The sequence below is a fragment of the Crocodylus siamensis genome, chromosome 3, assembly GCF_052110815.1.
Source record: "Crocodylus siamensis isolate JL-2025a chromosome 3, ASM5211081v1, whole genome shotgun sequence".
Taxonomy (NCBI): Eukaryota; Metazoa; Chordata; order Crocodylia; family Crocodylidae; genus Crocodylus; species Crocodylus siamensis.
Window position 1 is genome coordinate 98852440 of NC_143397.1, and position 120638 is coordinate 98973077.

General features: G+C 44.9%; 2 protein-coding genes across 4 annotated transcripts in view; one reads left to right on the forward strand and one right to left on the reverse strand.

Annotated features, from left to right (window-relative positions):
• Positions 1-6271: 6271 nt before the first annotated feature.
• ECPAS (Ecm29 proteasome adaptor and scaffold) lies at positions 6272-101178 on the reverse strand. Of its 3 annotated transcripts, none has more exons than XM_090038850.1 (49): positions 101002-101178; positions 83624-83754; positions 73547-73663; positions 71744-71862; positions 70424-70573; positions 67670-67838; positions 66342-66481; positions 63113-63194; positions 60456-60575; positions 58073-58158; positions 57669-57747; positions 55240-55289; positions 54611-54677; positions 54380-54502; positions 53079-53182; positions 52159-52282; positions 50970-51050; positions 49948-50173; positions 49270-49361; positions 46497-46631; positions 45079-45241; positions 43093-43265; positions 42346-42447; positions 39425-39548; positions 37124-37269; positions 35717-35771; positions 34844-34958; positions 34132-34197; positions 33692-33809; positions 32197-32364; positions 30365-30444; positions 28065-28170; positions 27349-27396; positions 26301-26422; positions 24784-24934; positions 24178-24243; positions 22997-23086; positions 22053-22119; positions 21458-21549; positions 21302-21368; positions 20791-20982; positions 19127-19335; positions 18319-18362; positions 17363-17555; positions 16433-16577; positions 15666-15771; positions 11670-11758; positions 10071-10142; positions 6272-9209 (listed from the first exon to the last, which is right to left on the reverse strand). In XM_090038850.1, the coding sequence occupies exons 1-49, from the start codon at positions 101021-101023 to the stop codon at positions 9070-9072; spliced, it is 5526 nt and encodes a 1841-aa protein (XP_089894976.1). In that variant the 5' UTR covers positions 101024-101178; the 3' UTR covers positions 6272-9069. The 3 variants fall into 3 exon arrangements, with proteins under 3 accessions (XP_089894976.1, XP_089894974.1, XP_089894975.1); XM_090038848.1 differs by lacking the exon at positions 101002-101178 and adding an exon at positions 100753-100883; XM_090038849.1 differs by lacking the exon at positions 101002-101178 and adding an exon at positions 88970-89072.
• A 9893-nt stretch (positions 101179-111071) lies between these two features.
• DNAJC25 (DnaJ heat shock protein family (Hsp40) member C25) overlaps positions 111072-120638 on the forward strand; it is a 9984-nt gene continuing 417 nt past the window's right edge. Inside the window, exons 1-4 of the mRNA XM_090038851.1 lie at positions 111072-111383; positions 116227-116379; positions 118775-119245; positions 120191-120638. The exon at positions 120191-120638 is cut by the window's right edge and continues 417 nt beyond it. Of these exons, the coding sequence (XP_089894977.1) occupies positions 111129-111383; positions 116227-116379; positions 118775-119245; positions 120191-120313 (1002 nt within the window). The 5' untranslated portion in view covers positions 111072-111128 and the 3' untranslated portion in view covers positions 120314-120638. The remainder of the gene's footprint in view (positions 111384-116226; positions 116380-118774; positions 119246-120190) is intronic.

Here is a 120638-nt window from a genome sequence, read left to right on the forward strand (position 1 = left end):
ATCCTTCAAAAGATCCACAGCTACTGTGAACCTAAGAACATAAATGCCATACTAAAGTCAAACCCAGTATCCTGTCTCTGATGGTATCAGGAATGGATGCTTTAGAGGAAAAGCACTGAACTAGACCAGAGGTCAGGAAAACAGATCTTACGATGACAGGCTGAGAGCCATGGGACTCTTTAGCCTGGAAAAGCGCAGGCTCAGGGGTGATCTGATGGCCACCTATAAGTTTATCAGGGGTGACCACCAGGATCTGGGGGAACGTCTGTTCACCAGAGCGCCCCAAGGGATGACGAGGTCGAACGGTCACAAACTCCTGCAAGACTGTTTCAGGCTGGACATAAGGAAGAATTTCTTTACTGTCCGAGCCCCCAAGGTCTGGAACAGTCTGCCAGCGGAGGTGGTTCAAGCACCTACAGTGAACACCTTCAAGAGTAAATTGGATGCTTATCTTGCTGGGATCCTATGACCCCAGCTGACTTCCTGCCCTTTGGGCAGGGGGCTGGACTCGATGATCTCCCGAGGTCCCTTCCAGCCCTAATGTCTATGAAATCTATGAAATAACCAGAGCAGTGATTCTCAACTAAGGTGCCGCAAGATCCTTTTGAAGGGTGCCACAGAAAGTGAAAGAAGATAAGCGGGTAAGGACAGGCTTAGATTCTGCCTGCCTTACTGCTCCCCTGATCCCACTGCATGGCCCTTCTGTAATAAATCAAAAGTTATGGAGGGGTACCTTGAGCCTAAACAGGTTGAGAACCACTTATTTAGAGTGATCTATCCCCTATTCGTTACATTCACTGGCTTCTACTATCATTGGTCTAGAGATGCCAGAGGAAACATCTCCAACCATTCTGTTCAACATCTATTAATAGATGTCATCCATGAGTTTTGTCTAGTTCGTTTTTGAACCTGGCTAGGTCATCTGCTTCTACCATCTCCTGTGCCAATACATTCCATAAGTGAACTACATGTGTTGAATAAAAAGGTACTTGCTCTTTGTAGTTTTAAACCTGTCTCCTAAATTTAGTTGGTGTCCCCTATTTCTAGTATTCTGGGACTTGGTGAACAAGAGTTCCCTCTTCACTTAGGCTATCCACACCTTTCATGATTTTATATACCTCTATCTTCCCTCTCGGCCTTCTTTCTTTTCAAACTATAAAGAGTCCTAGCCCATTTAATTTCTCCAGGTATGGCAACTGTTCTATACCCATGAGCATTTCCATTGCCCTTCTCTGTACCTTTTCTAATTCTCCTACATCCTTTTTATGATGCAGGGATCAGAACTGCGTGGTATTCAAGATACATGACACCAAGGTCTTTCCTGAGGTGTAACAGCTAGTTCAGAACCCGGCATTGTGTTCTTTATAATTGAGATAATTTTTCCCCAGGTGTACTACCTTGCTCTTGTCGATATTGAAGTGTATCTGCTACTTGTTTTGCCCACTCACTCTAGTGAGATCTTTCTGCAGCTTCTCTCAGTCAAATCCCAAGATAACAATCTAAAATAATTTGGTGTCATCTGCAAACTTGGAGATTTCATCATGCACCAGATTGATGAAAATGTTACACAAAATTGGGCCTAATGCAGATCTCTGCAGGACTCTGCTTTGGGACCTCCCTCTACCCTGGAAAGTGACCATTTAGCCCTACCCTTCTCCTGCTATCTTTTAACGAGCTTTTGGTCCACTAAAGAACCTTCCCTCCAACCCCATGGCAGTGCAGTTTTTTTAAAAGCCTTTAGTGAAGAACCTTGTGCTGAATGCTTTTTGATAGTCCATATATATTATGTCAGCTGGATGCCCCTTGTCCATGTGCTTGTTGACACCCTCAAAGAACTCCAGCAAATCAGTGAGGCAGGATTTCCCTTTCCAAAAGCCATGCTGACACTTCCCCAGGGGATGTTTGTCCATGTTACTTGATTTTTATCTTCATTATAGATTCTACCAACTTGTGAGGGACAGAAGTGAGACTCACTAGTCTCTAGTTCCCAGGATTGCCTCTGGATCCCTTTTTGAAGATGGGCATTATGTTGACATCCTGCCAATCCTCTGGCACAGAGGCCATTTGAAAGGGTAGGTTACATGCTGTTGTCAGCGGTTCAGTTTCACCTTGGAACTCTTGAGTTGAATGTTCTCCAGTCCTGGCGACTTCTTAGTATTTAGTTTTATCAATTTGTTCTAGAATTTCTGTTTTCACTTCAACTTGATTCAGGTCTATAGACCTATCTGCCAGGAAGGATTAATCTGGCATGAGAATTTCCCCAATATCTTCTGTGATAATACTGTACAAAGAATTCATGTTGTAAGAAGTTGAGACTTCTCTCCTATGAGGTCCCTTACTTCTACCTGAGACTCAGGCTTAAGATCTTTACAGTGCTAAATGCCTGACTCTGGATCTCTGTTGAACAATACATTGTACATTGAAGCCCCTTCCATGTTGCAGATGGAGATCCCAACAAAGAAACAGGTCCATAAAGTTGTCAGCTTCATCATTGGCTTGTGATCCACAGCTACCCATCTTACTTATCAGTTCCGAAAGCGACACCCTCTGCCCCCAGGCATATTTGACTCTTTGCTGGAGCTTAAGCATACAACTCTGTTAGCTACATTCTCTAGATCAGAAGTTCTCAAATTGTGGTCCATGGACCACCACTGGTCCACGAGCTCCATTCAGGTGGTCTGCAGAAAGGTTGCAGGACAATTGAGAATATCTGTATCTTGCCCTGCACTTGATTTTTTTTTTCTGATGACAGAGATTAAATGGTCTGCCAAGACCCTCAGCAATTTTCAAGTGGTCTGTGAAAAAAAAAAAGTGTGAGAACCACTGCTCTAGATGTAAAATGGACTCCAGCTTCTTTGTGCAGGCTGTGTCTCCTTAGTTGAGAGATCCAGAGGTGCAGTGTTTTCAACCCAGAGCTTATCTAACTCCAGGCTATTGAGTTTCACAACTTCAGTGACAATTAAGATACTAAGTGCTCATCACTAGGGATCCTGGTTTTCTCCGGCTAAAAATCAAAAATTCTTCAATTAAAACCCCCAAAATCTGTGATTAAAATGAAATGCTGCTATATCTACATACAGGTATCAGTGGAACACAATGTTTTATTGATTATATTTACAATTTTGAAGCAATTTGAAAGCCTACCAGTGCCTCAATCACTCTAGTGAAATAAATTCTAAACACTTATAAAGTTTAGCTATTGATTTGGGGTTTATTATGGAAAATCGGAGCTCTCCCTGCCCCTTTGTTCACCAGGACATGGGTCTAGCTGTGGCTGTCCCCCCACACTGCTTTGTTGTGCTGAGCAGCCCTGACTTGTTGGTGACCTGCCTATGCCAGTGCCTCACTCCTCACCCTCAGCCCTGCCCTGTTCGCAGGGGCACCAAAGCTGCCAGGACTATGGGTCCAGGGACCAGATACACAGCCCTTACCTCCCCCCCACAAGTCCCAGCTACCACCTGTAGGAGGCAGCAGCTGCTGCAGCCCTCCTTCCCAGGCAGCATGGCCAGTGCAGAGCCCATGGTGGGGCACAGGGACAGGCTGCCTGCTGTGGGCTCTGGCTTCCTGCCTTGCTGCCCTCCCCGTGGGGGCTCCACAGCCCAGTGGATGGAACCCAGCATGGCAGAGAAGAGTGGGTTGGTGGGGCTTTTGCCACTGCTTAGAGCCCAGTGCTGCCATGGCAACACCAAGCCCCAGACCACCTTAGTTGGGCAGCAGCCCCAGCTCTAGCCCTGCCCAACTCCCTCCCTCACTATGGAGGCCCTCAATCCTCCCCCTCCCCCTCCCCACCCCCACGCTTACCTGCAGGGAGCTGCTCTCCAGGCTGCCTGGTAGCTATGTGCATGCCTAGGTATACATATGCACATGGTGCCCCCTGCCTGACCGCCCTCTCCCTGCTCCCTCCAGGCCCTTGCAGGCTGAAACTCTTCCAGCCTGCAAGGGGAAACCCATTTCCTGCTTTTTTTTTTTCCCCTTAAAATGAGAAAATCCAGTTTACCGTGTTTTTCCATGGCAAAGGAAAAACCCCAGATCCCTGCTTATCACCCTAAAGGCAATGATTTGCCCTTGGTTAAGATGACACAGGCAAAAATGATCTAGAAGGATCTGATTAAAATAATATTAATTTACCAAGGCTCATTACAAGATTACTCTACTAGGAGGAATACAGTGTGATTTCCTTGTACCCACACATTAGGCAGAAAGAGGTAAAAAGAGATTTGAGTCATTTTTGCAACTCGCTCTTGGCAGACAGGCCCAAGTAGAAAACTTGTAGCAAAGGAAGATTAAAAACAGACTCTCAGGAAATACAGTAGCAGACAGGAACAAAACAAACAGGACATCAAGAACTCAAGACTCAAGTTTATCCTGCAAAAGCCTGATCTTTTTCTTAAGTAGTGAGCACGTTATAGCTACAAAGTGCCATAGTAATGGCTGCAGAGCAAGGAGTAGAGAGAGCAATTGTTATCATGGAAGAGATATTTACCAAAATAGATAGCAGTGGGGATGCGCTTTTTTGGTAGGAATATGGACAGAGATGGCTATGAAGCCTCATATAGGAGCAAGGCTCAGGCGAAAGCTCATTCAAGCCCGTGGCTTCATCACTGTAATTTTCCCTCCTGTGTGAGAAACACCTGAGTTCCTGCACCTTCAGTTGGTCTGCAGCTAAGCTAGAGTGTCTCAGATTATGATCAGTCTTTTGAGTGCTTTTGCTGATTGTTGCAAAAAGGCCACCTTGTATTTTGATTCCATGGCCACAGAATTCTCCCTTTGCAGAAATGTGCTCTGTAAGTGCACTGGGACCCTTTCTAGCCCTCAGAGAGCAGTTATAGTTTTGAAAAAGAGAGACTGTAACATAGTGCTTACCTGAATATGCAGACACTCTTAACAGAATTTTATAAGACAGTATGAACTGTCCCATTTATCTTGGTCTTGTGCCCTTGTGCACACACAGCTGTGGGATTTGCTTTTTCTAAGATGCCACAATTCATACTTCTTTGCAGTATTTAACATCTCAGGGCTGATAGGGACTTAATAATTTTTATTGCTTGTTTCTTCTGGACCACCTTGTCTGCTGCCTCTTGACCTCAGCCTTCCCCCCACAGTAGGGGAGACATTACTGGAATATACAGTGTACTCCCCCAAATACTGCATGGAGCCAGAGCTGGGGCAAGAACAGGGGTAAACCATTAGTGTAGTTGGCCATTTAGGCCACTTGGGGAACAGGCAAGGCCCAGATACTAGCAAGATGAGCCACTGAAGATAACTACAGACTCCTCCTATTTCCCATGCACAGGAGGAAAATTATTGTGACAGCTGAGAGCCAGTGAGATAGGGAAAGAGGAACACAATAGCTACTGGCTGCTCTTTGTCATTGGTGGACATTTGACTGAATTATGTATCTGCAGGCAGGTTGGCTGCAGACTAACTGCACAGCAGAACAATTCGAGCTGGGGAGCAGCAAGTACTAGTTTAGTCCTGATCAGTCTGTTAACAGCACTAAGAGAAAATGAAGGAAGGTATCTAAGTGGTTACATGCATCCCCTAAATGCTTTTCATGTAACCAACTGGTCCCAGGTGTACCAGGAAGGGTGACAGGATTCTGAGGTCTCCCACCCAGGAATATGTTTAGGATAAAAGTTGATTGAACTAAACACTAGTTTAGTTCTCTTGGGGGCTCACTGCCAACAGAGGAGATACAGTGTTGTCTGTATACCCAAGTCCTACTGATAAGCAGTTCAATACAACTACCATAAATACAATTAACTGTTTTGCTTAGGTATTATTTCCTACACCAACAGATAAGTGCTTCATCAACTTCTGCTCTGTTTTCCCCTGCCTTATAAAAATCTTTGAGAGGAAGATCCCTTGAACTGCATATGCAGTGCAACTGTATACGTGGCTGCTGTTTTAACAAAAAGCTGAGGGCTAAGTTCCTTAAATAGCAATTAAGTGATTTTCAATGTTTTGGTCTAGTCCTGCCTTCAGTTGCACCTACACAACAAATCCAAAACTGGCCCATTAGCAGTTTCAGTGCAGGCTAACTGATAGTGAACTACCAAGAGGTGCCATGGGCTTGGAGCAAAGCAATTATGTGGATAGCTGAAATGTAGATCGTTGTCCCTTCAGTTGAATCGGACATACAGTAGAAGTAGTGAAATCCATGAGGCGTGCCTAATGTGTAGCACTAATGCCAGCTTGGAACTTTGCAAGGCAATGGACAGCAAAAACTGACACACATGAATAGGGAAAAAAATTGCCATTTACTTCCAAGAACAGGTCATGCACTTTTATTTAATGTTACCTTTTTGGTAAGTGGGAGAGCATTTTCTTTCACTCAATTCATTTACATACTTTGACAGCTGAGTACAGATTGTGGTGAATTCAATGGAGACCTTGCAACATTAGAAAACTTTCCTTAATATACATCCATTTAAGCAACAGCTCACAGGTTAGAACGAGTGCTAGTGTCAAACTTGCACGCCTCACTCCTGGTATACAAAGCAGCATTGCAGCAGCACAAGAAATGCCCCAGAAGGGCAAAGTACAGTGTTTTACATAGTGCAATCACTCTTAGAGGAAAAACTCTAGGAAGGCCACATCTCTTTTTTTTTTTTTTCTTGTCAAGTTTACAAATGAAAAGAGAATTGGGAATCAAACCTCTGTTTCAATTAGCATCAGCTTTGTGCAGGTAGGTTCTGTGTATAGGCACATGCTCTAGAGGAACTCTGAATTGGTTCTTTAATCATTAGAAAACATATTGCTTTGTGATTCAGAGAGGAACCGTTTTACCATCTCTAACTTCCCAATAATCTTGACCAGAATTGTCAACCTAGCTGTCATTAGAATTCCTAGAACATGTTCTTCCATGTACTATAAACTACCTAGGGGAAAAACACCAGGTTGTTCTGGCAACTAATACCGTTGCTCTACTTACAGCCACTCAATCATCTTAGGCTCTGCTTCCAAATACTTGAGTCCCTGCTGAAAGCAGTGCATTGGAGATCAGAACCTCTTAGGTTACTGGAACTATCTGCCTGTTCCTCGAGCTGTATGAAAAAGAACAAGTCGGATAAACAGTCACTGCAGCAAAGTAGTTGGGGCGTTTCCTCTCATCAAAAATGAGCTCTTGTGAAACAAGATTTCACAGAAGGCAAGTTCTGCATTCATTTAAAAGGTGCCTTCATCAAGAGATTTGCCCAATATGCTTTTAAAATTTACAAGTGTGCTTGGTACTCCGAACGACATGTAAACAAAGAGCAGCTCCCTGCCACGAGGTCATAGATAAGCACCTGCTCTCAGCACCAAGGGATTGCCCGATGAGAAGGGCTCATTTGATGCATTAGTGCTTGCTGAGGTTCCTGAAAGGCTGGCGGAGTCATCTACATCTGCCGAGAATTTCTTGCCAGGCATGCACTGGCTGCCTTCCTTCCTTCTTTCCATCAGCACATCAGACTGTTAAGGTGAACCAGTGCCAAAAACATTGATTGTTAAAGAACACACAGCACCCAAGGGAAAGGCGAGTCCAGAATACTCACTCCCAAACGTGCCACCTGCTTAGGGAAAAGGTGGGTGTCTGGCTAGGTTATTCAAAAGATTCTCTCCTCTTAGCTGACCATGTCAGGAGGGGACTGGAGAGCACAAGGGAGCAAATAAGGAAATGACAGGCCTTTTCTTACTGAAATCTGTGGCAGTGGTGTCACCAACATCAGCAAAGCAGCATCCTCAGAGAAGCTGTACATATGCTAAACAGATTGAGTTACAGTGGCCATTTTACACTTCTCAAACCTGTTGCCACAGCAGCAAATTTTATGTCTTCTGTCTGTGGAGAGGAAATGGGGAGGGCACTATGGCTAGGTAATCAAATAGACGTTTTACTTCACATTAATGCCGACAGTCTTTCCGAAGTGCAAATTAAAAGGACTTGCTGGAAACCAGCCCAAGCTGGTGCCTGACAGAGGAGCAATTATGTCATTCGTTACAAACATTGAGAAGTCTAAATTGTTACAGGTTTCCAAAGCGAGAACAGGGTTATGAACAGGAAGGAAACAAGTACGACTACAAAAATTTGTCATTGGCAAACTTTGAACGCTCTTGAAAAACATCTCTAGAAAAGGTTTCATTTTAACTTTGTTTTCTGCTGCAGTTGTGGAGTGTCACGCAAAACAACTTTGAGAAGAGCAGTGTTCCACCTGTCAAGGTTTGCCTAGTTTCACAGACTCAAACTACCTACCCCCCATGGCAACTCATTAAAGTGCGCTCTCATGTGCATCCTTTGGGGAACATAGTGATTGTTGAAAATTTCGGAGACTGGAATCTATGAGCTGGGGGGAGAAGGGGAATATGGACTCACTCAGTCCGCTTTGAGGTCAGAGGTGGAATAAATAAGTCAAAAGTACTCTGCCTTTCACAACCAACATGGGCAATGAGAGGGCGTGCAAAGGAGGAGGACCAGGCTGGACTAGCAGAAGGTGGAAAGCTGGGTGAGATCCTGCCGCCAGTGAAGTCCATGGGTGCTTTGCCACTGACTGCAATGGAGACAAGAGTTCAACTCTTGCTGATGCAAATATTAATTTCCCCCTGTTCTCCTGGGGACATCCAAAGAATCACTGTTTGGACATCAAGTATTAAATCTCCATGCACACGCACACACGCGCGCACACAAACACACACACAAACACACAATACAATGAAATGAAATTTAAGCATTTCATTTTCCAGTGTTGGTTTTTCCAACCACCTTCAACAACTCTTGTCAGGACAACAGGGATCTAAAGTAACTCAAGTAAATCTTTGCCTATTTTAAAAATCAGATGCATCTTACACTTGGCGTTTTTTTCAGGTCACACACCTACGAGCCCGCAAGGGCAAATCATTAGAGGTATTTACTGATACAACATTACCTAACCAGCAGCTTAAAAACAGTAAAAATAAAGTTAATGGGGAACAGAATTTAAGGCATTTTTATTTTGGCCAAGGAATGATGCATGCTACAGATTAATCTTCATTTTCCCACTTGGTTTTCAGATCACTGCACTGTGTGTTTTACATGGCACTTTGTTTGTTTTACAATTACTCAAGGTTTTCAAGTGTTTTCTTCAATACAGATGCTTTCTCTTGCAATTCAGGTCTGCTGTCCAATGCCATGGTAGTTAACGAGCCCATGAGAAGCTCCCTGCTTTGTGGGGTCAGACTTTCCCACTGTTTAGACTCTAGGCGGAGAAAGAGAGACAAGGCACATTTTGGTGTTATTTTCACGTGAATACTAGAGTGGCTTAAGTAACAAGGCTCCCTGGATGAAGTGAAGAGATTCCTGAAGGGCTCTCTATTGTGTTGGGCTAATTCAACCCGACTTACAAAGATGCACTGGCTTCAAGGAAGAGCAGCAGTTGCTTAGGCCCAGCTATACCGGGTCCACCATGCTCAAGCACAGGGACAGAGTCACTTCACGATGGCTTCAAAACAAAGGAGAAGAACACACAGCCACCTCCTGCTACAGTAAAGGAGGTGCACAGGGCTACACGCTACAGCCTAAGAACTTAAAGGAGAAATTTGCTAAACAATGACAAAGAGCAGCCACAGCTGCACTGGATGCCGGATCTGTTTTAGGTCTAAGGGTGGTTTTTCAGGGAATAAATTCTCAAACTGAAGCTGAGGGGCTAATTGCAACAGCTCCTCCACCCCACCAGAGGGCAGACTGTGTCCCTCCATGGGTCACTATGCAAAATCTGAGCCCACAGATTATCCAGAGAGTTGGAAGCAGGCCTGTGCTGCCTACACAGAGCTCTTGCTCTCCCCTCCAGGGGAAGAACTCACATTTCAGACCTCAACTTTACCCCTATCTTCTCCAAGACTGTCCCTCCATGTCTCCTTCCTGCTCCCATGTACAAGGCTGCATGCACATCATACATCACGACACAACATGCATTTCCAGGAAGGAAAAGCACCATTTGCTGGGTCACAGTGTTGCTCCTACGGCATCTAGTGGTGGCACTGCAGGACACTGTGTCTCTACACTTCCAGGCCTCTGAGCCATGCACTGAGCTGGACTCCCGAAGCCCAAAGAGCCTCACCTGAGAGTTTGGTGAGCAGCAGTTCTATCACAGACAAGGCTTCTGTTCTTATGGAGGTGTAGCTTTTATTTTCTGAGAAAGAAAGAACATATTCAGAGTGCACAAAGAGAGCATTAACTATTTGTAATCACAGAGCACTTGAGCTCGTGCAGTTCAGAATGCTTCTGTCCCTCACATAACCTGTACAGAGTGCCCCACACATCTTAACGGCATTGGGCTCTGCCCATATAGGCTCCTTATGCCCTGTTACTGAATCCACAAAAGCATCAAGCAGAAGCCTCCACCACAAACCCCACGGTCCCTCTGTTTCACAGGTGAGAGGAACTGGAAAGTGACAAACCTGGTAAACACAGCAGCACCATCCGATTTCTACCCAGGAGCCCTCAAGAAACAGCTTTTGTATGTAAAGGAAGCTCTTTGCCAAGAACTGTGTGGTCAATGCTTAAAATAATCATCTGGGGATTTTCTAATTCAGCAGAAGGTAGGGCAGGGTGGCCCCTTAGAGACCACCTGGTTCAGAGAAGCATGAGCTTCTGTAGGCAACAGCCTGCTTCACAGATGCTAGGAATGGTCCTGCTCTACGTTCTGCCTGACTCCGGGGTAACAAGGCTAACTACCTCCAAACAAAGATGAGGCTGCAACAGCAGGCTTCCACTAGTGAGCACAAGGCAAAAACAGCTCTGATCAAGTTGTTTTCCTGAGACCAGTCCGCAACACAAAAGCCTGCGTGGGCCTTAGCTACAGAGGTAAAATCCTCACTCCCGCTTCAGCCTCTTTATGCTGGAAAGAGCTGTATTGGCAGAAATCCCTGGAAGTATAAGGCCAGGGAAGAGTCCTTGGCACAGCAGATCACTGTAATGTTCATACTCTGGACTGAGCCTGAAGTGAGTGAGCACTCTGGGGGAGATTCTGGGCAGTGCTGCCATCCACTGGGGAGGCTGGCATAGATTAGACAGGCCTCTCCATCCCTCGGAACAGCCTGCATTGTGGAAGGGCACAGCAGTTGCTTAATACACAGGTAGCTTGGACCCTCTCCAATGTGCAGCACAGAATGTCTGGGGAAACTGTAGAGGGATCTGTGGTTGGGGATAAATGTGGGCTACAGGTTCTGACATGTATTAGGCCAGCTTCAAAGAATATATTTACTCTGGGTCCTGCTGCAGTGTGCTGAGCCTCAGGCCAGCTGTGAACAAGCTGACAGGGTAGAGCAAACAAATCAGACCTCTGTGTTACAAATGCCTGAGCTAACCACAGGTCTCTACAGTACCCTACAGAGTGGAACATGGACATAGCCAGAAAGTCTGAATGGAGCGAAGGGAAAATGGATCTCACTAAGCAGCAGTAGAGTTTGACTCTATGGCAGAAAGGAGAAAATATGGAAGTAAAAATGCCTGCCAGGACAGTTCTTCATGTACCTGCATGGAAAGCTATCTCCCCTCTCCTAGAAGTCAGGCATTTACAAGAGATTCAGGGGTTTCCTGCTTCAGAGGAGTTTGATGTCCCTGGGCAAAGTACCATGGGCAACTCCACTTCCAACAAAAAAAACAACAACAGTGAAATAAGCAATTAATTCCTAGCTACCTGTTGGAAAATATTTACCTAATGAGTGTGTGATAGACGAGCAGGTTTCCAAAAGTATGCCTCTCAAAGCCCCGGGGTCCAGGTGCTCCTCATCAAAAAGCATCAACCTAGCAAATTGGAAAGCCATGTTAGATGGGTTGACTTGGGAAGGGGTATAAAGTGGGGTCCTGGATCTAGTATTAAACATTAACATCTTCATTAATGATTTATATATGATAGAATCAAGTATACACTTGGCAAATTTGCAGATGACACCAAATTGGGTGGAGTAGCAGACATTCCTGAGGGTAGGGCTAGGATCCAGAATGACCCGGATGAACTGGAAAACATGGTCCAAAATTAATCAGATAAAACAGAAGGACAAACGCAAATTTTGCACCGAGAATGAAATAACTGCATGCACAAATACAGACTGGGGAATGATTGGCTAGGCTGCAGAACTGCAGAGAGGGACAGGGGGTTACAGCTGACTGTACGCTGAATATGAGCTAACAGTATTGCAAAAAAACCCAACAGCATCCAGGGTTGTATTAACAGGAGTTCACTCAAAAATCAAGGGAACTGATTCTTCTGCTCTTTTCAGCACTGGTGAGGCCTCACTTGGAGTACTATGTCCAGTTTTGAGTCCTACACTTCAAGAAAGATGTGGGCAGATTGGAAAGAGTCCAGTGGAGACTGATAAAAATGATTAGAGGCATGGGAAACATGACTTATGAGGAAAGGCTGAAACAACTGTGATTATTTAGTCTGGAGAAGAGAAAACAGAGGGGGGACTGGATAATAGTCTTCAAAATACCTAAAGGGCAATTACAAAGAGGATGGAGATGGGCTTTTTTCTGTGGCTTTAAGGAACTGAACTAGGAGCAATGGCCTCAAGCTGCAGCAGATGAGATTTAGACTGGAAATAAGAAGGAACTCCTAGCTGTCACCAGCCCTGACATAGTAGGGATCACAGAAACGTGGTGGGACTCATCGCATGACTGGGCGGTGAGTGTCAAGGGCTATAGGCTATACAGGAGGGACAGGATAGGAAGGAAAGGTGGAGGGGTAGCACTCTACATCAAGGAGGAATATACTTCCTCGTTAATTAGCAAGGGGGTAGAGGGGGGGCACTCTGAGGTGCTCTGGGTTAGAGTAAAAGGCAGTCCAGGGGAGAGAGACTTAACGGTGGGAGTCTACTATAGACCTCCCAACCAGGGAGAAGAGCTCGACCAGGAATTCTTAGGTCAGCTCACAGAGGCAGTGAGGGCTTAGGATGTGGTCATCATGGGGGACCTGAACTTCCCAGACATCTGCTGGGAGGAGCAGTCAGCCAAGTCTGATCGCTCACGTCGGTTCTTAGCCAGAGTGCAGGACCTCCATCTAACCCAGGAGGTGCACAGCCCCACCAGGGGAGACGCCTTGTTGGACCTGGTGCTGGCCATGGGTGATGACCTGGTGAGGGGGCTGCGGGTGATGGGCCACCTGGGAGACAGTGATCATTGCTTGCTGGAATTCACCATCCAGCGTAAGGTGGCAAAGGGCTGCAGCAAGGCAACAGCCCTAGACTTTAGGAGGGCTGACTTCAACAAGCTAAGGAGGCTCGTTGGGGAAGCGCTGAGGACCCAGAGGGGAAGGGAATCAGATGTCGAAGGTGAGTGGTTGCTCCTTAAGGAGACGATCCTCCATGCCCAAAGGGAGGTAATCCCAACAAGGGTCAAAGGGAGCAGGAGGGCACATAAACCCCCATGGCTCACTAAGAGCATCCGGGAATGTCTCCTTGCTAAAAGGGAGGCATACACCAAGAAGGACTATGTTACAGTCGCCCGAGGATGTAGGGGGGCAGTCAGGAGGGCCAAGGCAGAGATGGAGATAGGACTAGCTTCCCGGATTAAGGACAATAAGAAGTCCTTCTTCAAATACATAGGGGGTAAAAAGAGGGTCCCGGGTAATGTGGGGCCCCTGCAGGACACGATGGGCAACTTAGTCATCACGCCAGATGACAAAGCTAACATATTTAACGATTTCTTTGCCTCTGTCTTCCTAAGTAGGGACCAGTTCAGCCACCTCCTTGCTGGGCCCCCCTCGGGCCCCGGGAGAGACACGCCTGGGCCAGGGGTTAGTGAGGAGTTAGTTAGGGTACTTCTGGAGAGGCTGGACGTGTTCAAGTCCGCTGGTCCGAACGATCTTCACCCTAGGGTTCTACAGGAACTGGCCGAGGTCATTGCAGGACCCCTGGCGCGGCTCTATGAGCACTCGTGGTGCTCTGGTGAGGTGCCGGAGGACTGGAAGAGGGCCAATGTGGTCCCTATCTTCAAAAAGGGAAAAAAAGAGGACCCGGGAAATTACAGGCCAGTTAGTCTTACCTCAATCCCGGGTAAGCTCTTTGAAAAAATTATCCTGGCACACATCCAGGAGGGCCTTGCGGGGAAATGCATGCTCAGGGGCAACCAACATGGGTTCATCAGTGGCAGGTCTTGTCAGACCAACCTGGTGGCCTTTTATGATCAGGTCACCAAATCATTAGACGCAGGGGTTGCTGTGGATGTAGTCTTTCTGGACTTCCGGAAGGCTTTCGACACTGTCTCTCACCCTGTCCTCATCAAAATGCTGGGAGACTGTGGTGTCGATGCCCACACAGTCAAATGGGTCGCCAACTGGCTGGAGGGCCGCACCCAGAGGGTGGTAGTGGATGGGTTCTTCTCGACCTGGAAGGACGTGGGCAGTGGGGTCCCCCAGGGCTCGGTCCTCGGGCCCGCACTGTTCAACATCTTCATCAGTGACTTGGATGACGGGGTAGAAAGCACCCTGTTCAAGTTTGCTGATGACACTAAGATGTGGGGGGATGTGGGTGCACTAGAAGGGTGCAGTAGGCTACAAGCTGACCTTGACAGGTTGCAACGGTGGGCGGATGAGAATAGGATGGGGTTTAACACTGATAAGTGCAAGGTGCTGCACATGGGGAGGAAAAACCGGCACCACACTTACAGGTTGGGGAACTCCCCTCTTGCCAGCACGGAGACGGAAAAGGATCTTGGAGTCGTCATTGACTCCACGATGAACATGGGCCGGCAGTGTGGGGAGGCAGTCAAGAAGGCCAACCGTACCCTGTCATGCATCCACAGATGCATCTCGAGCAGGTCCAGGGAGGTGATCCTCCCCCTCTATGCGGCGCTGGTCAGGCCGCAGCTGGAGTACTGCGTCCAGTTCTGGGCGCCACACTTCAAGAGGGACGTGGACGATATGGAAAGAGTTCAGAGGAGGGCCACTCGTATGATCAGGGGTCAGCAGGGCAAGCCTTATGAGGAGAGGCTACGGGACCTGAACCTGTTTAGCCTCCACAAGAGAAGGTTAAGGGGGGACCTTGTGGCCTGCTACAAACTGGTCAGGGGGGATCAGCAGGTATTGGGGGAGTCCCTGTTCCCCCGTGCGCTGCCAGGAGTGACCAGGAATAATGGTCACAAGCTGGCGGAAGGTAAGTTTAGATTAGATATTAGGAGGCGCTACTTCACAGTCAGGGCGGCTAGGGCCTGGAACCGGCTTCCAGGGGAAGTGGTGCAGGCTCCTAGCCTGGGGATTTTTAAAAGGAAGTTAGATGAGCACCTTGCCGGGGTCATCTGACCCCGGTGCTCTTTCCTGCCAAGGCAGGGGGTCGGACTAGATGATCTACCTAGGTCCCTTCCGACTCTAGCTACTATGAAACTATGAAACTATGAACTCTCTGACTATGAGGGTGTTAAGCACAACAGGGTACCTAGAGAAGCAGCTGTGGAATCTCCATCCCTGGAAGTTTTCAAGGCCGGGATGGACAGACACTTGGTTGGGATAGTTTGTTTAGTCAGGGATGATCCTGCCTTCAGCAGGGGCATAGGCAGATGATCTTGGGAGGTCTTTTAAAGCCCTACTTTCCTATGATCTGCTGAACTGGTTTTGAGAAATTATGATGGTCCCAGTTACTGTGCAGTTGTCACAAAAAGGATCAACATGCCAGAGAAAATGTGCGCAATGGAAGCAAAGCACAGGCAAAAGAATTACCCTTGAAAATAGGCATTCATCGCCTGCAGGACTCCCAGCTGCACTTTCCACGTGCTAAGTTTCAGACGCTCGCACATTAACTTGCACAGCTCTTGCTGATAGCAGCCTGCAAACAAGTTAGGGTTTTGTTACATCAACAAGCAAAATTAGTAGCAAACATTTCCCACTTGGCAAAGTTACAGTCTGCACCATAGCTCCCAGACCTGGCTACCATCACAGCCTCCTCCCACAAACCATACTGAAGCTGTCCATGATTCAAGGCAAGACAGCACATTTCTTTCACAAGTGGCTGTAGACAAACAACTCAATCCATATCCTTCAGAGGCGTTATTGGCTTCAGTGGAAAATTGAGTACTCAGTGCCATGGACCGTTTGTTGTCTTATGTCAGGCACCCCAGGGTAGAAAGTGTTGGCCCAAGTGAATCATCACAGTGCTCCCCACTTGTTAACAGCATAGCTAAGGGAGCTTGGGACCGGTGTAAATTTCGGTAACTTTCATGAGTGAGGAGCATTGAGGACAGCTGGCTGTAGTGACTCATTGAGCACTTACTGCAGTGGAAAAGGCATCTCTGCTTTTCCCCATTCTTGGCCAGCAAGGAAAATCTAACCCACTGTAGCCAAATACCTCCAAGGTGATGAAAGGACTTTGAAAATGTCTTGATATTCCTACCCTTCCCACAATGTGATTTCAGGCTTCCCTTTAAACATGGATACTCTTTGCCCCACCTACTGCTGGTCTTGCCTGTTATGCGCCTGACCCGACTTACGTTGCGTCTCCAGGCTCCTAGGCCAGGCCTTGCCCAGACTCTCAAAGGCACAGAGCAGAGTTTCCATCTGTAGCTCCTTTTCCTGTTCATTCTCATCCTCATCGTCACCCTTTGGTAAACTGGCTTCCATGCTCCCATGAGAATTCTGCAGAGGTATCAGGATGGGTGGGTCAGAAGCAGGGTGTGAGAAGTATTGGGTGTTGGCAGAAGAGAAGGAAGACCAACTGTAACACTGGCTTACATTGTGCTACACTTGTTTAACAATACCTTGAGCCCAGCAGGCCCTGTACCTAGTCACTGTATCCTTGAGAGCCACTCAGTTTATTGCATTGCTGTTGCTATCAGCAACAGTTGCAGAAATTAGTATAATTTCTCTTTCATCCTGCAGGACTCTGGAGGGCTGTAATGACATTAGGGCCCAGGAACAGAGGAACAAAATGCTTGCCATTCACACTGACATCATCCTGATCTGCAGATACACAGCACCTGAAAATCATGTCCTGAGACTCAGGTGGAGGTAGCAATCAATGGGGACACACACCACATGCCAATAACATGGTTGAAGAAGTAGTATTAGGAAGAGACAGTGAGAAAACACTGGCTCCTACAGCAAGTGCCACAGGAGCTTCTCTCTGCTGCACAGTAGTTATGCAGAGGCCATTGAGTGTTCTTGGAAAACACTACATCCTCTCAGTTGCACAGATCTCAACTTCAGCTTCCTTCCCAGGTCAGTCTGAAGGGGAGTGGGTATCACCAAGACTCCCCCACTGGGAGGCCTGATGTACACCCCAACACTGGGCCAATCTGTATGAGGAACGTGTCTCACTTACATCAGCAGGCACCAGGAAACAGGCCAGACTGGGGCAGAGGCATATGAGTGCAGCCCTCAGGGGGTTCAAAGAAAGTAAGCTCAGGAGACAGAAGGGTCACCTTCTTTATCATAGGGAAGATGATGTCAGCCAGCTCCTGGAACCGGTCCTCCTTTGTCACCTGCAGCACCTCTGCTGCACAGCGGAGGGCAACGATTTTGTACTTGAGGTTCTCTTTGCGGCACTCCTTCAGGATGACCTGGACAACGTCACTGACGCTGGGCTGATTCGGCACCGGTTTCTGCAGCTCAGCACTGAAACACCAGGTGCATGAATGGTCAACGTCAAGTGCCGTCCTCATGGACCCACCAAGTTCAGCAAGGCCCCAGACTCCAAAGCAATTCCAAAACTAAGACTTCTGTTAGAATTTACTATTTTTTTTTGTGTCAGTAGTGGATTATTCCAAGTCCCTATGCACCCTCTCAGTCTCATGGGTGCTGAGCAAGGGCTGAAACCCGGCCTAGCAAGTTCAGCGCTCTTGGCTTCCCCAAGCCAAATGGGTGATAAGCCAACCCATTCACTTCAGAGAGTACATTCATGAAGGGCAGAGGATGCATGGGCATGTCCACACACTTCACTCTATTTTGCCATTCAACTCTCCCCTAAGCACCATGCTAGTGTGTCACACTTCATCTCTGTAGCTTCCTTCTCATTTTTTAAATACATCCTTTCCCTTGCTTATTGTATTCCCCCTTCCTTCCACTCTTATCTGCTTTAGTATCTCAGTCTTGTGCCTTATCCTTCCTCAAAGAACAGACACCCTGACCTCTACCTCAACAGATCTCAGCCCTCTCCTCCCTTCCATCCCAGCACCCTAAATCCAAGGAGAGGGGAAATAAAGTGTTCATGTCCACTTGGAGACTTGGGCAGTGCCCAGATCCTACCATCTTCCACTCCTCACTAAAAGAGCAGGGGGCAGCGGAGTTTCCCAATCTCAGATTTGGCAGGCAGCAGCCACGTGTGGCAAACACTTGCTGGAGAGTCTGAAGGTACAGTGCCTTCACTGGGAATAATTACCTGCATGCAGAAACCACGCTGGCGACAGCTTTCAGCAACTCCTCCTGTGAGCATTAAACAGACGACAGTGCTCGTGAGCATCACTGCAGTAGGGTGGTGCCCTCCTGCTATGTGACACTTTTCCAAATAACCCTGGGTGCTGGTAGCATCAACAGACACTGCAGTAGCCCTCAAATGCCACTCCCCTCTACCAGAGACAAGCTCTTCCCAGCACTCTGCTGCTGGACACACATTTTTAGCTCTCTTTCTTCCCATTTCAGCATCCTTTACATTGTGCGACAGTCCCCCACTGGACACTGATGCATGGTAATATTACACGCCCCAACATTCTTGTTTATGTGTTTATACTGACCTAGCAGCATAAAGAGGCTGTCCAGTCTGTCCGCCTGCAAGTTAGTCCCCTTTAATGGCTAGAGTAGTGTAAAGTGATCTTAAATGAGAATCTGACTGCAAGGTATTCTGAGCTCCACACTCTTATTTCCATGAGGTACTGGACACAGCAAGAAACTCCCCATGGTGCCACCTCTAGTTTGCCCTGCCATTTAAAAAATGAGGGCTTCTGCCACCTGCTACCAGTCATGGACAAAGCAGTGCAGGTATCCAATTTGTTAAAACTGCAAGAACCAGGGTCAGAAAACCAATGCCTCCCTCTGCATCTGAGAGGCATACAAGACAGATGCACCATCCGTTTAAAGTCACCCTTCCTATACCACGGTGAACGTCAGCAGCTCCATATGTTCCCTCTCTAGCCTCAGGGACTGAATACTTGCACTTCTGTGAACCCATTTGGTGCTGGCTGCTCCTTTACCTTTCCTGTCCACGTCCTTCCCAGCAGACCTTGAAGTAGTGCAGTGAGCACCATTCCCAGATGGGGAGGTGCCAATGAGCCAGTTTGCTTGGCAAGAGATGCCATGGCAGCTGCTCCCTGGGCTTTCATTTTCCAGGACTGTGACTGTAAAGCCTTCTGGGTAATGGCTATCAACTCTGGCATGTAGAGCCTGATGCCACCATGGGTACCTGTGTACGAAACAAAGAAAAACTGCAATTTTTTTTTTTATATATAGAAAAAGAAAACAAATGTGACCCAGTTAAAAACAGGGCTTTAAACAGCAATGGGATCCTCCCCCTGTTTTGGCTGGGAACTGAGTCAGTAAGTTACTCACAGTTTTACCTCAAGTAAACCATCATATGGAAAAAATGGGGGTCATTCCCAACCAATGAATGAAAGATTCTATATTCCCTAGATCCTTCAAAAGGGACATAAGAGGGTACGCCTAATTATGCCAGAGAGCTCCATCTCTCACTTCGGTGAGAACAGAGATATTTCTCTAGAAATGTCTAGATTTCCTGAGGAAAGCTAGTTTTTTTCAAAACACACCCATTAAAAAGGTCTTACAACAACACATTCCCCAAGTCCCCAGTAAGACTTCAGTGCACAGCAACTTCCTGCCTGGTGGGACATTTGAAACCAAACCACTAAATAAAGCTAGCAAGTCTTTCACAAAGAAGTATTATACTGATGAATCTTCTTCCACAGATGTAAAAAGATGGCTGCACTGGTACCTCTAGATTTACTTAGGTGATTTCTGCTCCTTAGAGTGAGAACTACAAATGCCACCTAGCATATCTCCAATGAAATGAGATCCTTCACCTTAATCAGGCTATCCTGTACACTGAGAATCACCCTTCTTCCCCCTTCCCTGCCCATACCAAAGGTGCCTGCAGGGAGCACAGGATTCATTTCCCTGAATCCTCCTCTCCCCCCTGTGCTGGCCAAGATTTTCAAAATTAGCCACTTAAGTCATTATGTGGGCCATATTACCATCATATCTGAGCAACTCACACACTTCAGCGTGCTTCTCCTCACGCATTATATATTTTAGCAGATGGGGAGCTGAGACACAGAGTCTTAAGAGATTTGCCCAAGGCCATACAGCAAGCCTGTAGTAAAGCAGAAAACTAAACCTAGGTCTCCTAAAGCCTAGGTGTGTGACCTAAGCATTAGTCCTTCCTGTGTCTGAAATGGCTGCCTAACAAGAGCCAGGGAGTTCCAATTCAGGCACCTAAATAACCAGCTCCATTTAAACCCCCCGCTCTCCCCTCTCCCCCCTAAAAAAACAAACCAAAAAACAAACCACCAACCCAGTGTCAGTATCTAACAACTCTCAACCAAGTCATCTGCTCCTGCCTCCCCCACAGAAGCACGAGCTCAGAGCTGGAGAAATGGAAAAGGTAGAAGGTGGCTCTGGCAGGAAGGGAAGTTTTCTTCTAAGAAACTTCAAGATCAGGTTAAACAACAAGTCCCTTGTTTCCACAGAGCATTATTGTTTTTATGCAATTTGATTTGTAAATTAGTTTAAAAAAATCATTTTAAGGATCTTCTTAAGATTCAAGTTTTCTGAAGAATTTCAGGTGCAAGCTGTCTAAACATCCCCAGCAGCCTTGCATAAAACAATCTCTGGGGCAGTTTACCTGGGACATTTTCCTGCCATACTTCAGTCCATAAATTAGAATCGTCTTTCTCTCCTTTCTCTTCATCAGGGACCTCATGCATTCCCAGAAATGCCAATGGCAAGACCTGTTTGGCATGGTTCTTCAAAACATCTGGACTGTACCGTCCAATGGCATGAACAGTTAAAGCACAGCCTGTCCTGTAGACAGGTTCTGAAGGGGAAAGAAAAGAAAACAGTTATCTGGTTTGAGCATCTGAAGTCAGATTTTTTGTGGAAAGACTGATAGGAAGAGTCAGAAGTAATTTCATGAAAGCCAGTAAAGAGAGTCACAGTGCTATGAAGAGTCGCAGTACTATGAAAGACAGAAGCCTCTTGCTTTATGCAAGATATCCATCTAGAAAATCTATAAGCCAGCAAGTTATAAGCGTAGGAACAGACAATGCTAGAGTGACCATTCATTGGCTTCTTCTAGCTACAAAAGCCAGTTCCCTAATGAAAACAAAAAAATGAAAAAATAGAAAGCCACCTGCCTTCCTTCTCCATGTACCAGCTGCCAAGCTTCTGCAGTAGTTTCTCAGTACTACTGTCCCGAGATGTCTGAGAGAGAAAGAGAGAGTTATTTAACACACATTAAAAAAAAATGAACTCCAATGAGCTAAATGAAAAGACACCAAAGCCTGTCTCACCCTAACAAGATGCCCCATTGCAAAAGCAAATGACTTCTGCACCACACTGTTGCGATCTGTCAGGCCACTGAGTAAAGCACTCATGAGTTTACCTGTTTGGAAAAAGAGAAAGAGTCAAGCCTTGAAACAGCAGAATCAGCCTTTTGTCATAGTGGGAGGCAGTGTCTTGCGTTTCACTAGACTACTGGTGTTAATGGATGAGTTAGTCTATGTGCTTAGTTAAGTGCACATGGCATGTGGGCTTTAAAAAGGAATATGTGGTTTGACCCCAAAATATACCCAAAACCAGAAGCAGCTGTAAGACAGCTTTAACTACAGGGTAAGTGGGACACTGCTGTTCTGTAGACTTTGATCTCTGCAATGCTACTTTCCTGAGGCACTGTTGTGTGTTAGTGATATGCATAGCCTAACTGAACAGGAACAACCCCAAACACACAGACTCTGCTCCAAGGGACACTGCCTTTAGAGATCAGGAAACATGAATACAGAAGAGCATCCTGTGATGGAACTAAACAGGTAGAATGAAAAACAAGCTATTTACAAAGGACTGAAAAAATCAACTTAAAAAAAATTCCTGTGTAAAAACAAACCTTACCTGAAAAAGGTGTCAAATCTTGGGGACACTGAGTGGTTAATGATACTATCACACTAGCACAGCCTCCCTGGAAGAGCAAAAGGGAAAACAAAACCCATTATCAGCTAATTCTAGCTATTGACACTACTGCATGCATTGCTGTTGGCCCACAGGGTACCTGTCAGGATCAGAGCTCCATGGGATTAAGTGCTCTATATGCTGCCCCTGACGCAAACACAGTCTTCAGACTAATCTGACAAGCAAGTTTGAAACCATTCTGCTCTTTTAAAAGCAAAGAAGAGCCACATTAGGAGAAGGAAGATACAAATGCTCCTGGGGCCCAGTCTCTGGACCTGGCCCACATGCCAGACAGAGGCGCATCAAGCAGTATTTTGCAACCTACTCTTATAGGGTGTCTTTACACATGGTCTCCGGGGTGGAGGGGGAGGGTTCCTTAGTTAGAACAGCTCCAGGACCACTCTAATTAAAGTACCTGCAGTGTCACATGTACTCAGTGTCCTGTATTCAAAATGGCAGGAGAGGCGCTTTAATTAAAGCTTGTTCAACAACCCAAGCTTTAATTAGAACGCCCCTGCTGCCATTTTGAAGTGCAGGGATGCTGAATACACATGACACAGAGGCTGCTGGAGCGTACCAGTTAGCATGCCCCAACAGACTCAATTAATCAAGTCCGCTCCAACCTGTGCTAATTAGCATATCAGAGCAGATGTCTAGCATGTGCCGACAGAACCCAGCAGCCATCCCCCACCTCACTGGGGGAGGGGTTACTAGTGACGCTCCTAGAGAAAAAGAGAGAATTATGGGCAGACTGATCCAGATATGAAACAGTCACCTCCTTTGCTGGTGACAGCTGCAACTTCAAGTTCAGAGCAGCCATGTTGCAGCCAGCCTTTCAAGCTGTTCCCTCTCCCACTTCCAAAGACTCATTAAAATGGCCAGCATACCTTTGTGCCCAGGCCTACTCCACTTTTAATCAGCTCGCAGAGCCTAGGGACCAGCTCACCTAGAACCGACACATCCAGGTACTGCAAGCACTGTGGAAAGGACGAAAGATTATAAATCTTGAGGAAGAAACACAAGCCTGTGTCAAACAGGAAAGCCGCTGCTGGCTTATACTTCTCTGTGCCAGCACTTCATTGCACTTACAAATCTATTGTACTATGAGCACTAATTTGAAAGAGGCAAGACCAGGAAGGTTAGACCCCATAAAGAGGTGGCTGACTTGTTACACCAAGTTGCACCAATTTTATATTGGTGCCACCCCCTGCTTGAATCAAAACACATGTATTCAAGTGCTAAACAGGCTTTTTAATATTTTAAAGAAAATATTAAATTAAACTACTATACAAGCAAGTCAGTGTTTGGACAGAGAAGAAAAAATTTTGGTGCAGACTTAAATTCTGCAGAAGGTAAGCAGAAGGAAACCCTGACTGAGCAGTGCTAATATATCAGTACCAGACACCAAGAAGCCAGCTGGGCAAGAAAACTGGTACTGGATCTAAATGCCCAAACCACCAAACACCACTGGAAAGATAGAGGAATGGAGATAAAAAACAGAGCTTTGAGCCAGTGTTCAAAAGCAATTATTTCAGCCTCCCTGTTTGGGAGGCCTACATTAGGAGCGAGATAAAATGTGTAGTTCCAAGGCTGATAAGAGATAAAAGGTGATTAGAGAGAAAGGAATTTGCTTCAAATAAGTTGAGGAGTCCCTTCATTGTAACATTCAGTCACCCCTGTGCCATCTGTGGAACATCGTAAGTATTCACCTTTATGAATACCATGTCAGATATTCATGAGTACCCTCTTTACCAAATTGGAAGGCAGGTTCTCACCTGAAGTTGGCTATCCTAGGTCATGATAGTTCACCCCAGGTAAGAATATGTCCATATGTCTGCATTTTGGTTACTAAGAAGGATGGCAGAGGGGGAGGAAGAAAAAGTTTGGGGAGTGGGTACATGTGTACTTGGGAGAAAAGACAATAACCAAAATAAAAATATGAGCAAAAGACTGCAGTGCAGGAGGTATCTGACAACCTGATAAAAGCAAAAAGAAAAACTTCCCATGAAGTGGCTACTTAGGTTATTACTAATCTTTACTCCAAAATGGGGTTAAATCAGATACCTACCATATTGATTGTTTCCATCATGGGAGAGGATTTAGCAGCACTGAGTCTTGCACTATCCATTGCAGTCTAAAGAAAACAGAAAAGACAACCAAGCAGGTTCAAGGTGGAGACAGCAGAAAAGTATTCCACTAGAAATGCCCCCAGATTTCAACCTCACATGGAAGCTGCTTCCACACTAACTTAGATGAGTGTGCATTTCCAGATAAACACAGGCAAGTTGTAATTTTAGCAGACTAGGAATTCTTCATAAACTAAACCACATCTACTGCAGGGAAGGTGCAGGGCATGGGGACACAAGAGGGTGAGGCATCCCTATCTTAGGTAGCGTTTGAGGCTCATACCCAGCTTGCCCACCCATTGTTACTTTTCTGCTTTATGCATTATATGTTTTAGGACCAATACCTGATATCTCTCTTGTTCTCCAAATGCATATCAAACAAGAGGTAGTAGATTTGTTAGCTAATTCTCCTCCATACCCTGCTATGTCTCTGCTTCAGAGCCACTGATTTTTGGTTTAAGGCTATGGAAAATTTTGGTTTAAGGCTGTGAAGCTATAAATCTTTGAGATGCCACTTTGAAAACATCTTTCATAGTTGTGCTACTTACCTTTTCCTGCTCCGTGGCACGGAGACTCAAATAATTGAGAACCTGGGGTTCTAGCACACTTAAGGACTCCAACAGGGCGGGAATAAGTTTTGGTGCATGAGGTTTCAACATAGCCCCGGCACTTTTGCTGATCTTCACAAGAGTGTTAATGCTGGAAGAGAATGGAAGAGTATATCACTACAGAAGCCTGCAGAGCTAGTGAGTTAAGAAAGCCCTTTCATCAGGGGTAGCTTGTACTCTTTACAACGCTAGGCGAACAAAAATCTGAATTCAAATCTGGGTCTCAGTTTGGAGTGCATCTACAAAATGGATTTTTTCTGGATCTTTTTTTGATGCAACCAAGATTGGAATTGGCCCCAAGCCTATGCTGATGCTTCACACTGTTCACAACATTTTACTCTACTATCTAACAGATCCAAAATGTTGCAGATAGGGAACAACTAAATTAGGAAGTTAAAAAAAGAAGCTACATGCCATGTCAGTTCAGAAATACCACACACACTGTCTCTCAAACATGTTCAGTTTGCATACGCTCCCTCAAAACAGTTGTTTGCCAAATAAGGGTGAAGGCAATGTCACTTGAGAGCCTGAAACGCAAAGTACTTTCAAAGCTTCCCCAGAAGAAAAAAAAAAAAAAAAAATCAAAGATTTTACATTTTATTATTTCTTAATCTGGTCAGATGATAATATTGAGTGGCATTAAATTATGCTTGCAAAAGGCAGCTCTACTTGAAATCAGACGCCTGTTTAAAGCTTCATTTACTCTACTGGCAGAAAAATTACCAAATGACAACATTTAAGTGCATGAAGTTCTTTTGTCTCAACAGATCCTGGGCTGTTACACACATTTAGATGTCTGTGTTCAGTGCAACTGAAATGCAGATACCCACGAGATATGCAAAGCTAGCATAGGGAAAACTACAAGAGTATGATTAAGAGGAAGAAGCCATGGTGGGCATGAAAACACAAGGATAAACTTGCACGCTTACGAAAAATGATGCGACGCAGACTTTAGCATGCATGCAAAACAGACATATTTGCACTCTGTAAGGTCCTGTGGGGGAGTCTTGCACACAGAAAACTGCACCAATGTCAGTTTACTTCCTGCAAGAAAGGAGGAGAGACGCCTCCTCCTGATACTTGCTAATATTTGAACCTGAGCTTCTGATCCTCTTCATTGATTCTCTCAAGTGTATCTTCACAACCATTTCCTGCTCTTGCAGTGACAGGTCTTCATCTCCCTGTTTTACCTGTGGCAGGTTATGGCGTTCTTGATTTTCTTGGACAATGGGCTTGGGAGTTGTGTAACAGGGCTGTTCATCTCATTTTAAGAACAGGCTGTACAAACACTTGCACAGAATGGTGTAGATAGGGATGATCCTGCCTTCAAGTAGGAGGTTGGACTAGATGACCTCCCATGGTCCATTTCCTACTTTCTCTGATTCTATGATCTTCAGAGAGACTAGAATGTCTTAACTCAAAATAACCCAAAAGAACTCACAGGCTACAAGACAAACCTGAGAGCCCGGACTTCAGTCACTGTGCTCATCATTCCTTTGTCTAGGAGGCAAGGCAGCAACACAGCTATTGTTTTCTGGCCTGCAGCTCCTTTGGAGGGGTCACACATTTTCACACATACCTGATGACATATAAGAGGGAGTCAGTGACGCACCAAAATTTGCATTCCACATAAATCTAATGCTTTCTCTCAGAATTAAAAGCAATATGGATCAATGCCCCCCTACCCCTGCACACACGCAACCAAACTCAGACTGCCTGTACATTTCTGTAAGAGAAATAAAATACTGAAGGCAAATTCTAGTCAAGCACTCTACCCATGTTCTCCCCGGAAAGGGTCACGGCAAGCAGGAATTGTATTTTCGCCCACGTGCAAAGATGGTGCTTCACAGACCCTCCACAGCTTGATAGTATCTGATGAAGCAGGCTGTCACATATGAAAGTTTATGCCTCTCTAAACCAAATAGCCTCTAAGGTGTTACTCTCTTCTAGCTTCAGCTTGACTTATTAACGGTCTGAATGAACAAACATCTGCAGAATAGACTGGGTCAAATGTTCAGTGAGAACACTAGCATGTCCACAAACAGAATAGCTTCTGGAACCTTAGAAAGGGCACCAAAACCCTCTTTGGACAACTACATACTGGTGCTAGATAAACGTGTACCACATTCTGCCCATAACACTTCCCGTTAAGTCTGATGCTCACAGAAAAAATAAGGACCAAGGGAGGAACAGAATTCAGTACTTTCCAGCAGCAGCTGCGTAAGACTTAAAATGTCAGATTGGTTCAATCCTGGTTTCCTCAAACAGAACTCTGATGGATTTCAACAAACTCTGATGGATTTTGACATGCCCGCTATATTTACTTTGACTAGGTTATAAAGTGCAACTTTGCACCTTAGTATAATCACCATTTATCTGAGAATAGCTTGTAAAAAAAAAAGTCACTCTTAAAAAGGTCCAAACTAACTACTGTATAACACCATGTAAACCGCAGCCCTATATGCAAAAAGTAGGGGGTTTTTTTTTTTGGTTTTTTTTTTTTACCTTGCTTAAAGTTTTCAGGGCTAATTCTGCAGCCTTTCGTACAGACTCCTAGAAGAAAGAATTCCATTTTTACTTAAGTGTATTTTGCCATTATTTACTTTCATGTTTGAAAGCTTATGGATTTTTAAACACAAGCATTAATATGTCTTGTCTGCAGCCCCTAATTAGTTACCCTTAAAAGGCCCATCTGTGTTTGGTCAATCTCTTATCATTATCTGACAATTTAATTACTACAGTGGTAATTCATAATGGTATCCCACATAAGGTTGTCTTGTCATTCTAGTCATCAAAAGTATTTCCCATACTCCAAATAAGCCATGCCATTAACACTGCCTTGTGTCATTGTGAATAGGTGCATCACCTTAAAGCACCTATGCAGCCCTGAATGGACTGCTCCATCTACTGCAGCATTCTACTGGATCAGGGCTGCAGCATTTTATAAGGCCAAGCTTAATAAGAATGAAAAGTAACATCGGCTTTATACACATCTTCAAACCCACAAAAGATACATATAGAAAATTTCCCAATTCAGGGGCTTGAACTGGACCAGTGTCAAGGATCTGAAACTCCCCTAGACCTCAGTGGAAGCTGAGAGACTTTGCTAGCTATCAGGATCAGCTTCCAGGCCAATAAAAGATTCTTCTAAGGAAATATTTTCTTACCACTTTCTTACTAATTCTGTATTTCACTGATAATCCAACAGGAAATCTGATTACCTTAATGTCATCTTGCACTTTAAACAGCGTTTCCCAGATCTCTGGAAGTTTGTCAATAATGTCATCCAGCGGTCTTCCTCTTAACAAATCATTCAGCGCTAGACAACTGCAGACAGTTTTTTTTTAAAGACATAAATCAATTCAACAAGGCCATTTCAGTAATTCAAAACATACCACCACCACCACCAGAAATCTCACATGACTTTTTGTTTAAACCTCAAAACAAGGCATCTTTCAAAGAGTTGGTCCTTAGAAGAGAAGGTACAATTCCCAGGTACACTAAGGCCCATTTTTCACTACTATGGGAAGTAACTTGAAAGTCAGTATAAATACATTTTAAACCTACTTCAAAGCCCTTTTCATTGTCAGGCCAGTGTGTAACAACCTTAATGCAGAGGAAATTCAGGTTCCTCCAACCCCCCCAGGATAACGTACTGAATTACAGAGCCCTGCCTCATTCAACAGACATCTTCCTAATTCATCACTCTAAATTTCCTACACCCTTAACTCCACTGAATTTGATTTGATTTGAATGATTTGACCCTCACTTATAACTAGGTGAATACAGTGGTGAATCAGAGCTGATAACAACTATTTGCTTCTTTCTCCACAGTACCTAGCCCTTTAATTCAGTATGCACCTGTTACACTGGGCATTTATAAAACAGAGCACATACTGCAGTGCAATACAAAAGCCTAGGCACTGTGGCCTACTTTCAGCTAGGACGCAAGGAAACTTTAATTACAGAAACTACCATGTATGTAAAACTGAAGCTCCAAATCCTTGGTTAATCACTTGGATCCCAAGTGAGTCCTTACCCAGTTAGCAAAAGACACTCTTCTTTACCCATCTGTCAATCATTTAAGCATCACAACTCTTTACAAAAGACTCAATCTTACGTAAGATAATATTTTAAAGTGTATACAATTTGGGAAATCATGGGATATTTATGAAGATGGGAAGAAATGGGATTATGTAGTCTAGAAAAGAGAAGATTAAGGGCAGGATTTGATGACAGTCTTCATATACGGTTGTTCTAAAGAAGGTTGTTGTAAAGAGGATGGTGCTCAGCTGTTCTCTGCATCCACTGGAGACAGGACAAGAACAGCCTTAAATTGCAACAGAGGGAGATTAGGTTGGATATTAGGAAGAAATTCCATCTATGAAAGTGGTGAAACACTGGTTACCAAGAAAGACTGTGGTATCTCTGTAATTGGCAGTTTTTATACCACACAGGATAGACAGAATTTTGTTGGGGATAGTTTAAATAGGGATGCTACTTCTCTGCGTAGGGATTGGAATTAGATGACCTATAAGAAGGTGTTCAACCTTTGGCCCCTGGTGCTGTGTCATCTGTTCCAAGGGGCTCTCCACAGATCTGAGATGTGCTAGTAGGCCATGGCTAGAATGGGTGTGCAGGGTGGCACAAGGCCTGATTCCCACTCATGCGGGGAGACAGTGCAGTCCTGCGGGCCTGATCCCATTTATCTGGCCCATGGGGCCAAAACCATGAGCACCATTGACCTTTAAGATTCTGTAATTCATATTTTAATTAACATCTTATAATTTTATATATTAAAATAGATACTTTGACTACTTCCCCTAAAGCTACAAAGCAGGTTTTGCTCCAACTTTCAAGAACAATGTAAGTTTATCTCCTGGCAGATAAAAGACCTGGAAAATTTCACCCAGAAAGGCAAAAACTGGGAGTTATATGCAATTAGAAAAGATTGTCTATGCAATCCCATTATAGCTGCTACAAGTATTCCAGCTACACTTATTCTAGACTTAATCTCCACACAGGATACAGTATCTTACTGAGTCTGTCAAACAGGGGGTAGATCAAAATCAAAGGATCAGGTCTGAGGTTTGGATTCGATGGTGTATTTGCATTATATTGAAAGTATTTAACTAAAAAGAGTTTACTGCCAGAGCTGTATCTAATTGCACTGTCTTGTCAGCAAGTACTTGTATTATATACCCAAAGATGAGCTGTCAATATTCTCTTATCATGACACTAAGCAACACTTCAGGCCACAGAGAGCCAAGATCTACAATCAAAAGACTATATTTTCAAATAATTTAGCTGTGGCATGACAGAAACCATTGAGACCCTTGAAGGCATGTGTTTGGGACTATGTCATGTCTCAGCACAGTACCAGGATGCTGGACTCTCCAGGAGGTAGCTGGAAGAAACCTTAATTTTTCTCACTCCATTCAATAGGAAATAGGATGTCTAAGGTTAAGAATAGTTTTTCTGCTTTGTTTTTTTAAGAGTAAAGATTACTCCTCAGCAATACCTGGATTCCCTGATCCTCCAGAGGTTGCTGGTCAGGTTGCCAATCAGATCCTCAAGGATTTCCTTCATATACTTATCCACCTAGTAGGAAAAAAAACCCCTTGAATATAGAGAAGCTTATAGAATACAAGTCCTTATTTCCACGCAATTGGTTCTACACACACAGCAGCTATAATGGACTGCAGGATTTCAGCAATGATAAACAGCTGCCCAGGTCTTTAGTTAGCATGTGCCCAGACTGAACACCTCTCAAGCATGGTCTTCTGGGAGAAGACAAGACATCTGTTCCCCAGAGGTTCTGGCCAGAACAGAAGAATACATCCTTGCTGGAGCTGTCCCTGAACAAGTCAAGTCCATCTGGCTAAAGCTGGCCCCAATTTGCACATCCTCTGCTTCAGAGCCTGGGACCACAGCAGCCTATATGGTAGAGGGAAAGGCCAGACTGCAACCAATTTTCTAGCCAGAATATGGTAAGCAGGGGCACACATGTCTGGATATAGTGAAAGAAGCCTATTTTCATGTCTGACAGCCTCTCCCAGGATAAATTAGACAGTTTCTTATCATGCAGCCAGTGACTCACAGCCTAAGATTGTGAAGAAGACCCTCTGAAGTAAGATTGTAGTTGCAGCTGGAGCAGGAAGCATGGCTCCCTGCCCGCTACCCATTGACAGCACAGCTGGAGTGGAGGCCATGGGAGGTGGGGCAAATGCAGACTGCCCATTGTGGGCTCGGGGTTCCCTGTCCTGCTGCCCTTTCCCTGGGGGGCCCAGCAGGCAGGATCTGGTGCTGGCGGACAAGGAGACTTGGTGCTGTTGCCAGAAGCCCCATGCCAGCTGCTCCGCCATGGTGAAGCATCCGCTACCCGCTCATCAGCAGCAGCAGTGCAGAGTCGTGGCCCCCACACTGCTACCAGATGGGAAGGAGGCACCTTACCATGGTGGTACAGCCAGTGAGGGGCTCCTGGCAGCAGCACTGAGCCTCCCTGCCCCACTCGACTGTGGAGACACCTAGGAGGAGGACAGCAGGGTGGGGAGCCTCGAGCCCGTAGTGGGCAGTTCACATCCACCCCCAACCCCATGCACAAATCTAGGTGGCACATGCCCCCATGCCTCCTTTCCTGGGAGTGTGCACAGCAGAAGGGAGCCAGTACCCCTACTGCCCCCCTGGATGAGCCACCTGTGGCTCCATCCCACACCCTGGCTGGGCCTCACGGCCAAACATTTCCATCCCAGTCCCAGCCCCAGGCCCCACCATCCTAAGTGGTGCCCCCAGCCCCAGCCCTTCCCTACTCTACTCTACTCCCTCCTTCACCATAGGGGCTTCAATCTGCCTCCCTCCCTCCCCCTCACATAGACTTCCTGGGAGGGAGCTGCTGGAGCTGCTCTCCATGCTGTCTGGCTACCATATGCATGCGTGTGCGCACACATGCACATGGTGCCCCCTGCCCTCAATCGCCCTCCTTCTTCCTCCAACCACAAGCAGCACCTTGCAGGCTGGAACTATATGAAGCTGCAAGGGGAAACACACTGTTTCCTATGTTTTTCTCCCTGACTAACACACCACAGGCAGCAATCTTTACTGATTTTTTTCCTTTTAAACAGGATGTTACATGGGTGTCAGCTGTGTGCTGGTTGGGCTGCACATAGCCCACCAGCCACGGGTTGAGAACTACTGCTCTACATAGCAACAGAGGATTTTCTCTTTTACATACACCAAAGAATGCAACTGCCTCTTGAGATTTTCCTCAGCTTTCTTGAAGGAATTCCTTTAGGAGACTCATGGCTGGCAGAAAGCCCAGGATCTTGCACTCAAACAACTCTTGCATGTACTTACAGCTGATTTGTCAGTGACAAGCGCATTCCAAATGCTGGTCATAGCCTGTCGAATACCAAGGTTGGGATCAAACTGGTAACGATAAAGACGAGGAACCAACTGGGGCAAAAACGGAGCCAGTTGTTCACCAGCTTTCGTTGCAATCACATTGAAACCAAAAGCTGCTCCCTAAAACAAAGAACAGACATTTCCTGAAGGAAGTGCAAGTCTGTCTAGTTACCCACTAAGAGCTCAATTCTCTGATCCCAATGAAGGCAACAATAAAGCTCCCACAACTTAATAACATGGGATCAGGCTCCTGCAGCATTGGTGATCCTGCAATTTAGAAACTGTAGAGATAACACAATACTCCTCTGCTAGCAGGTATTCAAACCCTGTATAAGCTTGCTGAGTTAGTCCTGCTGACTTCTCCTTATAGTAAAAGGTGCAGCTTGTTAATTGCACCAAGCAATGACAGTCAGGTTGACCAGGGCTGAGGGCACGGGAGGGGGGAAGGAGAGGTTGGACCAAGAAAGAGGGAGAGGTGCAGAGCTCTGCAGGGCAGAGCTAGCAAAGTCCTCCAGGAAAAACTATATCATGGTCAGGCCTTGGAAAAATGTTTATATTGGGGTTTGTGTTCTGCTATAAATGACATTTGCAACAAAGCCAAACTCCAGGAAAAGGGCAGGCATGATCTTGTGCAGGGTACAGAGGTTCTCTGGGATAGGACAGAAGCACACCATCTATTCAGTTACTTAAGTACATCGTGCTGTATTTAAAGAAAGCTAGTTGTGGAACAGCAGAATTAGAAGGGGCCCCAAAGGCCAGTTAGTCCAACCCCTGGCACAAAAGCAGGATGTACATGCATAATTAGTCCTCAATCCCTACAAAAAGGTAAGAAAACAATGTATTAGAAATAAAATTAAAATGGCCATGACATTGTTCTATTAACAGGAAGAGAGTGAGGCAACATTCTGGGTTTGAAAAAGGGTCTAGTGGCTATAAACCAGAGTCTCTTTCTGTAAGCAGAAACAGGAGTATTGTTTCAGTGAGGGTGGTTGACCAGCTAGTATGCTGGGACCCCTGCTTATCAGTTATCTTGCGACTCATCCCTCCTGTTTAGTAAACTCATGTGCTGTTCCAGCTTCAATTTTAAGATTTAAGTACTTTTTGTCAAGTATCTGTACAGTGCCTAGTGCAGAACTATAGCTCTGGAAATAGGCAAAAGACAAATAAAACACATTATAACAATTAGTTAAAGTGGAACAAAGTGATGATTTAAGCAAATGCATAGACTAGTAAGGATTTGTTGCAATAATCTGGTTAAATCTATGATTCATTTTACATGCTGGTGATAGCACACTAGAAGTGGCAATAAAATACAAAAACAAAAAAGCCTTCCTACCCACTCTGGTGCAGGTAGAAATTGCACACCAGTTGTTAAGAACTGCAGTTTTCTGTTTGGGGGCTTTTAATCTATAGTTGACATAGGGTTTTGTACTAAAAATCAAATTACCTTTCGGGAATTCCACATTGCATGGTGGTTGGCCAGATTCATGAATTTATAGACCAGATCTGGTTGGCTAAGGTCACTAGCCAGTGAACAAAGTTCCTTGTATGTAGAGAGACCCTGACTTGGGAAGGCAAAAAGGAAAACAAATAGTATTACTAAATTTTGGTCACAGAAACCACCATAGTAACTAATAACTACACCACAGAAACAAGTCATCACAATAACTGGGATCAAAAGTGGATCAAAATACAGTATATAATTCAGATACAATATAAATGAGCTTCATATCAGTGATATAGGGAAGTAATTACAGTCATTATTAAGGAAGAAACAGGATTCAAGCAATCAAAAGGAGAAACCCAGGAAGGTAAGGTTTAAAAGAAAGGTATAAAGATCTAGGCACAATCCTTGCCTGCTGTATGGAATATCATCACTGAACTTACCCATCCGGGGTTTTGCCAAGAGCTCCCTGAAATACAACAGTTTCTCCAGTCACTTCGTGTTTGATCCTGGGAATAGAGGCTCAGCATTAGCTTTTTCATGCACTGTTGGCAAACAGGTCATATTACACACACTGAATTTTCAGAAACAAATGAATCCATTTTGCTCTATTAAACTAAGAAATTACTTATACTTGGGTCCTAACGCCACAGATATTTACAGGTGTGATGACCCATGCACACCACAAGGAGTCCATTACCTTTAGTTATGTAGAACATTAGGAACATGTTTTTAGAAAGGTCAGGGCTTTACCAAGCAAGTTAAAACAAGTGAAAACATATTGTATGTGGTTGCATTTTAATTTCTCTTGGGATCTGACTCCACTCATCATGGCCAAGTATACACTTAGGCCAGGTGCCTATCCCCACTTTAGAGGACCAAATACCATTTCCATTTGCCTCTTGGTCCCAAGTCACCAAGACAAGCCCCATTTACCAGTGTAACATCTATATCACTTAGCACTGCTTAATATGCTAAGTACAAGAAGCTCCAGCTATCACTCACTGTGATACATATATGGAGCAGATGTGAGCTGACTTCCACCACTCCAAAAAACTGATCTTCTCTTGCATAAGAAATACACTTCTCATGTCCAGTCATGGATGCACTAGTACAGAATACTTGCACAGCCTTGAAGTTCTGAGCTCACTGTACCTTTTCCCAGTCATAAGTGTATCGACAAGCGTAGTGACCAGCTCCTGCTGGTCTTGTTCGTTGCCTAGTTCATACACTAGTCCAAGTCCTTTTGAAGCAACATCTTGACTAAGCTCTACAATAGATTTTATAAAACACACAAAATAATAAGAATGAAATATTGAGAGCCAATTAAAAGTAGACGCTAAAAAAACACGAGTTCCATAACATGGTTAAAATGATATCACTACTGCCAAAAACACCACTGGAAAGCAGCTGTAGCCTGGCAACATGTGAGCTCCATCCCCAGACAGGATGACATGCTGCATGTAAATTTTCCCTGCTGACTCTCCTGTAGCAGGGAACATTCCAAGAGTTGCCTATATCTTTCTGACATCAAAGAAGCTGGGACCTGGCCCAGAGCCGAAAGTTAAAAGGAATAGTCCCCCTGGGCAGCATTCCTTTAGCTGACTCCATGTGTGAAGATGGACCTTGGAGCAAAGCCTTAACTGACTGAAACTGGGATCAGCCAGAGGCTTCATCTATCTGGATACAAGTAGAGGATCAAAGCCCCGAGCTCAAACCAAAAAAATAAGTAGGACCACCACAAAAGTCTCCTCTCTTATGACTGCAGGAGGGGGCAAATGCATGACTTCCAAGGCAAAGTTTCTTGCTGGAATGCTGAGGTAGAAACAGGTACTATTTCAAGTTTCTACAAATAGAAGCTTCGTAAGACTCTGCTTTTAGAGCAAAAATAACATTTCCATACATGCTTGTCACTGATGAGTGATAAAGAAGTGTTAAATTACTTCATGCAACTAACATGGCATAGCAAAAGTCGTGGCTCTTTGTTTAGTAATGTAAAAAGACCCTCATGGATACCATACTACTTACCATCATTATCAGACAGAACTGAAACAAAGGCATTTTGAATCTCCTTGAGATGAGACTGAAACACAAACAGACAGAAAGACCAGAAAAAGCATATATTTTTATTCCACATTTTGCCTCCTTTCAATTTTGTCTACAAGGTTCCCTAACAAAATAACAGAGGCTATTTTATCTCTTTTTAAATTTAATATAATCAGACACCACAAAAATTGCACATTTTGTCTGAGATGTCAGAAAAGGTCAGAGTAAATACCTGGGTTTGAAACTTAATAAAACTTAAGACCAAGTAGCACTTCTCATCCCAAAACACTTCAACCATAATATAGACAACCTATTGCTTAATTGCAGCCTCCTCTGGGATGAAAAATGGTAGTCAACGGGCTCATCCACACAGATCCTGGTTTTCTCTGTTTAAAAATTGCCAATTCTCTGATTAAAACCCCCCAGATCTATGATTAAAATGAAATGCCACTAAATATATAAGTAATCAGTTGAATACAATGTTTTATTGACATATTTACAATTTTAAAACAATTTGGAAGCCTACCAGTGCCTCAATAATTATAATAAAATAAATTCTAAATACCCAATACATTTTGGCATTTGATTTTTGTTTTTTTATCCTGGAAAAATCAGAGCTCCCCATGCACCCTTCACTCACCAGGATGCAAGTCCAACTGCAGCTATCCCCTGCCACTGCTTTGTGGTGCTGAGCAGCCTTAATATGCTGGCGCCCTGCCCATGCCATTGCCCCTCACTCCCAAGCTACAGCCCCAGTGGTGCCCCTCACTATGCCCCCCACCCCCCAGCCCTGCTGGAAAGGGCGCCCATTTGCCAGGGCTACGGGGCCAGAGACACAGGTACACAGTCCCCTGCCCCCTACAGCAGTGCCTGAGCCCTGGCTGCCACCCACAGGAGGCAGTGGCTGCTGTGGCAGAATGGAGTGTGGAGTCTGGCTCCCTTTCACCCACAGGCAGCATGGCTGGAGTGGAGTCGGGGTGGGGGGTGGATGCAGGCTCAGGGCTCCCCACCCTGCTGCCCCCCCCTCACCAGGGCAAAGAGAATCTCTTTTACAAGGAGAATCCTTTAAAAATTCTACTAACAGCAATTTTCCTTCCCTCAAGGGAACAGCTACTTGAAGCCTTTTCCTATAACTGTTATGCAGACTAAACTCCCACTGACTCACATCTAAGTTATAAGCCTGCAAAGGAAGAACTAGACCACCAGTGGGCAATACCACCCCAGGAACGTGGAGCAAGCAGGTGTCACCTGGAGATCTCAGAGCTATACAGCTGAGGCACAGTGAGAAGCAATGAGATAAGGGAGAAGGAGAAATGAGGGGATAAGAGGAAAGATAGAAGGCAAGCAAGAGAAGCAGAAACTGAAAGTAGGAAAGAGGTAGGTTTTCACCTTAATTTCTTTGTGTGTGCTCAGCTTCTTCACCATTGATAGCAACCAGATGCAGGCTGCCTGCCTGACATGTGGGTTAGGGCTGACAATATGCTTATTCAAAATGAGGTCTAGAACCCAGGACACCACGTCATTCACTTTCACATCTGGAAAAAATAAAGATGGGAAAATTGACTTTAAAACCAAACCTCACATGCACTTCCATATAAATCAACATATAGACAGACCTTTCTTATACAGGCAGTCCTCGACTTACAACGTTTCGAATTACAACGTTTTGCACTTAAAACATTTATAAATTGACACCCTGTTTCAACTTTATGACGTCAATTTCATCTTACAGTGCTTGAACCAATGCAATGCCATGCCAGCGAACAAGTTCGCTGTGTCGCTCATCTCCCTGGAGAACATCTGCCCAAACTTGCTTGGACACTTTCTTTAAGAAAGTGGGCAAGAGTCCCGAAAAACCTGCAGCCAAGACTCCTGAGAAGATTCCAGCCAACAGCCCTTCAAAAAGTCCAGCAAAGTCACCTCAAAGAAGTCCACCTAAATCAATATGATTGCTATTTACAATATAAATACATTAATGTAGCTATATTACTTGTCTATAATTGATCGAGTACAAAATACTGGGGTATTTTTGGTGAAAATAGGGTATTAGGCCTTGGTTCAGGAACCAATCCCCCATTTATATTTTTTTCTTATGAGAAAATTGGTTCCAAGTTACAACGTTTTGACTTAAGACGCAGTTTTCAGGAACCAATTGTGTTGTAAGTCCAAGGACTGCCTGTACTGTAAATACCTAGTCTGGGCCTTCAGTACTCAAACAAAGCTCTCAGAATCATGGGGAGCTTTGCCTGGATAAAGATTGGAGAATAGCAGCTTCTTAGCTCATTCCTGAAAGGTACTGAGTGCCTATGGAAATTCCTCATTAGTGCACTGCTATGCACTGTAGGCTATGACTGAGTGTGTTAGAGTTTTTGTCAGGATTGTAATTTCCCAAAGGGAGTCAGCCCAGATTCTCTCAAATTCAGCAATGTACTTAAACCCACCCATATTTGATATCAATGGGACAAGAATGTGCATACAAACATCAAAGAGTTTGCAGAACTGGAGCCTAAGAACATAACCATCTTCTTTTTGGATGCACATTTTGCATGCACACATTTTTATGTATCCAAATTATCAGACCATTAAATAAATGGTGCATTTGAGCACACAGTTATGTAGGTGCTCAAGTTCCTGATCCACATGTGCAAATACTCCTTGTTCCTATCAACCCAAGTATTTGTGTACAAACACAGGAAAAATGTTTACATTTGATCTCGGAAAAACTGCAGGTCTTAAAGTTGAAGTCTGCTTTGGAAAATTTAGCTCTTACTGTTTTATAAAGGTTTGGTCAGTCTTAAGCATAAAAGGGTCAATAAAACAATAGAAGTGCAATGTAAAATAGCAGTTAGTTAACTGTACTTCATTTAGAAGCTATTTTAATTAGTATGTGCTTTGACATCTCCCCTCCCCCTCCCACCCAAGTAGTTTCCCTTTACTTCATTGTCCATTCAAAAAAAATAAGAAAAAACACCCTCTGAAGTAACAGGCAAATGGACTAGAAAAGAACCTAGGCCAGCAAAATGCTGAACAGCCCGCTAAAAATATTAGTGCTTATCTAACACAATGACAATAATTTGGGTCTGGGAAAGTACTTAGCACTGGGGCTGTCCAATGCTTTGGTCTCCAAATCGACTCAGAGATTTGGCCTGATTCAGCAGCCAAATTGGAAGTCTCCGATTTGATTTGGAGAAATTCAACGATTTGGCCATACACACGGCTTTATATGTTTTTTCTACGTACCTCGGGGTACCAGCCATGGTTTGTGAATGGCGAGCTGGCACGGTGCATGGAGCATCCCACAGGAACACAGGGGGGGCCCCCATACGCTCAGCGGCAGACCCAGAAGTACTTCCGGTCCATTTGTGGGTCCACCACCAAGCGTAAGGGGACCCCCTCCCGTGGGATGCTCCATCCGCCCCACCATCTCAGCGTTCACAAGTCATACCTGGTATCTCGAGGTATATAGAAAAAACATATAAAACTGTGTCTATGGCCAAATCGCTGATTCTACAAATCAGAATCTAATTGGGACAGTGATTTGAATCAGCAAATCAAATCACTGTCCCCCCGAACTGGGCCAAATCCGAATGCAATACTGCCCGTTTTGCACACCCCTATACAGCACCTTGAAAGCCTGGGCTGCATAAGTCCTCCTTCCATCTCCAAATCTCCCACATTGGCTCTGCTTACCTGCTGGGGGAGTATATTCTTCCTCTGTGATCATCCAAGCATCACGAGCAGCCACTGAGCTGGTTCCAATTGCAGCACTGGTAATGGCTTCCCCAACTGTGAACTGGAGTTCTATTTGCTTGGCCTGAAAAATATAGCAAGACCTCATTCACTGTATTTTTTATAACACACCATTAATTAGAAACACCTTGCAATTCTTAATCCTCAACTCAATTCTACATGCAGAACTACTGCTGATGCTATTGCTAAGATTTTCAAAAACCTCCCTGAATGAGTTTTATGTTTAATCTTTTAAAAAAAAATGAAGGGTACTGAATATCCAATCCCATGGGTGGTTTTGAAAAATCTGTCTTTCACACTGTTTGCTGGTCTCTCTATAGTGCATCACTGAAAATTAGGGAGGCACCAACAGAGATTTTGGGGGCTGATACTGGTAGCCGATTTTTAAGGAGGCGTATCAACCAATACCGATCCAATGCAGCTGTGTCCAGCTGGTAAGTTGTTATGGTGGAAGGGGAGGAGGGAGGGAAGGGGCATGGAGGGGTAGATCAACATGCGCCATGGTGAGGGAGGGAGTGGTGCAGGGTGCCCAGCTGTGCAGGGCAGGGCATGGGACAGAGCCACATCTCATCCAGGGGGGTGAGGGGACAGCGCGGGGCAGGGCGGGCGGGCTGGAGCTGCCGGCTGGAGCCGAGCCTGAGCTGGGCTTTTCTCGGCAGGGGCTGGGCTTGGGACAGGCAGAGGTGCACTGGGAGGGGCTACAGGGGGCTGCAGCCACCTCAAATTATGCCGTAGCCCCCTCAACCCCTGTCCCAGTGCTGCCGCTGCCTGCCTGCCCAACACAGCCCCAGCTCAATCTCCACCTCCACCCACATGACAGAAAGAGCCAGTGCTGTACTGGGTGGGTGATGGCAGCACTGGGAGGGTGAAATTTCGAGTGGCTCCAGACCCCCACATAGGCCCCCTAACACCACCACTGGCCCCAAGCCCAGCCCTTGCCAGGAAGAGCCTGGCACAGCTCCAGCTCCAGCCAGGAGCTGCAGCCAACCTGCCCTGCCCCACACAGATCCGGGGAGGGGGGAAGGAACACGCACCCCCCCATGCACTCCAGATGAGCTGCAGCTCCATCCCATGCCCTGCCCTAGCCTCAGCCCCACTCCCTCCCTCACCGCAGGTGCCATTGATCTGTACCCCCACACCTCCCCTTCCCTTTCACCACAATGGACTTACCAGCTGGACACAGCTCTCCAAGCTGCCAGGCTGTACTTCTCACTGCCTGCATGCTGTGCTATGGCTGTACACACGCACAGGCATTTATTAGCCAAATTATTGGCTGCATCGGGCCAATTTCCAATATAGCCAATTTTCTTTATATCGGTGCCAATCCAGTATCGGACCAATGCACCTCTACTAAAAATCATCAGGTCTGATCTGCACATGTTCATTTCAGGAATCAAGGGGCATATAGTGATCCAGCATCAATGAAAAAAATGTCCACTTCCTAAATAACAACGGATCTGACAGTCATTAGCAAGTGTTGCTGAGGCATTAATGGACTGTAGTAAAAATAAATTCTCCTTCCTAGAGCACCTGAAAACAAAGTGTTTTTAACTTGCTTTCCAGTTTGGCTGAGCAGCCAAGTAGTACCTCTCAGTGTCACAACTCCCCCCTCCCCTTCCCCCTTCCACATCCCCCGCACCCCCGGGCTTAGTTGGCTAACACTGTATGGTATGTAACCTAGTCGCGTTCCCCTCCTCTCCCCCATCCCTCAATTGTTAGTCCCTCGCTCGGGCGCTTTGTATTTCCATCTCAACTTTGTCATCTTTTTCCTGGATTCCCTATCCAAAACATCTACTAATAAAAGTTAATCTTCTAAACTGAAAAGATGCATGAAATTTGCCCTCCATTTACAAAGGGCCACTGAATAGAATTTAACTGTGGTCCATGTCCCTCTAATACCTCTTTCTCTATTCCCTTCACCTGTATAAAGAGCAGAATTGCTCATGCTTTTTTCTGCTACTTCTAGCTTTAGGATCCCATCATCAAATATGCTGAGCACCCTTAAGCTTACCGCTGACTTCCTGGGATTTTTTATTGGCAAAAATCAACGCCATGGTTTTGTTCAAAATAAGCTTCTCAAGCTAAGGTCAGCACTTCCCTAAAGCAAACATATTTCCCTCTTTTGAACTTCCATTAGGATGATAAGAGTTGCACTGGAAATAATCATTGTTAATATCTGAACAGGATGTTCTCATCATTTCTGTACTGATGAATCCTATGTGAATGTGATCAAGCAAAAAAGGAAGAAACAACTTGCAAGCACAGAACACGCTATCCTAACATTCAAGAAGCTTTAAATTCTGCCTTCCAGGATACTGTTCTGCAATTAACTATGTTCTGAAAAATGTTATGCAAACCAGAAGAATGTACATTTACAACAAGCAACTGTGGCCCAAAATTAACATAAAACATTCCCAAATCATTTTATACAATGCTCAATTCAAGTGAGCCACATTAGCTAATGTATTTCTGAGAAAAACAAGATATTTTTATCCTGCCTCTCTAAAATATTTTGGAAAATCATTATTTATATTTTTTAAAAAGTGGCCCCCCAAGGCCCAGTTACTGAAAGCACTTGTCCACTTGGATAATTTTACACGCAGAAAACAACCGTTAGTGGAACAACATATTACGTAAATGTGGGTAGGACAGGGATCTAAAACTGTAAATGCATGTTTAGCTTTTCTAGAACATTTTACAGTAGAGCTTTACAGCCATAAACTTAGTGTCACCACCTGCTTTAAAACAAGAAAGCGGATTTAAAAAAAAAAAAGTTTTAAATGGCCCAGGGCCTTTGGAAGATGAATTTTAACAGAAACTCTCCCAAAATGACAAAGGATAACATAATGGAAGTGCCTTACCTCCACAGAATCCATGAGTCCTTGCAATAGTAGTTTCTGGTGGAGAAAGTCTCCATCTCCCACTGGGAAGTAACCCAGTGTTTGTATCGCTCGTTCTTTCAACTTAAAAGAAAAATAAATCACTAATTTTCCCCCCATAAATCCAACAGCTGTATTTTCAATTTGGATTGAAAACCACTGTTTTTACTATTACTCTTTCACACTTCCTTACTAGTTTAAGCACAAGATATTCATCTGTAGGGTACTGGACTTCTAGTAATCAGATATGGAAAAGACCTATTGGGTCATTCAGGTCATCATCACGACAAGGCATGACTTTTCCCTATGGTACAGAACAAAAACCACACATACTGCAAAGCACCCCACTTGCTGTGGTTTGTTCTCCCTCCATTTGAAAAGCATTGCCTCACTTAAAATACCTTGCTGACAAAAGCTCTTCCTAATTTTTAGTCAAAATTACATCATCTTTGCTTCATCCCCACCATCCTCCTTTATAAAACACAGGCTATTATTATTTACCCAGGATGGGCATTGGGTAAATAATAATTCTGCTCCCACTGAAGTCAGTGATTAAAAATCCCATTGAATTCAGGAGGAATAGAGTTAAACCACGGCTGTGTACTTCGTGCTTAAGGCGTGACACTGATATTTTAAATTTGACCCCAAAAAATCCAAGATTGCCAGCTACTCTTCCTCACACAAATGAACTTGGAGAGAAATAAACATAGATCACAAAAAAAATCTTACCTTATTAGTTTCCTTGCTAGATGGGATTCTGGCCAACAGGCTTTCCACAAGATGCAGCTTTGTAAATCCACTGCCTTCATTGGGGATTGGCAAGGGGCCATTCCGACCAATCTCCCCAAGGGCTGTACAAGCAGCTACTACCAGGAGCGGGGAGGTGCTGTCCAGAAAGGAACCTATAAAGAACCAACAGGATATCCTGATTTTTGTCTTCACTATTGTCAAGTATCTAAGCTTCTTAGAATAAAGATTAGGTTTTCTTCTCCTTTCTAAGAGAAAGCATCAGGAGTAAAGTCAATGGGATTACATTGAAGTAAAAACGGTATTACACAAAGGAGACTGTACTAGAAGTACACACCTGTAGTGTGAAAAGGCAGGAGACTGCCAATGGGGTTTTTCATCACTCTCCCTTTCCCACATTGGCAGGGGGAGAGAGGCTGGCTCTGGCGTGACAGCTCCAGAGCAACCTGAGCCTGCAGGGAGAAGGGGGCGGGGCCCAGAGAACAAATGGGCTGGAAGAGGATCAATGCAGCATGCATCGAGGAGGGAAGGCTTGAGAAGCCGCGGGAAAATGCCACAAGGGGCGGGAAACTTAGAGAAGAGAGCTTCGGAGCAGCTCGCTGGGAAGGTGGAGCCGCAGAAAGATGCCAGACAGGCAAAGGGCAGGCAGTGAGCTGGACAGCATCCAGCTGGAATGGCTGTAAGGAGCAAAGGAGCCTGCAGAAACAGGGTGGAGCCAGGAAGCTGCACGTGGCTTGCTTGGAGAGCAGAGCCAGCTGTGCGCTCCGGTGAAAAGCAGCTGGGAAGCTGCACATGGCTCTCCAGAGGAGTTCATCCAGCTGTGCACCCTGGTGAAGAGTGGCAGGGAAGTTGCATGCGGCTCACCCAGAGAGCTGAGCCAGCTGTGCGCCCTGGTGAAGAAAGGGTCAGAGAAGGGCCCAGAGCCCCAACAGGACAGGCAGTGTTGGAGCTCAGAGGTACCTGGTGGGGAAGAGTGGCGACGGGAGCTGGGAGGTGACGTTAGGCTTAGTAGGGAAGTCTCAACTCCCCTGAGGCTAGTCAGAGCCTGAAAGGGATCTGTCAGTGCAAGAGCAGTCCGCAGGAGGGCTGAAGCCATAATTATAAGACAGGACTTGAAGTCCCAGACAGCATCGAGGCCAGGAGCGGCAGCTGACTGGGCAGGTGCCCAGAGAGGACCCAATTGGGTCAGAGGGACACAGCAAGGCACTGAAAAGCCCCAACTCAATGTGTGGCAAGACCCAGTAGCCACGAGAGTATACCAGCAGAGGCTGGTTGACTGAACTTTAATTTCCTAAGTTATTGTTGAAAGAACTGCGTTCTGAGAATCTGTGATGAGGTTAGTTGTGGGGACATTAGCTTGTGCCAAAGAATGGCTGAGAACAGGCTGACGACTGGGGAGCAACTTATACCAAGAATGGACAGCACGCGTGAGAACCTATCATCCAAGCAAAGTGAGCTCCAAGGCAACAACACCAGTTCTGGTCCTGGATGCAGCAAGGGTGGGGGGTAAAAGGGAGGTTGGAGGCCCATATAGAATCCAAACGAGTGAGATCTCACAGGATACCTGCAGACACCATCTCCCAGGAAGAACATTAAGACGTGGCAGGGGAAAGGGAACAAGCAACCGATTCTGCAAGTAATGCTTTTCTTAAGATCTCACCCTGACATTGCAAGGGGGTAAACCACTAGGCAAGAGATGTCCAAAACCCTACAATACCTACCAGTGACATGTAGACATATAGTAGTCTATCACATATGACAGACTTAATTATTTTGAACAGACAGTATTGTTTATATTTGTGCACTCAGACCAGATAACAGCCTAGGAGACATTTCATTAGACCAACAAGTCCATCAGACAGTTATTTGGAATCAAGATGATTGTCAGTCAACAACACCAACTTAAGAAACATCCTGTACCAGAAGCAAAGTGAATCTATGCACACAGTACCCAAAGTGTTAAGTTACCTATCGTTTCTGTTGTAGTCTTTATGAGCTGTTCTTGTTCTGGTATGACATCAGTATTTGGCTCCATATCCTGTAGCTCCATCATCCCAATTTTCTTTTTAGCCAGGTACCTTCCTACTGTGAATCCCAAAGCCAACAAGGCACCATGTTGGACCTCTGGGTTCTACAGACAATACCAACATTCAGTTTACTGATGGACACGGATGCAACCAAGTATTTGATATAAAACAGACTTATATGCAGTCCTAATGGATTGATATACCAAGGCAATTCTGAGCTACTGCATACATGTAGGGGCTCTGGGGATTTTGGGCTCTGCCAATGTTACTTTACTAATACAAACTTTCAGCAGCTATTTTCAAAAGCATCTAAGCAACTTAGGGGGACAAGTCCTTTTAAAATATTCATTGGAACCTGCTTTCCTAAATCCTGTAGAAAATTCTGAAAATCTCCTCTTAATTTACTGTAGAAACATGTTTAATATTTATATAGATTACATACTTTCTGAATGCGAGTCAACACAGTGCAATGCCCAGTCAGGGCTACACTTTGCCAAATCGCTGTTAAAAATATTATAATATCTTTTCAACAAATTTGTATGTCTAATTTCAACTGTCCTGCAGCAGGCTACTGAACTTATACAGCTAATAAGATATATATTTGGGGAAGCTTAGCTTAGGAAATCCAGTTCTTTTCTGAGACTCAGGTATGCAAACCACATCAAAAATTAAAACTATCTGCATTCTTTAAAGAAGTGAATTTAAATCCCTTCATTTTGTTAGTGAAGAGGCTCAGATAAAATCCAAAGGAAAAGATGAGGGACCAGGGTTCCAGAAAGAGGGAAGAAAAATTCACTTAGTAATGACAGCAGTTATAGGAGGTGGGAGGCTGCTAACTAATCCACTGTGAGGAGGGAAAGAAGTCAGGCCGCATCTAGCAGAGGATGCTGGGCTAGACAAACTTTCATTGCCTTCTGGTAAAGGGAAGCCAGGATAGTGATGAGTAATAAGTTAAACATTTTTCTTTTGTGGGCATCTTTAATTGCTCATGAATAAAGAATTAAATAACTTCCCAAAGTAGCTAGTGCAACCCACCATCTTATAGGATTATGAATATTCAGCTGATTAAATTATTAACAATTGTTCCTGATTCTACTGATTAGGAAATGCCATGACATGAGAAATGTCAAAAACAGATCACTTGACCAAACTGAGCAGAGCACCAATGATTCATTCACTTAGGAAGATGTTCTGCTCCTGCGTAACAAACCCTTTCCCCACCTTTAATTAGAAACCAATTAGTTCAATACTGTTTTTTTGCTTTAAACAAATGATAAAGCTAGTATACTCAGGATATGCTGTCAGCATATCTTCAACATTAAAAACTGGCCAAAAAAGAGAGAGAGAGACCATAATTACATGATTGTCTTTAGCAGTCTTGATCAGTTGCTGTACAGAGGACTTGAGTTCATTTCCAGACATTGTTGACAACACAACAGAATAAAACAGTGCTGCCAGTTCACGCATCTCTTCCTTGCTTGTGTTCATCAGGCTCTGCAGAATTTTTAAAAATTATCACAAACACCAAACCTACTACACTATGCAATAGCACGAACACAGTTCTGATGCAGCTACTCAGCATAAAATCCAGATTTTATTCTTAAATCTTTTATACCCTTTAAACATTTTTACTTATTACCATATTTAGGACCCATTTCATATTTACCACCCACATTCAGCTAAAAAAAAAAAATTGACATTTTACAAGACAATTCTTCAGTTCTGTAGTGCTGTCGGGTAGGCTTTAATGCAAAGGTTTTAAGGATAACACACAGAACAGTTGAGAATGCACTGTAAGGATGAACAGTTTAAACATGCACACAAAAACACCCTACAGTTCTCACAGTTAAATTAATTCACCCATATTGTATGTGTGCAAGTGATATCTTTACCATCCAAGTTGTTAAAAAGTTAAGATTATTATAACAGTGTTAGCAAATATAATATAAACATTAATTCTTGATTTTTAATTTGTAACCTTGTTTTCACAAAAAATCAACCTTTGGTACATTTTGTTTTACATGAAAAAATATGTATACAAAATTCAAATTAAAGGCTTCAAGGAACCATATCAACAGGAAAAACAGTCACCCTAGTGAGATTTATCACAGAAGTCCCAAAACTAGAATTACAGGTCAATTCAAAACCTGCATCAGCATAATGAAACTGCCTTCCTCTAAAGAGCTGCTTGAGCAATATCTCTGTGGCCAAATCTGAAAAGGTAACACAATCACAACAAAGGAGGAATGGAACTACCTTGTTTTCTGTTAACAGAGGATCTGGCTCGAAGTCTACTAATATAAGGAAAGTAAATGGCCTTAGTTCCTGCCTAAAAATAAGATCCAGCAAATCTGTAACCCAGCAGAAAATAAGTAATCAAAAAGAGAAAGAAGACTCAGTGTATATTAGATTCAGAACAGGTTTAGGAAATAAAAATGCTGGTAAATAATCTATTCTCTTACTAGCCAAGATAAACTTCCAATTAATGAGCAAATGGCAAATAGGACATCACTTTTGAATGCACTTCTGCCAATGGGTCTAAAAGGCCTGGAGTCAGAACATAACCAATCGTTAGCAAGCAAAAAATCACATAAACCATTTCTGAAAACTGGGCTCTTTCATATTAGGTACTCAATCTTTAAATCAATAATAAAGGTATTACATTCTGTACATTCATGAGGAAAGTTGGAGAGACACTTGCAATTATTATAAAATTCAAGTTTAAAGAAAGAAAAGAAAGGAAGAAAATTGCATTTCAGATAGATCATCCATCAAGGTAAAGGCACTGCAGTGCAGTCTCTGTAAAATGTTAACATGCCACTTGAGGGGATGTGTGAAAGAAGTTGAATTAAGAGAGAAGTTGGGAAGAACAAGTCTGGCCTTTGGAGATTATTCACCAGCATTTTTCAGTTGATTTGCTTTAGTCCTGTGACCTTTTCTGGAGACTAAACAAGTTCCAACCAAAGTGATTTAAAAAAGAATTAAAATTTAAAAGTGTTACTTCCCTTTCCCTAGCTGGTAAAAGCCATACAGTTTACACCCCAGATAAATGGATAGCCACAGATTTTTTCAGAAATGCCTTTAAGAAAAGTATTTATCTCCTGGGGCTTTGTTACATGTTAATGTTGGGTAGCTCCCAGACTTGGCAAATTAACACATGGGGCAGCTGGGCCCAGGGGCCCCCAGATGCCTAAGTTTCTCCCCAAGTGCCTGGGGGAACTTGGGGATGTCCCTCCTTCCCCAATGCCTGGGTATAGTATTGCCAGGAATATTATTATTCCTTAATTCTTTTTCTTTAATGAGACCCAGTTCTCATTCGCTCACTGGCCAGTTACAGTGGACAACAGAAGCAAATAACTTATTTGCATACCGTACACTGGAAATATGCAAATATGTCATTATATTACTTTATATTCAATTTTACTTTAATTGCTCACTGTAACTTGCCAGTGAGTGAGCAAGCGAGAACTGGGTCTCACAGCCACAGGTGAAACACCACAAGGGGGAAGAGGTCCCCTTCCCTACTGAAGACCAGCTCCTAGAGGGAGGAGCCCCCACAAGGGGGTTCTCAATCCTAGTCTTGCCCAACTTCCTAAAACATCTGCTCCTAGAGCTCTTAACCCCTGGATATTTTTATGTTAACACTTTTAAGTGGCTTAAAGCACTTGTTACATGGCTCAAAATTACACCACTTCAGGGCAGGATTGTCTTCTGATTTGCATAACCCAGTCCCTGTTCCATTAGTGAGGCCACACCCAACAGATGTGCTGCTCAAGTTGAAAGTGTGCCTGCAAACTAGCACTAAGCCAATCAACATTTGTGTGGTGCGCAGTGTAAAGGTTTAACAAGACCCTTGGTGTTTATGGGAGGCTTCTCATGAAGGGAAAGACTGACTGAGTATACAGTGAGTACAGTTAAATGTGCAAATGAATGCAATAAAAAGAAACGAAAACTCTCATTCTCACTTCTTTCAGTGTCACTTTAAGGATTCCCTCTAACAAGTCAGTAAAAAAAAATTAGATGAGAATGTGACTAACTTGACAATGTGTTTTTGATTCAACACCCCTCCCTCCCAAAGAAATGTCAGATTTTGCTCATATGACCCAAAAACCTATATGTATATTCAACATACCTTTATCCAATCTATTTTATCTACAAATCTGGCAGCAAGTTTTTCTGGATACACCGAAACAACTTCTAGGAGGCAGTACATGACTGGCAAACCTACACAATAATTAGAGAGTCAGGTTATACAAGATAAAGTTCAATGTTTACCATTATATATTTACAATAAAGATAAAAAAACAAGTAGATGATGCCTTAATCAAGCAATGTAACATACAGATCCCAGATAACTGAGGCCATACTTAATTTCTGTCTCTTACAGACATCAGACAAGCAAAGTGTTAATACCAGAATGAGTATTTCCAACATGTTTTAAATAACACAAGTTATTTTTAACCAGTCTAATTTCCCCCCAAAATGTCACAAGTTGAATGAGAAGTTTGTTAAACAAAGGGAATAATTAGGTGACAAACATAATGAACATGAACCAACAGCCTGAAATGTTGACCTCCCATCTATGGATACTGTTAGAGCACCCGCACCCAGGCACCCCTTCACAATGGTGCAGCACAAGGCAACAAGCCTATACCATGAATTGGGTTAGAATGGCTCGGGTTAGTTTATAACGTAAACCTGGCTGTCAATGAAGCAAAGTTCAGGGTATTGAGTATAGCTGGCCAAAGCTCAACCGTAAGTTAAGAAAAGCCTTTTCTTCTTTTCTTGGCAGTGGCCTTGGGTTCCTCACCTCCAACACCAGATAACAGTTGCTGAAGGAGACCAATATATATCTGTACGGGGTTGGTTTCTCCACTTTTTGAGGAAGATGAAGAGGAGGATATGTGATTGCCAGACATTAGATTTCTAATGTAACGTCCAATTGCTGGAGCATGGTCTTGCATGTCAGCTAGGTTCTGAGAAGCTGGCAACACGCCTGCACTGTGAGCAAGACACATTCGCAGGTACAGGACTATCTAAACAAAGAAGAGAAAAATACAGGGCTAGAGATAGCTCAAAGAGTTGCAGGAAAATTATTCTGAAGTCTGAGCAGAAGAGAAAGCAAGAGGCTGTACACAACTCAACCAAGACAATACAGTTCACTTTTTAACTAAGTTTAAGGGGAAAAGCCATGCTACATTACTGAATATGCTCTATAATTTGTTAAAATACATTTTGGGACTACTTTCTGCAATACAAAGATCAGTCTGCAGGTGCAAACTCAACATTGACAACAGTAGTTCTGTTTATTCATAAGTCAAATTATCTACGTCAAATCCAAATAAGCATTTGAATTGGGGCAACCTGCATCTTTTTCCAAACAGCTGGGCACATATTGGACTCAAAACACAATTGCTAACAAGTGACCAGTTCTGAACTTGGACCACTGAGCCCCAGCTTCATCACTGACATCTGCTGTCCAGCTAGCTGCTACCAAGTTGGGAGAAAAATGTCTAGGGCAGACAGCTGCATTAGGAACACTGTTGGAAGGAGCTGTGAGGTTTGGATGGCAGGAGTACTTCAAAGACAGGGGCAAGGCCCTCTTCATAAACAATATTCCTTGAAATAGATAGGCTAGCCAGCTACTAACCTGCCCTGAATCTCCCTTTTTAAGGATACTGGTCGAGTTCACAGAATTCATTCAAGAAGTGAACTGAGATCTTACAAATCCCAGGTCTTACCCCCATAACCACTGCCTCCTCATGCTTTCCCTTAAGTTAAATAACAACACATAACAAGTTTGTCACTAGTGGAGTAAAGACAGGTATTTACCTCCCCAAATGTAGCAGGATTGAAAGGCAGGACTGCAGTTCCAGTCATATATTTAGCCGGTGTTTTCATTCGGTGAGAGGCCTAAACAAACAGGTGGAAAACTTAAAATGCTGCAGCTGGCTTATTTCCTTGAAATTCTGCTACAACCACTAACTGCATTACTACCTTTGTTTCTTTAATTTAATTTAATTTCAACTGTTGTATTATACATTTTGCCTTCAAATCAAAACAAAATGCCAAGAAAATTCCCCAGGTCTAACGCTCCCAGGCTGGTAGGGAGCCAATGGTCTGACAGCTGTGGCTCTGCAGCCCCCTGCACCATCCAGGAGCTACTGACAAGCTAAAAGCCTGGAAGCAAGAGCTCTCCAACTCCCAGGTCAGCTGGTTCTTTAAGATGTCCACCTCTCAGGGAGTCCAAGAAGCTCCTGCTCCATGGAAGGCCATTGGCTGGGGAGATAGAAGACCTGGCAAGAAATCTGCCTAGTTTCAAGTGGAAATGTATCAACAAGTTCCCATGCATTTTGTTTTGTGAATTGAGCTTGCATTGCCCTCCCCTAAATTGGCATTTTTAACTGAAAAATTTGTCAGAATTCTTTCAACCAGCTCTACACTTCACAATGCTCCAACAAGGTACTCAAGTATTAGCTTATCAGTGTACAACACATCTCTAAGCTTGGCTTTAGCAAAATGCTAAAGAATATGTTTAACTTTAAATGCATGCTCAAATCCCACTGAAATCAAGCATGTCACACTCATCACTAAATCTGGGCCCCAATGAATCACAGGGCTGTTAAGCAAATAACCAAGATTAATCAGTAGATGACATCCTGGAGCACCAAGCTGAATGCCAGCCTCTGAACACTAAACCTCACTCTTAGATTCCAAGATCAGGAGTTATAATGTGTGTGCATGTACGAAGGGGAATATTTCTCATTTTTCACACTTTTGATGCAGACCCTGTCTAGGCTGAAGGACTCTCTGGATCCCTTGTGAGGTAATAAAATCATGGGAACCAAAGAAATTAAAAAAAAAAAAATGATGGTGAAAAAAGGGTTAGAGTTTGGTCTTTACTAAGATTTCAGTTAATAATACTTTAACGGATGGACCCCTGCAATCGTTACTATGTAAGATAGTAAAAGCCACAGTCTAAATCCTGCCTTAGTGTATCACCTGAGCTGAAAGGCAGTACCTTGTCCTGAATGTAATGGACCATTTCTGGGAACGAAGGCATCTGTTTCCCAGCACTTTCCTTTTCATTTTTCCCAGGGAATGTTCTTAGTACGCGCTGTGCTTCTCCGTGCACCTCTTCACGTCTTTCAAAAGGGAAAATGAGAAACAGAAACCACTGATGTATCAGGTTACAATAAGCATGACTTAATGAAGAGCAAGAGGGAATTTTTCAGGAAGATGGGGGCAAAAGGAAGAGATTTTAGGGAAAGAGGTTTTCCTAAGTAAAGGTGCAGCTGAAGATATTTAATAACATTTTGATTCTAGGAGGAAGATACCATTGTGATCAACCTTCTTTATTTACTTATTGTAACATCTTTGTTCTACCCAACATTATCACCTCCTCACCATGCTACACTATCCATCTTCAACTGTTGGTCTTCCTACTTCCCTGGAAGGAGAAGCTTTGTTTTTCCTTCTCTTCCTCTCCTCCCCCTCCCCCACATTCATTTTGAGTTTCTTATCCATTGCCAACATATGTAGAACATTAATCCCTAAGCGTTTAAGTAAAGCAGCTGCTCCTGAAACAACACTAATTCAGTCCAATGAAAAACATGCTACCTGCAACTGATTCACTACATGCTAGCTGAGTAGATCAAAGTGTGAGCAGTTTGAGTTTTCCTCTTTCAGTGCACTTTAAAAAAAAAAAAAGCAGCACCTAACCTCACCTTCTGCCATTTTACATTGTTAACTACATAAGATTATTTGTTCTCCTGTTCCTCTTTAGCTTGCTTGTGCTGCCTTTTAGCACTAAAACCCCAATAAAGTCAGAGGTACCACTCTGCAAGACTGTCATTAATGCTACAGCACCATGTCCAAACCACTGCACTGAATTATTTTATTATAGCCTAAATGTGAAAGTTGACCCTTGCTGAAACTTACGGATCTCCAGCAGCCAGCAGGAGCAAGTATCGGGAAGGGATGTGATCTGGAGGAAACACTGTGCTGGCAAATTTCACAGCCACCTGACGTACTTGGACTTCAGGCTTTAAAAAAATAAAAATAAAACAAAGGTATCACTGAAGTGGGAATTTAAATGAATGTAATTATAGTTCTTTTACACAAATGTGATCAGCCTTAACAGTATCTTTATCTGGGACAATACCGTGCCTCAATTACTTAGAAAAATAAAGACTACTATCCCCAGGGCCGTCCCCAGAGGGGTGGGGGGGATGAACTGAGGCAACTGCCCCAGGCCCTGCATTTTGGGGGGGTCTCGCAAAGCTGGGCAGAGAGGCTGCAGCTGCAATTTAGGTCATCTGCCCAGCCAGCGGGCTGGATTACTCTTTGCTTGTTCCAGCCACCACCCATCCCGCCACATCCGGTATGCCAGGGCTTTTACTCCCCAATGTAAGTATGCCGTGGGACAGGGAGGGGGGGCCCCCAGGCAGGCTGCTTTGCCCCGAGCCCTGCTGGGATCGTCTCTGACTATCCTAAACTGATTTTTCCTGAAAAAGAAAAATGGGGGGGTACCCCAAAATATCACATTTTTTTTCTAACATTAAGCTCAACATGGATTATTAAATATGTGTAATCACACACACACACACACACACACACACACACTTTTAGGACGCACAAACATTTGTCATAAAACCTCTTATCTGAGTATTTTCATACAAGCAGTTTTGAGAAGAGTAAAACAGTGCAGGACTAAAAAAAAAAAAAAACTGAACCGCAAACAGGATCAGAATAGCCAGATATGAAAAGAACTAATGGTTCAACAAATCCCATCCTCTGTGCAAGGACTGGAGAAATATGTTTTACGACCAGAGGGTTTTCATCTTAAAATGATATTGCCTTGAGGGCCAGAATTTTAGAATGCGTGGGCAAAACGGTCTTGTATTTGCCTGCCTAATGTATATAGTTACTTACAGTCACTGGAAATGCATACACCAGCACCTCTCTAATCACAGCAACTTCACATATGGAAGTAATTTTAAAAACCCAGGCCTGGGATTTGGAGAAGTGGGGGTTTATTATTCAAGTCACTAAACATTCTAAAGCGCTTCATTTCATTATACACAAGGCCTCTATGCAGCTCTACCAATGAGAGCATACTATGAGAGACAAGAATGTTTCTAACAAAACATAATAATGTTAAAGATACTATCAGTGTATGCCATTTAAAAAAAAAAGATCTCATTTTGACTCCAATATAATACCTTTATTAGATATAATACCTTTATTAGATATGAAGCCACAAGAGCTTCCATAAGCGTACGCTGTGCTCCTTCTAAACTACTATATGCACCAACCATCATAGACAAGGCTTCCTGAATAGCAAGTCTGGTATCAGGCTCTTCCTGTAATACAGAAACAAGAGAATTCCATTACTCTGATGTGTATCCCTCAAAAATTTAAGTATACTATCTAAAATATCAGCCTTTTCCCAGACCCAAACTATCCCCTACCTTGCACAAAGCTTCAAAGAACTGCTGCACAAGAGCTATGTCCTTCGTAAAGAGCTGAGGCATTCGGCTGAAACAGAAATCACATGGTGTAAGTATAAATTTTTTTAAATTTAAAAATCAAGAATGAAACCAAAGCTGTGCTCTGCTATGCGTATCACTCTTTACTTCTTACCTCAGCCTTCATATGCACTCTAAGAAGCCTGGTTTTCACAACCAAGCAATTTTTCTAACTAAGCAATTATTCTAACTAAGAATCTCTCAGTCTGGTTCAGAAATCCAAATGTTCTATAGAGAAAGCCAATCTGATAGCCAGCTTGGAGGTCAGTTTCTGAACACGACCTGCTGACCTTCATGCACAGTGGCACGTGAGGTGCATTTATTTCTGGCACTCTCAAAAGCAGAACAATATTTGAAGTTCCACATATGGTTTCCTGAACTACTACTGGTAACTCCTAGCTTATCAATCGGCCCCCATTCATCATTTTACACCTCTAGAGATATCACAAGCTTCTGCATGGTGTTGTGAGCTACAAACTGCCATGTGGCATGAAGCTCTCATGCTGCCAAATTATTAAATTGCTTTGGAAAAGTTATCTGACATCCCATTACTTAAAATGTGCTTCAGTTACCTGGAGAGTTTTCCAACAGCTGAATATGCCATTGACAGCAGTTTGGGGTCCTTGAATTATAAAAAACAACAGAGTCAAATCAGCAGAAAGAGCCATGAGAGAGACGACATGCAGTCACATCTATCCCTTTATTATTACACTTGTACTTTATATCCTATCCCCAAGTCTCTTAAATAGGGTTTCAGGGAACCCATGAAAACAAAATAATTAAATCCTAGAGCAAAGCATCTTGTAACTGAAGAACAGATGGATTTTATTCTTCCTGCAGAAACAGAAAATTATAAGCAATGACACAAAAGTCCAGCTCTCTGGCCTCTACTAACTGTATTTTTCAAGGGAGAAAAAGCTGATGGGGTTTGGCAGCTCTGTGAAACAGTATCCAAGTGGCAGAAACCCTCTGCTGATCCCAGATATCACTTTCAAAATCAGCCAAAATTTGTAATCCATCAGTTTCAGGACCACCAGGATAATGGTTGCTGTATTTTCTTGCATACAAATGCACAGCTTCCCCACCCAACTCCCTGCCCCCCAGCAGCTGGAAATTCAAGTGTGCATTGTAGGCAAAAAATACCATATTTCCTTGATATCAGCTAAGTCCGTCTTCCCCCTGGTAAGTGGTGGGGGAGAGAAAAAGCCCCATGGAATCGAGTATGAGGGGACAGGTTGGGGAGAGGGGGGGAAGCAACTACTGTGGCTCCAGGCCCAAACCCATGCTGCGCCAGAGCTGCAGCTGCTGTCTGCTTCCTTACTGTCTCTGCAGGCCCTACCTCTTCCCCCCCAAAGCTTGGGCCCCTACCTTCCTCTCCCTACCATCTTCTTCACCCCATCTTCCTCTCAGGAAACTTCTTCCCTCACCTCAGCCTTGGGCTCTCCCCTACCCCCCACGGCCTCCAACTCCTCTGCCCTCCTTCTCACCCCACTCCTTACCCTTGCTCTGGCACCAATAGGTTCCATTCCTGCTCCAGACCGGGGCACAAAGCACAGCCCCAGCCTGGCTTGTAGCTGGAAGGGAAGGGCAAGGGGGTGGTGGGTAGAGACTGCAAGGGGAGGGTGTGATAGGGAAAGGGGAGGCAGGGACCACAGACTGCAGGGGAGCAGAAGTGACCTGAGGGGGAGATTAAGGAAGGGGGAGGGGCACAGCCCAACTCTGAGGAGAGGCAGGTATGGAGAAGGGGAAGCATGAAGGGGAACAGGTGGCAAGGAACAAACATTCTGCACCCCACTACACTGCTTACACCACCACCTACCCTTACTGCCCCCTGCCCGCCTCTCCCTTTACTGCCTGCCCCCAACTTGTCCTACCAGACCCCCCTCACTGCCTCCCCCACTGTTTGGCAGCCACCACTGCTTTCCCTGATGCAGTACTAGTGAAGACGAATTTAAGATGATCCTCCAATAATTAGATTTCATACATGGAAAATTATAACAAATTCATAAATATTCCATCTATAGAATAATTATTGGTGGGTCCTCTTAAATTCAGGGCTGTCCTGGATTTGGGTAAATATGGTTCATGTAAATCTGCAGTGATCCACAAGGAGCAGAACAATGAGCAGGTTCTCTATCTGCTGCTACTCGGTTATTTACTTCAAAGATATTTTCTTCTTTCTGCATTTCAAAAAAAAGGTGTATATTATATTCTGGGGCAGTTCTATGTGAAAAACTACAGTGTCTTAATTCACTGCAGTGGTATGGCTCTTCCTGAATGCACTTTTGCCATACCCTTCACAAGGAAAGGTGAGACCCATACCTGCTAACACCAACTCAGATCAGTAGATCTTATTCCAGTACCCCACTGAAGTCACTATGCCAACCTGCACAAGGGGTTTGTTTTCCCCGGGTTCCTCCCATTCTCCTCATTCCTCTGCCCCTTGCCTTTTTTTTTTTTGCTCTTCTCATCCTCTCCACTCAAATGCAAAAATTCTTTGAGATTAAAAATCTGAGCCTTAAAACAACTCTGAATGAAAGAGGTTGTCATTTATGAAAGCTTATGCCTCTCTGAAGCAGCTGGTCTCTAAAACAGTGGCTCTCAACCAGGGTGCCGCAAAAGCTTTTCAAGGGTGCCACTGTTGCAACTGGGCAAGACTGCCCCGTGCACCTCATGCATAGCCAGACAGACCAGGAAGGTCTGTGTTATGAGCAGGCAGGAGCCCCTAATTTTGCTAAAGCCCTTCCTGGTCCAGCATGCTCCTCCCAAAATACACAAGTGAGACAGTTCTACCTGGCTGCAGCATTGCTCGCAGCTTCGCCCCGATTAAGAACTACTGATGTAACTTGAGGCTGCACAACAGTGGTTCTCAATGGGGGTGCAGCCAAGTTAAAAAACAGACATGCAAAGTATGATTTGAACTGATATGCCTCTTCTACAACTCTTTGTCAGCTTCTACTAGTCAAATTAAGCATGACTCTACAGCAACCTTTCAACTCACCTCTTTGTATTCATTGATCAGTTTTGTAAGACCGTTTAAAAGCATTGGGCCAAGCGGCTTTATTTTACTCTCTGGACAACTGGAATAAAAAACAAAAGAAAACAAAATTGTGTTAATGTATATTTTGCACCTCTTATAAACCCCACTGCCAGAAATTCAGAGTCTCTACAACTGTGTTATGTAAATGGCCCACATTCGCACATCCTTTCTGTTCTGCTGGAATTGCTGCTCAACAGATAAAAAAGTATAAAATACTGCATTTTCTCAAATTAATCTTGGAAAAAGATTCTTACAGACCCATTTACAATACTTTGTCCTTTCATATTTACCAAGCAAAACTGTCTCTGTGCCAGATGTTTGAAATAATAATGCCCTTACTACCATAAACCACCAAAACGACTTACATTATACAAATATGATGCACAAACTGCAAGGACAGAGTTCTCAGTTTTGCATTTGTATTTGCGCCAAAGAGTCCATCATACACCACCTGGCAGAAAGGAAGAGAAGATCAGATATAGTGACCATTTAATTTTTAAATATTATTTGGTCACCCTTCCTTCTCTAAGCATTGTTAATCATTAATTTAAGTTCCAACTCTTACTGAAGCCTTGAAGGAATTGGATCACACCACATTTACCCACATTCAAGACGACTTCAAAGTTAAGATTACCACGGACAGAATCTACCATATTTACTCAAATATAAGATAACCCTGAATGTAACATGACCGCCCAATAATAAGATTCTATATATAGAAAATGTATTAATTTATTATAATTTTCCAGATATAGAATCTAATTATTGGAAATATGCCTTAAATTCCCCCTCCCACTGCTATGGCTGAGAAACCAAATCTGGAGGGGTAGGGAGGTCAAGTAGCCATCCTGCCCTCTGTACCTCCAACTACTTCCCCCTGCAGAACCCTCCCACCCCTTGCTGTCAGGCCCTGCTCCTCCTGAGCACACGGAAGTAAAGGGCAAATTTTAAAAAACTGACTTTTAAATAAAAACCATGCTTGTAATAATTTGCACATAAGCAAATTATTTTGAGTACCCACAGACTTAGTTCATCCAGAATTACTGCATTTTACTTTTTTTTTTTTTTTAAATGCTGCAAGTTTTAGCACAGGTACTCCACAAACACACATTTAAGCAGCACTTTTGTACTTACTTATAAATAGTACAAGCTATGCATAATGTTAGTTCAAAGCCAGAAAGCTCATGATTTACTATATAGTTCATTGGCCTGGGCCCCACCATAGTCAACAGTGTTTCAAGCCATGGTGACCCCACAGCTCAGGACTGGTCAGTATGTGTGCATACACCAGATAGCCCACACCAAAGATACATGTGCTAGTCAGCCCCTCACTCATGACTGGAACAAAGTGTTCTTGTCACGAGTTCTAGCAGCATTTCTCAACCGGTATGCTGTGGCATTTTGGGCTGGAGCCACGCCCCCTGCCTGCTGCTGCTGCAGACAGACGGGGGATATGGCTCCAGTCAGCGATTCAAACACTGTGCCATCCGCTTCCTGCCGCTTGCTACCCCCACCTCGCCAGTCTGCAGCATTCAGTCGTTTGCCACCCAAACCACCCCGCTGCTCCATGGCATTTGGCTGCTCGTTCGCCCCCCCACACCATCCTTGGTCAGTGTGCCGTGGGAGGCCATGTAAGCGTACCACAGAGTAAAGAAGGTTGGGAAACGCTACTCTAAAGACTTATATGCAGATGAGGTGCAGGGCAACCTGGTCCAGCTCTGCTTCAGAGGGTGGAGACACACTAACCATACGCAACAGGCTGAAAGGGAGCAACAGACAGTAAATGTCTGGAGCCCCGTTTGGTAATGTTTGCCAGATACTTTAAGGCTGGCAAAGAAAGAGGAATCATTGAAAGTGGGAAAGAAAGGCACAGCTCAGCTGTGTGAGTGATGAATTTTTGCCCAAAATGGGCCATGTGTTTTATGGTCATGTTCAGTGTTGGCTGTATTTAATCAGTTGGTTTCTATTACTGAGCCCATGCTGCTTTTGGCAGCAGTTTAATGATTGACAAAGTATTTAATGAGGTTTCCTCGCATGTGAACGTTAAGATGAGGAGCTTTCTTCCCCATGCTGGCTGAGGGAAAGCGTTGTCTTATATTTGAATAAATATGGTAATTATTGGAAGATCATCTTAAATTCATCCCCTCTACCACTGTAGAGGGGAAAGGAGACCTTCACCTCTTGCCCTGTCTGCCCTCCCTCACCAGCTACTTGCTCCTCCCCAGTGTCCACCCCCTACATCCCATGTGCCCCCATCACCCCAGTGCTTGCTCCTCTGCTTCAACCACTTGCCTTTCCTTTCCTCCCAGGCCACTTATCCCATATGGTGGCTCTAGTCTAGCTCCGGCCAGGGGCACAGAGCATACACTAGATCTGGCTCTGGCCTGGCCCAAGCATCAGCAACACCAGCAGCACTTGCCTTGGTCTTGGGCAGGCAGTGGCTGCAGCCTGGGTCAGGGCTAGAGTTGGAACCTTAGCAGCTCCGCCACACTCCCGCACTACACAGTCTCCCCAGCACTCTCCCTCCAGCAAGAGCTGCCCCTGCCCTGGCTTCGGGCAGACAGTGCTGCCAGTTCTGGGGCCAGAGCTGTAGCAACTGCCTGCCCTAGGTCAGCATTCAAATCCAAGATGAGGGTTTTTAATTCCCCCATTCATTTCCTACCCCGCCATTCAACCTTGTCTTGGATTCAAGTAAATATGGCAATGGTGCATGGGTTATAAATAGTGACTTTAGAGCAAAGACAGTACCTGAATATTAGCTGGAAATGTTTCTGCAGCTTGCCTGGAACGCAGAAGATGAGGAACGATCTTTAGTTTAACCCGGGTGCTAACTGGTTCTCGTTTCAGTTCTGGTTTCAGAACAGCTCCCTGTCAAGTAACAGACATGTTTAAGGAACAATGTGTGTTTTGGGACCCCCATTACAAAAAGAATATGGTTATTTAAATTAGAGAGAGTCCTGCAGAGGACAACAAAAATGGTTAGAGGACTGGGGCACATGACTTCTGAGGAGAGGCTGAGGGAGCTGGATTTATATAGTCTACAAAAGATAAGACTGAGGGGGAGATTTAACAGCAGCCTTCAACTCCCTGTCAGGGGTGTTCCAAAGAGGATGGAGCTAAACTGTTCCCAGCAGTGGCAGATGACAGAACAAAGAGCAATGGTCTCAAGTGGAAGCAAGGGAAATTTAGGTTGAATATTAATTAGGAAAAAAAATTCCACTAGGAGGGTGATGAAGCACTGGAACAGGTTACCCAAAGAGACTGTGAACTCTCCATCCTTGGAAGTTTTTAAGACCCATCTAGATAAAGTCTTGGCCAAGATGATCTAGTTGGGACTGGTCCTGCCTTGAACAGGGGGTTGGACTAGATGACCTCCTAAGATCCCTTCCAACCCTCATTTTCTATGAATAATAGAACACATCTCTGAACACAGCTGCTACTAATTTGGTTAATAACCAGTGTTAATAATTTAAACATCATACTTGAGAGAGAGAGAGAGAACACATCAATGGCAGTGGTAGCAGTCCCTTCATGCAAGGATGACAGCCTTCAAATAAATAGGAAAGATATTGATAAAGTCAGAATTGACTTAAGATGCCAGTCTAAGATCTGTAAGTTCAAATGCAGACATAGCAAATAGTTCCAGAAGAAAGGAGCGAATCCTGGTGATGTTGGGTCACAGCTCTTCCCCTCTGTCTCTCTCATCTATCCACCTCCATAGTAAGGCAAGTTTACTTGAAACAATCAATGCCTTGTACATCACAATGCCATTGGGGCTGATTCAGTGCTTCAGACGCCCAGGTATTGATGTTAATATTGCATTTCTTCAGACTGGCTCTCAAGCTGTCCTTGAACCTCTTCTTTTGTTCACCTCTAGAGCAGCAACCATTGGCAGGTTGGGAGCACAGGACTGGTTTTGCAAGCTGGTTGTCAGGCAACCTTATGACATGTCCTGTCCAACAAACCTGGTGCTATATAAGCGTGACTTTGATGCTGCTGGCATTTGCTTGAGCCAGAAAGCTGGCAGTTGTTTTTCTGTCCTTTCAATTGATGTGGAGGATTTTCCAAAGACATTGCTGATGGTAACATGCCAAGGCTTTCAGGTGTTTCCAGTATCTCATCCAGGTTTCACTCCTATACAAACAAGGTAGGGATGACACAGACTGGTAGATGAGAAGTTTGGTTTGGGTCCTAATGTCAGGATATCCCATCAAAATACTATTTCAGAGAGGTTTAAAGGCAGAACTGGGAAATTTTATTCAGCACTGAATACAGTCAGCTATGTTTACTTCTTCGGTAAGGTGACTACCCAGGTAAGGGAAATGCTCCAAGGACTGCTCTCTAATTGTAATATGGTAGGGAACAGTTGGTTGGTTTGGGGAAGGTTTGTAAAGCATCTTGGTTTTTGCAAAGCTGACAGTGAGTCCAGGCATTTCCAGTCAAGAATGACCTAGAGTTCTTCAACTGAGTGGGCACATGATGCAATTGTCAGCATGTTGAAAAATCAGAAATGAAGGTATTGGTTATATCTTGCATTTGGAATGTGACTGGTTGATGTTAAAGAGATTCCCAGCCATGCAAAACTTGATGTTCGCTCCAGATGGAAGTCTAATCAGCCATAAGATGAGTAATAACTGCAATACACATGGAAAATTTTTTGTGCAATCACAAGTCCTTACTTGACTCCAATTCTAATGGAGTCATTTCCAAGCCACTGCTTAGGGTGGTTGCTGTCATGTTGTCATGAAGTCTGACAATGGCAACAGATTTTGGCAGGTATCGGAATCTCATCAGGATCTTCCACAGGGCCTCTCTGTTGATTGAATCAATGGCCTTAATCAGGTCAATGAAGGCGATGTACTGAACTCACTGTTGCTCACAGCACTTCTCCTGAAGCTATCTAGCAACAAAGATCATGTCTATTGTACTCCTGAGTGGTCTAAAAGCCACAATGGGTCTCGGGTAGAATCTCCACAGTGAGGAGAGTGACTATTGAGGAGAATGCAGGTGAGGATCTTCCCAGTTGTGGACATGAGTGCAATGTTCTGATAATTGCTGAAATCCAATCTATTTCCATTCATGAATGTGGTTACAATTTTGGCATCTCTCAAGACACTGGAAATCTGATCATGTTTCCAGATTTTCAGAACAACAGCATACTTGGTAAGAGTGCTTTTTTCCACAATGTTTATACATTTTAGTGGGTATTCCATCAAGAACACATGCTTTATTGTTCTTCGTCTGTTCAATGCCACTCAAGGCCTCTTGAAAGAATGGTGGATCTGCAAGGTAGTCCTTAATGATATGATTCAGAATGGCTTTAATTGTACTTTTCCTGACAAATAGACCAAGGCAAATAAAATAAGAACCTTAAGCAACAGTACATCTCTGCAAACAAGGCTTACCTCCTTGGTCTTCAGTGGAATATCCCCAAGATACACTTTGTACATTTTGTTGATGATGGTGGGATTATTCCAGTCAATTAGGCTAAAGAATTTTAAAGCAATGTGTTAAAAATTACAGCTTTAAATTTTAAAAAAAAGTTGTGCGTGTGTGTACACATTTTGCACAACTTTCTGTCACGTTCTCAACACAATTCGTAGTCATTTAATAAAGCATTAACATCAAATACTAGGGGCACACCAATAAAGATTTTCTTGGCCAATACTAATAGCCAATTATTAACCAGCCATATCAGCTGATACTAATCTGATAACCGATTTACAGGAATGCAGCCAAGCAGCATGGAGAGCAGCTCCCTGCAGGTAAGTCTGTGGAGGGGAAGGGGCATAGGAGAGGGAAAGGGCATGGGGGGTGCAGACTGGGGCCCCCACAGTGAGGGAGGGAGAGGCTGGAACTGGGGGTGCTGCCAGGACAGTGAATGGGACCTAAGACCAGGGCAGGGAGCGGGACAGAGCCGTGGGCGACTAGTCCAGGGGATCAGAATCCCAGCACTTAGAAATGATGGTGATGGAGGCACTTAAAATAAAGGTCGTCAAATAAGCTTCAGTTCAAGCGCTGCTGCCATTTTTAAAGTGTGGAGACGCTTTTAACTGGAGCAGAGCTGAGTGGATGGATGCAGGCTGCCCACTGTGGGCTCAGGGATCTCTGCTCTACTCTCTTTCCCTTAGCAGCCCCATGTTGGTTGCGTACCCCATCCACCTGGCATCAGGAGGCACAACTTGCTGCCCCCACTGCTGCCAGGTGGGCAGGGTACACGCGGCTGGTGTGGGCTCCTTAGGGAAAGGCAATAAAGTGGAGAGCCCCAAGCCCAGAGTCGGCAGCCTGCATCTGCCCCGTGCACAAACCTGAGGGAGCACATGCCCCCACATGCCTCCCCTGGGAGGTACACACAGCAGTGGTGAGCCGCCCCCGGTCACGCTGTCCGCGTCTCAGTCCTGCTCCCTGCCCCTGGTCCCAAACACTGCCCTGGCGAGTCAGTACCCCCAGCCCCTGCCCCACTCCCTCCCTCACCATGGGGGCCTCAATTTGCCCCCACACACACCCCTTGCTCTCCACAGACATAGGGTAATTCTCTCCATGCTACCCAGCTGAATTCCTGGCCACATGCATGCAGCATTTGGGGGCCCCAGCTAGAAGGTATATTGCATTTACTGGTGACATTAATTGGCTACACCAGCCAAAAAAAAACAATCGATGCTAATCTTAAATTTCAGATTGACACTTTTAAATTTATAGGTGTTGATCTGATGCGCAACTGATATACTGGTGCATCTCTATCAAATACAAGCCAATCCTCACATCCAGGCACCAAAGTGGTGCACGTAAAATCAGTGTCGGTGAAAAGATGCCAGAGTGATTGTTCTGGGGAAACACAGATTTTAGTGTAACCACAGCAGAGACACTGCATGGGCATCAAACTGCATAAGCTTCCCAACACTGCCCTTCCATTAAAGCTACCTATAGAAAGAAGGTCCTTTTAGATCCAAGGCCATTTTTGGGGGTATTAGATGAGACGAGTAATGAGCCCGTCAACCATGGCACTGATTTTAATAATATTAGACTGTCTAAGATGGGAAATGGTTTTAAAATCTAAATAAAATTTCACATGGACAACCAGACCAACAGCTGATCAAGACAACTTTTTTCACTATAGACTTGAGCTGAGTTTGAATCAATGACAGAAGGCCATTCACTTTAATATCTTATATTTGGGGTTGGCAAACTTTTTAAGAGTAGCGGGCTGAAATAATGCAACTTGGTCCAAGTCATGCCAATGTTTCTGACTTGGCTTCCACTGCCATTGCTTCTCCCCACCACCAAATTAGTGCTAACGTGCATGTGACCTATCCACCATTGATCATTGCAGAAACTCCACTGAAATGCCTCACCACTGAAATGCTGCCAATATCCAGGCTTTGCAAGTCAAATTAAATTGTTTGGTGGGCTGGATCTAGGCCTGCGGGCCATAGATTTCTGACCGTCTTACATTATCCTTTGAATGGCACGGTCAGCAGCCAAACAAGCAAAAAAAGGCCTGGGAGTGTTCCTAAGCATGCGGGTGACAGAGTTCTGCATACAACATGCGGGACATCTAGTAACTACATACATAACAGGATTTGTTCAAACAACTGATCTATGCAGAATGAGTTCCTAAGAAACACTATACCACCACAAGGAGACCATTTAACCAGACCTTACTGCATAGAGTAATTTCTTCAACCAGATTACTTTAATTAATCAAAAATAATCATCCTGGCCAACAGCTGAGGTGCACTGACAAAGCTGTGCAAAGACTTCAAATCCTGTATTTCTGGTATGATTAACTCAAACCAGCACTAATAGACCTGCAATTTCACAAGTACAGAATTCAGCTAAGCCTGTCTATCCAACTCCAGTAATAATGAAGTCTGTCTATTTCTGTACACCTCAATCATAATGCTGCCTGAAAGCCAGGCTGCCTCCTATGAGGGAGGTGTGCAGTCTTTGCGCAGCAAGTGACTCAGCAAACAACACCAGCAGCAATTATCATTAGGCTAATGCTGAATCACATATGCTCCCTCCAGGGGTATCATTTCCAGATGACATTAGTTGGATAGGACATAGTCAGTCACTGTGGAGGGCACCAGGGTTAAACATGAAAGTTGTTGTCCACCATGATACTAAAGTGACAGAAAATGTGGATTTATCCCACCAGCTGTCAAGTAGCATGGCCTTCCTTTTTGGTAAATCAAGCTACCACAGCCTGCAGAATTCTAAACTGTGCTGCTAAGAGTACATCTCCATGGCACAATGCAATGGCGAGCAGAGAAACTCCAGCTAGTTCTGGCACCAAACTAAATTACAATGTCATTAGCAAAGTGCTCCACCCGGGCCCATGCACCCAGGTAGACTGCCATGCTAATACAGCAGTACTGCTTCTGGTACCTTAGCCAGATTTGCCCTTAGTCTACTCTTAGAGCTAGGACAGTTATCCCTCCATGACATGGCACCATGCCATGTAGATGCACCCTAAAGGTTTTAGAGTAAACTAACCTAAGACAACAACTACAAAGCTTCCCAGGGAAGAATTTACAGTCCACTGCTGGAGTATAATATTTTGGCCTATTACACTAATTGTGACTATCAATACTAATAATACCAGTGGCAGGTTTTCTAAAACTAAGCCATTACCTTTGCTTGCTTTTCAGTTCAAGGTCCGCTGCAGTTGCAACACTGTGTCGTGTGTCACTGGAAGCTACAACCAGGTGTATAACAGCTTCAAGCTCAGGTACCTGCTCAGCTTCTATGAACTTGACTATCCCCAGCTTACACTGCTCAGCAACATAGAAGATAATATTAAAATTACGAACCAGAAAAGACATGCTCTATAAATGTCAAGGTTTACAGCTGAGATTTTTGTAAAGAAAAAAATTAAAACAACTTCTACCTCCTCAGGATACACACCCCTCTTGGAAATTCATCTTTCCAGGTCTCAAAGGCTATAAGCAAACTTTGGGATGTGTCCTGGTACAGCTGATCTGCTTCACTGGGCAACACAGACCTCACCTGTTGATCCACAGAGTTGGTCCCCCATTGCTCCAGAGGCTTCAGTGGCCTGATTCTGCAGGACAACTACAACTGAGGCAACTTACTTGGGGCATGTGCATATGCAAACAGGGGAACCCAAAAGCGACCCTGGGTTTTCCTCATTTGCAGGAAGTGCACAAGTCAGGGAACAGCAGTGTAATACACACACCCAAGAATTCCCAGGGCATACCTCTGCAAGCAGGGGAACCCAGGCAGGTGCTCCTGGGGCTTTGGGGGCCAATCCTGTGCACCCCAGGAATACCCCTGCAGGGGAATTCATAGCATGCACAGGATCAGGCACCTCAAGCCCCAGGAGTGCCTGCCCAAGGTATTAGAGTACAGGTAATTCTGGACTGTCCGTCCTATCCCACCATAAAGCAAACAGATGTCCACCACAAAAAACAGGCACAAATTTATACTGCCTGTTGTTGCAGCCATTATTTTGGACATTTGTGGCACAACAAGGGGCATGGACGACTCTTTGTTTGGATTCTGTGTTGCCATAACTTTTTTAATGGCGGTACAAAGGCAACATCTGTTTTTAGCCTCAGAAACCTGTACTAAAGTTGCTCAAGTTTCCTCTAAGACCAAGACACTTGGGCAAAGATAGGATTTAGCTGAATGTTTTCCAGCAAGTTCTGAAAATTGTTGACAGAACAATAGTTGCAGCACTATAGCCCTGGGCCATTACTTATTTAAAAAACTTCACAATTATCAAGTGCATCTTTGGAAGTAAAACACATACAGACAGTGACAAAGATCTCAGACAATGTTCTTTATATACAATCTGGGTAAGATATCTTTTTTAAAACCAATTCTGCATTTTCTTCCACCCTTGCTTTCACTATAACATAGGTGGCTTGGCTACCCTTAAGTCATTTCATTGCAACTGAAATGTTATACTCCTGTACTGGTTAAGCAATTTGCAGTACCTGTTCCAGCTGTTCAGGTGTCCATGGGCTATCTCCAATTACTCGTTTGGCTGCATAAAAGCTCATCCCTGGAGGAGGTTGAGGAATCCCAGAACCTCCAGTGCTACTTGATGAAGAGCCCTGTGCTGATGGCACATTTTGCCGACTCTGGGATTCATTCAATACATATCTAAAGGGAAAGAAAGGAACTTGACTAGATTTACAAAACCAGCCTGTCAAATGAAGTGGGGTGTTTATAAAGAGGAAGTGGAGTAAGCCAAATAAATACAACTCTGCACAATTTTCAATTTTGTTTTAATCATTCATAATACCATCTTTAACACAGCAGAGTATCACTATTTACTAGGGCTATGTGAAATTTCAGCAGTTGTTTTGTTTTGGATGTGTTTTGGCCCGTCTCAGTGCTCAAAACACCAAATCCAAAACTAAAACGGAAGCCCCCAAAACATCTCCGAAACAAAATGGAACCATCCAAAACGTTCTGGATGTTTCGGAGGCACCCCTCCAGAAGAGTCCAGCACAACCCCACAGCTCTCCTTTTAAGGTGCTGGGGCCAGGCAGGGCAGCAATGGGGGATTCCCCTGCAGCTCCCCCAGCTAGGGAAGAAGCAGACACAGCCAGAGGAGCCATGGGAGAAGCCCCCATAGCTGCTTTGCCCAACCCCAGCTTCCTGGCACTTAAAAACAAACAAACAAAAAGCTCCACACTCATCAGCTGCAGCAACAATGATCAGGGCCTCTGAGGGCTCATGGTAGAGCGCTGCCACACAGCACGGTGCAGTGTGGGGTAGCAGGGATTGCCTGGTAACCACATGGCAGCTGCCCCATGGTGCAGGTGCAGTGCACCTTGGCAGGGCACTGTCTGGAGGCTGGGGTCATGGGCTGAGTGGTGCCAGGCTTCAGCTAACTGCTGGAGCCACCCCAGCTCCCAGACAGCATACAGCACCCTGCTGAGCCACACTGCACCCGCACCATGGGGCAGTTGCTGCATGGGTGCCAGGCTGGAGGGGCAATTCCTGATGTCCCCCACTGCATGAGGGGGCTCTGTCACGAGACCTCAGAGGCCCTGATCACCGCTGCCAGAGCCAATGAATGCGGGCTTTTTAAGTTCTGGGAGGCTGGGGCCCTGGTGGGGGATGGGGCTCGGCAGGACAGCATGGGGACTTCTCCCACAGCTCCCCCCACCTGAGGAGAGGCAGGTACAACTGGAGGAACCACAGGAAAACCTGCAGCTGGGCAGCCCGCCTCTCCCCGACCGAGCCGAATCAGCATCAAAACTCTGAAACAGATTTGATGGAATTGAACAGAACACTGATCCAAAACACCAAAATGAATCACTATCCTTCAAAACGGCCAAATCCAAAACAAAACATAGCCTTTTCGCGCAGCTCTACTATGTACATCAGTGAGCTTGACATCCAATGCAGGTCCTGGCCAAATACTGTATTCCAAAATTAACTGGAGCCTATACATTTCTTCTCTTAGGGAAAAATCCATATATGTAGTTGGCCCCATGCCCAAGGAGTTTGACACCCATGTTCTAGCTTCTTCTACACAATCAGCATGAGGGCCACAGAGGCAACAAACATTCTCAGCAGTGCAGACAAATGTTTGCCCCCCCCACTCTAAAGTGTTTTCCAGTGCAGACAGAGATTAAACATCTATTTGGATGTTGCAATGTTAAGCCCTTCTGTGAACTAGAATCTTCCAGAAGCTAGCCCACACTAAAATTTAAGGAGACAAATATCGTGCAGCTATCCAACAGACTACTGGGCTGAGAGTTCAGATTCAATCCTCAGCTCAGCAAATGCAGTTCTAGCAAAAGTACAGAGTATCACAAACAGGACATCTTAGGTTAAGAAACGCTCTCTTTCAGTTGCCTTAAGTGAAACATCCAAAAAACCCTGAAAATTTTGGCCAGATCTCTTTGGATGGAATTTTCAAAAACAGCACAGTGCATTAGGAACAAGAATCTTACTGAAACATAAAAGAATTTTCTCTCCTAACTCATATAGGTGGATATTCAGTGACGCTCATGAAAAGAAAGAACAAAAGCTTTGCTTTTACAATAATTTCCTTAAAAATGAATGCTTCCTGAACAAAAAATATTTGCCAAACACACAAACTAGACAATGGGAAGTGGCGTATGAAATCTCTGCACACAGAGGAAGGAGAAGAGCAGGGATCAATAAATCCCAACTACACTGTACATAATTACTGCGCACAAACTTGCTCTTTAAGTTGATGCTCACACCAGTACAAGCCATTAATCAAGATTACACCATCTCCCTTGTCACTAAGGCACCAATCCCTTGAAATTTGAGATTTAAGTGTGCAGTAACACTGAAGGGAAATTGAGAGTGCTCAGGACTACAGGACTGAGCACAGAAAGGAGAGACGGAGGGGGAGTTATACACAGATTGATGTTTAGTCTATTTAAAAACTTTTGCACTTACAAAAAAAACAACACGTGTAAGGGCTTGGTTGTGAACCCAATAGAACTCACTGGGTGTTTTGCAAGGCCCAGATTCAATAAAACATTAAAGCACGTACTCAAATGTTTTGCTGAATAGGGATGGTATTACTCACATGCTTAAATTAGGTACCTTGTGCTGAATCAGGGCCTGACTTCATTTGGATCAGGAGATAAAGGGGCGTGCTTTTAAAACATCTTCTTGGGTACACTTAGAAACATATATCATATACAAAGAACTCTGAGCACTGCACAGTTAAGGTGAAATTGCCCCTTACTTACCCATAAGGCATAAGGAGAACATCCAACATAAAGTCCAAAAGCAGCTGTACAGTCTTTGGTTTTTCAGCAAGATTAAATGGGGAAGCTGCTTTCAGTGGTTCAACAGGGTATTTCATGTGAAAAAGGGTTGGTATTAGAAGATGCATTAGGCTGAAAAACAATTATATTTACTGCAACTATTTACAAACAACATACTTTGATTCTTAACATTAAGCAAATAAACTGTGTAACAGATTTTCCAAGATCCTTCAATTTTAAAAATCTCTTTCACTCTTTCCATATTTCATACTCTGGCAGCTTTTTGATACCCACTATGCCCCACTGATGGAGGCGCTCAACAAATTCAGAATGGGTTTTAACAAAATCCAAGGAAATAAGTTCATTATTCACGTCAACATACTTACAAATATTACCACTTCGTACTTGCATGGAAAAAAGCCACGCACATATACACACACTTCAGAAATTAAGACTACAGTCGAGGAGGGTCTTGTGCAAAACATTATTTTTCACTAGAAATACAGGGTGTCAGCGTCCTTGAAGTCCAATTAAAATGGTACCTCAGAGGCAAACTTAGTAAGCACACATACATCATGTATGATGCACACAGAATAGATCCAGTTCTCTAAAAGGTCTCAGAAACCAGAGGATTCAATTTAGAAACCTGGGGTAAAACCATGGCTCAAGTGAAATCAGAGGGTATTTAGGCACCAGGATTTTACCCAGGCCATGATGCTCACTTACAATAAGACCAACTTATACCATTCTAGTAGTGAAAAGAAATGTTCAAGAGAGGAAAGGTGCAATTTCTACTAGTTTTAAGGCTCTGTTCCACTGACAAAACAGTGTAACAGCTTCAGTGTAAACGAGAATCAGACTCATGGATGAGGGGTGAGATTTACAGAAATGCTTGGCATGCCAGAGCTTCCATGTGTGCCTGTTTGTTACTTTGTGACTAGGGATTTCAGACATCTCCACTATCTGGGGTGGAACTTTAATGTGGCCTGATTCTCTGAGGTTGGTGCACAGCACTTCTTAAATCAGAGCCCTTCAAATTGGGAACCCAAATCACCAGCTGCTTACAAAAAATTAGGTGCATTTTTATTCCAGACCCATCTGGAGATGCTCATCAGGTTCTATTGTATGAGACTAACACACAAAATGTGGGTTAACTAGTGGTCAAACAGTAAAAGCTGGACTGTAATATCTATTACCTAGAAAGATCTGCACACTAGGTAATCACGTGACCCTCCAGAAAACTGCACTTTATTTAGCTGTAATGACTTAAAGAGCCTTTATACCTAGCTCAAGAAACAATACCTGTCTTGTTGTGGTTGAGGTTTCCCTTCCATTGCAGTGAGCAGGGTAGGAGCCAATTCACATTGTTTTTCCACAGGTAAACGAGGGTAACCCATCTTCACATAAATTATAGTAAAATTCTGCAAGGATAAAAGAAATCAATATGCCTAATATAAAAATTGTGATTCTTTTGCAAACTATTTCTGTCTGGTATTTTTATGAATTAGCTGCATGTAGCAAATTAGATTCTGAAAGACCATTATCACCACCAGTGACAGTTTCCACTGCCAAGATCAACAGCACCTACACAGAATAAGTTCAAGAACTGCTTTCCTTACTCATAGCGGACTTAAATGGGAGTTTTGCATGAGCAAGAAATTCCCAGTTATAAGTCTCTCAGCCTCCCGTTTCTGAAAGAAGTGAACATGAATTACTGGACAGACATGCAGGTGAGCAGTATAGGCAAGAGGCTCTTTACAGTATTGGCTGATTTTTCTAGTTAAAAACTACAAATGGGTCATGGGACAGGAGAGCATAGGGGATCATTCTTTTCACTGCTGAGGTGGTGGATCAAATCTATCTCAGATTCAGTGTGATGGCAATTTGCTGACTGTTTCATGGCATGGTTAAAGAAGTATGTGAGGGTCAATTCAGTTCACATTGCACAGGTGTCCAGATAGCAAAACTTACTGCTACCACTGGCAGGCTTGGCAGCCTCAACCAAGTCACTAAAGACTAAATACTCAGGGACTTTACCTCAAGAACCCAAACATGATCTCTCCAAGTCACAGTCCAAGTATAACAGCAAGGTAATTGAGAGAAAGTACTCATGTTCTGCAGGTCAGGATGTTTGCTGGTTTGTATGAACAGGATTTTGAATCCTGAACAAGGTATGCCAAAACACAGAACTAGGATCAATAAAACATGACTGAAAATTTAGCCCAGATATACAAGAAGTGTTTTAAGGCCCTATCACACATCAATTGCTGTCCAATGGAAATATCTATTTTGGACTTATATTACTGCAATCTATTGAATTAACCATGGTAATGCTAAATTACTATAGATCTTCTGAAATAGTCAAAAATACCTCTCCAACTTGCATGAACAAGCATGTCAGAGAGAGAAAATTTTCAAAATTAGCCATTCTGAAGTTAAAGGGCATTCTGAACTGAATAGTCATGTTTAACACAAATATTCACTACTGAAATATAAACAGTTTTTTTTAAGAGATAGCATTTGTAAAAATTTCATTAAGCCAACTTCATTATAGTGAGAAACAAGCATACAAGCACATACAATGTTTCCTGTTTTTAGCCCTTGATTTGGATGATCAGTTACTTCGAGCACTCCAGCTAAAGTTAATTCTACTTAATGACAGTTTAAGAGTCTGAACATTTCCACCTCTGCACTGGGGTGGCAGCAGAATGAGGAGAGGTAGAAGACAGGCCTTTTCTAACATTCAAGGAAATTGATATGAATATTTACAGTCCATATACAACAGTTCAATTGTCTCTGCTAGTTTCATAAAATGGTTAGGTGGTGGGATTTTTTTTTGGGGGGGGGGGAGGAGGGGAGTTATATATTCTTTAAAAACATACCAAATGTATTAAACTTCCGGACACATAAAATAGAGGACAATATTGTATCTTTCCTACTCTGTCTCATCTATTTAAAATCTGAAGCTGAAAACACATGAACATTCTGCTCCCATGTCCACTGACAAACACATGTCTACAATTTAAGGCCCTGACCTTGCAAGCACCTATACACTTCAGCATTTCACAAGCTGTCAGCTAATATTCCTGGAAGGCTGATACTTACTGTGACAAAGGAAACTGCAGCAGGATCTTGATATTGAACTAGTAAAGTCTCTACTGGAAGTTGGATTTTTGGACGACTTTTAATACGTTTATTCAGGTGAACCAGCAGCTCCATGACCTGAGGGAGGGGGAAAAAAAACCACTGAATTCTTGGATTTAAGTTCAGATATCCCCCCACAATACAAAATTGTCCATTAAATACAGAACCAGCCTCAGCTTTCTGTGCTTCACCACTCCCAAATCTCTGAGAAGATGACAGATATGACTTATCTTATTATTCAATAACTATGGAAAACCAGTTGGTGGTCTCAAGACATTTGCTGGTAGGCACACTGTAACTTGGATTAAAGGTGCTTGATAGGCTGACCACTGATTTAAAAAAAGAGATGGGTCTACAGCCTGATCTTGTATTGTTTATATTCCAAAGCACAGAATATTTATCTATTTATACATGGTTCACCCTAGCAAACATTCTCTACTTGGTTTATCTAAATTTCTTTCTTTTTGTCACCAAGACTCTGGGGGCTGCAGGGGGCGCTCTGGTGTGGTGCCAGAGGACTGGAAGAGGGTCAAAGTGGTTCTCATCTTCAAAAAAGGGAGGAAGGAGGACCCAGAAAACTATAGGCCAGTTAGTCTTACCTCGACCGTGGGTAAGCTTTTCGAGAGAATTATCCTGGCACATGTCCACGAGGGGCCAGTGGGGGAGGTCATGCTTAGGGGCAACCAACATGGGTTCATTAGAGGCAGGTCCTGTCAGACCAACCTGGTGACATTCTATGACCAGGTCACCAAATCCTTAGATGCAGGGGTAGCAGTGGACGTAGTCTTTCTGGACTTTCAGAAGGCCTTCAACACTGTCTGTCACCCCATTCTCATTAAAAAACTGGGGGACTGTGGTGTTGACACCTACAGTCAAATGGGTCGCTAACTGGCTGGAGGGCTGCACCCAGAGCGTGGTGGTGGATGGGTCATTCTCGACCTGGAGGGATGTGGGCAGTGGGGTCTCCCACAGGGCTCGGTCCTCGGGCCCGCACTGTTCAACATCTTCATCAGTGACTTGGATGAGGGGGTAAAAAGCACCCTGTTCAAATTTGCTGATGACACTAAGATGAGAGGGGAAGTGGGCACACTAGATGGGAGGAATAGGCTGCAATCAGACCTAGACAGGTTACAGGGGTGGGCAGATGAGAACAGCATGCGATTCAACACTGACACGTGCAAGGTGCTGCACCTGGGGAGGAAGAACCAGCACCATACCTACAGGCTGGGGAACTCCCTTCTTGTCAGTGCAGAGGCAGAAAAGGATCTCGGAGTCACCACTGATGCTAAGATGAACACGGGCCAGCCGTGTAGGGATGCAGTCAGGAAGGCCAACTGTACCTTGTCATGCATCCACAGATGCATCTCAAGCAGGTCCAAGGAGGTGATACTCCCCCTCTATGCAGCACTGCTCAGGCCGCAGCTGGAATACCAGTTCTGGGCGCCACACTTCAAGAGGGATGTGGACAAGATGGAGAGGGTCCAGAGGAGGGCCACTCGCATGATCAGGGGGCAGCAGGGCAGGCCATATGAGGAGAGGTTAAGGGACCTGAACCTGTTCAGCCTCCACAAGAGAAGGCTGAGGAGGGATCTAGCGGCCTGTTACCAACTAGTCAGGGGGGACGAGCAGGCACTGGGGAGTCCCTGTTCCCCCAAGCACTACCAGGAGTGACTAAAAATAACGGTCACAAGCTGGCAGAGGGTAGATTCAGACTAGACATCAGGAGGCGCTACTTCACTGTCAGGGCAGCTAGGATCTGGAACCAACTTCCAAGCGAAGTTGAAGCGAAGTTCTAGTGGCTCCTACCCTGGGGGGTCTTTAAGACAAGCTGGGGTCGTTTGACCCCAGTACTTTTTCCTGCCAAGGCAGGGGGTCAGACTTGATGATCTGCTCAGGTCCCTTCCAACCCTACAAACTATGAAACTATAGGCCAAGGAAGTGTCACTTAGATGAGATTCATGCCCTTGTAAAAATTACAGTGGGGCGTTTATCTCCTTTATCATTATGTAATACTGTTTGCCATCATCTTGTTTTATTTCCACCTTGGTTTATGGTTTTCACTGTCAAGGCTGCTTTGTTTTTACAACTTAACACAAATAGATCCATCACAGCAAAACTACATTTATTACATCAGTCATTATTACGAATATTTTTAACCTTAAACTATAATATACTATACCTGGATTATTTTAAGGCATTCTCATCGATCTACTTTTACCCTTTTACTCTGTTTAATTTGAATCCTACACCTGGTTTAGCTAGACATGTTAACTGCTTTCTTAATGTTGCTAACCAGGTGAATTGTAAGGCTTATAAAGGTTCCTCCTGTGGTTATTCAAACAGGTTTTGGGTTCAGCCATGTTTCTTCAGCTTGGCCAAGACCCCTTGAAAATGGGCAAGGCTAGCAACAAATACATCCACATTACAAAACCCAAAACTATAAACAGAACCCTTGTTCAAAGCACTAACAGAGGTACCAAAGAAAGAATGGAAGTGGAGAGTGGACTACTCGATCAGTGACTTTCAATTAGGGTGATATGGCATCCTTGTGAGTCATGAGATTTTTAAAAGGTGTAACAGTACTAGCACTATTCAGTGGGAATATAACTATGCACCATTCACAAGATAAACCCAGAAACTCCCAAATAGGAATCCATAGGGTCCAAGTTCCTTGCAACGGAAGGACTGCTCTATTATTTTTCCATAGTCAGAAATAAATGAATGAAAGCTAAGAGCTCACATTTTTGGAGGGTACCTTGCATCTAACAAAGTGAAGTACAAATGACTGTTGTACCTCAAAGATCAAGTATTCAACAAGGACAAGTGCAGAGTGCTGCACCTGGGGAGAGGAAACCAGCATTATGGTTATAAGTTAGGGGTTGACCCTCTCAGCAGCACAGAGGCAGAGAGGGATCTTGGAGTCGTGATTGACTCCAGGATGAATATGAGTTGCCAGCGCGACGAAGCAATAGGCAGAGCCAACTGTACCCTGTCATGCATCAACAGGGGGCATCACTAACAGGTCCAGAGAGGTCTTGCTCCCTCTCCATGCGGCGCTGGTCAGGCTGCAGCTGAAGTACTGTGTCCAGTTCTGGGCGCCGCACTTCAAGAAGGACGTGGGGAACCTGGAGAGGGTCCAGAGGAGGGCCACTCGTATGGTTGAGGGCCTCCGTGGCCAGCCCTATGAGGAGAGGCTGAGGGACCTGAATCTCTTCAGTCTCCGCAAGAGGAGACTGGCGGGGGATCTTGTGGCTGCCTACAACCTTATCAGGGGCCACCAGCAGGGACTCGGGGAAAGTGTGTTCACCAGGGCCCCCCTTGGAGTCACTAGGAACAATGGCCACAAGCTGTCGGCCAATAGCTCCAATAAAAATGGAAAGTGTTTCAGAACTGGGAAGTCCCCATTGAGAATACATAGTTCACAGCAATGCCTTAATGATTACACCTAGGCACTGTAAGATAGTCTGGCAGGAGATCACAACCTTCAGGGTTTTGAACAGGTAGTACAGAGGAAGCACTCAGAAGGGGATAAAGTGGCTATAAAATATTCCAGTGCACTGTAAATTGTCTCATTTTGATGTGAAACATTCTTTGTCTTTTCTCTCAGTGGCTTGGGACTTTTCATCAGTGCTGGATTTTTGCTATTACCAACTGGAGTAAGCCTGTAGCAATAATGTGCAGCTTAGTAGCAATGCATATTTTCCAACGTTTCACTGTTGGAATAGAATCATAGAATCAATGAGTTGGAGGGGACCTAGACAGATCATCGAGTCTGACCCCCTGCCATGGGCAGGAAGGAGCACTGGGGGTGACAGGGGTCTAAGACCCCAGCCAGGTACCTATCCAGTCTCCTCTTGAATATCTCCAGGGAAGGTGAGAGCACCACCTCTCTAGGAAGCCTATTCCAGGCTCTGGCCACCCTTACAGTGAAGTAGTTCTTCCTAATATCTAACCTAAACCTATCCTCCCTCAGCTTGTGGCCATTGTTCCTGGTGACTCCAAGGGGGGCCCTGGTGAACACACTTTCCCCGAGTCCCTGCTGCTGGCCCCTGATAAGGTTGTAGGCAGCCACAGGATCCCCCTTCAGTCTCTTCTTACAGAGACTGAAGAGATTCAGGTCCCTCAGCCTCTCCTCATAGGGCTGGCCACAGAGGCCCTCCTCTGGACCCTCTCCAGGTTCTCCACGTCCTTCTTGAAGTGTGGTGCCCAGAACTTGACACACTACTCCAGCTGTGGCCTGACCAGTGCCACATAGAGGGGGAGCAAGACTTCTCTGGATCTGTTAGTGATGCCCCTGTTGATGCATGACAGGGTGCAAAACCTATCTTCTCATTTAGACTTACTGTGGGAGTGAGTCACATGGGAGGGTCTGTGTTGGGGATTTTAAGCTGGCATTCAGTCAGTTTGGAAACTGAAATGGTTGTAACTTTAGATGCTAAATCAAAACTTGCACTATACACGGTAGTGCTCCTTTTATCCCGGCTCCTGAGAGAAGTTAAAGTCAGCACATGATGGGATCTGATGCAGGATCCCAACACTTACACTTCCTGCCATGCCACCCGTGTATGACAGTAGGGACAATTGTATCCTGCATCAGATGCCATTGTGCTTGATCCCAGGCTCCCCCTGCAGCAGCAAGTAGCAAGCTTGGCTCCCAAGTTGGGAGTGCAACTGTGCATAGTGCATTCCCCAGCTGGGAGAGGCATCAGCTGAGGGGCCTCCCAGTCTCTGGAGCACATGGGAGTCTTTTGAGACTGGGCTCTGGCTACACATTCAATTAATGACATGATAGGAACCAGCCACAAAATAATTACACAACCATCAAGCAGGCATATTTTATGTAATAACTTTGTGGAATAAAATTCCTCATTTTATCAGGCCATTAATTAATTGCACGTGGGGCCAGGTCACTACTTAAAATGTGATTACCAGTTACTCTCATCTTCAGCATGGTATGTGTCAGGAGCCCTATTCTCTGCTACCTGCAGTACAAAAACAGAGCTGAGTGCTGCTAATACAGAACAACAGAAGCAAATCTACTGTTTTTGTCACTATCTTTTAGTATTAATTATCCAAAAGAGACCGGTAAGAGATGCATGACCTCAATTAAAACACAGGGAAGATACTAGAAATAATCAAGCAGGCAGCCACATCCTTGAAGTAGCTTCTCAATGCAAAGTTTATGAAGCTGCAACTAAGGATGCAGACAGAAGTAAATTTTCACCTGATCTGAACCCTGAAAGCACTACAGCCATGACAAAACAGAAGTGCATGGCTGCAGAGTGCTTTAAAAGGGCCTGATCCTGCAAAAGTCTGAACCCCCACTGCATGAGGGGTCAGATGAAGACATTTCAAGACAGAGCGTCTTTGGTAACTTCTGTCTGTGCTGCCTCCCCACCTGTTACTGTTTTCAGAATGAGAGGGAGAAAGGGGGTCTGGGGTTTTTTCAGCCCACACTGGAGGGTGGGATGGGTGGATTGGAACCCCCTTGAGATAGGGACGCTCCAATCCACCCACCCCACGCTCCAGCACCGGCTGGGGAACCCTAGAATTAACTCCCTTTGTTACCTTTCCCCCACTCCCATTCTGAAAACAGGGACAGGCTGGCAGGGAGGAAGGACCACTGCTAGGGGAAACCAGCTGTAAATTGGCAACCAGAAGATAGATTCCCCTCTCTCCTGGAATCAACAGTGAAATTCTGTTTGGACCAGGTGATCACTGTACCTCAGAACACTTCCTGCAAAGCATTCTGAGTTACAGCAGAGAGCTGCACTTCTGTCTGTGCCCTAACAGAGCTAAACAAAGGATGCATCTCTGACACAATCCACTAGGGACAACTGATCCATCACAAAGGGAAGAATGGCTTTTCCAGAAATGAAACCAGTTCACTCTGAGCAAAGAGCAGAAGACTTCTATCTCTGAGTGAAAGAAAAAACAAAATGGAGGATACCGGAGACAAGAGGTTACATGAAAAGTTTAAATGTGGAACAATAATGTGCACTTTAGATGATCTAAGTCCATACGCTGACATCAACTCAGCCAAATACCCAAACAAGATTAACATATCTAGCAAACTTTAAAGCAGTTTATTGTGGCTCTCTGTCCTGAAAACATATTGTTGCTATCATACATCATGGGAAGAAAGACTACACACAAAACCAGTAACACAGGGGAACAAAAGTTTAACTTCATAAATGACAAGAATAAACTTTGTGGAACATGGTGAAGTCATTCAGGGTGGTAATAGACAACAGGGCTTGATTTTAACTGAATGTGTCTAGCTTTTCTGGGTAAGATGGTTAAGAAATTATATATGACTTTCAAAGCAAGCAGCTGGTCCCAAATTCCTTCCTTGGTCTCTGTATGTTTGGTGGTATCTGAACAATGCAATGGTAGAATGACATCTTCTTGGCAATCATAAAATTCACCAGGGGAGTGAGGGCAATGAAGAAATGTGCTAGTTGAAACAACAAGAAAATAGATACACAGGGAGGAAGAAATAAACAGCAGAAGCTCAAAGGGAATGGCAAGTGCCAAGAAACATGGTAAACCTCTGTGGGGCAGGCAAGTTCTTTTAGAAGCAGCAGCTATGCTATACTTCTAAAACTATACTAAAGGTAAGTACTAGACACTCTAGGGATAATTCTAAAGCTACTAACCAATTGCCTGTCAAAAATGATGGGGGTAGCAGCATGGACAGAGGCCCGCGGGGGGAGGAGCGGGCCCAGGCCTGATGGGGGGAGAAGGCTCGCACGTCCCCTCCCTCCACAGCTGCTGTCTTGGGCTGGGGAGGGCCTGCTTCCCCCCCCCCCACACACACACACACCCTGCTGCAGTGGGCCAGCTTTTCCCCCAGCTCCAGCTCGCTCCTCCCCCCGCACCACATCAGGCCCAGGCCCAGTCCTCCCCTGGTTCCACCATCATTGCCAATGCTATGGCACACCCGCTTCTCCCCCCACCCCACCCCAATTAGAGCATGAATAAAGCGCTATAGACAGATAGACACACAGACTTAAGCTTTTATAACATCAGAATAATACTAAGGCAAGTACTAGACACTCCAGGGATAATCTACGTTTAAGTTTTGCCAGTATGTTCATTAGAGCCACAATTTTTTGCCAACGTATTTAAGCTAGTAAAAGCCCCAGGAGAGATGTAGATCTAACGGTATAAAGTTGTCTTGTGCTGCTATAGTTTATATAGGTTTCTGAACCAAGATGTACTAGACCAGCAGCACTTCTTTGGTGTCACTATAACTCCATCCACACCAAGGAGTCTTACTGGCATAGTTAGTTAATGGAGGAATGAAGGATTCAGCCCTTTTGTGATTCCATTCATCTGCATCTGCCTGATTGACTTTTGTTCTCCAAAGCCCCAAATCCAGTGAGCCATCAGGCATCTATGTAACGTTGAACTTGTGCTTAATTCCCATTGACTTGAAGGGGTTTTAAGTGCTTTCCTGAATACAGATGGACCTGAACAGAAGGGGATGATCTCTGCTGTACAAAGGCCAAGTTAGCAGTAGTCTAGTGCGGTGGTTCTCAAACTTTTTTGTACCAGGACCCATTTATAAATATCAATGGCCAGCCCCAACCCAGTGCCCCTCATTTCCAACACCCTGCCCCTCCACCTACAGGCCCCAGCCCCACAGTGTGTGAGCAAGGGGTGTGGGGGGGAGTATCGGAAGCCCCCAGCAGTCCCTCGCAGGCTGGAACTCTGACAGCCTGCAAGGGAAAAGCCACAGTTTCCCACCTTTTTTCCCCTTCAAAGGAGAATTCACATTTAAAGACTGTTGATCCATTTTTTAAGTTTGTTCACGACCCTTTCATATATTCTTGCAACCCACAGGCTGAGAAATGCTTATCTAGTGGATAATTCAGAACGATTTTCTTGCACATTTTAAGGTTATAACCTTGAATTGCTTATTTTTTAATAGTAATATTTTAAAAAAATTAATAAAGTGAGCTACCCATTCAGATTTGAAATTATAAAAGCGAAATACTGTATTATCCTTCATTTACTGGTCAAGAACAAAATTCAAAACAGCGAGAGCTGACCTAAAAACATCTAGAAGCAAAAGAAAGTGACCTGCTCTTGGTATTCATGGTGCCATATTGCAGGAGAGAAAAAGTATGGTGTCAATAAATCAGAAAAGGAAAAGCTGAGCCATGTTCTGTTTTACAAAACACGTACTTGTTTAATGCTAGGCCTATATACACACAGAGATACTGTTCTGAGATTCAAGGAAGTCTCCTATGAAATATTATGCAATTTATGGAATTTTTAAAAGCTTTAAATTTTTGTCCTTTTCCTGAGTGCTGTCCAATTTCTATGTAGGTGGGAGCCACATGCCCCCTGAGCCACAACAGTACAAGCCATAGGTTCCCTGGGATGCCAGCTACGCAGATGTCCCAACGACACACTCAGTTCCCCAGATGTAGGCTCCCCTATTGCAGCGTACCCTACAGGAGCCCTGGGCCACACCATGCTATCCCATGGGGACAGGAAGTGGAAGCCAGAGGAGGGAGGGGGAACCTAGAGACTCTAGCTGCAGCAGCTGGAGTGACAAGAGGAAGGGGTGACCAGGTGGGAGCCCAGGGGCCTCAGATTAACTTACTGTGGGCACATGAACCCCCAGGGCTGTCTGCTGGACAGCCCTGAACTAGTAAGCGCACAGCAAGTGAATGTGAGCTATGTGTATTTGACATCACACATCCGTTTCAGGCTGGACATAAGGAAGAATTTCTTTACTGTCCGAGCCCCCAAGGTCTGGAACAGTCTGCCAGCGGAGGTGGTTCAAGCGCCTACATTGAACACCTTCAAGAGTAAATTGGATGCTTATCTTGCTGGGATCCTATGACCCCAGCTGACTTCCTGCCCTTTGGGCAGGAGTCTGGACTCGATGATCTCCCGAGGTCCCTTCCAGCCCTAATGTCTATGAAATCCTGTAGAATCAAAAGATGACTCATTCACCATGTTGGCAATGATATACATCTTAGCACCCACAGCTGGGACTAGATCTTGGTGCTTAGAGGAGACTAGCTTATTTGAAAATATGGCTCTGAACACTAGCATCTTCTGGCACTAACGGCACAGCAGTGTCCCCATTAGTAGGATTTGTTAACCTTCCCCATTTATACGATTTTTTTAAAACATGGGAAATCAGAGGGATTAAAAAAAGCCTCAGAGATGGTCCAGTCAATTGGTATTCTAAAATCCAGTGCTTGCACTACACAAGGGATCTTCTGGATCAAAAGACAAAATAGGGAGGGATTTAATAAGAGCTCATAGACTCGTACTGCTCTGTTCAGCACTGATGAAATCTCACCTGGAGTACTGTGTCCACAGTTTTGGGCCCCACACTTCAAGGCGGCTGGGGAAAGATTAGAAAGAGTCCAGGGAGAGCAAAAAGTATGATCAGAGACCTAGGGATCAAGACTTATTTGGAAAGGCTGAAAAAACTAGGGTTATTTACTCAGCAGAAGAGAAGATTGGAGGGGGGGATTTGTTTACAGTCTTCAAATACCTGAAAGGTGATTACAGAGAAGATGGAGATGGGTTTTTCTCTGTGGCTGCAGGGGACAGAACTAGGAGCAATGGCCTCAAACTGGAGTAGAGGAAATTTAGGTTGTAGATGAGGAGGAACTTGCTGACTACACGGCTAGTTAAGCATTGGAACAGGCTCCCTAGAGAAATTGCGGAATCTCCATCTTGGGAAATTTTCAAGACAGACACTTGGCTGGCATAATTTAGTCAGGGATGATGCTGTCTTGAGCAGGGGGCTGGACTAGATGACTTCATTAAGTCCCTTCCAGTCCTACTTTCCAATGATCCTAATATTAGTAACAACTGCAAGTCCCAAGATCTGACAGGAAATAGGAGTAAGCTGCATTCATTACCTCATACATATATCAATGTTTCATAGACAGATGGGTTTTGCTTAAGGAAAGCATTCAGTAATAGCAAATCAGTGAATAAACGTCTGCATTTCCCATGACCAAAAGAATTCATAAATCACAACAAAAACTGCCCCCTTACCTTTTTTCGCACTCCTTCCTGCGTACTGGACAGTTTGAGTAGGACAGGCGGTAGGAATTTGGATATAATATTCTGTAACTGTTCATCCGTTTCTGCATGGCCAAGGCGCAAGAACACACGCTCCAGCTGATCTGAAGTTTAAAAAAAAAGTTTGAAGTCATAAATCCAAACTACAGAAAAATCTTTTCCCTGACATACCATTCTGGGTTTGTAATACAATAGCTCAGGAGTTGTTAACCAAGGACACACATACCCCTAGGGGCACTTGCAAAGGTGATAGGGGGTACACACAGATGGGGTGGGACGGAGCAGGGCGGGGGGGCAAGGACAGCAGCACCCCTCTGCAGACAGACGTGGGGCAGGGGGCCTCACATACAGCAGCCACCAACGCCACCCACTACCCCATGCAGTCACCTCCCGGGGGGCCAAAGGTAGCAGTACCCCTCTGCAGGCCTCACAGGCACCACCCAGCCGGCAGCTCCATGGGCTGCTGATGGGCTGCACACAATTGGCCAGGCACGAGGCCTGTCAGCAGCCCTCAGAGCCACACATATGACTGGTCATGGGGAAGTGGGCTGCGGCAGTTCCCTGGGTGGACGCACGTGGTCACTGCCATCAGAAAGGGTACACTTGTTAAAAAAACATTGAAACCCCCTGCAACAGCTCATTCCTTAACATGCTTTCATCTCAGAATTTTCAAAGCTCTCCTGCATTAGTAAAAGCATTGCCAGCAGATACAGGGAGTAATTATTCCCCTCTATTCAGCACTGGTGAGGAAGTATCTGGAGTACCATGTCCAGTTTTTGGGCCCCCCACTACAGAAAGGATGTGGACAAGTTGGAGAGAGTCCAGTGGAAGGCAATGAAAATGGTTAGGGGGCTGGAGCATATGACTTCTGAGGAGAGGCTGGGGGAACTAGGCTTATTTAGTCTGCAGAAGAGAAGACTGAGGGGGGATTTGACAGCAGCCTTCAACTACCTGAAGGGGGGTTCCAAAGAGGATGGAGCTAGGCTGTTCTCAGTAGTGGCAAACAACAGAACAAGAAGCAAGTCTCAGGTTGCAGCAAGGTGGGATCGTAAGAAAAACTATCTTGCTAGGAGGGTGGTGAAACATTCACCCAGAGAGGTGGTGGAATCTCTGATTTCGAGGGTTTTAAGGCCCAACTCAGCAAAAATCATGGAATGATTTAATTGGGGATAGTCCTGTTTGAGCAGAAGGTTAGACTGGATGATTTGCTGAGGTCCCTTCCGACTCTCACTTTCTGTGATTCTATGAAATGTGACCTTCTATTTTTATACTTCATGTGAACTTAAGAGTTGATGATAGGTGAAAGATTTCTGGCTTATAGCACTTGAGCCCTCATTTATCCACAGATCAGCTCTATCATTCAGCTTCCTCACATTTCCCACCACTGTGCCTCAGCCCTACCCCAGAACACCTCTTAAGGGGAGGCAGTAGTCCATCCTCTGCATCTTAGACCTGTCTGCTCCAACTACCAACAAATGCATCAGTTGCATCAGTAGTGATGGCTTTTAAAATGTAAACATTTGTTGGCTGGGATCTTGACTAACACAAGCCACAGGACAACTATCAACCAGAACCAACTTTGGGTCAACTACTTTTATAGATACACCCTCTAAAATGTCCAGTCATGGACAAAGATCATATAATGCTGGGCATTATACAAGACTGTGCCTGCCCCAAACAGTTTCTAATCTAACCTGAGGTGTCCAGATCTAGTAACCTTGAAGGGAACAGCCCTATAATTCCATTAGCAAACTATCAAGTCACTTAGTCCTCCAACAAAATGTTTATGAAGCCAAACAAACTTTGTGTGTATTCACAATTAATTATTACAGTGTTAACCAAATTTTCAATTCATCAACAGGACTACATGAAGGCTTTGAAAGACAGGAACAAAATGTGATGTAATTTAGAGTTACTGCACACAAGGAAATACTGAAGCACTTAGACAACAACAGTCTTCATTTTCAACAGCAACTGATAGCAACCTTCACTTTCACTTTCTGCCCAACCTAGGAATGTAAGTACAGACAGTTCTCAGATTTACAACACAATTGGTTCCTGAAAACCACATCTTAAGTCAAAACGTTATAACTTGAAACCGATTTTCCCATAGGAAACAATGTTATAAATGGGGGATTGGTTCCTGAACCAAAGCCCAATACCCTATTTTCACCAAAAATAATGAAGAATTTTGTACTGAATCAATTATAGATGAGTAACATAGCTACATTAATGTATTTATACTGTAAATAGCAATCATATTGATTTGGAAGGACTTGAGGTGGCTTTGCTGGACTTTTTGAAGGGCTCTTGGCAGGACTCTTCTAAGGACTCTTGGCTGCAGGTTTTTCTGGAGTCTTGTCTGCTTTCTTAAATAAAGTGTCCAAGGAAGTTTGGACAAATGTTCTCCAAGGAGATGGACAATGCAGCAAACTTGTTCACTGGCATGGCACTGTATCAGATCAAGCGTTGTAAAGTTGAAACTGACGTCAGAAAGTTGAAATAGGGTGTCAATTTCTAAATGTTGTAAGTGTGAAACCTTGTAACTTGAAACATTGTAAGTCTAGGACTGGCTGTAATGATTAATTACCCATTTAAACTCCCCTAATGCTATCGATTAAACAGTTAGCCAATAATACACATCTACCAAGGCCCAGCCACAACCTGTACTCACTCATTCTCCAGGCAGCAGCAGCAGGCTGGGAAAGTTCCCTGCCTGCTGCTGCCACCCGGGGCTTTATGAGACTGTGGAAGGGCTCACTACTGCCTGGAGCCCCAACCCCAACAGTCAGACATCAGTGGCAGCAGCAGGCTGGAAAAGCTCCTTACCTGCTGCTGCTGCCAGCACACAGCTGCCCGGGGACCAGGGCTGCAAGCAGCCACACAGGGGTCTGCAAAGCCCAGGACTGGCTCACTGCAGGTAGGTGGTGCATGTGCACCTCGTGGAGGATGAAGGGGAAACTGCGAGGGCTCCAATCCTTCTTATGGCAGCACAGTCCCAGCTGTTTCCCCACTGTCCACTCCAAGGCATGTGTGTACCCAGTGCTGGCAATGAGCCAGGCTGGGGCTCTGCAGACTCCAGTTCAACTGCTTGCAGCCTCCCTGCTTCCTGACATGACAGGCAGCACAGGCCTACCTAGAGCTCGGGCCAGCTGTGGCAGGCAGCCAGGAAGCTGCAAGTGGCTGCATCAGGGTCTACTGATCCCTGGCCTGGCTCACTGCCAGCGGTAGGTGCACATGCACCTTGGATCAGATGTTAAGGGGCTGGGGCTGTACTGCCACAGGAAGAATCAGGCTCCTTGTGGCTCCCTCCTTCCTGCCTAAGTAACAGTCCTCCCTCTCTCCTGCCTGCCCTGCAGCCTTCAGGGGCACCGAGCTGCTTCCCTTCCCTGCTGGACTGCTCCCCCCCCGCTAATGATAACCGGAAAGGTATTATCAGTATGTGAAAGGTTAAACAATTAAATGTTTAACGGTTGACATCCCTAGCCTAACCCAGGCAGACATATAACCTAACAGCATGAAAATAATTTTTTTTAAAAAGAGAGTTGCAAAAAGATATAAAAATCAGGAGAGAAAGGGGAAAAAATGCAGGAAACATCTGTTCTCATTACAAACTAATAAAGGATCTTTTCAGGAACACAGACAGGACCAAACCTTCTGTCATACATTCGAGCATTTGGATTGAAGACCACCTGTCTTTATGCTAAGAAAGGGGAGAGTCACTATTTTAAGCACTAGACTGTAGTTACCCTGACAGCTAAGCTAAGAGAAAAGCAAACAGCTACATGGCCAGCAAAAAACCCCAGCACAATTCCCACTGCTCCAGATGGTTCTCGGAGATAGGGGCAGTTCTTCTTCTCCTCCTCGTGTCCTGTCATCAAGTTCAAATTTGGAGTCGAAAGACAGGTATATGTTATTGCTCAGTCTGTAGCCTTAGTGCAGTCCTCATGGATTCATGGTTCCCCCATACATGGGGAGGCCAGCAAATGTTCAATAATCTGGAAGTTTCCTCCACATTCACACATGGTGTTTGCTTCTTTGGAGTATTCACAGTGGCATGTTATGGTTAATACTACCAACAATTGTTCTAAAGCAATTCAGGCTTCTTCATGTTGGCTAATCAAGCTCTTCACCTGCAAGGCGATGTTCAGCAGTTTCAACAGTCATCCTAAATCCCTTCTGGGTCATCTCTAGTCACGATTTCTACATTTTTATTCATGTAGCTGTAGGTGTTTCATCCAGTGGGTGCATTGTAGAGAGAAGACTTTTTTGTAATTCTAAGTCTACTGGGAGCTACAATGTGGCTATGTAGTTGGTTTAAGGCAGTAGTTCTCAACCTTTTGGCCTTGTAGCCCACATGAGTCCCAGGGTCAGTCTGTGGGCCAGATAAGACCCTGTGTGCCAGGATCAGGCCCCAGAGCCCCAGTAAGCCACCCCATCCTGCACTGGAATCGGGCCCTGAAGGACCTGGTACTGTCCCCTCCCAGGCCCCTACACTAGTATTGGGCCCTAGGGCCTGGCACCAGCTCCACCCAGCCTTGGGCACTGCCATAAGGCACCTGACCCAGTACACACAGTCCAGGGATCACCATGGGTCCAGAAGTTTGATGGTAGGCCAGCGATGACACAGGCTGCAGATCAGATCTGACTTGCAAGCCAGGGGATGAGCACCCCTTGCTTAAGGCATCCAGTAATGCACCTGCAACTTTTATTCAACACAGTATCCCGTTTCTTTACATGTATCTATCTTTCCCAAGCCAGGCATGTGTATTCAGCTGCCAAATAAATTGAAAATACAGTAGTTCATAATATTGGTGGATTAGCCCCACATTTGAAACTGATGATCTTCTTTAATGTTTGTTTGGTGCAAATATCATCAAGGCCCTAAGCTCTGCTTTCCTTAAGAGTGTTTATTGTAACTGTTAACTCATTCATTGTAAAATGTGTCCCAAAGTGATGAACAACCTGGTCTTCTTTTCTCTTATTTCAAACCTTGGGTCACCTATTTGGTGCTCTACCATTTTCAATAAGCTTATGTGTGACCTGATTTCTTAAGACACTGTAATGTTGTTTTTTGGATCATTGGTAAGTTTCCAGATAGTTGTCCATAATTTTTGTTATTATGTGTCATACAGACACAGGATTAGCACTGTGAAGGATTACAAGCAAGTAAACAGCGTGCATCAAGGAGGCCAAACTGGACTGAGCCAAACTGCTTTTCATTTGACTTAATGGCAAAACAAGACAAAGGGCACTTTTCCTCAACTGATGGCACTTGCTGGACACGGGAGCATGCTGTATGCATCAAAGCAGCCTCACAAGAGAATGAAAATGCTTTGTTAGGTTATCCCTGCTGTTCATTAAAAGGACATGACAGGATGTAGCCCCTTGAGAACGAGATGGAGCCAAGTGCCAGCCCTCTGTCAGCATTCCTGGAGAATGAAGCAGAAACAGAAGAGTTAAGGTCTGTACACAGCTGGACATAATAATCTATCCAGCTCTGCTGTTACATACTAAAGAGAACAGCTGCAGAGAGGGGCCAATGTAATACAGATGAAAATCTAGTACAGAGAAAGCAGTGCTCTTCTGACAGAAATGACAATAAGTGAAGATCTTTGGTTATACCCTACAAAAGAGGAGGCCTTTGGTAGGTTTTAAAGACAGGTTGCACAGACATGGGGAGAAAAAAGCCCTTCTGTGAGAAAAAAGGGTAACCTTGTGTTCCTTAGGAAATGTCAGTTGCCACCGACTCGCCACTGGGTGTGTCTACACATTCATTAACATGTTGTAGTCACTGTGCATTAGGTTTATTACTTGTATAATCTAATACTAAATCAGTGCACAGTAACTGGTGCTTCTCTGCAGTAGCACCAGCACATGGTTTTTTAGCGATGCTAACTGTGCAGTAGCCTAATACTACTGCACAGTAGCATATTAGCATGTTTTTTGCCCTGCACAGCACTGCACAGTAGAATTAGGTTACTTCGCAGTTAGCGTTTCATGTGGACATACCCACTGAAGCTAATAAAAGCCTTGGATAAGCACATAATTTGGGATATGGAACTAGACCCTTAACATGCAAGATGGATGTTCAAGTACAAATCCTGCACTAGCAGATTTGAAGTGATTTTGGCCACTTTCACTATTCAGATGTGAAGGCCTTTGATGCATTATCTCCAACTTTTCCTGTCTCTTTGTTAGTCCTCACAGCATCCCCCCTCTGCAGGCAACAGACTATGCATATACATATCCCTCTTAACATTTATTTCCAGCTGAACAAAACACTGTAGATAGCTGAAAAGACAAATGACTATGAAATTTTAATGTCAACTGGATTACATGCCAAAACCCACCACCATTTCCAGAACAAGCTGACCATGTTAGTGAATCTCTCATCTTACTGGGTTTCCACTGCACAGGCATGGTATCAGGCTGCATCAGAAAATCCGAAGTTTCTAAATGTTTATCCCAGTGGTGCTCAGCATTTTTGGCCAGTGGGCCAGATGGGCAGTATCCAGGTAAGTCCACAGACCAGATCCAGCTAATGGTCCCAATCCAGTGCCCAGGGCGGTCTCAGCAGTATACTACCTGGCCCTGGTGGGGGGGGGAGGGTTGACCCAGCCCCAACCTAGCCTCATGGTGGGGGAGTGGGGAAGAGCAAGGGAGAGGGTTGCAGCCTGGCCCCACTGCACCAGGTGCGGGCATGTCCCAGCCTCAATCCGGCTGTGGTGCTTGGGGTTTGGGAATTTAGCAGCAGGGGAGAGGGTGACTATATACTTACCACCACTTCCCTGCTGCCAAACTCCTGGAACCCAGACGAGCCCCACAAGCCAGATATTATGGCTCTGCAGGCCACATTTGGCCCACAGCCTGGAGGTTGAGCACCCCTGGTTATCCTGTTCTTTTTTTTCATGTTTTGCTTCCTTAAATTATTTCCCTGCTGAGTTATCTATATTTAATGAACTGCTCTGCATGGGACATTAAGGGCATCTATACACATGCTCCAGGGTAGAGGGGGGCAGAAGCACTTTAGAGTGGCTCTCAGAGCCACAGCACCCACAGCACTGCGTGTACTCAGCATCCCAAGCTACAAAATGGCGGCAGGGGTACTTTAACTAAATCTTGTTTGATGAATTTAGTTAAAAGCGCCCCCACCACTATTCTGAAACACAGAGATGCTGAATACACATGATGCAAAGGCTGCTGGAACATTCTAATTAGCACACTCCAGCAGACTCAGTTGAGTCTGCTCTGACACATGCTAATTAGCATGTATCAGAGCAGAGGTCCATCATGTGTATAGGTACCCTAAGAACCTGATGCCGAAATCACCTGCAATATTAGCTGACTTCAATAATCTGAACAAAGCTATCAACGCTTCCTCCAGTCAGTACTGAGTGATCACCAACAGCAGTATACCTAAATGCAATCCACCTCCAAGCAACTCTGGAATGCTTTCCCAGTTCCAAGTTCCTTACAGTATATCTCAAAACAGAGTTGAGCATATTAAAAAAGACAGTACAGGGAATACAGCAATTCACTGAAACAGTATTCAAGTAAAAAGCATGTTAAATGGGACACCGTCAGTTAAAAATGTAAGCTTCTGCTTCAGTTTTCCCCTTCTCTACTGTTACAGGTAACATCCAATATTACAGTAATAATGAAATAAGCTAGAAGAAAACATTATTTCCTCTCTCTTTATAAAGTGGTTGCTTGGATTGGACATACTCATCAGCTGCACAGATTCCTACTGTAGGGTTAGTTAGGCCCCAATCCTGCAAACAATTATCCATATACTTAATGAACTGACTCCAATAAAACTTTTCACATGTTTAACATTAAGCAAGTGGATAAATGTTTGGAAGACTAAGGCCTTGATCCCTTTCATCAATTGGCACTGGCTTTTTCCACATCCATAGAAGAGGAAATCATAAGGAAACATGATTGATTATAATACCAGGAACTGCAGCAGAGGTGTAGTATCTGAACTTACTTTTAACCCATTTATTTAAGCAGACATTTCTCAAGCTGCCAGAATTCATTCAAGGTGACCATCCCCCAAGAACCAGGAAAGCAAAAAAGAATACACCTGTTACAGAGAGTGGTAGTTAGATGTGTTAGTCTCAAGTCAGGTAGATGGCAGAGTAGAGATAAGCCTTATAGGCTAACTGAACCAGAGATGCATAAACTGTCATGAGCAAGAGCTCACATCATTAGACACTTGTTACTATAAGGTCCAATGAAAACAATTTCAGACAGGGAACTGGAGAGCTGGGTTCTTTTCTCAGCTCAGCCACTGACTGACCTGATGTGTGACCTCACCTCACTGTACTCCTGTTTCCCTTCAACTAATTTCTCAGTCTTATCCATTCAGCCTATAAGCATTTTAAGGCAGGGAACTCTCTCTTGCAAAGCACAATGCAGTTCTAATCTAAGGTGAGCCCTCTTGATACTATTATAATACAAATAATTAATAGAAATTATAAACCTGATCTGCTTTCCTGTTTACCCAATTCAAAGGAAAATTGACCAGACCCATTTGGAAAAAGCCTTGACAATTTAAATAGCTTGCAGAGCAGATTAGGGTGGGAGGTACTCAACACACACCAATGAACTACAGTAATTGTCAGGTTGCGAGGAGATGCTCCAGCACTCTGTCCCCCCGCTAACTGATCCTGACATTTTTAACTCAGTCCATTGCCACTTTCCATAACCAACTCATAAAAAATAAAAGGTTATATATCTCAATGTTTTATTAATAATAATTTGTAAAGTTTTTTTGGGTTTTTTTAATAATCTTTGGATTAAAAATGCAATGGAGGTATGAACCTTAATTAAGCACTACTTCATTCATCACCGAAACACTATTAAAACAACAGGATTTGGAGATTCTGCAATATACCCCTTATTTCCTAGATCTCAAACACAGGCTCACACACTACATTTAGGCCCTTAAAAAATCTGATATTCCCACATTCCAACTATATTATTTCGCTAACCAGTAAATACAGAGAACTGACTTCTATATTCCGTAGGGCCACGATGGTCCAGGATATATACAAGAGGTACTTTTTGTTGGACCAACTGTATGGGTGGGAAGGATGCTGAACAAGCTTCCAGGCAAAAAATTGTCCTTCTTCAGTTCCACCTTCTATATTCAGTCTTTCCAGTGTGTATAAAACTGGCGAGTATAGTGATGCAGGAAAGAAAATGCTAGTAGACTAAATTTATATTCGACCAAGGGCATAAAATGAGCTTTCACGTTAAACCATCTCACAACAGATACGATTTTCAAATGAAAGGCAGGGAGGAAAAAAAATCACAGGAAAAAATGCTAGCCTAGATCAAAAGGGCCACATCACGTGCAGATATTAAATAAGTCAGTCTGAGCAATAACTACGTATTTCTATGCTTCTTAATCACCATCATGGACATTAGTTACTGGGCCTCCATCATAGCACCATGGGTTCATAAATTCACTTTAGAAACTGAGCCACTCCAGGCACAGAGCACCACATTATGGCCAGGATCCCCATCTAGGGCAAGTGACAGAGGTTACCGGCAGAAGAACCATCTGTTGGACTACAGAGACACTGACTCCCCTTTGAGAGGAGTAGGCCTTCCTGCTCCACAGGCTGTCTCACCCTTCCTTCAGGTAGGCCGAAGTGCATCCTGGAGAAGGGGTACTTCACCTTCACCTCTGGGGCAAAGGACTATGTACATAAAGAGCTCTGCCAACCCCACCCAGGCACAGCCATGATGTGCCATGGCAGCAAGGAACCTAGAAACATATACAATGGGTGCTTAGGTAGCGTTGGCTGGTCCCTCTACCCAAGCGTAGCTTTCACTTTAGTTTGTTTTTAATTCTAAAGTGAGTTATTCACTCTCAGAGCTTTTGTCTGTGCAGCATCCCAAATATCACTGAACTAGTTACAAGTGGGACACTTGCGTTCCTCCACCTCTTTGCCTTTCTCCACAACCATGTGGGCCAAAACCAATTTATTTTTAAAAATGAGAGCTGCCACCCCATTACCCAAATGGACTCAAGACATGCATCTATAACAGTCCTAGTCAATCTGGCCACAATTTTTAACCCCTCTAGAAAGCACACTACTAAAAAAAAGTAGTCTTACCATTTCTAATTGTGCTCTAATTATTATAAACACTAGAACTACAAGAATTAAAAATTATCAAAAACTCTAATATGTCAAGTTTTTAAAAAGGTTGGATTAGTTTAGTTTAAAGGATTTAAAAACAGCTTTTAAAACAAAACAAACAATTCATCAAGAAATGTTTACTAAAAATTTACTGCACCAAAGGATGTGGACAGATGAAACAGATGCACAGATTTAGAAGGCATGGATGGGATGAATTATATTAGATCAGCTGTGCTGTGATAACTGTTTCATCTGTCCATTCATAACCTGCAACAAAGTGAAGTCAAATTACAGTAAGTTATCACATTCAGGGGAAAATCATTGAGGTTCACTTCATGCAAATAAGCCAGAGAGGGATTAAATAGTTTTACTGGATCAATAAACACATGCTTCTGATAATAAGTCCCAGTATCTCTTTAGAACTGTATAACTGTACATCTGACCATTCCCAGAAAGACTGCATAAAATTCAGTTTGTTATTGCAAATTTCTGTACTTTGTGTATCCGATAGGGCTTCTAATGCAGTCAGCTTTACTCTTAGTCTGCAGCACAGTGAGACCTAGACCTACCCAGTGAGTTACTGATATGCACATGTATTTTTTTTTTCAAAATCACAGCCTTACTTTTGCTTGCTGGCACAAAATTTAAGGGAGTTTTGTTGTTTTTTAAAAACAATGCATATGTGAAGCCACAAAAAAGTTAGGGGATTCAGAACAGGTGTCCTACCTGGAACTAATTCATTTTATGAAACTGATGTATCCCTTTACATTTATTCAGGATCAAAATAGCAAAGGCACAGAAGCTAGCTTTAGGCCACTGCTTACAGCACAAAGGTCCAATTTGTGTCTCCAGCCAGATGGTATTTTTAGAGACAGAAATTCCTAAGTTACCATGGAAATACAGTTACCTATCTGTAAGAACATTTACAAGCCCAAGCCCTTCTGATTATTTTTTGATCAGCGTGTTAAAAATATGTGAAAGAATAACAGTTTCAAAGTTGATGGAAATACCGCATCTCACGGGACCGTGGGGGGGGAGGGGGACAGTAAATTTCAAATTGATAACAACACACAATGTACAAAATAAAAGTATTACAGCAAACGCAGATTTATGGCAAGACCCTGAACCTGCAACGCATTCCTTTCGCCATTGTTCTTGATGCCCTGCAATCCATTTCAAAAAACTGCTCCAAATGGCATTAGTTGGTAACAGATACAATAATCTATGAGGACCACTGTATTTAACACATACAGGACCCAGACTTTGATAAGATGCACTGTAACAGCAGCTGATCACATGCTACATTATGATGTTTAGATCTAGTCCCTGCATCTCTGTAGTCTCAGAACTGGATCCTACAGCTACTGAAGTCAATGGCAAAACTCAACTAACTTCAGTGGGCTGACAGGGCCTTTACTTTAATGGTAGTTTGCCATAGACCACAATGGAAACAGAAAACAGAGGATAAAAAACCAAAACCAAAACAAAACTGTTGGGGTGAGGTGGGCACACTAGTAGGGAGGGAAAGACTGCGGCAAGACTTGGATAGGTTACAGGGGTGGGCTAGCAAAAACAGGATGCGCTTCAACACTGACAAGTGCAGGGTGCTGCACTTGGGCAGTAGTAACCAGCAGCACACTTATAAGATGGGAAACTCCCTTCTTGAGAGCACGGAGACAGAAAGGGATCTTGGAGTCATTATCGACTCCAAGATGAACATGGGCCGACAATAGGATGTCACAGCTGGCAGGGCTAACCGGACCTTGTTGTGCATCCACAGGTGCATCTCAGGTAGGGCCAAGGAGGTGATCCTCCCCCTCTATGCAACACTGGTCAGGCCACAGCTCTGGAGTACTGTGTCCAGTTCTGTACGCCCCACTTCAGGAGGGATGTGGACAGCATTGAGAGGGTCCAGAGGAGGGCCACCTGAATGATCTAGGGACTACAGGGCAGACCCTACAATGACAGACTGCGAGACCTGAACCTGTTCAGCCTTCACAAGAGAAGGCTGAGGGGGGACCAGGTGATAGTCTGTAAACTCACTAGGGGGGACCAGAAGGGTTTGGGAGAGACCTTGTTTCCCCTAGCGCCCCCTGGCATAACAAGGAATAATGGCCACAAGTTGTTGGAGAGGAGGTTTAGATTAGACATCCATAAGAACTACTTCACAGTTAGGGCGGCTAGGATCTGGAACCAACTTCCAAGGGAAGTGGTGCTGGCTCCTACCCAGGGGGTCTTTAAGAGGAGGCTTGATGCCTACCTAGCTGGGATCATTTGAGCCCAGTTTTTTCTCCTGCCCTGGCAAGGGGATCAGACTTGAAGATCTATAAGGTCCCTTCCGACCCTACTTCTATGCTTCTATGATAATATTCTGCTTACTTGTCGCACATTATTTCTTTGATTAGAAACAGTAAAACAAATGGTTTGGGTATTTGGCTTCACAATAGTAGCTAGCTGTTTATCCATTAGTGCCATTAAAAACATCTGCTTTCAGTTCAACTATTTTGTGATTGTCCAGCTTCCTCTCCATTCACTTTATGCCAGGTAAAGAATTTGCTCCTAAGCAACATTTAGAGCCATTGTAAACAGCATGCCAGCCCTTCTGTACAGAAAACTCTGTGATATGTATACTTGTAACAGAACATCAAATATGGAATGCGTACTTCTAGTTATGAAAGCAGAATCAAGAGACTACCAAGGCTGGGACATGTCAAACCAGAAGTACTTGACAATGATCTAGTCAGCACAATTGTGGAAACCAGCCAGAGAGTTGAGGTCTGTAGCACAATGAACTGCCAGGGTTGTGACCGCAGCTTTTTGAGAGACTAAGCAGAAGCCTACCTTTAACCCACAGTAAAACCAGACTCCATTTGATGGCAAGAGACCCTCGCTTATTTGAACCCCACAGGATCATCTCCTGTTCACCTATAAATGTTCACATAAGGTAGATACAATCTAAGATGGCATCAAGAAGAAAGGAAACAAAATCAAAAAACATGCAACAATCCAGAAACATTATTACAAGCCCTAGTTAACCATGCATACTTCCACATATGTATTTGCATACATATATACAGGTTCGGGGTTTTTTTAATTTCCAGTAACTAGGGAGTTCATATAATCTGAGTGCTTACATAAAGAGGATTGTATAAACACAGGTGTATTACACATTACAGCTATTTCAGGGGATGTATACTTCATTTTTAAAAAGCAGGAAGGCAGTGCATGCAACTTTAACTGTCTTGAGGCTGTTGTATATAAATATCAATTATAATGTGAACATGTCCTGAAATTTTCATCCAGTAAGACCTGCATCAAGTTAGTCTATGTAATCTCAGAAGCACTGAATATAGCCACTTAGCTTCTTTCCTTGGATGACAGAGGAAGGACTGGGAAGGCAAAAGTAACAGAATTAAAAAAAAAGAAAAAAAAGAAAGGCATTTACTTCTCCAAAAGTTAAGCAAGTTTTCTTGCATTTCCTGCACTACTCTGAGCTGAAGGCAAAAGGGGCCTAAGCTTGGGAATCTGCTCCGATTTCCTTAGATTTTATTGCTATTAAAATTAGAGGTACACCAATATATCGGTCACATATCGGATCAACACCAATAAAAGTAAAATTATCAGCATCAGCAATCAGCTTTTTCAGCTCAGGGCCAGAGGCTGCACTGGCCTCTTCACAGCAGGGGGGCTGGGCCAGGGCTGCACTGTCACCGGGAGGTGTGGCTACGGCAAATTCTGGGGTGGCTCTAGACCATCCTGTACCAACCCCTCCCAGCAGTACCACCGCCACCCACCCTGCTCTTCCCGCTCCATCCTGAGCACAGGGGCCCTGAAATCACAGCGGGCAGCCTGCCCTCACCCCATACACAAATCCAAATGGCACATGCACCCCATGCCTCCCCCAGGGGTGCATGCAGGAGGGTGCAGTGCCCCCCCTAGACGAGCTGCCTTTAGCTCCATCCCACTGTTTGGATTGCATTCACTGCACTGGCTGGACAGCATCTCCCCTGCCCTACTCCCTCCATCACTGTGGGGTCCTCAATCTGCCTCCCCACATGCCCCTTTTCTCCCATAGATTTAACAGCCAGACACTGCTCTCCAAGCTGTCAGGCTGCATTCCTGTAAATCAGCTATTGGATTGGTACTGGACAATATAACTGGTTAATAATCAGCTATTGGTATTAGCCAGAAAAATCTTTATCAGTGTACCCTTACTTAAAATGAGGCAAAATCTTGCAGGTATGGCCTTAGACATGGGGTGGGAGCACATCTAAAATAGTTATAGCAGCAGACTGGGAGTCAAGATTTGCTGGTGCTACTCACTCACTGGGTGAGTCAGGCAAATATCTTCACGAAACATACCTGTCCAAGTCACTCATCAAGTTTACAAAAGTAATATTTTACCATGAACAAGCAATTTTCCCTTTATCACCATGTTCCTTCATTTCAGGCAAAGGCATGAACTATAAAAATCTGAATTTCAGTAAGCAGTGTCAAGTATAGTCGCTCTCCAAAAATGGCTTTCCCCCATTTTGCATCTCACTGCTTATAGTTCCAAGCCCTATTTGTTGATTTTACATAATGTTTTAAGATGTGACTAGTTTTAATTATTCATCTACTAAATGTAAGTATCTTTATAAGAGTTTAACCAAGTGTGTTTTTCCTCATAAAAAAAACAGCAGCTACAGATCAACATTTATTGTAGCCAAGCACCCACAAACAGGGACAAACTGGCTTTCTAATCTAAAAGGAAATAATCATTACTCCCTCAGGAGTTTGCACCCTCCCAAAGATCAGGTTCTTTTCAACAACACTGCAACTAGACTATTTTATAAACACACATACTTCTGAACTGAGGAAAAAACTGGGCACATTCCTTGCATTCTGCTTCCTGAATTTCTCATGCTTCTGATAAAGCTCACATATGACTGTGCAACCTTTCCAGTCTTGAAAAATGAGATATTAGAAAAAAATCTGTCCTTCCTCTCCACAACACAGAGACCATATGTATACGTCCAACAAAATCCCTCAAATTCTGACGTCCATACTGTATGTTTTCTTTCAGCACAGCTGACATAACTAATTCTCTTAGCAATGATTTAGATTGCCCGAGATCTTCAATTAGTGCAACATCAGATTGATAAATCAGAGTCTCACCTACAAGATATTCTTCCTGCCCTCCTTCAAAGCTCTGATTTAACTTAAATGTGACCAGCAATCCCGTGATAATAGCCACAGGACATCACAGTGAAAAAAAAAAAAAAAAATCAACACCCAAGTTCAAATTGGAGGCTAGACTAGACACGCCATAACCTGGAAAAAGAAACATGGTGTTCATGAACTGGAATTATTATACCAAGAATCTCAACTAAATGAATAAGTGAAGACATCAGAGTTGTAAAGTAGAAAGAGGAGGGATTTGATAAGCACCTGTGATCATTCTTTCTATACTATAACATGACAGTGTTATAGTATGACAGATGACTCCTACCAACTGTCTGAGGAATAAGCAGGCTGGGATTTAGGGTGATCAGTGAATCCTGAAGGTAATCAATACCCATTGCTCCTTGAGATTCTGGTTCTTTGGCAACATCAGGAAAACACGACAAAAATCTTGGCGTGCCAAACTCCGCTCACCTTATCCATTTGATAACAGAATCTAAGCACACTAAAAGGGTACTCTCCAGAGAAGAGAGCAGGGGGCAGAGGGCCTAAATTACTCCTTGTGCAGTAAAGCACGGTTTAATCCTCAAGGGCAGTAGACTGCAAATGTGTCAAAACTGCTCTTCCTCTTACAGAGTTTCTGATGGCGATGCCAATCCCTCACTTCGTTCAGCCCACCAATCCTCTGGCAGAGTTCAGGAACACCAGGCTGCCAGCTAGGTTCTCTGTCTTCTGTCTGCATTTCCTCTTACAGGGTTGTTACATGACATGAGAAGCAGGAGCACGGTACAAAACACTCCCTTAAACCTGGAACCTCCTACAGACGCAGGCCTAGCCTTTGTTATACCGGAACTGGTGGCAGAGTAGGCAGGTTTATTTAAAGGAAAAAAAAAATACAGGTTTCCCTCGCCAACCATGAGGGTAGGTTCCTGAAAGTTCCCATGGCTGGCAAAACTGTGGTTGGCAAAACCAGCAGGGCTGGGGGAGCAGGGGCCATGGGTGGGGGTGAGGGGCACCAGCAAGGCTGGGGGGGCGGGGGAGTAAGAGGCATGAGCAGGACCAGAGGAGTTGGGGGGAGGGTATTTTCAGACTGTACCCCCCATTCTCTGAAGCGTGGATACTCAAAACCATGGCTGATGAGGGAAACCTGTACAAATAAAAAGCCACTGTGCTAGGTTCCTTCCGAGGGTGACAACTCAGACCTGTGCTATGTCACTCAGCCTCTCTCTACCCGCTTCATCCCGCCCAGGGCCTGGCGTGGCCACAGGATCTGCACACAAGGGTGCTGGCAGGGCGTTATTTGCAGTGCATCATTAGCTCAGGAAATACCAACTTTCCTCCCCCCAGGATTTCCTCTTCTACCACAGGGCTGCTTACACAGGCGCAGACGGACCAGGCCTGCCCGGCAAGGGGTGCAGGGGAACCAGCCCCTCAGGCTGGACGGCAAGCGGGGCTGCCTGGGTTTCAATACCAGCGCTGGGCGGATTACACCCATACCCCAGATGGGAAAACTGAGCCTCCAGCTGAGGCGGGGGGCAGAGGGCGCGGCCACCTGAGGTGGGCCTGGCCGGGGCAGGGGACACCCGCCGCGTGTGCGCGGGCCTGGCCCGACATGACTGTGCACAGCGAGGCCCTGGCCCTGGCCCCAGCCCCGCCGCGCGCAGCCAGCCCAGGCCAGCCCGGCCCGGCCCCCAGGACCCCCCTCCCCAGCACGGTCCCCACCCGCCGCCCCGGCCCGGCCCGGCCCGGCCCGGCCCGCGCTGCCACCACCGCCCCACTCACTCAGCTCGTCTGAGGCGGCCGCGGCCATGTTGCCGGCGGAGCGGGCGGCGTATGCGTGCGTGCGCGTCTCCCCCGGCGGGCGCCCCCGGCCCCGCGGCGGCACAGCCGGCCCGGCCCTGTCCTGCCCGGCCCGGCCCGCCCCGGCCCCGCCGCTCCCGCTCCTCCCCCCGCGCTTCGCTTTCGTTTTATATTTAGAAAGAGCTGAGCCATCGCTTCCCGCTCCCCCACCCGGGCCCGGCCGGCACCGACCTGAGTCCACGGTGACCTCCATGCCGGGGGATGCGTCGGCGCCGCTCGCCGGGTAGGGCAGGGCGGGCGGCGGCGGCGGGAGTCCCTGCCCCTGTCTGCTGCAGGAGGGTGCAGCAGGCGGAGGCGAGCGCCTCCCCCCGCCCCCCGCCCCGCCCGCCTGCGGCACCCCGGGCCCGGGACCGCCAAGGGTGGTGGCGGGGCTCAGCAGGGCCGGGCCGGTGTGGCGGAGACCTCAGCCCACAGCAAAGCAGCATGGCTCCATCCCCGCGCCTTTCCCTCGGACATCTCCGAGGTACAGTCAGGGAGAAGGGCCCTGCCTGAGGCAGGCTCATCCCCAGCCAAACTGCCCCATACGGCCCAGGGCGGGGGTCCCCCAACTCTGACAAATTGCAGGCCACCCATTTAAAATGGTACAACCTTTAGGACCACCAGCACTTTTTTCAGCTCAACCTGAAGTACTACCAGCACATTTTTGCCATGTAAAGCAATCAAGATCAATCTGTTAAGACGTACCAGCTGTCTGTGTACCACTGGGGTACCTGTACCACAGATTGGGAATGGCTGGGCTAGGTGATGCATAGGGGCATCCCTATCCACGCTGCCCCATCATTGTACCCTACATAAGACTACCCTCAGCCCTGCCACAGCACAGCGCTAACACTCTCAACCCTGCCACAGGTAAAGCGAGGGAATCATGGCAGCCAACCGCCTGCTTCTGTAAAATGTCCGTATGGGTATGGCGAGAGGTCCCAGGTAGAGGCCATAAGCTCCTGGAGCTTAAAGAGATTTTGATGAAGAAATATTTTAGTGTAGGCAGCCTACCTGCCACCTGATAACCCCAGACCTGTGTGTTGTACATTGGCTTTTGTTCCACCATGGAGAACATGTCACCAGGAGACCCTCCCTGTGCCTGAAGAAGGGAGTTGGTGCCCAAAAGCTTGCAAAGAACAATTTTTCCAACTATTTAGTTGGTCTAATAAAAGATACCACATTTACCCAACGAACCTTGGTAGCCAAAGAGTGATGCTGCAGTCTTGATGAGCCAGAAATTGTGTGAGGCAAGGATTTCTTACTATTGAACCAACTAGGTTGTTGGAATAAAGTTAGGTAAGCTTTGGAAAGGGAGATACTCTTCCTCAGGTCTCACCTGCATGAGAATGAGACCAGTCTTACATTGGAAAGCTTGTCTAGGTTTATCCCAACAACTTAGTTGATCCAACAAAGGATATCACCCTAAGAAGTCCTGTCCCTTTCATTTCACTGTAGGGCTGCTTTGGCCCTTGAATAATTGCCACTAGTAGAAGTGTTGCACGTAGCTGTGCCAAGAGAATCCTTCAAGGAACCGTCCAGTCTTCAACACATCTGTAGCTTCAGAACAAAAGAAAGTTGAGATCATTACAAAACACATGAAGCTGCCTAATTTCAACTTTTCTGTCATGTAAAGTGATTTTTACAGAGATATTTAGAATCAGCCACCTCCCCAGGGCTTCTCACAATACCCATTACCAATCTGAGCTACGTTAAGGACTGTGCTGACAAGTGGCTCCTAAGGAAGTGATACAGTCGGTCTCTTGTGCTATAGCATAATTTACAGCAGACCCCACGGTGCACATTTGTCAGCATTTTCTAACAACTGAAGGTTCTTGTCATAATCTTATAAGATATGGCATTTATTTCCTCTGTTAACTAACAAGTAGGTGAATTGGAGATCTCCTGCTATTGACCCTATTATAAACCAGTCTGAATATGTGCAGTGTGTTTCTTTGTCATGGGTTTCCCATGTTAGGGCTTTGCAGTTTTCTGTGAGAGTCCACATGGGAGCAGATGAAACACAAAACGCAGATCCCACACCAGGAGAAATGAGTGTAGGGATAGGAGAGTGTAGGTCTAGCAGTCCCCTACCCCCAGGTTTCCCACATATTTGGTACATTCGTTCAAGCTGTAACCACAAGCCAAGTGTTGAATTTGGCGAGGGAAGGTGAACCCAATTTCTTCCACAAAAAACAACAACACTTAAGGTGATAAAGGACTGGACAAGTCAGATGTCAGGACTCCCAGTGAGTTATTTGATTTTGTAGAGAGATGTGAACAGACCAAAGAAGAGAAACCACATCATCCCACCCTGAACATCAGAACTATCAAAGAATGGGCTGGAAAGAGTTGAACAAGTTGGCCTCAACTCTTAGGTTGTGTTCACCCATTAAAAGAATTTGTGGACATGGGAAAAAAGCCAGAGAGAGTGCCTGCTAGCAAAGGAAGAGGAGCGAGGTATGTAGGAGGCCTAAGCAAGAAGCACGCTCCATGGTGGAACTACAGTTTCAGCGGATAAAAAGCACCATAGCTCCTACTGATGGGCAGAGTTTTCTGTGACAAATAATTTCCTTCATAAGAATTAGGTTTCAGTTTACTGGAAATGGACTGTCTTTGAGAGAATGCTGCTGTCAGTTCTCCTGAAATTAAGAGCTATCTTCAGTCTCAAGTGAAATCTTCCAGGTAACAAATTTCTGTGCTCTAACATGGAACGGATTATGCAGGGTTTGAACCTGGCCTTGTGGCATTTAAGTGAGATGTGAGAAGAAATGGAGGGAGAAGGAAGTTCAAGAGTTTTTAGGCTGTGAAGAGAGTAGTGAAAAGGAAATACTGAAAAGGCATAGAGAGCTTTCTATTGCTTTTATAATTATCAGTTAAATGGATGTTAGCTAGTTTGATGGTTGGATATAGCAGACCACCTTTTTCTGGGGCTCTTGAAGGAATTCCTCATGCTTCATACTATTTTTCACAGATTATCAGTTATCTCCTGGCATACCCACACATACATGCACATCATATTTGACTCTCCTGTGCAGGGGTGGACAATTATATGGACTGGAGGACCACTTAAGGAGTTTTGGTAAGCTGGCAGCAGTCTACACCTGTTTACAGGCTGTTTACACTGCCCAGTGTGATGAACAGATGCCAGCTGATCCGGGCCAGGGCCCACCTACCTTGCACCCACCACCAAGGCCACAAGGTGGAGTGGCAGGTGGGATCTCCATGGAGACTGAATCAGGACCCCATGGGCAGTAGCCAGCTGCTGCCTGTGGAACTGGCGCCCATCACAGGGACATGTGGGGAAAGGACCATAGCTCTGCCCTGTGCCTTGGCCCCACACTGTACCCACCCCGTGATCCCAGCCCTGGTGGCTCCAGCTGCCTGTCCTGCTCCTGGATGCCACTCACCACCCAACTGTAACCCCTCTCATCAACCCAACAGAGCACACTCTGCCAGCAGCGGTCCCGGGCCAGTCTCCATGGAGAACCCCTCCTGTCTGCCCACTCCATCCAGCACCCCTGGCAATGAGTGCAGGGTGGATGGGCTAGGGTGCACAGGCAGCAAGACCAGGTCTGGGGACGGTGGCAGAAACACTGGCAATGGTATCCGGAAGGAGCCACTATCACAGGGAATGCCAGGAAGCCGAGTCCAGCCGCCACACTGCCCCTGCACCATCCAGACTTGCAGACTAGGGATGCTGGCATGCCCAAGAGCCCCACATGGGAATAGGGTAGGCTTTGCTCTGCACCAGGTGGCACCTTCACACCCAGGGGCAGCAGGACCAGCTGCATGCAGCACAGTGCAGGCTGCCCCTTGAGCCTGGGCCAGGCAGGCCCAAGGGACCTGCCACGGGCTGGATAGAATCACTTGGTGGGCTGTATTTTGCCCACCCCTGCTCTTGTGGCATCATAGGCTTAACAAATTGTGACAGAGCAGAGTTTGAAGAAATTAGAAAAGCAGAATGGAAGTGTATGACTGGACTCTAGTCCTGCCTTAGCCTACATATCAAATTAAAATATTTAAACCATTCCTAACATTCACAGGAAAGTTTTCCTATGTGACTGGATAGTGATCAGAGTGCAAAGAAGCAACTTTGAGAGGATCAGTCCTATTCAGTTAGATCAAGGTACTTATTTATCAGTGGAGGCTATACAAAAAAAACACTGGGAGTGTGAAACTTAATAAGACCCTAAGAATGAAGCATACAAAACTAGGAAAAAGGATAATCAGGTTAACTAGCTGGTTCTTCTTGCAGAGGGAAACATGAGTCAGAGTAATTGCTGTAGTTCTTACATTTCCCCAAAGACACAGAGAAGTAGAAAATCAAATTCATCCCAATCAAGATTTTCTGTATAGAAAAGGAGCATAGTTGTCAGCAGGGGCCTACATGCATTTATAGATCAAAATTTGAGAGAGAGAGAACAGGTTTTAAAGTTAAATTTCCATTGCTTTGAATTCGGGAAGAGGAGTAAGAATTGAATTATTTTAGCATCTAGTCCTAAAGAGAAACACAACAGTTGAAATAACAAACAAACAGTCCAGCAAGGTGTTTAGTGTCAAAATATATATGGAATAACTAGTCTTCAACAGATGATGCTTATTAAGAAAAATAACTACAGACAAAAAAGTAATCTTCTACACAGCTTGTAAACTAGCCTCCACCTCCTTTGGCAGGGACCACACCCTGCTTGAAACTCTGATTAGCATCCAGAGACATCTAGTGGTTAAATAAAGTACACCTCCCATCCTTAGTGTGCTTAGAAATCCATTATAAGCAGCTGCCCCAGTGATCTCAGGTCCCTCTCCCTCACCCAACACTTTTCTATCTTCTATGGGGCTCAGAATATTATGTCCCTTGAGGAAGGGTTTCCTTAGTGACATTTTACAATAACATTTTACAGCTTTATTATAAACCCTGCTCAGTTTAGCATCTAATAAGTGGTTGCTTCTAAATGTTGCTGTCTTAATTATTCCCATATCTCTGCCTATTGGAACCTCCTGACTTTGGATTTATGCTTGCAAGCATTTCAACATTATTATAATTAGGCTAGGAACTGAGAGAGAAAGACTAGCTGGAGGAAATTGAACATATGCTAGCAGGAATATTTTGTCTTACAGCACTCTGCTGGAAAAGGCCACTAAGCCTTCATCCAGAGGTTTCTCCCACACAACACCAATAACAACCACACTAAACTTGACAGCTGTCTCAGGCCAAACCCCTGAGGACAAGTCTTCAACTCAACCTCCAACTTGGGAATACAGTATTCTGAACCTCGTCATAACCCCCTCATTCAAAATCTTCCCTAGCTCAAAGCTCAGTGTCAAGTGGTACTTTGCATTTCTTCTTTTTTTTTTTTTTTGGCCTTATATTCAAACAAGTTATGCTGGAATACTGGAAGCTGCAATGGGAGAAGAGCAAGGAGTGGAAAATTCTGGACATGTCCTATTCACCCTCCCACTCAGCATTCACTCCCTGTCACTGTGAGACAGCATATTAAGCTTCTGGTTTTTGACCCAGTAAATGGCAGATCTTATGTGCTTAATACCAGTATATCCAGTTGGACTGTAAATTAAAATGGACCATCCTTCTACATGTGTACAGAAGCTATCATAGTGGGGTCGTGGTCTACAGCTAGGGGTTACAGACACTGCAGTAATACAGATCCTTGTTGATGACAACATCATGGTCAGCATAGCATAGATTTAGTTATATACTAGATTTATAACTAGTAGAAACTTTATCATTACTAAAACTCCATCACATACACATAAGTCTTCAAAAACCTGAACAATAACTCTAGATTTTGAGTAGGGTGTTCTATGATTTCTTCAACCATACTAGGAGCTGTAACTTATGTTATTCTTCATGCTTTATGGTCCTGATCCTCCATTATGGTACTGATCCTATACCAGGATTTTATCAGTTCTCACAGCAGGCTGGAGTAAATGGAAGGCTGTGCTCCCTGCCCCCCCCCCCAAATCAGAGAGTGACATTTAAGGTATTTTAGCATAATGAATGGTCATAAAGCATGTAGAGCTCACAAGCTAGAGGTCAGTAGTCAAAGAGGCCAAGTTCAGGGCAAGAACAAGAGACTGCTACAACATATCAAAGTTCAAACCTAGGTCAGTTGCCTCAGGTCAACAGCCAGGGCATCAAACTAAGGGGTCAAGAGCCAGAAGCTCCAGAAGACAATACAAGGTAAGGAGGTAAGGGCTAGAAACCAGGATAGGAGCAGTAGATATGAGCATATCTTAGGATATGCCTAAGAGGTATAGTCAGAGCAAGAACTGTTGCCTGGAAGCCCAGCTTTTTGTACAGCCAAAGTCAAGTAGTAGAGTGGCCCTTAAATAAGGTGCTGGAACAAACCAGGCAGCTAAACAAGTGTGTCTTGGAATCCAGCTGTTCACCCCCAGCACTGTGGTAAATTAATTACAGGAGACTTGGAGCTGTTTGGTAGCTAGTTTACACCAATTAATAAAGTGGCTGCTAATCATTTGCTGACTGTCCTTGGAAATCAGGCTAATTATGTGCAGCTGTTTTCCCACCTATTATATCACAAAAAGACAGGGACAATATTAGATACGGTCCTAATTTTAGTATTTAATATAAATAATTGCCACATTTGCCTCAGGGATGGTATACAACTGTGAACAGAAGCGGAGGAAATCTGTTTGACTGAATAAGAGAAAAGCTTGAGAACACTTGATGTAGAAGCGCTGTTACTTTGTATTGGCAGTCACATTAACTGCTGCAGCTATAAAGTGCTGAAGGAAGGCAAAAAAAATATGACATAGGGAGGTGGAAAGTGGGACTTCATAGCTGGCTTTTTCCAGTATGGTATGTTTAGGTACTGAATAATGGCTTCCATCAACATTGTAACATTCATTAAAAGTATATTACAGACTCTCTTCAAATCACTACATAAGCTGACATATTGTCTTAATTACTCTTTATTTTGTCTGGAATCACCTTTCTTCTGAAACCAGAACGGAAGCTGCAAAAATATCAAGGCTGAATTATTTCAAGCTTGAGACACAGAAACAAATGAAGCTATGCATCATGAGAGTGAGATGCAAACATTGCCAAAGCCAACACCAATGGCCCATCTGACAGAAATAGCATCTGTAAAGATAGTTTGCACTTCACTTTGCATAAGTGCCATGTTGCGACTGGTCAGCAGAGGGTTTACGACAGAATTTACAGGTCTAAAAATATAATTAATATCAGCCAAGACCCAAGTGTACAGCAGAGGGCCACAACACCTTTCCCTGTGGCCTGCAAAGAGATATTTACAGGAAGCCAGATGTGCCAGGTTGGTTTCAAAGCTTGTCCATGGTCAAAGAGTACCAATAGCAGGGCAAAGCAGAGCAAAAGGCAAGGGAGGATAAAGACTAAACACAGGCATGAGCTTTCCTGAGCATCACCCTAACTTATCATCAGGTAGCTTCTGGCAAAGCAGATGGCTGCAGTGACATACTGATGTATGGAGGGTCTCCAAGTGCAATGCTTACATTTGCGCCCCCCGCCCCCACCAAGCACAGACCCGGGGTTGGCAGGCAGAACTGCCAGAAACCAGAAGTGCTTCTTCGTGCCACTGCCACTGCTTCCAGTTTCACAGCTGGCTGGCACCCCCCCACAGCCCTATGCCTGGGGGCCATGGCCCGCTACCGACCCCCACCCTTAGGTACGCCACTAGATGGCTGCCTAGGAAAGCTCAGGCCTCACTGAACCAGCTGGTCTGTCAGGGACCACCTGGCCCTGCCCCATGCCTAGCTTCAAGCTAACACAGCTACCTGCTTCTCAAGGGCAGGGATGACAAAACCCAACCTGGGAGGCTCCCACAGTGTGTTTCTAACAGGCTTCAGCTAGGAAGTGCTGGGGGCACAGCAGAAACAACCTTCAAGCAGCAAGCACACCAGGATTCCTCCTGAGACAAGCAGCCCCACAGCAACTTCACCTGGGAGCAGAGCATTGCCAGGTCTTAAATATGAAATTATTGTATTGCTTAAAACTCAAAATTATATTTGTTGAAAAAGATTTTACGCTGAAAAATATGCAAATTAGCATGCAAATAAGCCTTCTTCTTATTTACTTTATGGTACTCCCTGTAAGTTGCCAGTGAGTGAGCAAGAATTGGACCATCAAAATTGAAGCATTTATTTCTTCATTCTTCTTAGTTATTTCTTTATTTCTAACCATGGATCATGGGCTCAATGTAGTTTTATGAGATCCTAAACCAGTGCTGCAGTTTATATGATCTGCAGAGTGCAGGCCCCGCAACCATGAGCAACCACAAGAAGATCCAGGAGACGGTGAGGCTGATGGACACCATGTTGCCCGTGGACCTGCTTCCAGGTGATGCGTGCCAGGTTGTGTGGGAGCTCATTGACCACAAAGACCTGTGCAAAGATCACAAGGACCTGAACTGCCTAAAAGCCCACTGAGCCCTGCCAGCGAGGGCCCGGAGACATAGAGAGGATCACCTGGGAAGACCCAGCTGCCCATGGCTCAACTGCCATGGAGCCACGGAGACAATTGACCACCTGCTCTGGCTCTGCACCTGTGCCAAAGAGGTACGGAAAAGGGTGAAACAGCTCTGCGAAGTGGTGACTGGCATCAACCGGTTAACCAGAGAAGTGGCACTGTACAGGCACCTCGCCAAACACCAGGAGAACCTGCCGCCCCATTTCAACCAGTTTGTATCCTGCATCAGGAATGCCCTGTGGAAGTCCAGGAACCTCCTGTTGTACAGGCACACAGATGTAGAGGTAGTAGGCTGCGTGAAATTGGCTTTGAGCGAACTTCAGACCTACTACCAGAAATCAGGAGTGGAGGATGAAGAGGACGCAGCCGAAGCTTCTTGGCTGGCACACAGACATGTGGCACAGGACTTCCAACTTCCCCCCAGCAGAGAAGGGGGCAGTGACAGAGAGGTAGAGGACGAGACGAGTGGAACTGAGGATAGCGACAGTGACAGCAAAAGCAGGTCCTCCAGTGGGAGCTGGAGCGACAGTGACATGGACGACAGGAGAACTGAGTATGTGGCCCCGCAAGTGGGGTGGGGCTGAAAGAAAAGGGTTGCCTAGTCTGAGAGACCAGAAGTTGCTTGTGTGTGTAGCGTGCAATGCAGATGTTGTAAAGGGCCCCGGTGGACAGCTGGCTTTTGTACAGGTGTGTGGGCTGCATGGATGCAGTTTTTGTACCAGGTTAAGGCTTTTTTTGTGTAGTGATACTCAAAGTGTAGATATATATAACCTTATATATATATATATATATATATATAGACATATACTTTTGCCAAAAAAAAAATCTTTCGGCTCAGATCAAGCTTACTGTAGTCCTATGCTTGCCTGGCAAGGGAAACACCATGACCACTGAGCCAGTCTTCCTAGTTGCAACTGGGGATGACCACTCTCCTGGCACAAGGACGGTACCTGCTAAGGTAATGTATAATAAATAAACCTCCCACTTAACTGCTGGAGTGGGAAGGGTCTTGGCTTTATGCCCACTTTATGGAATGGGGACACTCCTCCCTGATTTCCTGTGGCTGGGGATGAGCAAAACTTGGGGGCATCTGCATCCCAAGTCTCCAGCAAGTAGGATGCCCGCCAAAGGATTTGGAAATATCCGAAGCCCCAGATTGTCGTGGAGGATGTTTGCTTGTGGTAGGGCCACTTGTGGTTCTAGACTGACTCATGGATTTGGAATTTGTTTTGGCTAATTTGACTTGGAATATGGAAAATTTAAATTAAAAAAAATTCTGTATTTATTCTCTGTATTTCATTCATGTATTTATTTCTTCATTTCGAGGCAAGCAGTCATAAGAAAGTGCTGACAGCAAACCCAGAAGTCAGTTCAGACTCCCTGAGAGTGACCTGGGTTTTGCATCAGTGAGCTGCCTCAAAGACGATCAGACACTTCGACCACTTCTGCTGATCGTACCTGGCAGAAGGCCTGACGTCACCCCGCAGCAGCACTGGCCTGCCCCACCCCTTTATGACGCGCCTTTATTTGGCTCCGCCCCTCCCTCGGCTCGCCCCGCCCACCGCCGCCGTCCATTCTTTTGGCCTCGCCCCTCTCCCCTACACCCCGCCCCACACAACGCTTTCCGCCCCCAGCTCTCCTCCATTCTTTGGCCCCGCCCCCTCGTCCACTCCTGTGCCAGTACCCCACGCCTCCGACGCCTCTTGGTCCCGCCCCCGGCTTGGCCGTTTCCGCCCTTCAGCTGCAGCCACGTCTTGCAGCTCGGGCCCCGCCCTGCGCTGGCGGCGGCGCATGCGTACGGGGCGGCGGCGCATGGCTGCAGGCAGGAGCTATGGCGGCATTTGCCGCGCGGGTCCTGGCACTGCTGCTGCTGGCCGTGGCGCTGGTGGAGGGCCTGTACTGCGGGCTGCACGTGTGCTACGATGTGCTGGGCGTGAGCCGCGAGGCCAGCAAGGCGGAGATCGCGCGCGCCTACAGGCAGCTGGCCCGGCGCTACCACCCCGACCGCCAGCACGGCAATGCCCAGGACCCGGACACGGCGCATGAGACCTTCCTGCTCATCGCCACAGCCTACGAGACCCTCAAGGTGAGCGAGCGGGACCGCCGCCCCGGCCGCAGCCGCCCCGGTAAGAGACACCGACGGGACGCGGGGCGCGCGGGGCGGGGCGAAGCGAGGCAAGGCGGCGCTGGCGCTTCCGTCGGGGGGGGGTCATGTGTGGGTCCCCCCCAGCCGCGGTGGCTCCGTCCGCGGGGGGCGTGTTCCCCCCTGCCTGCTGAAGTGGTTCCATCGGGGGGGCCATATGTGCCCCCCCCCGCCTGCGGAGATGGTTCTGTCGGGGTGGGGTGGTGAGTTTCAACCTGGGGGGGGCAGGGCAGGACACGTAGGCCGTGGCTGGGCCCCTCCCATCCCACAGTCCTGGTGGTGGGGGGAGCCCTGTGTCTTGCTGGCGGGGTGTGGCTATGGGGAGCAGGCAGGGCTGGAGGGGGCAAGTAAGGATGGAGCTGGGTGGGCACTGGTGCTTTGGAGCTGCCATTGGAAGTCCACAGGCAGTGCTGGCCTGCTGTGGCCTGCAGAAAAGGACCAGGGGGGTGGCCACAGGTTGAGCATGTGTGGCTGGGTAGTAGTCTGTGGTGTCCTAGCAGCGCTTGGAGCGCTGCAGGCAAGTTGCAGGAGGCATTTCTGCTAACCTGTTTGTCTGGTACGCTGGGTCTGGGTCCCGCACTTAGGGGAAGGCTGGATAAATTGGGCAGAGTGGAGCTGTGAGTAACGGTCTAGAAAATGTGATCTCTAAGGCAAGGTTGGGAGAGCTGGCGTTATTTAGAGTCAAGAAAGAAAATCTGGAAGAATGTGATAATGGTTGTCAAATGGGAGGCAAGTGATGCATTTCTCTCTGCATCTGCTGGGACAGGGCAAGAAGTTACAAATATACCTTTTGAGGTTCCTTCTAACCCCATTTTCCCAGGAGTCTGTGAGCAAATGACTATCTTGGACTTCCAAGAGTCACTGAGGCTAGCAGTTATAAAAGAAGCCCCTAGAAGCACAGCCCCAAGCATCCTTTCTTCTTCCTTTGCAAGGCTTTCTCCTCACTGTAGAGGAAGGAGGTAGACTATTATGAGGCAGACCATCACTATCACTCTAGTATAGGGTGGGCAAAATACAGCCTGCGGAACAATTTTTTTTTTTTTTTTTTTTTTTTTGCCTGGCCCAGGTGAGGGGCCATGGTGCATACACAGCAGGGCCAGGGCAGCATGGCAGCTGAACTCTATTTCCTTGCAGTGGTGGCTCCTTCTGGCTGCCCCTGCCAGACCCAGTCCTACCGCCTGGGTGCTTTGGCCCATCCATTCCACACCTGCTGCCAGGGTGGGACCCACATGGGCAGAGTATGCAGCTGGGTGGGTGGCATGAGGCCATCGGCCAATGGGGAGTGGCATCCGGGAGTATGACAGGTGAGCAGGGCTGGGGAGACCCTTTGATCTTGGGCAGTGACAGTGCAGGGCTGTGCCAGGTGTGGGTTCTGAGGATAGGGGTGGTGTATAAGGAGCAGATCACAGCTCTGGCACAGCCCTGGATGCAGCTTCTTGCCCGGCTGTATGCCCTGCCTGTGCAGCTTCTGTCTGCTCTCCATGGAGGCCCCAGGATTATGGGGTGGTGACAGAGTGGGGCTGGGGCCCATGACAGAGCCGCTATACACTCCTTGCATGCCCCTGCCTGTGGAACCCATTTTGGTCACAAGGGTGTGAGGGAAGTGGATCGTAGCTCTGCCTTGGGCCCTGGCCCAATGCTGTCACCACCCCACTTCCCTGCCCTCTTACCCCAGCCCTGCCTGCCTGTCCCGCTCCCAAACACTGCTCCCTGCCCATGGCTCCATCCTACATAGGGAGTTTTGGTGAGTTGTTGTGTTGGGGTGAGGCGTGATGGGTGTGCTGACCTGGCCTGCAGCTGCATGGGGCCAAGTCCTGTCCACTTGTGCTAGGGCACCCGTGCCAGGCTCCCACCAGCGCTGGCCAGCATGTGCAGCTCATCCAGGGGGCTGTTCCTAGTGCAGCTGGGTGCTACTCTGTGCTCCCTGCCTCTAATGACAACTCCTGCTCCTGATCTTGGCTTTGCCAAGCCATGCTGCTCCAGGGGAGCAGCTTCAGCTGGGCAGTTCTTGCCCTAGCGTGCTGGGCTTCAGTTCGGAGCCACTTCCTGGAGCTGGAGCCCTGTATGCCTGGACAGGAGCCATCCGGGTAAAGCTGCTCGAGCAGGTCCAAAGAGGTGATCCTTCCCCTCTATGCAGCACTGGTCAGGCCACAGCTGGAGTATTGCGTCCAGTTCTGGGTGCCACACTTCAAGAGGGGATGTTGACAGTATGGAGAGGGTCCAGAGGAGGGGACAGCAGGGCAGGCCCTACGAGGAGAGGCTAAGGGACCTGAACCTGTTCAGCCTCCAAAAGAGAAGGCTGAGGGGGGTCTTGTGGCCTGTTATAAACTAGTCAGGAGGGATCAGCAGGCATTGGGGGAGTCACTGTTCCCCCGAGCACTGCCAGGAGTGACCAGGAATAACGGTCACAAGCTGGCAGAGGGTAGGTTTAGGTTAGATATCAGGAGGCACTACTTCACGGTCAGGGCGGCTAGGGTCTGGAACCAGCTTCCAAAGAGAAGTGGTGCAGGCTCCTACCCTGGGGGTGTTCAAGAGGAGGTTAGATGAACATCTTGCTGGGGTCATTTGACCCCAGTACTCTTTCCTGCCATGGCAGCGGGTCGGACTAGATGATCTGCTCAGGTCCCTTCTGACCCTAGAAACTATGAAACTATGCTCACCCCGAAAGGCTTGATGTGGCAGTGGCAAGATTGGGAGCAGAGCAGCACCCAACCAGGCTGTGGGCACCAGAAGGCTGCCCCAGTGCAAATTAGTGGAGTTCAGCCCCATGCAGAGTGCTGTGGGGGCACTGCAGACCTCAGTGCCCAGGTGAACTCTGCTGCATGTGTCCCGAGGCAGCCCCCTACCTACACACATGCGCACACCCCTCTTTTTCCCCCACACATACTCCCCCACTGGAGGCCAGGGGCACGTAGGGAGTAGGCACAACCCAGTCCTATGATTCCAGCCTTGCTCGTCCCTCCCGTTCCTGAACACTGCTCCATGACCACCCACAGACCCATAGGGAGTTTTGGTGAGTTGCTGGTGGAGTGCTGACCTGACCCATGACAGCTTATCAAAACTCCCCATGTGGCCTTTGGGCCCCAATAATTGCCCACCTCTGCTTTAGGGTTTTTTTGGGGGTTTTTTTGCATTTGTTGGTCCTGTGCTATGATACTTGTGCATGTAGTCTCTTTTTAACAAGCAATTCATCTGTGTGCACCTGGAAGTGGAATCCCTCTCTGTTTTCTTTTTTTTTCTTTAGACAAGTGGTTCTCAGCTGGGGTGCTATGGGACCCCAGGGTAGTGTGGGACCCTTCCAGGGGTTTATAGGTTTGTGGGAAAAACACTGGTGAAGAAGTATTCTGTTTCTCTTGCACTTCCTAGTTAGTGGCTCTTTGCTGTATTGTGTGCATGCTCATAAGACTAGCTTAATGAAATGTCAGTGCTTGGCCTACAATGGGATAGTTCCCACAAAAATTGTAACTCAAATTTCCTGTTCTTTGTTCATTTAACATTGTTTAACTTAATTCTTTGTTTCATAAAATTAAAGAAAAATGAAAATTTTATTTTTTTCAGCTTTATTAGCTGTAATACTTTTAATAGCTTGTCCTCTAATTAATTGTTCTAATAGGTCAGTTTTCTTCAAATTTTTAAATCCTCCTTTTTTGAAAGAAACATTAACTAAAATAAATCTCAGCCCAAAGAGTTCCAAAATCTGGGAGGAGAAGGGGGAGGGAGGATGGGGTGGGATTCCCAAACCTTGTAAATAGGAGAGGAAAATGGAAGTATCTTTTTTAGCTGTCATGAAAACTGAATTTTGTTGAGAATAAATGCAGGCAGTTTTGACACTGCAGACTTTTCAGTAGGGTATCCAAGTAAGCAAGCATGAACTGAACGATTTATCTGTGAAGCCTGTTCTAGTAAGTAATTCAACCAAGAACCTTTTTGTTTCTGAGCAGCAGAAGGTATCTTAATCCTTTTGGAAGTGGTCTGTTTTCCCACTGAAGTCATGCAGCTCAAGGCTTGTCAGCAGCTTGTATGATGCACAATAGTCTTCTCCATGCTTTTAGAGGGTTTCCTCCTCCCATTATTATCCACAGCCAGTTCTGCTTGGCTTTCAAAGCTAGATAAAACTGACCACATTCAGATTAGTTTCCATGGTTTTGCAAATACTAAAAGACTGCTTTCAGTTAAAACTTCAGAAAACTCCCACCATTTATTCATCCCCAGATAGATATTCAGTGTGTTCTTAAATCAGTACATTAATTTAATAATGTTTACTTGAAAAGTTTTTAAGGTGGCCAGGTAGAAAATTAAGGAAGAACTCTTGCCAAAGGAAGAATTAAGTATTTAAAGGGCATATAATCTCCCTGTATGTTATTTTGGAATTCCCATCTCCTGTTGTAAAGAAAGTGAATATTTTCTGGACTCCACATTTAGTGCACACCTCAGGGGACACTGTCAATTTAAGAAGAGGTCTTTTCTTTTAACACTATTATTTTAGGTAGCATTCTAGATAGTTGGACTGGGGGCTGGGAAAATTCTAGCAAAATATCTCTTTGATTTATTTGTGGTAATTAGGGTGGAGCGGGGCTCAATATACCGTAATAAGGTCCCACTGGACTCTGCGAAAATGTTATGACCATGTTGTCATGTTATACCATTCATTCCTCTGAGTAGTATAACAGTACTGTGGGTGTGAATTTGGTAAATTAATTGGCTACAGGACTGTTTTCTGGAATGGTCTAGGTAACAGTGACTAAATCTGAAAGGATCTGAACCTTAAAAAGTTGTTTTTCTGCAGGATGAAGAAACACGTAAGGATTATGACTACATGTTGGATCACCCTGAAGAGTATTACCGCCATTATTATCATTACTATAGCAGGAGGCTGGCACCTAAAGTGGACGTCAGAATAGTAATTCTGCTTACAGTATGTGCTATCTCTGTGTTTCAGGTAAAATACATTTATATTTTCCCTTGGATTTCTAAACTAAAAGATGCTGCTTCCTATTTTTACTTCCTTTACTGCCACTGTTGCTTCATGCAGTTAAGTAAAAAACCACAAGAATAGATGGCTTCATTATTTCTCCTTGGGATAAGTGCTGTCTGCTATCTTTACTGAATATCTATTCAACAGATTAGATCTTGGAGTTGAGTAATTCTGTCTCTTGGACCCCAGCCTATACAGATAATGGAAGCAACCTCCTTATTTTTTAGTGCTATATAGTTAACACGTAACATCTTGCACTGTTAGAAATAATCTAATTTCATGGTTCATGAAATGAAGGGCTAAATGCTTTAAAGTCTGTCCCAGGCATGGGAACTAGATTATTAGGCAAGGTTAGATTGAACCAGTTAAGAAGAATTTTGTTTATTTGAAACAATGATCTTAATGACGGACTATATTTCAGACAACTGTAATTATTGCTGAACTGCTGTTTAAATGCATATGTGTGTGTGTGGGGGGGGGTCGATTATGGAAATCCTAAAGGTTTATATACTAGGGGTGCACTAATATTTTTTGGGTTGATACCTGTCGCTGGTTATTAATGAGCCATATCAGCTGATCCGATTGCTGATATGCAGCCTGGCAGCTTGAAGAACAGACTCCAGCTGGTAAGTCTGGGGGCGGGGGGGAGCAGATTGGGGCCCATGTGGTGAGGGAGGGGAGGGAGTGGGGCAGGGGTAGGGATAGGCACTGCCCAGGTGGGATGCGAGATGGAGCTGCAAGCAGCCCTTCTGGGATTTGTGGGGGGGAGGGGGTGTCCTGTACCCTGTCCCAGCTGAGCAGTGTCTACCCCGGCCCCACTCCCTCCGTCACTGTGGGGGGCCTTGATCTGCCCCCTTCCACCTTTTCTCCCCTCTCCTCCCCCCTCTTCTCCCAACAGATTTATCAGCTGGAAGCTACTGTCTAAGCTGCCATGCTGGCAGCATGCTTTCTGTGATTATGTGGGTGCACATGGCATTTTTTGGCAACGCTATTGGACACATCAGCCCAAAAAAGCCAATTGCCAATAATGTCAGTTTTTCTTTTTATTGGTGCCAATATGATATGAACCAATGTATTGGTGCACCTCTATTAAATACTGCCCTGCATCCTGCTTCTCATCACTGAGGCATCCCACGTTATTTTTGTGAACTGAGTGGCACCCAATTTCAAAAACGAATGTATAGATTACAGTGTTTACCTCCTTGCAAAGGGGCCTGGTATTGGGAATAGGGGATTGTCCAGATGGGCCTGGGCCTGTACTTATCTGCTTAATTTTACTGCTTGTCTTCTGGCACCCTGGTTGAGAATCACTGGTCTGTATGTGGAAGGAATGATCTCAATATACCATAATAAGGTTTCATTGGACTCTTCTATGACCCTGTTGCTTATGGCAGTATATAATCAAAGAAGCACTGTATGCTAGTAAAACTGGTGTATAGGTTGAGTTTTTCTTTATTTCTTGGGGTAGAAGAGAAGCATTTTCTTAACTATTGTAGTATTTTTGTAGCAAGATATGATATTGGTGTATAGAACTGATTCTCAATTGGGGTTATGCAAGATCCTTTGAAGGGTGCCCTGAAATATGAGGAGATAAGCAGGTAGTCACAGGCTTGGGCTTGTTCCTGCCTGGCTGCTCCCCTTCCCCCATTACCTAGCCCCTCCCACTCTGTTGCTGGCAGTTGCTGCTACTGTAAACCATGGAATAAGGCTTCAATTTGAAAATAATTTCATGTAACACACAATTGTAATCCGACGTTGTCTTAGAGCTAGTTTACCACAGCACTCCATTTTTTTCCACTGGAAAAAGTAAAATGAAATACATTTTTGCATATACTATGAAATTTATTCCTTAAAAGTGAGCTCAGGACTGAACCCCAAGAAGCATAGTACTTCTGTCTTAGGAGTGCTAACACATTGTAGTACTTTACTCCCCATCTGGTGACTGACTGGCCAACAGAAGTTTGTCTCCATTTTCCTTGAAAATAAGGGACTCTTTGAGTCTTTAAGTCATGCAGTAGAGTCTCATTTAGCAATTTGGAAACACTTTGTTCATTCCCCATATATGACCCTTCCAGGGCTGGCATGATGTTTTATTTCCTTTAGCCATAATAAGTCACCTCTAATTTTGTTTTCTTAGCATTAAAATGGGGTTACTGTCTATCTTGCCTGTTTGGATAGATAAATATTTCTGTAGCACTTAGATTATAAAGTATAAAATCTGTTTTCAGTTTTTAGCATTGGTGGTATTTAACCGGTAGCTTAATGTCCAGGAGGCAATGAGCTTTGTTTTTTCCTGTGCTTTCTTTGTTGAAGTTACAAATGGAAATAAGAATCTGTTACTTTTCTTCTTATATTCTAGTTCTTCAGCTGGTGGAATAGCTACAATGAGGCTATCAACTATTTAGCCACAGTGCCAAAATATCGCATCCAAGCTACTGAGATTGCAAGGCAACAAGGCCTACTCAACAGAGCTAAGGAAAAGGGCAAAAATAGGCGGTCTAAAGAAGAAACTCGCAAGGAAGAGGAGGACATCATCAAAAACATCATAAAAAATAAAATAGATATAAAAGGCGGCTACCAAAAACCTAAAGTATACAACATTCTCCTATTCCAAATCCTCTTGGCTCCTTTTTACGTGTGCAAATATGTAATCTGGTATTGCTGGTGGATTTATTGTTTCAATATTAAAGGTCAAGAATATGGAGAGGAAGAAAAACTATACATAATACGTAGATACATGAAAATGTCCCAGTCTCAGTTTGACAGTTTAGAAGATGAGCAGAAAAAGACTTTTCTTGAACGGCAACTGTGGATGAGAGAGAACTATGAGGTGAGTAGTTTTGCCGTGTTGTGATGATAACAAATGCAAAAGAGAGAACTTTCCTAAATGCAAAACTACAATTGTGTTTGTATGTAAAAGTGACTTTGGTACTAGACATTGCAGCTTAAACTGGAGACTGCTGGCAGTGGAAGGAAATCCTGTATCCAAAAGGCAGTTTTGCCATCCTGTGGTATACTTAAATACAATAGTAAGGGTGGTGGGGCTAGCTAGATCTAGTACACCAGTGAGAAGTGCCCTTGAAAAAGACCTGATAAATCCACCACAGTAATTAATTATGTTTATCCAGATCAGTTGAAGTTCCTGTTTTGCAGCAGTCTATCAGTTCAGCCATTCTCTATCTTCACTGGTCCAGGATATGACTTCCTGATTGCTGTATGGCACTATTAATATGTTGTTTGTTTAATGCTATGTATGCTGATGGAATTAAGTGCTGCCACAAGGAAACTGGCCTGTTTAGGTCCAGGTAGAACACGAACACGCGCTGGAAACTGAATGGCAAAAAACAGATTTGGAAGGGTGGGAAAGTTTGTTAATAGAAGAGTTAGCCATGTGGCATAAAAAGAAAGCCATATGGAGTGGCTTTTTTCACAGTGATACCAAGGAAAAGCTTGCAGTTGAGATCCAAAAATTTCTCATATATCTTTGAAACTGGCGTGTGCAGCAATATATCAGATTGGCATCAATATTAAAAATATTAACATTGGCAATTGGTGGCTTTTGGCTGATAATGTCACCAATAAATGCCATGTGCATGCATGGAGCCATGGCATGCTCACAGCCAGGAACGCAGCCTGGAGTCCTTTTTAAAATTAACAATAGTCTGTAAACTGTTTAACTAATGGATAGAGTAGTCATTAGTTCACCTTAAGGGCCTATGTTTTCTTGGGCTTTAAAATTATTGCGTTTGTTTTTTAAATCCCTTTCCCTTTCCAGGTCTACAAACAAGAGCAAGAGGAAGAACTAAAAAAGAAGATGGCCATGGACCCACGATGGAAGAGATACCGGAGGTGGATGAGGAATGAAGGACCTGGAAGATTAACGTTTATTGATGAGTGAAGGCTGCTAACCAATACATGCAATGTTGAAGCTGACTTGCAAGACTTTCATAACTACATTTTCAGAGTTTGATCTGCTCTGCCTTAGCAGTGATCTAAAACTCAGGAATATTTCATCAGGCAGAAAAATAGTACAGGTTTACCATTTTTATAAATAAAAACAAATCAATTACACAGAACTAGTTCAGTGTATATATCCCACTTTTTCTTTAGCAACTTTCACATTAATCACCAGCCCAACCAGACCCTATGCCCTCAAAATATCTTCGATAAAGTCTCCTTTGTTGTGTTTTTATTGTTTGGTTCCCACTTACAAAATCACAAGG

Coding starts and splice junctions, on each gene's coding strand:
- ECPAS (XM_090038848.1), bottom strand. CDS start 100,780: ATGGCCGCGGCCGCCTCAGACGAGCTGA. Junction 34,198..34,843: donor ACACTTATGACTGGGAAAAG/GTACAGTGAGCT, acceptor CTCTATTCCCAG/GATCAAACACGAAGTGACTG. Junction 10,143..11,669: donor GTCTATCACACACTCATTAG/GTAAATATTTTC, acceptor TTTCTTTCTCAG/AAAATAAAAGCTACACCTCC.